The sequence below is a fragment of the Cetorhinus maximus genome, chromosome 27 (assembly GCF_964194155.1).
Source record: "Cetorhinus maximus chromosome 27, sCetMax3.hap1.1, whole genome shotgun sequence".
In the NCBI taxonomy this organism is placed as follows: domain Eukaryota; kingdom Metazoa; phylum Chordata; class Chondrichthyes; order Lamniformes; family Cetorhinidae; genus Cetorhinus; species Cetorhinus maximus.
In genome coordinates this window covers 8,959,900-9,104,078 of record NC_135905.1, presented here as the reverse complement: position 1 = coordinate 9,104,078, position 144,179 = coordinate 8,959,900, and the positions used below count along the sequence as shown (strand labels likewise).

The 144,179-nt window shown below is 43.4% G+C and overlaps 2 protein-coding genes across 4 annotated transcripts; one reads left to right on the top strand and one right to left on the bottom strand.

Annotated features, from left to right (window-relative positions):
• Window positions 1-42,584: 42,584 nt before the first annotated feature.
• wnt8b (wingless-type MMTV integration site family, member 8b) lies at window positions 42,585-53,342 on the top strand. Its single transcript, XM_078530678.1, has 6 exons — window positions 42,585-42,658; window positions 43,347-43,380; window positions 44,912-45,050; window positions 47,279-47,404; window positions 47,502-47,644; window positions 52,772-53,342. Exons 1-6 carry the CDS (start codon window positions 42,588-42,590, stop codon window positions 53,333-53,335), a joined length of 1,077 nt encoding a protein of 358 aa, XP_078386804.1. The 5' UTR covers window positions 42,585-42,587; the 3' UTR covers window positions 53,336-53,342.
• A 15,041-nt stretch (window positions 53,343-68,383) lies between these two features.
• sec31b (SEC31 homolog B, COPII coat complex component) lies at window positions 68,384-143,006 on the bottom strand. Of its 3 annotated transcripts, XM_078530674.1 has the most exons (28): window positions 142,908-142,996; window positions 140,549-140,751; window positions 131,410-131,505; window positions 128,634-128,757; window positions 127,961-128,147; window positions 125,080-125,175; window positions 120,062-120,202; window positions 119,261-119,403; window positions 115,586-115,685; window positions 115,167-115,328; window positions 113,918-114,070; window positions 111,963-112,193; window positions 108,921-108,995; window positions 108,229-108,321; window positions 106,086-106,194; window positions 104,365-104,543; window positions 103,218-103,344; window positions 101,463-101,608; window positions 100,132-100,305; window positions 97,673-97,858; window positions 96,709-96,910; window positions 94,601-95,008; window positions 89,145-89,183; window positions 87,615-87,673; window positions 79,626-79,772; window positions 78,281-78,400; window positions 72,567-72,638; window positions 68,384-70,029 (listed from the first exon to the last, which is right to left on the bottom strand). In XM_078530674.1, the coding sequence occupies exons 3-28, from the start codon at window positions 131,486-131,488 to the stop codon at window positions 69,850-69,852; spliced, it is 3,732 nt and encodes a 1,243-aa protein (XP_078386800.1). In that variant the 5' UTR covers window positions 131,489-131,505; window positions 140,549-140,751; window positions 142,908-142,996; the 3' UTR covers window positions 68,384-69,849. The 3 variants fall into 3 exon arrangements, with proteins under 3 accessions (XP_078386800.1, XP_078386799.1, XP_078386802.1); XM_078530673.1 differs by lacking the exon at window positions 140,549-140,751 and having other exon boundaries at window positions 131,410-131,502; window positions 142,908-143,006; XM_078530676.1 differs by lacking the exons at window positions 89,145-89,183; window positions 140,549-140,751 and having other exon boundaries at window positions 131,410-131,502; window positions 142,908-143,006.
• Between the last annotated feature and the right edge of the window lie 1,173 nt (window positions 143,007-144,179).

The window sequence follows — 144,179 nt, the reverse complement described above, 5'->3', positions numbered from 1 at the left end:
CATTACACCTTTAACTAAACCTGATCCATTACTATTGCTAAATCTAATATCGTATTACCCCCTTGTTGGCTTTAGGACATGCTGCTGTCGAAAACTATCCCAGGCACAGTTAGGAAATCCAGTCAGCTTACCCCATTTCCATAATGAAAGTTAACATCCCCATTAAACCAACTTTGCCTTTGTTAGAGGTTTGTCTAAGTTCTGAATTTATAGTCTACCACTTCACAGCTGCTACCAGAAGCCTATACACAACTCCCACGACAGTCCTAAGCCCTCTCCTGTTTCTTAATTCTACCCATGAAGTCGCCAATGCCTGCTTACCTCTTGTTATCCTCCTCCTTCAGAAACCATAAATTCAAAAATTCCCAGCTTTTACATTCTGTTTACACTGTTTATGACCCCACCAAATGGTCTGACCGATTCTGTGCAATTGGGACCCTCTGGTATTATGAACAGATTCAAAGACCAAAAGTAACAAAGTTATAAGCTGGTGGAGAGTCCTGGAGCTTTGCAGGAAGAAGTCTGGAGAATGGCTTGTGACATGGTCACTTAAAAAGAAAGAACATCTGTTTATACTGCACCTTTCTCATTCAAAAGAGCTCTCAATGGCTTCACAGCCAGTGGAGTACTTTTTAAAGTGCAGTCACTTTGGTGATGTAGAAAATACGGGACTTGAACTGCACACAACAAGCTTAAGAGAATCATCAGATAAATTGATGATGTCTTTTCAGCGATTAATGTTGTTCCCAGGTCAATGAGGATGGGATGCCTGCTACAGATCGTTGCAGTGTATAGATCCATGCAAAAGATCCCAGTGTATATATACATATGCCCAGGACCCCAGTGTACAGACACAAGCCAAGGTCCCAAGAATATACAGACACAAGCTCAGGATGCCAGTGTACAGTGACAGATGCCCATGATGCCAATGTATAGAGACAGATGCCCATAATGCCAGTGTACAGAGACATGTACCCAAGATCCCAACATGTGGAGATACAAGCTCAGGACGCTGGTGTATAGGGACACGTTTTGAGTGCTCCAGTGCATAGAGACAATGGTCCAGGACCCCAGTGTATGGAAACAGGTACCCAAGATCCCAGCGTGTTGAGACACAAGCCCAGTACCCCAGTGTACATAAACACAAGCCCAGTACCCCATGGTATAGACACACAAGCCCAGTACCCCATGGTATAGACACACAAGCCCAGGACCCCAGTGTACATAAACACAAGCCCAGGACCCCATGGTATAGACACACAAGCCCAGGACCCCAGTGTACATAAACACAAGCCCAGTACCCCAGTGTACATAAACACAAGCCCAGTACCCCAGTGTACATAAACACAAGCCCAGTACCCCAGTGTACATAAACACAAGCCCAGTACCCCAGTGTACATAAACACAAGCCCAGTACCCCAGTGTACATAAACACAAGCCCAGTACCCCAGTGTACATAAACACAAGCCCAGTACCCCAGTGTACATAAACACAAGCCCAGTACCCCAGTGTACATAAACACAAGCCCAGTACCCCAGTGTACATAAACACAAGCCCAGTACCCCAGTGTACATAAACACAAGCCCAGTACCCCCGTGTACATAAACACAAGCCCAGTACCCCAGTGTACATAAACACAAGCCCAGTACCCCAGTGTACATAAACACAAGCTCAGTACCCCAGTGTACATAAACACAAGCCCAGTACCCCAGTGTACATAAACACAAGCCCAGTACCCCAGTGTACATAAACACAAGCCCAGTACCCCAGTGTACATAAACACAAGCCCAGTACCCCAGTGTACATAAACACAAGCCCAGTACCCCAGTGTACATAAACACAAGCCCAGGACCCCAGTGTACATAAACACAAGCCCAGTACCCCAGTGTACATAAACACAAGCCCAGTACCCCAGTGTACATAAACGCAAACCCAGTACCCCAGTGTACATAAACGCAAGCCCAGTACCCCAGTGTACATAAACGCAAGCCCAGTACCCCAGTGTACATAAACACAAGCCCAGGACCCCATGGTATAGAAACACCTACCCAAGATCCCAGTGTGTTGAGACACAAACTTAGGGCCCCAGTGTCTGGAGACAGAGACTCAGGACACCAGTGAATAGAGACAATTGCCCAGGGCCCTAATGTACAGAAACTGCCCTGGGGCACCAGTGTACAGAGCTGCACAGTCCCAGGACTCCAGTGTATATAGGTGATCACAGATGAACAAGGCCATACAGCACCATCTTGTTCATCCAGCCAGATAAACTCTGTTATTCTGCCCTCCCCACCCCCCGCCCCCAAAGTCACTCCATGTTCCTTCAAAGGTTCCAGGAATGTTCTCTCTTTGATATCAGTCTTTATTTCTCTTTTCTCAGGTTTAACCCGTCCCCACTTAGCCAAATCCTTTTAGTTTGAAATAATTTTTTCCTGTCTCATTTACTATTTCTTTAAAAAAAAACCTCAGGTTTTCCTGTTGTACCTGAAAAGCCCAACACCCTCCATCCAGTTTCTCCTCCAAATGTCTTCACACGAGGCAGCTCCCTTGGCTTTATTCCTAACTAACCAGGACCTGCAAAACATCTGCGGTGAAATTAGTATCTCTATTGCAAAAAATATTCCTCTTAAGTACGGGATTTCTAGCTATTGCTTCAACAAAGGCTTGAACAGAATCAAGACATCGCACTCCGCAAAAAGCTACATGAAACTGGCCAAGAGTAAAAGCAGGGTGAGGAATACAAATCGTTTTTTTGTTCAAGAATTGGCCTTGTGGACTTGTTTATAACCATAGAACATGACAGACTAATTCGGATCTGTTTTCTCCTGAGTTGAAAAGACAGGATTACATTTGACGGGCTCAATGTTATTTGTGGAATAAACACTCTGGGCGGGATTCTCTGTCCCCCTGACACGGGCGGAAGGGGGAAATTTGGAGAAGCGTTAAAAGTTAAAAACGGCTCTCCAAAGTTTCCCATCCCGCCTGCGACAATGCCTGCTGCTGGTGGGACTGGAAAATCCCAGCCCATATTACTGAAATCTGCCAGTTATAATTTCAGGATCTATTACCGATCCGGTTCCGTGGCAAAGACCCTTGTTCAGGATTCAACGCAACGTTATAACTGCTCTTTCCTTGACTCTTTAATTTTGCGCGGTGGCATCTCCATTAGAGTTAGACAGTGCAAAAGCTCTGGAGGGTAGAGCTGCTTATCTTCAACTATAGAATCAACGCTGATTTGTTCTTTTCATTCATCCTACAGCTTCTTAAAAACCTTTCCATTCAAATCTAGTGAATCTTCATTTTAGCACCAAGGCTAGCTTTCAAATAAGTTCTATCTGATAATTGCCCCTGCCATTTTGCCACACTTAATCAATTCCATCATCTCATCCACCCCTCCCATTCCATCTCCTCTGCCCCATGCCACCCCATCCCATTCTTCCCATGCCATCTCGCTCTTTGCTACCCCCCCCCCATTCCTCCCATCTCATACCTCCCGAAAGCAATTGCCCCAGTCGGGGTAACTTTATTGTTTGACTCCCCTTACCTTTTGCTGTTTTTGTGCTCCACCAACACCCGCCATCCCCCTCCCCCCTGCTACCACCACTAACTGCGTAAGTGCTCCACATTCTCCAGTCCTCTGCATGCCTCCCATGTGCATCAGGCATCACCCATAAAAATAAACCCAATAGATGCGCCCCTTAACCTGAAAGCAATCCGGATGGACAAAAACTACATATTATCAAATAGATTTGTTCCTCGGTTCCTTTTTGGTTTTATTTTTGCTCCCATACGCCCCCCACCCTCTCTAAATCTCATCGACAGATGTTTCTCGCCCCCTCTCCTGAGGGAAGTGACTCTAACTTGCACTTGACTCGACAAATAAAAAGGGATATTCTCCAGGGGATGGTCAGCCTCGGACAGCATTTCGACTAACAAGGGCACTGCAGCAGAGCCTGAACCAGACACCTATGTGCACACAGATTCAGCGTCTCGAGCTCAAGGGGACTGAGACCAGTGCTGGCACCCATGATGTCTGCCTCCCTGAGATCAGCTAACTCACGGCAAAGCAGTTTTAAGTAACTTTCATCATCACTCTGAGCATATAATTCACATGGGATAAAACCGTCAAACATATTTCTCCTGGACTCTAACCATTTGTATCTCAGCAATCATGGTTTAGAATTAAAGTGTTGTTTTTAAAAAGCTACCTGTCCTGATGTATGTTTATCTGGGTCATGATTTCGGGTAAAAAGCTGCCCCCTAGTGGCAAATCTAAACAAGATGCTGCTGAATGGTTCAGGCAGATGACAGAGTAACACGCAAAACATAGGAACAGCAGATGGCCATCAGCCCTTCAAACCTGTTCCACATTTCAGTCAGATCGGGGCCGATCTGTGCCCCAACACCAGACACTTATACGCCTTTGCTCCGTATCATTAATAACCGTGATTGCACCCACACTAGTGATTCAGAGAGCCCACTTCAGAGACTTGAGCACAGAATCTAGACTGCCATTCCTGTCCCGCACTGAGGGAGCTCCACACTGTTGGAGGTGCCATCATTCAGATGCCATGTTGAACCGAGACTCCCATCTCCGAAAGATGTAAAAGATCCCAAAACACTGATTCGAAAACAAACAAGCGGAGTTCTCCTGGCGTTCTGGCCAAAACTTTATCCCTCCATCCAATAATGGGGGAGATGGTGGTGTAGTGGTAATGTCACTGGGTTAGTAAGTAACAGGCCCAGGTTAATACTCTTTTAACATGGGTTCAAATCCCACCAAGGCAGCTGGTAGAATTTTAAAATTCAATTAATAAATCTGGAATATAAAGCTAGTCTCAGTAATGGTGACCATGAACCCATCTTCGGTTGCTGTAAAAGCCCATTTGGTTCATTAATGTCCTTTAGGGAAGGAAATCTGCCGTCCTTACCTGGTCTGGCCTAAGTGTGACTTCAGACCCACAGCAGTATGGTTGATTCTTAACTGCCCACTGAAATGTCCTAGCAAACCACTCAGTTCTAGCGAAATTAGCGATGGGCAGTAAATACTGGCTTTGCTAGCGACACCCACATTCGATGAAACAATGAAAAAACAACCTAATATGGATTATTTGGTCATTTGTCCTATTGTTGTTTATCGGACTTTTTCACACAGAGTAATGGAGTCCTGGAACTCACTCCCCAAAAACCTGGCTTAAATGAAATTTCAGGACTGTGATTGATAGATTTTTGTGAGATCAGGATATCCAGATTTTAAAGAGAGTTTCATTTATACAAACCAGCTCACACCCTCAGAATGTCCCAATGAAGTACTTCAGCTAATTGGCATCTGCATTTTCTACATTACAGCAGTGACCACACTTCTTAAAAAAAAGTACTTCACTGGGATATTGAGCAGGTCAGAGGCTGGGAATTCTGTGGTGAATAACTCACCTCCTAACTCCCCAAAGCCTGTCCACCATCTACAAGGCACAAGTCAGGAGTGTGATGGGATACTCCCCACTAGCCTGGTTGAGAGCAGCTCCCACAGCACTGAAGAAGCTCGACACCATCCTGGACAAAGCAGCCCGCTTGATCGGCAGCCCATCCACCACCTTCAACATTCACTCCCTCCATCACCATCGCACAGTGACAGCAGTGTGTACCATCTACAAGATGCATTGCAGCAACTCACCAAGGCTCCTTCGACAGCACCTTCCAAGCCCATGACCTCAACCATCTAGAAGGACAAGGGCAGCAGACACATGGGAACACAACCACCTGGAAGTTCCCCTCCAAGTCACTCACCATCCTGACTTGGAAATATATTGCCGTTCCTTCACTGTCACTGGGTCAAAATCCTGGAACTCTGTCCCTAACAGCACTGTGGGTGTACCTACACCACATGGACTGCAGCAGTTCAAGAAGGCAGCTCACCACCACCACAGCCTTTCAGTCCCTGATGATAAATACCAGTAACAGGTCTGTAGTTACCTGAGGCAGAATCTTGTGCCAGTGGACAGCCTTCCTGCCTCCCCTTGGTGGGGGACTCCCTCCTTCAAAGGCACTCAGTACTTGATTGAGAATTGAGGGACCCGGCACATTGGGAAGGGAGGGGGAGTGCCCACTGAGAGCCTCCCCCTGCCCTTGCTGCTGACCCCGGCCCCTCATAACCTTTACATTGCGACACCCTCCTTCCCACTGCCCCCAGCCCACCACCTCCCCCTGCTCCCCCACCCCCAGCCACCGCCTCCCCAGTGGCTCTGCTGTTCAGTAGAGCTTCCGGCCTCTCGGTGGCCTGCAGCGCTCAGCAGGTGGGCCTTTCACAATTCTTTCACAGGATGAGGGCATAACTGGCAGGGCTACCATTAATTGCCCATCCCTGATTGCCCTTGAGAAGGTGGTGGTGAGCTACCTTCTTGAACCGCTGCAGTCCATGTGGTGTAGGTACACCCACAGTGCTGTTGGGGAGGGAGTTCCAGGATTTTGACAGCCAGTGGAGGAACGGCCGATATAGTTCCTTGATCCCAGGGCAGGGCCTGCCACTGGCCTGTTAAGTGCCCAAGTGGCACAAAATGCGACAGGTCTCACTACAAGAGGTGAAATGGGCCTCTCATCTGCTGTCTAGCTGGCAGCTGAGATCCCCTTCACTGCCATTAAAACTGCCCTTCATCTGTTATGCAATGCTGCCATCCAGTGGATCAATATCCACTGCACAACAGAGCTGCACAACATTTTGATTTGTGACTGCCGTGTGTGTGAAATGAAGTCACTCCACCTGACTGCGCCTTTCCTGTACCAGCTTATATTTCACCTCTTTTCTATTTTTACCTAGTTCTGGTTGAAGAGATTCTGCCAGACCTGCTGAGTTTTTCCAGGTATTTTTGTTTTTGTTTTGGATTTCCAGCATCCGCAGTTTTTTACTTTTATCTTGCACCTTCTTGTGTCTACTTCAGGCACAGGGTCATTCTGGGCTCACTGCAGTTTGTCATTTGTGCGGCTCAGACAATGACACTGGTGATGGACAGAGATGGAGGCACTGCAGAGATGGACAAGAGTGCTGAGGGATTAAGTTAAAGGTTTTTAACCAAGTTCTTGAACAAGCGAAAAGAAAGAATTGCATTTATATGGCACCTTTCACAACCTCAGGACATCCAAAGTGCTTGGCAGTGAAGTCACTGTTGTATTGAAGAAAACACAGCAGCCAATTTGCACACAGCAAGTTCCCACAAACAGTGATGAGATAAATGAGCAGATAATTTGCTTTTAGTGATGTTCATTGAAGTGTTAGACATTGGCCCAGGGCACCGGGGAGAACTTTGCTGCTTTTATTTCAAATAATGCTGTGGGATTTTTTTTTTCATGAGCGCCTGAGAGGTTGGAGAGAACATAAGAACATAAATAGGAGCAGGAGTGGCCATTCAGCCCTTCGAGGCCACTGAGCCGTTGAATGAGATCATGGCTGATCTCCTTCTTCAACATCATTTTCCTGCACTATCCCTGTATCTTTTGATGTTTTTAATATGTAGAAATCTTATCGATCTCAGCCTTGAACATACTCAACGACTGAGCTTCCACAGCCCTCTGGGGTAGAGAATTCCAAAGATTCCAAGAGGGCCTTGGAAGCAAAGTACAAATTTATCAAGCCTATCGCATGGGGTCATGATGCAGTTTACGCACAACACGACCATTCCTGCCCTGCCAAGGTGGTGTGGAGGGGGGTTGGGGTGGGGGGGGCGGGGGGCGGGTGGATCTCCAAGGGAAGGAAGAGAAGTTATTGCCGGAGACGCTCTAGCCCTGATTCAATAGATTTGGAGAAGAACAAAGCAAGAGCAGACCCACAGTGGAGGAGAGGGGCATTTGACAAGGATGGTGTGATCAATCATGGCAGAAGCTGCAGAGAGGTCCAGGGAGGCAAGGAGCGATGAAGCTGAGTCCAAGAGTTTGGAGAGGAAAAGGTAGGTTTGAAGTGGGAGCAGTAATTCGGAATGACAAAGGAATCGCTGGTTAGGGTACGGAGGGTTTTGGATGATATTTAGGTCTATAGCAGGTGGGAGGTCAACCATGAGGGCTTTGGAACAGTCAAGTCTGGAGCTAACAAAATCTGGATTTCGGAAGCAGATTGGGTGAAGCAGGAGCAGAGACGGGTGATGATTTTTTCTCTATTTGATGGGACACAGCGTCTCTAGCAAGGCCAACATTGGCTGGCCATCCCCTAATTGCTCTTGAAGTGATTGGCTTCCTCGGCCATTTCACAGGGAAGTTAGGAATCAAGCACATTGCTGTGGGTTTACCCGGATTCACACGTAGACCAGACTAGGTAAGGATGGGAGATTTCCTCCTGTATGAACCATGAAGACTTTTTAGCAATAATCAATGATAGTTGTCATGTTGTTACTAGCTTCATATTCCATGTTTATCACCAGCTGCCTTGGTGGGATTTGAGCCCATGTTCCTAGATTACTAGTCCAGTGATATTACCACCATGCCACAATCTCCCCAGCTTCTGGAGGGGGATTGGGGTGACTAGGAACTGGAATGTGCAATGGCATCAGACACTCAGCTCAGAGTAGAGCAGGAAGCTGAGGTTTCAAACCATGTGGCTCAGCCTGAGACAGTGACCAGGGAGAGGGATGGAGACAGTGAATGAACCTTTTGTGAGAAGCGTTCAAGATAATGAGGTTAGCCTTCCCAGTATTAAACTGGAGGAAATCGCTGCTCCAGAGTCACTGAAGAGATCCAAAAGAGGGGCTGGTGAGGTAGAGCTGGGTGTTATCAATGTACACACAGGGCCGTATCTTCCGAGCAACAACAATCACTGTCAGATTGCTGCTCCGGTCCTATTTGCCTCCCTTGCACCGGAGCTCCACGTCTCTCGCCCAAACCTCCAGCCCGGGCCTCCTGAGAAACGTGGAGTGTACCTGCTCCTGGAGTCCTTCCCTCATAGTGTAGGAGCATCAGGGGAGGCAAGCTACACACACCCCCCCCCCCCACAATTTACACCACTAGCTGCCGAATTCCAGCAAGTTTAAATGTCCCTTTGTTTAAATGTCATTTTGGCAAGCTACAGAGAGAAGGCAAGTGTGGAAGGTTAAGTGGGAGAGTGGGTAGAATAGGCTGGGGGGTGACAGGGGTGGGGATCCTGAGGTAAGGGATGGTTGTTGAATAGGGGGTAGTTGGGGTTTGGGAGGGTAACCGCTGGGTGGGAGGGCAGTCAGGGGGTAGGGCTAGTCGCGGTGGGTGTTGGATGTGTAGCCGGAGTACGGGGGGGTAGTCGGGGGTCGGGGGGATAGTCAGGGGGTAGGCGGGGAGGTTCAGGGGAATAGTTTGGGGCTCAGGAGGCACAGTCGAGGGGGTGGAGGGGTAGTCGGGTTCAGAGTAGTCGGGACTTAGGGGGTAGTTGGAGGTCAAGGGAGGGCAAAGTCGGTGGGGGGGTGGCTGGGGAGTCAGCACTTTAGTTACCCAAGAGTTGTAACTGTTTTTAATACTTCTGACCTTTCCTGGATAATTATACACTGCTACGAGAGTTGGAAGCACTCCAGATCTCCAATTTAAATTAGAATTTTGGAGGGTCCCAGGCGCAGGAGAATTGCCCATCGGAAATTGAAACTTCCCAGGCAATTCCTGCGTAGACAAAGCATGGTTACTTCCAAGGGACCCCTCAGCACATCATCCAGGGTACCTCTGGGGTACTGGAAGATCTGGGCCATAGAAGCCTGAAGCAGTGTTTTCGGATGATGTCAGGGGGTCGTGGGGGGAGGGAGGGACTCAGCATGTGGATGAGAATTAGGAGGAAACCAAGGATGGATCTTTGGGGGACACGAAAGGTAACGGGTCAAGAGTGGGAAGAGAAGTCATTTCAAGTTGATTCTCTGGCTGCGCCTGGATTGACAAGAATAGAACCAGGTAAGTGCCATCGCACACAGCTGGAAAACAGGGGGAGATGTTGGAGGAGGACGATGTGGTCTTAATCGTCATGTCAAAGGCTGCTGCCAAGTGGGGCTGCGTTTACTGCCAACGTCGTACATGCGCGGCTGCCACCTTTATAGGGGACAATGTGCCGCAGGGTGCATGCGCGGCTGCCGTCTTTATAGGAGACAATGTGCAGCAGGGTACATGCGCGGCTGCCAACTTTATAGGGGACAATGTGCAGCAGGGTACATGCACGGCTGCCACCTTTATAGGGGACAATGTGCAGCAGGGTACATGCGTGGCTGCCACCTTTATAGGGGACAATGTGCAGCAGGGTACATGCGCGGCTGCCACTTTATAGGGGACAATGCAGCAGGGTACATGCACGGCTGCCATCTTTATAGGGGACAATGTGCAGCAGGGTACATGCACGGCTGCCACCTTTATAGGGGCAATGTGCAGCAGGGTACATGCACGGCTGCCACCTTTATAGGGGACAATGTGCAGCAGGGTACATGCACGGCTGCCACCTTTATAGGGGACAATGTGCAGCAGGGTACATGCACGGCTGCCACCTTTATAGGGGACAATGTGCAGCAGGGTACATGCACGGCTGCCACCTTTATAGGGGACAATGTGTAGCAGGGTACATGCGCGGCTGCCACCTTTATAGGAGACAATGTGCAGCAGGGTACATGCGCGGCTGCCATCTTTATAGGGGACAATGTGCAGCAGGGTACATGCACGGCTGCCACCTTTATAGGGGACAATGTGTAGCAGGGTACATGCGCGGCTGCCACCTTTATAGGAGACAATGTGCAGCAGGGTGCATGCGCGGCTGCCATCTTTATAGGGGACAATGTGCAGCAGGGTACATGCACGGCTGCCATCTTTATAGGGGACAATGTGCAGCAGGGTACATGCACGGCTGCCATCTTTATAGGGGACAATGTACAGCAGGGTACATGCACGGCTGCCATCTTTATAGGGGACAATGTGCAGCAGGGTACATGCGCGGCTGCCACCTTTATAGGGGACAATGTGCAGCAGGGTACATGCACGGCTGCCATCTTTATAGGGGACAATGTGCAGCAGGGTACATGCACGGCTGCCATCTTTATAGGGGACAATGTGCAGCAGGGTACATGCACGGCTGCCACCTTTACTGGGGTCACTGTGCGTCATGAATCCAACTTATTTAATTTCAAGAACTATGTACTATGCATCAAAATAAAGTGTCTGTCAGTACTTTGCAAAATCATATTTAATTCTGCAATACCATTAACTCATTGATCCTTCTCAAACTGAAGAGATTTGAGGACATGGCAGAACATGCAGACAATTTTTTGCTAAACCACTAAAATGAGTGCGCTCAATACAATATTGCAACAGTTTCCTTTCCTGTCTTGACTGAATCTTTTGGGTCACTGAATATTTAGCAACATATGTTCACTGGGCTTATAAATTGCGAGACAACGGAAATCATTAAAGCGAGTTGAAGCTTCTGGATTGTCCCTGTCACTCCTGGTAAAATACTGTAACACTTTCTCCAAGCGTCAATAAAACGCCTGTGAGCTGGAAAATCTGAGTAACCTGCCGACTAAGTGATGCGTGGGATCCATGGAATCCACAAACCAAGAGCACATGGCAATAACTGAGCTCGAAAGCAAAATGAGTTGCCACTGTGCTGGGTAAACTGAAGCCTGCACGCCGTTGGATTTCTGTGCCTGTACAGGCCAGGGCACAAGCGCAGACAGGTATCGGCGGCCATATTGCATTGGCAGGAGAGACAGTGAGCAAGCGGAGAAGGAAATGAAGAGATCATCCACCACAGTTACAGTCACATTGAAAGCCATTTGTGGTTTTCATTAAGGCTGCGGTGAACCAGATTGGAGAGTTGCAAACATCATGTGTAGGTGGAGAACAGACAATAATAGCAGCTTTGAATGGGTGGGACAGTAGCTGAGGGGAGGAAAGTGCTTACAGCGCTACAACAATCCTGGGGACAGGAAGGGTAGTTGGATGATCAGCATTATAATGGGTGAAGGGAGCAGGAAGCGGATCAATTTTTTTATTCTGTCGTGGGATGTGGGTGCCTACTGGTAAGGTCAACATTTGTTACCCATCCCACTTACCCTTGAACTGAGGGCATTTCAGAGTCAACCACATTGCTGTGGATTTGGAGCCACGTGTAGACGAGACCAGGTAAGGACAGCAGATCTCCTTCCCTAAAGGACGTTAATGAACCAGATGGATTTTTTGGACAATCGATGATGGTTGTCATGGTCACCATTACTGAGACTAGCTTTATATTCCAGATTTATTAATGAAATTTAAATTCCACCAGCTGCCATGGTGGGATTTGAACCCACATCCCCAGAGCAAGGTAATGGTTTTTTTTTTTTGCTGCTTTCCAATTGGCATAGGAAGGCAATATGTCACAAGGATGGACATGTTGGCCGACTAATCACTGCAGTGTGGGGACAAGTCATGGAAACTTCCAGGAATACATTTAACCACAGTTGGCAACCCTAGGTGGAGGGGGGATCCGGGGTAGGAGGTCTGGCTTAGTGGGGAAGGGGGACAAGGCGGGAAGGGAGGGGCAATGGCAGTGGCAACTGAATAAATGGTCTTAATCCCAGTGACAGACTATGGGCTTCTAGTGCATGCTGCTACCAGGTAGAGTGGAGGGGTTTAAACAGATGACTCACAATAACGAGAAGTAGCTGAGAGTTATTCTTTAACTTTAGCCTGGTGCTCGAGTGATGCAAAGTTTTGGCAGAGTAGAGCAGGGCCCAAAGCATTTGTTGTGAAAGATCTAGAGATGGACAGTTAGACTTGTGTGTCATACTCAAGTCTGCACCTCATGTACGAGAGGAGCAGGAAGTAGGGCTGCAACTGGGATTCTTTATTCGTTCGTTCACGGGATGTGGGCATCGCTGGCTAGGCCAGCATTTATATTGCCCTTGAGAAGGTGGTGGTGAACCGCCTTCTTGAACCGCCACAGTCCATGTGGTGCAGGTACACCCACAGTGTTGTTAGGGAGGGAGTTCCAGGATTTTAACCCAGCAACAGTGAAGGAACGGTGATATATTTCCAAGTCAGGATGGTGAGTGGCTTTGGAGGGGAACTGGCAGATGTTGGTGTTCCCATGCATCTGCTGCCCTTGTCCTTCTAGGTGGTAGAAGTCGCAGGTTTGGAGGGTGTAAATGTTTTGCCCTTGACAAAGGTATCGACAATAGAGGTGAACAGGGGATTGAGTTAATCAACGGTTGCAAAAGTATCATGATAAGTGGAGGACCACAGTTGGAGAGATTGAAAGTGCCATTTTAAGTGGCTGTGGGGAGTTCTGTTCTGAAGAAGAATCAAGGTGTGTTTGACAAGGGTAGCAGGCTATGGATGTGAGAGAAAGATGTTGCACTTTTCAATATGGACAAATAAAAGGCAAAGAATGGTCTAGAACAGTTCAGAAGGCATGCTGAGAAGCTTGACCAAGTTCAAAAGTTACCCTGATTTCATCATCTGTGGAAAACTAACTACTGGGTTCAGGAGTCCATAATGGGCTTAGATTTTGCTTCCTGTTCATGGAGTTTGGTTAGAGCCCAAAGCCTTAGATCAATAATAAAGAAGGAGAAAATAAACTTTGAGGATAAACTAACAAGTAATATAAAAACAGACAGTAAGAGCTTCTTTAAATATATAAAAAGGAAGAGAGAGGCCAAAGTGAGCATAGGCCCCTTAGAGAATGAGGCTAGGGAAATAATAATGTGAAACCAGGAAATGGCAGAGTTGAATAAATGTTTTGCATCAGTCTTCATGGTAGAAGACACTAATAGCATTCCAAAAATACTAAATAATCAAGGGGCAAAAGGAGGGGAGAAAATAAATACAATAACTATCACTAAAGAAAAAATACTAGGGAAACTAATGGGGCTAAAGGCCGATAAGTCCCCTGGACCTGATGGGTTGCATCCTAGGATATTAAAGGAAGTAGCTACAGAGATAGTGGATGCACTGGTAGTAATCTTCCAAGAATCCTTAGATGCTGGAAAAGTCCCATAAAATTGGGAAACTGCCAATTTAACACCCTTATTCAAAAAGGGAGGGAGACAAAAATCAGATAACTATAGGCCAATTAGCTTAACATCTGTCATTGGGAAAATGTTAGAGTATTATAAAGGATGTAATAGCAGAGCATTTAGAAATAAATAATATAATCAAACAGAGTCAGCATGGCGTCATGAAGGGGAAATCATGCCTGACAAATTTATTAGAATTCTTTGAAGAGGTAACAAACAGGATAGATAAAGGGGACAAAACAAAAACAGAATTACCTGGAAAAACTCAGCAGGTCTGGCAGCATCGGCGGAGAAGAAAAGAGTCGACGTTTCGAGTCCTCATGACCCTTCAACAGAACTAAGTATAGTTAGGAGAGGGGTGAAATATAAGCTGGTTTAAGGTGGGTGGGGGAGAGAAGTTGAGGGTGGGGTGGTTGTAGGGACAAGCAAGCAGTGATAGGAGCAGATAATCAAAAGATGTCACAGACAAAAGGATCAAAGAGGTGTTGAAGGTGGTGATATTGTCTAAGAAAATGTGCTAATTAAGAATGGGTGGCAGGACACTCAAGGTACAGCTCTAGTGGGGGTGGGGTGGAAAGACTGACAAGGTATTAGTTGTGGACCGGGGTGGGGCCACTCCTCCATCACCCCCTACTCCTCAACCCCCACCTATGGCACCTCCCCATGCCCACGCAGAAGATGCAACACCAGCCCCTTCACTTCCTCTCTCCTCACCGTCCAAGGGCCCAAACACTTTTTAGCATTATTGCAGCATTTCAATTGCATTTCCCCTAACTTAGTCTACTGCATTCGTTGCTCCCAATGCGGTCTCCTCTACATTGGAGAGACCAAACGCAAACTGGGCGACCGCTTTGCAGAACACCTACGGTCTGTCCACAAGAAAGACCCAAACCTCCCTGTCGCTTGCCATTTTAACACTCCACCCTGCTCTCTTGCCCACATGTCTGTCCTTGGCCTGCTGCATTGTTCCAGTGAAGCCCAACGCAAACTGGAGGAACAGCACCTCATCTTCCGACTAGGCACTTTACAGCCTTCCAGGCTGAATATTGAATTCAACAACTTTAGATCTTAAATTCCCTCCCCCCATCCCCACCCCGTTTCTTCCCCCTCCCTTTTGTTTTTTTCAATAATTTATATAGATTTTTCTTTTCCTACCTATTTCCATTATTTTTAAATCTACAACTAATACCTTGTCAGTCTTTCCACCCCACCCCCACTAGAGCTGTACCTTGAGTGTCCTGCCATCCATTTTTAATTAGCACATTTTCCTAGATAATATCACCACCTTCAACACCTCTTTGATCCTTTTGTCTGTGACATCTTTTGATTATCTGCTCCTATCACTGCTTGCTTGTCCCTACAACCACCCCACCCTCAACTTCTCTCCCCCCACTGCCACCCCCCCCACCCCACCTTAAACCAGCTTATATTTCACCCCTCTCCTAACTATACTCAGTTCTGTTGAAGGGTCATGAGGACTCGAAATGTTGACTCTTTTCTTCCCGCCGATGCTGCCAGACCTGCTGAGTTTTTCCAGGTAATTCTGTTTTTGTTTTGGATTTCCAGCATCCGCAGTAGTTTTTTGTTTTTATCTCTGTAGATAAAGGGGAACCAGTAGATGTAATATATTTGGGTATCCAAAAGGCGTTCGATAGGGTCCTGCACATGAGGCTACTTAATAAGATAAGAGCTCATGATGTTGGGGGTAGTATATTAGCATGGATAGAGGATTGACTAACTAATAGAAACCAGAGAGTTGGGATAAAGGGGGCATTTTCAGGATGGCAACCAGTAAACTAGTGGAGTGCCGCAGGGATCAGTGCTGGGGCCACAATTATTTACAACATATATTAATGACTTTGGTGAGGGAAGTGAATGTACTATCACCAAATTTGTGGATGACACAGAAATAGGTGGGAGGGCAAGCGGTGAAGATGACACAAAGAGTCTACAGAGGGATATAGACAGGTTAAATGAATGGGCAAAAACTTGGCAGATGGATTATAATGTGGGAAAATGTGAGGTTATGCACTTTGGCAGGAAGAATAGAGGAGCTGAATATTATTTAAATGAAGAAAGACTGCAGAAAGCTACAGCACAGAGGGATTTGGGGGTACTTGTGCATGAATCACAAAAAAACTAGAATACAAGTTCAGCAGGTAATAGAGGAGACAAATGGAATGTTGGCCTTTATTTCAAAGGGAATGGAGTATAAAGATAAGGAAGTCTTGCTAAAGCTATACAAAGCACTAGTTAGACGACACCTGGAATACTGTGAACAGTTTTGGTCCCCATATCTAAGGAAAGATATACTGGCATTGGAGGCAGTCCAGAGAAGGTTCACTAGGTTGATCCCGGGTATGGAGGGATTTTCTTATGAGGAAAGGTTGAGTAGGTTGGGCCTGTACTCATTGGAGTTTGGAAGAATGAGAGGCAACCTTATTGAAACATATAAGATTCTTAAGGAGCTTGACAGGGTAGATGCTGAGAGGTTGTTTCCCTTGTAGGAGAGTCTAGGACCAGAGGGCATAATCACAGAGTAAGGGGGCACCCATTTAAGACAGAGATGAGGAGGAATTTCTTCTCTTAGAGGGTAGTGAATCTGTGGAATTCTCTACCACAGAGGGCTGTAGAGGCTGGATCATTAAGTATATTCAAGGCTGAGATAGACATATTTTTAATCAGTAAGGGAATCGAGGGTTATAGGGAAAAGGCAGGAAAGTGGAGTTGGAGATTATCAGATCAGCCATGATCTCATTGAATGGTGGAGCAGACTCGATGGGCCAAATGGCCTACTTCTGCTCCTACATCTTATGGTCTTATGGTCTAATATTATCTATACTTTCTAAAGACAGGTAGAGATAAAGAAAGTACTTGCCTTTCACAACCTCAGGACGTCCCAAAGTGCTTTACAGCCAATGAGGCACTGTGAAAGTTTTAGTACTGTCTTAAAGTGGGGAAACACAGCAGCCTGTTTTGCACATAGCAAGATCCCACAAACAGAAATGTGATAACCAGTTAATCTGTTTTAGCGATGTTGGTTGAGGGAGAAGGCACCCCAAGAAAATGGTTGTCCATTAAAAATAGGGAGCAGAAAACATCAGAATGTGCTTGTGTAGCAGGAATAGGATATAAAAACGTCCATTTTAAAGGTGAAAGGTGGGGACAGACAAGTAGAAATAAAGAAGTACTTCGACAAGGAATGAACCCTTGAGTGTTTTGCAACAGGAGAATTGATCATTCTGAGTTTGGTGTCATGTGGTAAGCATCTTCATCTGTGTAACTGTCTCTGAACAGAAACTTAGAATAAAAACTGAAAGTGCTGGAAACATTCAGCAGGGGGCCAGGCAGCATCTGTGCAGAGAGAAAGAATGTTAACATTTCAGGTTGATGGCCTTGTGCCAGTAATTTAGAAATGCTTTCAACCTCGATTGACCTGTGCTGCTTGATACCCTAAAGCAGTAAAAAGAGAGTTAAAACCCTATGTGAAGGATACAAGGAAGTGGTCGGAGACCCTTGTTTGTGGTAGAAAGCATAGAGGCATGGAGGTTACGGAGATGATGAATGCGTAGGAGAGTTTATATGGATGAAGAGAAGAATTGAGATGGAGAATGAAATTTGGATGGATTCACTCAGGGAGGGTGGAGAAGAGGAAAGATATCTGGGGTGGTAACCATTCAGTGCATGAAAATGTATTTCCTCATGTCACCATTGCTCCTTTTCCCAACTACCTTAAACCTGTGCCCCCTAGTTCTTGATCCTTCCACCAATGGAAACAGATTCTCCCTATCTACTCTGTCCAGATTCCTCATGATTTTGAATACCTCTATCAAATCTCCTCTCAACCTACTCACTATTATTTTCCTTAATGCTCTTCTCTCCTCCATTCCCTCAATCCTATCATCCCATCTTTCATTTCTCCACCTTCCAGGCATCTGGTAGCACCGCCCCTCCCCTTCCACACCCGGTACCTACCCCAACACTTCCTACTCTCTCCTGTTGCCATCCCAGTCTTAAATCTCCCTTGAATAAATTCTCAGCTCCTCTCTTTGGGTGGGAGTTTTCGCACCCGCCCACCACCGCAATCTTTCGGTCCCACCGCAAGTCCATGGACTCCTGGCGGGGACGCCGCCTCACCCGCAGCAAGTCCCGCCCGCGACAGGGCCTGAAAATCCCGGCCTTTGTCTCTACTTGGAATCGTCCAAACAGGCACCAGCTCCTGTCATCCTACATCAAGCACCCTCAGCTCACCACTCTCACTGCCCTCCCTGCTCAGTCAGCATGCTCGCCAACCTCCTCCCTGCCCTGCCTACCCCACCTGCCATGTTCCCCCCTTAGAGTGTGCCAGTGGATGAAGAGTCAATGGACTTCTTTGCATTTCCTTCCAGGGTAACTATTCCCCTGTGGATGAGGCCCTTGTCATCCGTGAACTTGTGGCTGATCGATGAACAAGGCTGAGAAAGTGCCAGAGGATTAGAGGGAGAGACCAAATTGAGGCTCGATAATAAGGACCACATTGCTGCTGTAGCAGTCTGGCAAAGGCCAGTGCTGGAAAGTCACATGATGGAGATGGTGGTAGAGTGGAAATATCACTGGACTAGTAATCCAGTGGCCCAGGCTAATGCTCTAAGGACATGGATTCAAATCCCACCATGGCAGATGGTAGAATTTAAATTGAATTAATAATCTGGAATTGAAAACGAATCTCAGTGATGGTGACCATGAAACTATTGAGAGAAGGAAATCTTACCTGGCCTGGCCTACATGTGACTCCAGAGCCACAGCAATGTGGTTGACTCTTAGCTGCCCTCTGAGATGGCCCAGCAAGCCATTCAGTTCAAGGGCAATTAGGGATGGGCAATAAATGCTGGCCTTGTCAGTGACAGACAAACCCCATGAAAGAATAAATAAAGAAGTGTCAGAATAAGGCAAGGTGGCTCCGCTTATGAGCCAACTTGCAGTCAAGGCCATGATATTCATCAATCAGCCACAAGTTCACGGATAACAGGGGCCTCATCCACAAGGGAATGGTTATCCTGGAAGGAAATGCAAATAAGTCAACTGACTCTTCATCCACTGGCACACTCTAAAGGGGATGTGGCAGGTAGGGTAAGCAGGACAGGGAGGAGGTTGGTGAGGCTAGTTCCTCAGCAAGCATGCTGACTCAGCAGGATGGGCCAGCTGAGGGTGCTTGATGTAGGCTGACAGTAACCAGTACCCATTTGGACGATTCCAAGTAGAGACAAAGAGGGGAGCTGAGAATTTGTTCAAGAGAGATTTAAGCCTGGGATGGCAACAGGAGAGAGTAGGAAGTGTTGGGGTATGTACTGGGGGTGCTGCCAAGTGCCCAGAAGGTGGAAAAATGAAAGCTAACATGATAGAAATGAGCGAATTGGGGAGAGAACATGAAACAAAATAATAGTGAGAAGGTTCAGAGGAGATTTGATAGAGTTATTCAAAATCATGAGGGGTCTGGGCTGAGTCGGTAGGTCTCCATTTGTGAAAAGATCGAGAACCAGAGGCCACAGGTTTTAGGTAATTGGGAAAAGAAGCAAAGGTGACATGAGGAAAAGCTTTAGCGAGTGGTTAGGATGTGGAATGCTCTGTCTGAGAGTGTGGTGGAGGCAGGTTCAATCAAGGTGTTCGAAAAGGAATTGGATTGTATTCAAAAAAGGAAGAATATGCAGGGCCATGGGTAGAAGGCTGGTGTCACTAGGTAAATTGCCCCTCTGGAGAGCTGGTGCAGACACAGCAAGGCGAATAGCCACCTTCTGTGCTGTGACAGTTCGGTGATTCTGTGAAGAACGTAAGAAACAGAAGCAGGAGTAGACCATTCAGAGGAGAGAGATTAAAGTAATGGGCTCAAGTGCAGAGAAGCAGCCCAAATCTGGTGGCAGAGTGAATTCAGGTTATGCTGTGTGGCCAAGATTAGGAGAGCCATGTCCTGGTTGTAAAGAGGGCAAGGTGAAGATGACATGCAAGAGGCCAAAGGTGAAGTCTGAAGCCCAGTAGGGAAATGAAGTCAACTTGTATACAGGGCAGAGTCAGTTTGGACTTTAAACAAGCCAGTGTTCATGTTCAGTGATAGGTGTGGAGAGGCAGAGGATCAGTGAGTACACTCCTGGAGGGTGAAATCAGGAAGAAGAGGGGGAGAGGAGACAGCGGACTAATGGTGCCAATGATCTATGGGCAATTTGAACTTTTTAAAGAAGACCTGTTTTTTTTTCAAAAAGAAATACAAGTAAAGACACTGAGCAAAAGATGGCTGATAATGTGCAGTGACCATACCCTGGAAAATTCTATTGTGGATTATAGTTAACCGACTAGTCTCAAGAGAACATGGAGTATTGCACCTGGGTTGGGTGGTGTCATGGGCTTCTTCAAACAGAGCTTTGAAAGAGAGAAAGACGCAAAAGACTGAACTTTAATCTCTGTGGTGGCAGAGTCAAAAGACTGATTGCATGTCTCAACAGACATCCGAAATCCATCTCCTGTTGATTTACATCTCAAGAATGTGTAAATGGTCTGGGATGAAAGAACATGGACTCTGGGTGCAAGTCATAGTTTTTTTGCCCTTCCAGAAAATGCAGGGAAAAATCAGTTAAAAAGCTGAGGTGCTGGTGTGTGACTGGGACAGCAAAGAACAAGAGTCACCCCCCCTGCAGCTTGCAGGCAAAAGGATCTTTTTCTCTTTCTCTCTTTTGCTGGAGGCTATAATCTAAAGGAAATAGGACAGCCTTTCAGCCACCCTGCAGAACCAAGTCTCTCCAAAACTAACTGCGGAACTGCCAAAGTCAGCTCTACCAGAATCACACAACTTAGTAGCCACAACATGCTGCCATTTACACCTTATGGACAAGCCAAAGACTGATTCTTTTTTTTTCACTTTTATTTGTCATTTCCGATCTGTGTATGTGTGTTGCGTTTTTATTATTTTTCTTGGGTTTTAGAAACTAATAAGCTTATTCTTTGACTTAAGAAAGCCTGGTTAAATTGGCTGCTTCTAAAAAAAGATACATTTGGGCTGGGAAAATGTATCCAAGGGGGAAGGGACCCGTATTAAATAAACTTTGCTGCAACTTACCTGGGGGAGTGGGGTTGAATAAAGAAGGGGAATCTGCTCATTCCTCCTCACCTGGGAGCATAACAGAATTGGGGTCCCATTCAGGAAGTTAACAAATTGGGAGGGGGACATCGTCCAGGGACCAGTCGTAACAGTGGACAGAGAAGGTCATCAGCGTGAAACCCAAAGACCAAGGCCGGTGACTCAGGAGGGGCGAGGGAGCTGGTGCAAAGAAGATCTGGAGGGCGGTGAGGAGCACACATGGTGGAAAGAAACAGCAGAGGCTTGAAGGGCTGGTTCCAGCCAGTCCAGCGAAGGATGAGGCAGGAGTTCTGAAGGACAAGTGAAGCAGCGTAAAATGTCAATGGTCATGGGTAGCAAGTCAGCAACATGGGAGCAGAAATCCAGAGCGCAATAAAACCTGACCCAGAACTATCAGAAGAGCACAAAAACTGAAGCCACAAAACCAGGCTGGCTACTGGAATTGAGGCAATTCAGGAGGGGATACAGTTTGAATAGAAAGTGGCAGGGAAGGTAGAGGCAGTACAGACTAGACGGGAGTGAATATTGGAATTCCTCCCAAGATCAGGAAAATTTCTGTCCAAGACTAAATTCAGCAGCAGAGTAAAGCTGAGAGGCTGGCAGTGGATGACCAGATATTTGGACTTATTGGTTTAAAGGAGGAATGTTGGCCAAGACAACAAGAGAATTCCACATCCTCCTTCAAATAGCACGATGGGATCTTTTACTCCCAAGTGAAAAGGTGGACAGGGCCTCATCCAGAAAGAAAGCATCTGGACCAACGCAGCACTCGCTCAGCACTGCACGCAAACGTGAGCACAGATTATGTGGTTAGGTCCTGGAATGGGGCTTAAACTGACAGTGCAACTCATTCTGGAAAGGCATTGGTGAAACAGATAACCCTGGCACCAGAAACCCAACGGCCCAGCACAGCTTACCGAAAAATCCCCTTATTCCAGGGTAAAAGGAGCATGCAAAGACATTGCCCCCTGAAAATCCATGGTGTCCCCAGCATGATGGTTGCACCTGCTGAACTCCCAGAATTTGCCAAATCAATGTTGGGGGTTGGGTGTGGGGTGGTTGGGGGGAGGGGGGATGGGGGAGCATCTCATTTCCATGTCACATTTCCAGCTCACCCCTGGTTTTTATATAAAACATTTACTATTTCTTTGGGGCCTAGGCCACATGCCTTAACTGGAACCCCTGACCCATGGACCCAGTTGCACCCAATCAGAGACCTGTATTCTTCACCTAGACTTAGTGCCCAGCACCTGGATCTGGGTTGGGCAGCAGGAATTTCTGGATTTCCCTGCCATCATTGACCTTACCATGTCGTACAAAGTCAACTTGGAACTATGGGAGCCTATGCAGTTTTTCCAAGGAGTTTGTTGAACTCCTGCCAGAGTTACAACAGAAACCCAGTGGGAAACCAACCCCCACCTGCTCAAACCCCTCAAAGCAAATTGAGGGCCATTCCATTTAGTATACGTGAAAGAGGAGATCTCTTGCAGGCTACAACAACAACTTGGATTTATATCACACCTTGAATGTGGTAAACTGTCCCAAGGAGTATACATCAAACCAGACTGGGCACCAGACCACAGAAAGAGTTATTAGGGCAGAGGACTAAAAGCTGGGTCAAAAAAGTAGGTTTTGATGAGCACCTTAAAGGAAGGGGTTTAGAGAGGGAATTCCAGAGCTTAAGGCTAAGACAGCCTAAGGGATGTCTGCCAATGTTGCTGCAAAGGAAATCAATATTGGACAAGAGGCCAAACCTGGAGTACATCTGTAGAACTGGAGGAGGTTCAGGAGTTCTTCAGGTGTTGTTGCTCTCTCCTTTAAACTGCCATCATTGCCCCTCGCCTCAAAAAAATCAGCCTTTGACCCCATTGCCCTTGAAAACTACAGTCCCATCTTCAACTACCCTTTCCTCTTCAAAGTCCTTGAACGTGTTCTCATATCTGAAATGCGTTCTCATCTTTCCTGGAACTCCATGTTTGAATCCCTCCAATCAGGTTTCTGCCCCTGCCACAGTACTGAAATAGCTCTTAGCAAAGCCACAAATGACATCCTGTGTGACTGTGATGAAGGTAAATTATCCTTCCTTATCCTCCTCAACCTGTCTTTGACACGATTGACCACACCACCCTCCTCCAACCCTCTCCACCGTCGTCCAGCTGAGTGGGATTGCTCTCACCTGGTTCCATTCTTATCTATCTATTCATGGCCAGAGAATCACTTCCAATGGCTTTTCTTTCTGCTCCCGCATGTTACCCTTGGTGTCCCCCAAGTCCCCTTCCTATTTTTCATTTACATGTTTTCCCTCAGCGACATCATCTGAAAGCACAACGTTACTTTTCATATGTATGCCTCACCTCCACCTCTATCGACTCCTCCACCATTGCTAAATTATCAGGCTGTTTATCCGGCATCCAGTACTGGATGAGCACAAATTTCCTCCAAATAAATATTGGGAAGACCAATACCATTGTCTCAGTCCCCACTCCAAACTTTGTTCACTGACTACCAATTCTACCCCTCTCTATGGCAATAGTTTGAGATTATGCCCATCTGTTTGCAGATGTGGTGTCACATTCGACCCTGAGGTGAGGGTCACATTCAGGCCAACACTAAGACTGCCTATTTCCCCCTCTGTAATGGTGCTTGACTTCACCCTAGTCTCAGCTCATCTTCTGCTGAAACCTTCATTCATGCCTTCGTTACTGCTAGACTCAACTATTCCAACACACTCCTGGCTGGTCTCCCACATTCTACCCTCTGTAAACTTGAGGTCATCCGAAACTCTGCTGCCTGTATTCTTACTTGCGCCAAGTCCAATTTTACCATCACCACTGTGCTCGTTGATCTACATTGGCTACCAGTCAAGCAATATCTTCATTTTAAAATTCTCATCCTTGTTTTCAAATCCTTCTATGGCCTTGCCCCTCCCTATCTCTATAATCTCCTCCAGCTCCACAACCCTTCGGGATATCTGTGCTCCTCTAATTCTGGCCTCTTGTGCATCCTCAATTTTAATTGATCCACCATTGGTGGTTGAGTCCTTGGCTGCCAAGGCTCCAAGCTCTGAAATATCCACCCTACACCTCTCCACCTCTACCTTGCTTTCCTCCTTTAAGACACTTCTTAAAACCTACATCTTTGGCCAAGCTTTTGGTCATCTGCCTTAATATCTCTTTTATGTGGCTCGATGTCACATTTTGTTTTATAACGCTCCTATGAAGCACCTTGGGATATTTTATAATGTTCAAGGTGCTATACAAATATTAATTGTGGTTGTTGTTTTTGCTGTTACAGAGATAGGAAAGCGCGTGGCTGGTAGGTAATTTGAAAATGAGGATGAGAATTTTAAGTCAAAACTGTGCGGATTTAGTATTCTGTCCAGCTCTGGAATTCAAAGTATTACAGGAACCTCAAGTCCAGAACTAAGGGGAAAAATCAGATCCGCCACACCTGAGGCAGACAGCGGAACACATTTCCCATCCATCAAACCAACCGTTCCGTCGATGGTCCAGGCATGATTGAAGACAGAATAAATGTTTTGAAGAGTCCAAACCACTTGGAATGTCCACTTGAGTGGTCACCAGCTCCAAAAGGATTTCGTCACTCTAATCCCTCCAGAACTTCAAACCCAATCTCTCCCTTAACCCCAGGAACAACACAAACCCAACTACTTGATCATAGTTGGAAAGGTAAAAGGGAATTGGAAGAGACAACAAGCCAGAAGATATGATTGGAATAAATAATTTGGCATTGCCAATTAGCAGCCAGTTTCTCCGCAGCCTAGACTCTGTCAGAGGAGCATTGTCTTTTTGTTTAGTGTTTGTTTTTCTCCCTAGAACTTTCCCATGACACACCTGAATGAATCTGTTCTTCCAGTTTCCTGTCCAACTGGGCTGGAAGCTATCAATCTATTCTTGCCTCCAGTACACCCCACAATCCTCTTCTTTACCCATTCATTCTTCGACGTGACGTTAACCTCAGATAATGAGGCATTCCATGCCCACATGTAGCAAGACCAGGACAAAATTCAGATTGAACTGATAAGCGGTAAGTTACATTCACACCAGACAAGTGCCAGACAATGACCATATCCAACAAGAGAAAATCTCACCATCTCCCCTTGACGTTCAATGACATTGCCATCGTTGAATTCCGCACTATCAACATTCTGGGGGTTACCTTTGACCAGAAACTTAACTGGACCAGCAATATAAACACAAGAAGGAACTTCAGGCATTTGGATGATGCCATAGTTTGGTATTATCCAAAACACTCACCACACAGGACAAATCAGCAGATGTGGTGAATTGAGGCATTTCATTTTTACAGCTACACAATACCTAGTTGTGTTAAGGTTGCAGCAGTGGGAATGGGTGTCCCATGCAAGTTCTTTGTTATCTGTCCCCAATTATGCAAGGAAATATCAACCATGTTGCTGTTAGATAGGAGTCACGTATTGGCCATGCAGAGACTATGTTTATCAGAATATAATTCAGTTGTTGGGTATCTAGTGACCTGGGAACTGAAGGGCCACTTGTTCAATGAAACAAGAAAAATTATCTGCTGTTGTTACCTTTTGTCCCTGTTCTCTAGATGCCTCTAAAGAAGAATATATTTGGACCTATGAGAACCACTCTGTGCAGCGCTGTGAAAACAGGACTGGCCTTTGGATGGACAGCAGTCCAATTACTCACAACATTTTCTTGGGGAACCTGATGACACAGGGGATGCTAACTGAAGAACTTGGTTTTTCTCAGCTGGCAGTTGACGGTTTCTACAAAACGGTTGAAGTGCGGGAGCAAAGGGGAGTGCCCCCCATGGCAGCCAATGAGGTCGAAACGTGCAATTTTGACAAGTTGGGGCAGAGCAGCGACATTCAAATGTGTTCAGCCCTCTTATTAGATCCGTCAAATGCTTACTTCCACCAAAACCCATTACTTTGCTTGTCTGTTAATCAGACGTTTCCTGGGTGTCTTCCAGTGCAATTCACTCATATTCTCCTTTGATCTTCTTCTATCAACTTGGATCTTCACCACAATCCAGATCCTTTCTGAAGAAGTCATACGGACTTGAAACGTTAACTCTGTTTCTCTCTCCACAGATGCTGCCAGACATGCTGAGTTTTTCCAGCACTTTCTGTTTTTATTCCAGATCCTTCCTCCTTTGCCAGGCCTGTCTTCTTCACTTCATTCTTCTCCCTCAAACATTACACACTCCATATCAAAACATCACTCCAATCCAGTGATGCCCTTACTACCAGTCCTTTGGTAAAGCTGCCATTGCCACCAGTTCTAAATCTGATGGTGAAGGTACTCTTATGATGATCATTGATCCTGATGGTAAGATTGGATTTACCAGTTAATTCTAATGGTAAATACTGCTGGTAATGTTGACCGAACTCCCAGGGGTTAATATCAGTGTTATTATATTAAAGCTGCAGCTATTGCTGTTCTGGCTGTTAGTGAGCCAGCACAAAAGAGCAAGCCCACAACTCCCAGAGAATGCAGTTAACTTGGCTGAAATCCTAAAACATCAGGCAGCTATAATTCAATCTTTCTGTAATTATGTCCACTTTCAAAGACTGATGATCAACATGAGAGTATAAAAAGCTAATGTAGTGCCCTCTTTAGATTATGCAATTCCAATACAATGTATACCCCAACACAATGCATAGGAATGTAGCAAATATGGGAGGCCATTCAGCTCCTCCAGCCTATTCCACCATTCAATGAGATCATGGCTGATCTGCGACTGAACTCCACATTCCCACCCACTCCCCATATCCCTTACTACCTTTGGTTAACGAAATTCTATCAATCTCAGATTTAAATTTAACAATTGATCCAGCATCAATTGCCGTTTGCAGGAGTGAACTGTAGACATTACCACCCTTTGTGTGTAGAAGTGATTCCGAATTTCACTCCAATTTTTAGACTATGCCCCCTAGTCTTAGGTTCCCCAACTGGCGGAAATAAATTCTCTCTACCCTATCTGTTCACCTTAATATCTTGAAAACTTCCAATCAGGTCACCACTTTAACCTTCTAAATTCGTGGAAATGCAACCCTATATTGTGTAATCTCTCCTCATAGTTTAATCTTGGAGTCCAGGTATCATTCTAGTAAATTTACATTGCATTTTGTCCAAGGCCAATATATTCTTCTGGGCAGCAGAACTGTGGACAGCTCTCTAGATGTGGTCCAGACAGGTGTTTGTATAGCTAAAGCATTACTTCTACCCCTTGTATTTTAGCACTCTAGATATAGAGGCCAGCATTCCATTCCCATTTTGATTATTTTCTGTAGCTGTCCATGACATTTTAATGATCTGTGTACATGGACCTCTAAGCCTCTTTAGATCTCCACAGTTTCCAGCTTTTTCATCAAATTAGAAAGTTCCATTCTTTTTAGGTCCAATGCGGATGACCTCACACTTGCCTACATTGAAATCCATTTGCCACAGCTTTTCCCATTCAGTTAATCTGTTTTCTATTTGTGACTTTACGCTTGCACCTTGTGCAGTGCCCTCTATCTTTGTGTCATTGGCAAAATTAAACATGCAGCTCCGGCCTATTATCCAAGTTGTTAATAAATATTTTGAATAGTTGAGTCCCCCAGTACAGTTCCTTGTGGGGCCCCACTAGTCATGTCCTGCAATTAGAGAACTTACTCGTTGTTTCCTGTACTCCAATCTTCCTGTTCCTTGGCCAATTTCCTAACCAGAACAATAATGTTCCCTCCCTAACAGCACTGTGGGTGTACCTACACCACATGGACTGCAGAAGTTCAAGAAAGCAGCTCACCACCATCTTCTCAAGGGAAATTCAGGATGGACAATAAATTCTGGCCTAGCCAGCGATGCCTACATCCCGTGAACAAATACATTTAAAATTCCATATTATTCAACTTCAGCCAGCAGCCTCTGATAAGGGACTTTATTAAATGCCTTCTGGAAGTCCATATAAATAACACCCATAAACATTCATCTGTTCCTATGGCAATGTGGATCCCAATTAAAATATTTCATCTATTAATTTGTGGGATGTAGGCATTGCTGGCAAAGCCAGTATTTATTGGCCCACACAAACTGCTCTTAAGAAGATGTTGTTGAGCCACCTTCTTAAACTGCAGCAGTCGACTAGTATGGCTATACCCACCTTGTACAGTGCAGGAGAGTGCAAGACGAGGACCCTGGGACAGGCAGTCAACGGCACCTAGAGGAGAGTGTGAGAGGAGGACCCTGGGACAGGCAGTCAACAGCACCTAGAGGAGAGTACGAGAGGAGGACCCTGGGTCTGGCAGTCAACAGCACCTAGAGGAGAGTGCGAGAGGAGGACCCTGGGACAGGCAGTCAACAGCACCTAGAGGAGAGTGCGAGAGGAGGACCCTGGATCAGGCAGTCAGCAGCACCTAGCGGATCTAGTCTAGCTAGAGGATCTAGTGTCTCATCTATACTCAGGTAGCACATTCCAAGCTCCAGGACTACATACTGAGGGACGCACTAAAGCTTGGGGCAGCCACCGCAAAGGTGCAATGGAGAAAGGTCACTGTCTAAGACCTTTCTGCCATAGTGCACCGAGGGGCTGGGAATTGTATAGACCTCTCGGGCTGTACGGCTCACAATGAATGTATGCATTGAATCTATTATAATTGTATTGAAGCACCTCAGAGTGCAACATGATGTATGTTGATAATTCCAATACCATTGCACTGTCTGACTGTCTGTAATGACCGTATTGAAATGACTGTAATATTCATTGATTGTATTGAAGCACCTCGTGATCCATGTGTAAAAGTTGAATCTGATTGCACTTTTTGTGATGGCAATTTAGAAATATTTTGTAATGTTCTTCCAGAAATTTTATGAATAAAGTATATTTTTCAAAAGAAAAAGTCTATACTCAGGTCGGGGTAAGGGCAAAATAAAATCAAGAGTCCATATTCTATTTGGTTAAGATATGTCTGGGGAGCTCAGTTCTGCGATGTGCACATCCTGCGCCATGTGGGAAATCCTAGACGCTCCTGGCGTTCTGTATGACCATGTGTGCAGGAGATGACTCTAACTGGAGCAACTTGAGCTCCGGGTTTTGGAGCTTGAGTGGCAGCTGGGGGCACTACGGTGCATTCACAAGGCTGAGAGGTTCATGGATAGTACATTTCAGGATGTGGTCACCCCACAGTTTAAGGAAGTGCAAGCAGAGAGGGAATGGGTGACTGCCAGACAGAAGAAGGGACCAGGCAGGTAGTGAGGGAATCCCCCGCATGCATCTCGCTCGCAAACCGTTTTTCAACCTTGGAAAACGGTGAGAGTGACGGTTCCTCTGTGGAGGCCAACCAGAGCCAAGGCCATGGCACTGTTGGTGGTCCAGCTGCTCAGGGCGGGAGGAAGGGCAATAGTGGTAGGGGATTCATTAGTGAGGGGAGTAGACAGGTGCTTCTGCGACCATAGATGTGATACCAGGATGGTATGTTGCCTCCCGGGTGCCAGGGTCAAGGATGAAACATAATGGCTGCTGGACATTCTGAAGGGGGAGGGTGAACAGCCAGATATCATGGTCCATTTTGGGACCAATGACATTGGAAGAAAGAGAAATGAGGTCATGCAAAGCAGACTTTAGGGAGTTAGGTAGGAAATTGAAAAGCAGGACTTCAAAGGTAGTAATTTCCGGATTACTCCTGGTGCCACGCAGTAATGAGTATGGGAACAGGAGGTTAGAGCAGATGAATGTGTATCTGGAGAGATGGTGCAGGAGGGAGGGCTTTAGATTCCTGGGGCACTGGGACCATTTATGGGGGAGGTGGGACCTGTACAAGTTGGACAGGTTACATCTGAACAGGAATGGGACCAACATCCTCGCAGGGAGTTTTGCTAATGCTGTTGGGGTGGATTTAAACTAAATTAGCAGGGGGATGGGATCCTGAAAAGTAGTTCAGAGGAGAGAGAAGCTGAGATGGAATTAGAAGTTAAAACGCTAGTGAGTGAGTGAGTCAAGAAGGCAGAGGAATCATAGGCTTGATGAGAAAGAAGTGAGTTTAGCAAGGCTAAATGGAATATATTTTAATGCAAGGTGCTTGAAAAATAAGACAGATGAGCTGAGGGCACAGATAGACATGTGGGAGTTTGATATCATATCTACAACTGAGACTTGGCTAATAGAAGGGCGGGATTGGCAGCTCAGCATTCCTGGTTATAGGGTATTCAGACGAGATAGAGAGGGAGATAGAAGAGAAGGGGGGCCACAATATTGATCAAGGAATCAAATATAGCAAAGAGGAGGGATGATACCCTGGAAGGATCATCAAATGAGGCCATATACTTAGAAGTAAAAACACAAAGGGGACAAACACGCTGCTGGGTGTGTACCATAGGCCCCAAACAGTCAGGGAGAGATAGAGGATCAAATATGTAACCAAATTTCAGAAAAGTGTAAGAATAATAAGGCAGCAATAGTAAGGGATTTTAAATATTAACTGGGATAGTTTTAGTGTGCAAGGTAGGGAGGGAGCAAAATTCTTAAGTTGCATCTAGGAGAATGTATTTAGCCAGTACGTAGAAAGCCCAACAAGTGAGGGGGCAGTCCTGGACCTAATATTCGGAAATGAGCCCGGGCAGGTGGAAGGCGTATCAGTAGGGGAGCATTTTGAAGGTAATGACCATAACTCCATTAGATTTAGGATAGTTATGGAAAAGGATAAGGTTGGCCTGGGAATAATAAAAACTGGGGGAAGGCTAATTTTACTGAGATGAGATATAATTTGGCCCAAGTGGACTAGGAGCAGCTACTTGCAGATAAAACTGTGTCAGTGCAGTGGGAGGCATTCAAGGGGGAAATAGTGAGAGTGCAGGGCAAATATTTCCCATAAAGACAAGGGGGGTACCAAGTCCACAGAATCCTGGACATCAAGGGACATAAAGGTTAGAATTAAGATAAAAAGAGAAGCTTGTGGTAGATACTGAGGGCTCAATATGGCAGAGTCCCTAGAGAAGTATAAAAAGTGCAGGGGGGAACTTAAAAAGAAAATTAGGAAAGCTAAGAGAGTGCATGAGAAAGTATTGGTGGGTAGAATAAAGGAAAACCCAAAAGAGTTTTTAAAATATATAAGAAGCAAGAGAATAACTAGGGAAAGAGTAGGGCTAATTAGGGACCATAGAAGTAATCTGTGTGTGGACCCAGAAGACGTGGGTGCAGTCCTCAATGAATACTTTGCGTCAGTCATCACAGTGGAAAAGGACGATGCAGATATAGACATCAGGGTGGAGGACTGTGAAATATTAGAGGAAATTAACATAGAGAGAGAGGAGGTACTAGCGGGTTTAGCAGCCTTAAAAGTGGATAAATCCACAGGCCCGGATGAGATGTATCCCAGGCTGTTGAGGGAGGAAAGGGAAGAGATATCAGGGGCCCTGGCAGTAATTTTCAAATCCTCTCTGGCCACAGATGAGGTGCCTGAGGACTGGAGGACTGTTAACGTTGTCCCATTATTAAAAAAGGGAGGAAGGGATAGACCAGGAAATTACAGGCCAGTCAATCTAACCTCAGTGGTGGGGAAGTTACTAGAAAGAATTCTGAGGAACAAAATATACCTGCACTTGGAGAGACACGGATTAACCAGAGATAGTCAGCATGGATTTGTTAAGGGAATGTCGTGTTTGACAAACTTGATCGAATTTTTTAATGAGGTAACCAAGAGTGTTGATGAGGGTAATGTAATTGATGTGGTCTACATGGACTTTAGCAAGGCTTTTGATAAGGTCCCTCATGGCAGGCTGGTTAATAAAGTAGGAGCCCATGGGATCCAAGGCAAAGTGGCACGTTGGATCCAAAATTGGCTGAGAGGCAGGAAGCAGAGAGTGATGGTACAGGGATGTTTCTGTGACTGGAAGTCTGTTTCCAGTGGGGTTCGGCAGGGCTCGGTGCTGGGACCCTTGCTGTTTGTGGTGTACAGAAATAATTTGGACTTAAATGTAGGGGGTATGATCAAGAAGCTCTCAGATGGCATGAAAATTGGTAGGGTGGTAAATAGTGAGGAGGATAGCTGTAACAGGAGGATATCAATGGACTGGTCAGGTGGGCAGAGCAGTGGCAAATGGAATTCAGCCCGGAAAAGTGTGAGGTAATGCACTTGGGGAGGGCTAACAAGGCAAGGGATTACACCATGAATGGTAGGACCCTGGAAAGTACTGAATATCAGTGGGACCTTGGTGTGCATATCCACAGATCCCTGAAGGTAGCAGGGCAGGTAGATAAGGGGGTTAAGGGGCATATGGGATACTTACATTTATTAGCCGAGGCATAGAATACAAAAGCAGGGAAGGTTACGCTGGAACTGCATAAAACACTGGTTAGACCACAACTGGAGTACTGTGTGCATATATGAAGGATGTGATTGCACTGGAGAGGGTGCAGAGGAGATTTACCAGGATGCTGCCTGGGCTGGAGGGTCTGAGATATGAGGAAAGATTGGATAGGCTGGGGTTGTTTTCCTTGGAGCAGCGAAGGTTCAGAGGGGACCTGATAGAGGTGTATAAGATTATGAAGGTCATAGATAGGGTGGATAGGAAGGCACTTTTTCCATTAGCAGAGGGGTCAATAATCAGGGGGCATAGATTTAAGGTAAGAGATAGGCGGCTAAGAGGGAAGTTGAGGAGAAATTTCTTCACCCAGTGGGTAGTGGGAGTCTGGAACTCTGCCTGAAAGGGTGGTTGAGTCAGAAACTCTCGTAACATTTCAGAAATATTTAGATATTCACTTGTGTTGCCATAGCCTCCAGGGCTTGCCATAAGCCTCCAACATAATACTCATACCTTGTTTAACAGATAATTTCTTGCAATACTGTAGTTGTTCAAACCATATCAAGGAGATTGTCTATTTTATGTTCCTCTACAGATTTCTTTATTGTTGAGCCAAGCGCTGGAAAATGGGATTAGTGTAGTCAGATCTTTGTTGATGGATATGATGGGCTGAATGGCCTCCTTCTGTGCTGTAAACGTCTATGAGTTCTGTTAGGCAGGAACTTTCAGTATTTTGACCTAGAAATATGAAAAGAATGGCGATATGTTTCCACATCAGGATGCAGTCACTTGGAGGGTAACTTGTAGGTAGTGGTGTTCCCATGCACCTGCTGCCCTTGTCCTTCTAGGTGGTAGAGGTTGGGCTTTGGAAGGTGCGGTGGAAAGAGTTTTGCTGAGTTGCTGCAGTGCATCTTGTATATTGTACATATTGTATAATACACACTACTGCCACTGTGCATTGGTGGTGGAGGGTGTGAATGTTTAAAGTGGTGGATGTGGTGCCAATCAATTGGGCTGCTTTGTCCTGGACGGTGTCGAGCTCCTTCAGTGTTTTATGGAGCTGCACTTATCCAGGCAAGTGGAGAGTATTCCATCACACTCCTGACTTGTAGCTTGTACATGGTTGACATGCTTTGGGGAGTCAGGAGGTGGGTTACTCGCTGTAGAATTCCCCAACTCTGACCTGCTCTTATAGTCTCAGCATTTATGTGGCTGGTCCAGTTAAGTTCCTGGTCAATAGTGACCCCCAGGATTTTGATGGCGGGGGTTCAGCAGTGATAATACCGTTGAATGTCCAGGGGATGTAGAAGCACAATGGCACTGCAGTTACTAGTGTGTCCCCAAGAACCCCAGTGTGTCCTAATTACAGTTCATGGCCCAGAAGTAATAGCCCATAGAACCCAAGGGAAAGTGACAATTTAGATCCAAACTTGGCACAGTGGCAGGAAACAAAGGGTCATAGTTGCTAGTTGTCTTTTGACTGGAAGGCTGTTTCCAGTGGGGTTCTGCAGGGCTCAGTACCAGGTCCCCTGTTTTTAGCGGTAAATGTCAATGATTTAGACTTAACTGTGGGGCATGGTTACAAAGTTTGCGAATGATACAAAAATTAGCCGTGTTGTTGGTAGTGAGGAAGAAAGCTGTAGACTGCAGGGAGTCAGCAGTGGACTGGTCAGGTAGGCAACAGTGTGGCAAATGGAATTCAATCCACAGAAGTGTGAAGTAATGCATTTGGGGAGGCCAAACAAGGCAAGGGAGTCCACAATATGAGAGGCAGGCAAAAACAGTGGGACCATGGAGTTCATATCCACAGTCCCTGAAGGTAGCAGGACAGGCAGGTAAAGTGCATACGTTAAGAATGCATACGGAATATTTTCCTTTGTTAGCCAAGGCATAGAATATAAGAACAGAGTTTATGTTGCAACTATATAAAACACTAGTTTGGTTACAACTAGAATACTGCGTACTGTTCTGGTCACCACATTACAGGATGTGATTGCACTAGAGAGAGTCTAGAAGAGATTTTCGAGGATGTTCCCAGGAATTGAGAATTTTAGCTATGAGGAAAGATTGGATAGAATAGGATGGGTTTGTTTTCTTTGGAATGATGAAGGCTAGGGGGAAGTTAAATTGAGGTGTATACAATGATGAGGAGCCTGAATAGAGCGGATAGGAAGGACCCTAACAGAGAGGACAGTAACCAGGGGGTATAGATTTAAAGTATATTATTGATAGAAGGATTAGAGGGGAGTTGAGGAAAATATTTTCCACCCAGAGTGTGGAACTCAATAACTGAAAGGGTGGTGGAGGCAGAAACCCTCATTGCATTTAAAATATACTTGGATAGGTACTTGAGGTGCCGCACTGTACAGGGCTAAGGACCAAGAGCTGTAACGTGGGATTAGACTGGATAACTTTTTTTTCCAGCTTGCACAGAAATGATGGGCTGAATGGTCTCCTTCTGGGCCATAAATTTTCAACATGTGTATGTTTACAACATGCATCTCAAGCACAATGTCTAATGATTCTTCAAATTGAAAGCCATTTCAAATTTACAGAAATACTTTAGATAGTGGAATCGTTATAACCAGTTATTTATGGGGATGCATATTGTGAATATTAGTTTCCATGCAAAGTGAATGCAGGTCACAGTAACTCACAGATTGAATTAACATTGCTGAACAAAGATAAAAATTGAAGTGAGTTCAAATTCAATACATGTTCGAAGTTAATTACATTAAGGCAAAAGCGGTAATTATTGTTGATGTGCTGTGGGCAGTACTAATTGTTTAGGTGTCATGCAGGTAGCTCTGTGCCTTAATAACGTCTTTAGTGCCCACACTGGACAATGGAGACTGAGTGATACTCTTGGGTCTAGGCTTACTTTCTGCAGGAGCCTTTGGGCTCAGTGTGGTAATTGTTTGCTGAGGGGATTCCCCAGTTTATTCCGAGTGGCTTTTAACAGTTAAGATTCTGATGGTGTTTGTCCAAAGAGAAGCTTGGAGCACAGACTCATCAAATACTGACTGGAAATCAAAGACAGTTGTCCAAACATTTAAATTGCTGAGAAACAGTTATAACCAACCACTAAACAGACTGATTTTTTAAAAAAAAAATAATTAATTTTATCTAGTTGCGTTTTATTGTCTTCTTTTAAAATTCTCATCCTTGTTTTTAAATTCTTCCGTGGCCTCGCCCCTCTCTATCTCTGTAACCTCCTCCAGCCACACAATCCTCCAAGATCTCTGTGTTCCTCCAATGCGCATCCCCAATTTTTATCACTCTGCTATTGGGGGCTGTGCCTTCAGCTAGGAAGGCCCTATCTCTGAAATTTTCTCTCAAAACCTCTCTACCTCTCTAGTTATCTTTCCTCCTTTAAGATGTTCCTTAAAACCTATCTTTTTGACCAAGCTTTTGATCACCTACCCAGATACTTCCCTATGTCACTCTATGTCTAATTTTATTTGGTAACATTCCTGTGAAGCACCTCAGGATGTTTTACTACATGAAACATGCTATATAACTTTAAGTTATTGTTATGTCTTAACAGTCAGGCATTGACTCTTTTCAAATAATGTCTTTCACTGACTTTGATTTATATTTTAATTGCACTGTAGTTTGCAATATTGTGCATGTTATTCAATAGGAGTTTAATGCAACCATTTGCATCAAGCACAATCACTTGATCAAACTATCGAACTTGACAGAGAGTTTAAATATAGCAAGAATAAGTATATATTCTGTACAAAAATGTAATATATGCAGGGTATAAATTATGTACAGGGACTAAACATTTTCAGAATAAATCCCTCTGGAGAAAAAATATACAGAGTCAATATACACATTGAGTATACACAAAGTCAATCTTGACACTGTAAGAATGCACTTGTCAACACTTTGAGTGAATACATAGAGAGTATTTATATACATTTAAATACATAAGTAGGAAATGCATACTTCCAGTAAATACATCACAATAAAACAGTCATCATAGACTAAATACACAGACACATATAAATACATGGACAGTAAAGGCCATATTGCAAAGGAACACACAGACACACTGCACTCACATTTTATTTTTCAATTATTTGGACAGTGTGATATTTTCTTTGGTTGCTTTAATGATAATGAATAAAAGTCTGGGTAAATGTGAAGTAGAGTCCCAATTGGATAGCGAAGGAGGAAGGGTTGTTGTTGGTGTAGTGATGGTGAACAATTTAAACCAATAACAGCTTTTAGCTTTGATGACTTTATGCTCAGACCATCCTTTGATACTTTCATATTTAACCACACTGGTTGCTTCTACATCTGCACCCAGGAAGGGTAATTTCCAATTTCATGCCCTTTTGTCCTCAGTGACTTTCATTCAAATCATCCAAAGACTTCAAGACAGTTCTTGTATCTGGACAGGCTCTACACCATCACTTTCACCCTCCTGTGGCTGTCTGATAAGATCTCTCTATCTCTGGCTTCCAATCTTTTTTCCAGTCCTTACAGCTTTGCCTTTCTCTATTTTGTCAATAACTGTGGGTGATAGTCCTTTCAACTTTCTTGTACCTCCTAGGCTCCACAGCTACCACGTAAAGGTTGCTCCTATTCCCTATTTGTCCACTGCCTTGAAATCAATGCTTGTTGTGGGGTCTTCCACTCCTCCTTGTTCTTTCTTGCAAACTCTGTATGTCTAATTGAAATCAGAGCAACAATTTTAAAAAACAATAAAATCCCATATCAGCATGTGGTGACCATACACAGCAACTGGGGCTCTTGGTGTGTTAGTCAATATTTTCATCCCCAGGATTGGTGATAGCATTGCCTTTATGATTCTCGCAAGAGGTGCTCCTCCTCAACGTCCATTTTGCAACTGGAAAAAACATCTTCAGGTGCCCTGCTTCCTCCTTTCAATCCTTTCTCTCCAGCCTTCAGGCTTTTAAACTCTCCCAGCAAGACACAGCTGACTTCTGCTTGAAGATGCCACGCCCTGTGTTCTTTGGAACTCCAAACCTGGTCTCTGAATAGAGATCTGTAAATATTGTCTCGATGTGGCCAAAATGCTGCCTCAGGGAGATTGGTTGAACTTTTAAAAATTTATTTAAGGTATGAAAAAACCAAACTGAAAATCTGAATGATGCGCGGTGATGTCAGGACGCACGCTCAACATCACCCCACACGTCAGTCGTTGCGGGACCTGCCCCCGCACGCCAACCGGGAAATTCTGCCCTTAATTCCAGATTTTTATTGTCTTCAAATTTCACCATCTGCCATGGCGGGTCCCCAGAGCATTTCTCTGGGTCTCCTGGAATACTAGTCCAGTGACAATACCACTACGCCACCCTCCCCTCGCTGTAGATACCTAGTTAATGTGTCGACAGTAGATACATCTGCAACTTCCATCATCAACTTCCATCAATGGCTGAAAGCATTGTAGTATCAATGAATTCCCTTCATAAAACACATGGGCAAACTCCAGTGAATCAGGAATTTATCTTTTCTTTATTCTTTCATGGGATGTGGGCATCACTGGCAAGGCCAGCACTTGTTGCCCATCCCGAATTGCCCTTGGACTGAGTGGCTTGCTCGGCCATTTCAGAGGGCAGTTGGTGGTTGTATTACAACCTTTATTAATATTTGAAGTTTATTCAAGGTCCGATGTACCTTCTGTTTAATTCCCCTCAACTTCAGTCAGAGGGAGCTAGACCCAAGGACATGTAATTGGGTTATTAGCCCTGTTTAACCTCTGAATGAAGAATTGAAATAAACCGGAATGATGGTTTCAGTGTTAACAGGGTCTGGGGGAGAATGATGACCTTCTCTTTGATGGGCTTTTTACAACTATTCCTTAAATAGATTGCAATTTCCCAGATATTATAAGGGTCTGGATGAAAGTCCTCAATAAATGTTTTCTCACCACAACAGAACTGGAGCAGGGGTTCATGAGTGAAAAACAGAAAATGCTGGAAAAACTCAGCAGGTCTGACAGCATCTGTGAAGAGAGAAACAGAGTTAACGTTTCGAGTTCATATGACCCTTCCTCAAAGCTAAAGCAGAAATGTGATTAAATTTATACTGTTGGGGGGGGTGTTGAGGGGGTGGAGCAGGTGAAGCTGGATAGAAGGCCAGAGATAGGTGCGGGCAAAGGAGAGAGTGACAAAGATCTCATGAAAGCGATGAAGGTGTACCAGGGCAAAAGAGACAAGTGGAAATCCTGTCGGAGAGAAGAGCAGTACTTCTTCAAGGTAGGCATTCCTGGAAGAGAATTGGCAATGAATTAAACACCAAGATCAGAGCAAAATACTGCAGATGCTGGAAATCTGAAATAAAAACAGCAAATGCTGGGAAAACTCAGCAGATCTGACAGCATCTGTGGAGAGAGAAACAGAGTTAATGTTTTGAGTTGTAGGACTTTTCTTCAGAGCTGCGGAGAAGTAGAAATGTGATGTACCGCCTCTCCTTTGCCCCCACCTTTTGCTGACCTTCTGTCCAACTTCACCTGCTCCACTACCCCCCCTTAAATAGTATAAATTTCATCACATTTCCACTTCTCTTTAGCTCTGAAGAAGAATCATATGGACTTGAAACGTTAATTCTGTTTCTCTCTCCACAGGTGCCGTCAGACCAGCTGAGTTTTTCCAGCATTTTCTGTTTTTTCTTTCAGATTTCCAGCATCCGCAGAATTTTGCGTTTATCTTAAATATTAAAGTGTTATTGCCTTAATCCCAAGTATGTGAGATTCACAGAATGGCTCTGAATTCAATCTACCAGAATCTAACAATCTGAAGGTTTGAGTTTAGGTTGAGATATTGATAATGGATTTTGAGGTAGTATAATTAATGGTTCCATGGAAAATGTTCATTTGATCAATAATAGACCGCCCCTAATTAACTACCTATATTTGGAAAAAGGACCAATGAGGGTGCCGGTCAATTTCCAGGAAATGTTATTTTGAATGTATGCCTGAAAACTGGACTTTATCTAACAGCCATGTTGCTCAATGTCACTTTATCCAAAGGACAAGGTCTGGCTGACTGTGGTTTTAGTTACCAGGGGTAGAGTTATAAGTGCTGATGTAGGGGCGAGAACCATAGAATACCGTCAGTGTGAAGCGTCATAGAATAAAGTGCATTGCTATCTGCGCAGATTTCTTTACAGGGAAGTGGCCCCTGCCCATTACAAGTATATAATTTCTCTGGAGCACTGAGGGGCTAGGAATTGTATAGACCCCTCGGGCTGTATGACCCACAATGAATGTATGCATTGAATACCAAATGTATCATAATTGTATTGAAGCACCTCAGAGTACAACATGATCCATGTCCATAACTTGAATATCAATGCACTGTCTGTAATGACCATGTTGAAATGCCTGTAATAGTCATTGATTGTATCGAAGCACCTCATGATCTGTGTGTAAGAGTTGAATCTGATTGCACTATTTTGTGATGGCCATTTTGAAATGTTTTGTAATGTTCTTTCAGATATTTAATGAATAAAGTATATTTTTTCCCCCCAAAAAATTAATAATTTCTCTGGAGCCCACTGACCCGAGGAGGATTGAGGAACATTATCCCGAACTCGCTGTTAGGAACCGACTGGGAAAAGTAGCTCAGACACAACTAGTTCCCATCGCAGTTTTGCAGCTATTGCTTTAGCCGCTCATCGCGCTTTTCTCTCTCTCTCTCTATTGCAATTCACATTCACACACGAATCCACGCCACACGCCTGATGTTAGGCGGAACAGCGGTTAGATTTATAAAGTCCGGTTAGCCCAGGTGTACCCGGGTGAGCTGGAACTGGCTCCAGACCCCACAGACTGCGGACAGGGAGCAAACCTGATGGAGGGTAACGGGTCTGAAAGGTGAACTCTGTTTCCCCTCCGCATTTCCCACATTATCTCCCTCTACATCCCACAGACTGCGGCTCAGACAGGTCCTGGAACCCTTTCCACGCAGCCGTTCACACCTTTGGACATCCTCGCCCAGAGGCAGCTTTTACCTCCCGCTCCGCCTCCCGATCTTCCTCACTCTGGGCGGAATTTTACGCCGCGACGGGGCCGTATAATTCCGGCTTCTGTGCGTGTATGTCTATGTGTATATGTGTGTATGTGTGTGTGTCTATCTGTGTGTATGTTGTGTGCGTGTATCTCTGTGTATATGTGTGTGTTTGTGTGTGTATCTGTGTGCCTGTGTTTTTGTATGTGTGTATATCTGTGTGTGTGTATCTGTGTGCCTGTGTCTTTGTATGTGTGTATATCTGTGTGTGTGTATCTGTGTGTATGTGTGTGTGTATCTGTGTGTATGTATATCTGTGTGTATGTGTCTGTGTATGTGTATATCTGTGTGTGTGTATTTGTGTGCCTGTGTCTTTGTATGTGTGTATATCTGTGTGTTTGTATCTGTGTGTATGTGTGTGTGTATCTGTGTGTGCGTACCTGTGTGTATGTGTGTGTATGTGTGTGTGTGTATCTGTGTGTGTGTATGTGTATCTGTGTGTGTGTACCTGTGTGTATGTGTATGTGTGTGTGTATCTGTGTGTATGTGTCTGTTTGTGTGTATGTGTATATCTGTGTGTGTGTATCTGTGTGTATGCGTCTGTGTGTCTGTGTCTTTGTATGTGTGTATATCTGTGTGTGTGTGTATCTGTGTGTATGTGTGTGTACATCTGTGTGTGTATATCTGTGTGTATCTGTGTGTGTGTATCTGTGTGTGTGTATGTGTCTGTGTGTGTATGTGTCTGTGTGTGTGTGTGTGTCTGTGTATGTGTCTGTGTGTGTATATATCTGTCTGTGTGTGTGTCTGAGGATCTGTTCAAACTCCAGACGAGCAAATGTACAAAACCTGGACTATACATGTAGGCGCTGACCTTATCTATAACTTTTTGCAGGGGTTGCTGTGGGGTTATCAGGCGGCTGGATTTCCACCCGGCGCCCTCCGAACTCTTCACTCCAGATTGGACCAGGAGGAAGATCATTCAGCCCCTCGAACCTGTTATTCTGCTGTTCAGCCAGGGCAGGTTCACATCTCAACTCCACTTACCAGCCCTTGCTGTATATTTTGTAATGTCCTTACCCCTCACCTCGCCGAAAAAAATTCTAACAATCTCAGGTTTAAACGCTCCATTTGACGGGCAGCTTTTTGGGGAGAGAGTTCCACATTTCCCCTGCCCTTCGTGTGGACAAGTCCCCTCTGCTTTGATTCCCTCATTAAAGGAAATCCTTCCTCCCGATCTACCCGAGGAAATTATTCCATCATTTCAAACACAACATTGTGCTCCGACATGCACGGAGTTCCTTTGTGGGCAACCCGATTGTCAGACAGCAGTATAACTCCAATCTGAGGGCAGCACATCCAACTTCACAGATACAGGTCTGAGGAGGTAGCGACACAGTAACTGCGTCTATTCCCTCTCTTTCTCTCTCTGATTCCTCTCGCGCTCTTGACATTCTTCCTTTCTCTCTTTGTACATGTTTCTTACCTTTCTGTTATTCATCGCTGACTGCAAATCTCTCTCTCTCTCTCTGCATTATTTTAACTCTACTCTTTACAGCCGCTTTATATCTCTCATACTCCCTCTTTCCCTTTCTCTCACTCCCAATTTCTGCTCTGCTGTTTCTCTCTCTCTGTTTCTCTCGCTCTCTGTAACTCTCAGTATCTGGTGTCTGACGTCTCTATCTGTCTCTCTCTGTCTTGCACTTTCTCTCACTCCCAGCCTCTGTTCTGCTGTTTCTCTCTCTCACTGTTTCTCTCTATGTAACTCTCATTCTCTCTGCTCTGTCTCTAGTCTCCATCTTCCTCTCCCTGTCCTACACTTTCTCTAACTCCCAGTACCTGTGCTGTATCTGCAGTCTCCCTCTCTGTTTCTCTCTCTCCCTCCCTCTCTCTCTCTCGACCCTTTCTTTCTCAGCCTTTGCTGCGCTCTCCCTGTGGCTCGGAGCCTGGAGTTTGTGTCCTGATCAATTCACAAACCCCCCTTTCCCACTTGAGCTCTGATTGGCTGAGCCTAGGGGGAGAAGGAAAATCCGTAATTAAGCAGCTAATCTGATCCTGGGATGAGAGAGAGAGAGAGAGAGAGAGAGGGGAGAGGCTGCACTTCACATCACCTCTTTCACACATGCTAACTTTACTCAGAGGAACCAGCCCTCGGAGCGCCCCGTCCTCCTGAGGAACCCGCCATCCTTTCCTCCCTGTAGCGAATATCCACCTCTGGTTCCTGTGCTATCTGCCCGGGATGATGGTTCCGCAGGACACGCTTCACTCCCTTTTAATCCTCAGCATCTACCTAAAGCTCTACCAAGCCTGGTAAGTGGAGCCTCTTGCGTTTCTCTCTCCCGTTTCCCCAGTCACACGGTTGCCCTCACTTACCCCCAGCTCCTCCGTCGCTGGTACCCACTACCCAGCCCCATCCCCCCCGAGACAAAGATTCTGGGGTCGCACTGCCCAATGTCTCGGTGTCACATGACGGGCCCATTATCAAAGGTTATCAGTTTAAGTCTTCAGAGCAACTTTAATGAGTGGGGAGGTGTCAACTGTGGCTCAGTTCATAGCACCCTCGCCTTTGAATCAGAGGGTTGTGGGTTCATGTCCCACTCCCGGAAAACCAAGAACTGTGATTGTACTCGAAAGAGTTACATGCAATCTGTGACTGTTGATAACTCGAAAGAGTTTCCCTTCCTATTTTGAGGTGTCAGCTGTGGCTCAGTTCATAGCACCCTCGCCTTTGAATCAGAGGGTTGTGGGTTCATGTCGCACTCCCTGGAAAACCAAGAACTGTGATTGTACTCGAAAGAGTTACAATCTGTGACTGTTGATAACTCGAAAGAGTTTAATGAGTGGGGAGGGGAGGGAGGAATCTCATCAGGGACCGTTTGAAGGATTTAAGACATGAAACACCACCCCCCCCCCAAAGAAATCCCAAATATTTTCGGAGGACAAAGTTGGGAGCCTGTTTTTTTTTTAACAACTTAATTGTTTGGCTCTGTCTTTCCAGGTCAGTGAATAATTTCCTGATGACTGGTCCTAAGGTAAGAACGTTTCTGGTCGCCTTTACCTTAATAATTTATAATATAAGTCTTTTATTTTAAAATGGTGAAGATGAATCTTAAAGAGTCAGGCGCTGTTTTAAGTTGGGGGGTGGAGGAGAGAGACTCTCTGCCTCTGTATTTTTTAGGGGTTTGAAATAATAATGTGGAGGTTTTATTTTTAAGTGTGACTCGCCCACATTCTGAGCGCTGTCCCGTCGATTCCCAATGCCGTTCTCCTTGGGTAAAGGCTGTTATAATTTCATCCGAGGGAGCGACGGGATTCGTTTGAATAATTGAATAATTTTGCTGCCCATTTGTGCAACTGGTGGGAGACTGAGAGTGACGGAGCGTAACAATTATTTCAAGGAACAGTGACTGGCCATCCTGGACACTCCGGCAGGTGAAGGTGTCGGGGTGTCTCCGCTGTCTGCTTGCTGAGGTTTAGATTATTTGTATTTCCACATCTTCAACTCCTGCCATTCCCTTGATCTCGGTTGACTCAATGAACACCGTTTAATCCCAGCACCCTGAATTTCACAGCCTATTCTGTGCAGAGGCTAATAGATGGAGTGAGAGGTGATCTCATTGGAAGATTTGAAGATTTTTCGAAAGGGGCTTGGCAGGGGTAGGGGGTCTAGGACACGGGGGTCACGGTCTCAGGATAAGGGACCAGCCATTTAGGACTGAGATGAAGAGGAATTTCTTCACTCAAAGGGTTGTGAATCTTTGGAATTCTCCACCCCAGAGGACTATGGAGGTTCAGTTAATTGAAGATATTGAAGAGCTGGAGAGAGGTTTGGATACCAAGGGAGTTGATGGGGAAGGCGGAGTGTTCAGGTAGATCAAAAATGAGCCGATTTAATGACGGAGCGAGTTCGAAGGACCAAATAGGCTACTCCCATTTCAAAATCTCACATTTATCAATTAACGGTCCATGTCTCCATTAATGAGACCCACACTCTCTCTCTCTCACACACACACACACACTCACAGATATCTGTACTGGTTTTGGGGGACTCGGTGTGTAGGTATCAATGTAGATCGAAATTGAACTTTCGATTACAAACCCGTCCACCCTGTTCAACCCCGGGTACAGTCACTCACTCCCCTGTTAAGATGTCTCTCCTGCGGCCTTTTGCTGATCGTTTTCCGATTGAACTCCAGGCCCCCTACTCGTGAAGCCGAGTTGTAAAGACTCCCTCCTGTTCACGGGGAATGGTCTGACCCTCCTCTGCCCCTGAGTGGGTTGAGAAAGGGAACCGACCGCAGCTTAACCCGGGAAGAGGCGAATTTAGCCTCGAAACGCATTAATCTCTAACAGCCAGACCCCTGGAGACTCGCTGTATAAAATTCCTCTTACACCAGGTGAATGAGGATCAGTGCAGGGGTCCTGGCTGCGATGGGGATCTCCTGTACTAAGTGGGGTGGGGTTGGATTTGCCCCGTTTCTGATCTGCTGGGTCCCCCAGAGGGAGATGAGCTGCCCCGGGGCTTTGCTGTCCAGTTTCTGATGTGCTGTTTGCTTGCTGCAGGCCTATCTGATTTACTCCAGCAGTGTGGCGGCAGGTGCCCAGAGTGGGATTGAGGAATGCAAACACCAATTCGCTTGGGACCGCTGGAACTGCCCGGAGAGAGCGCTGCAGCTGTCCACCCACAGCGGCCTGAGGAACGGTAAGACAGGCAGTGTCCGCCTTCCGTCCAGACCAGTGCAGTCACGTAAATGTCCTTATCACCCCCATTGGGTCACCACCCAGCAGTGCTGACCCTCTCCTTCCGCACAGCGAATGAGCCTTCCAATACACCGAGCTATCTGTGCCAATACTGGGAGAATGCAATCCCCTGACTCAAATCAAACCCTTCCTAATTCACACACACACACACACAGAAACACACACACACACACACACACACAGGTAAACACACACACACACACAGAAACACACACACACACACACACACACACACACAGGTAAACACACACACACACACAGAAACACACACACACAGGTAAACACACACACACACACACACAGAAGCACACACACACACACACACAGGTAAACACACACACACAGAAACACACACACACACACACAGGTAAACACACACACACAGAAACACACACACACACACACACACAGGTAAACACACACACACAGAAACACACACACACACACACACACAGGTAAACACACACACACAGAAACACACACACACACACACACAGGTAAACACACACACACACACAGAAACACACACACACACACAGGTAAACACACACACACACACAGAAACATACACACACACACAGAAACACTCAGAAACACACGCGCACACACAAACACGCACAGGGACACACACACAAACACACACACAGGGAAACACACACATAGGGACACACGCATTCACACACACAGAAACACACACACATACACATACAGGGAAACACACACACACACACACACACAGAAACACACACACACACATAGAGAAACATGCGCACACACAAACATACACACAGGGACACACACACAAACACATACAGGGAAACACACACACATAGGGACACACGCATTCACACACACAGAAACACACACACACACACATACAGGGAAACACACATACACACACAGGGAAATACAGACACACACATGCACATACACACATGGAAACACATACACGCACACATACACAGGGAAACACACACAGGGAAACACACACACACAATTTTCTAATTCACAAGCCTACAATGATCAGGCACATTCCCATTAGACAATGGCGCACACAGTGGTAGGGTTTCAGGTCCAACGCACCTACAGGTAACTAGCTTTCACCTTTACTGAAGAACAAAATACTGTGGATGCTGGAAATCTGAAATAAAAGTTTTGGAAATAGAGAGAGAAACAGAGTTCATCTTTCAGCTCGATGACCTTCCCTCAGAATAAGTGGGACTCCTGTTTCTGTTCTAGTTATGTCGGCATCAGAGGTTATCATCTGTATTCTGCCAACATTTATGAATGAGCTTGGAGATTAGTTAAGTGTTTCCAATATTTTTTTTTTAATTTCAGGTGTTTTGTTTGCTCTCTCCTCTCTCTTTTCCCTACCTTGTCTCTTTCTCTGTGTTTCTCTCCCTCTCTGTTGTGTAGAACTGTGTAGGGATCTTTCTCAGCAATGTCTCTCTGGTTCCCTGCCTCTGCTTGTACATCTGCCTCCACCTGAATTTTCTGCTTGTATCTAACTCTTCTGTATGTAAACTTTTACTGATAGTTTTCTCCCAGTCTCACTCACTGTGCCCTTGTGTGCCTTGCCTTGTAGGGACCCGAGGAGGCCATTCAGCCCATTAATACTTCCGCCATTTAGTTCAATCACGGCTGATCTGTTTTTTACCTCCATTTACCCATCTCTATCTCTGAATATTCCTCTATATTGCTCTCTCTATCTCTCTGCTTATTTCTCTATTTGTCTGTTTCTCTCACACAGACTGCCTTGGCTTCTTTCAGGATTTATCAGTTTAGAAGCCTTTCTGTACCATCACAATATTCTTGCTAAGGTTCCCACTATCCAGACCCACAGGACACTGCCCCCTCTTTACATCTTCTTCTCTGTGACCCTCTGCTGTGGGTGCCTCCTTCACCGATTTTCACCATCTGCACCCGAGCCCTTCTTTTCTGCCACCCTCACAATGCTCACCAGTCTTGCTTGCTCTCCCCTTGCTCAACTTCCAATTCTTTCTGAGTTTCTATCTCTTGATGTCCTACCCCATAGATCACCATGCTTGCCCATTAGGTCTTCACTGGATAATTATAGCAGGCATGTTCTCTGGCGGGGTGGGGTGGGCGGGGGGGGGGGGACATTATTTTATGTGGAATGGGCTAATGAGGATTCATTTATCCCACCAGCAAACCGAGAAGCTGCCTTTGTCCACGCCATTAGTTCAGCTGGGGTGATGTACACATTAACTAGAAACTGCAGCCTGGGAGATTTTGAGAACTGTGGGTGTGATGATTCACGGAATGGACAACTGGGTAAGTGTTGGCCATCAGTATCTGCCGTGTGTTTGATAAGAAACTCTTACCGCAGCGGCGATGGTGGCAATAACCCGTGGTTCCTTGTTTGGTGCAGGTGGACAGGGCTGGCTGTGGGGAGGATGCAGCGATAACGTTGGCTTTGGTGAGACCATTTCCAAACAGTTTGTGGATGCGCTGGAGACCGGGCAGGATGCCAGAGCTGCCATGAACCTGCACAACAACGAGGCAGGGAGGAAGGTAAAGATCACACATCTCTCTCTCTCTTTCTCTATCCCTCCTTCAGGTACCATACGTCCTAAGAAGGCATTGTTGACCATGGGTTTTCACTGGGCTGGTTCATGATTAAGGGAAAGTACTGCAGTGATTTGCCGTTGCCTTCTGCAGTATGGCTGACCAGGAAACTCTCCCGCTCTTACTGCCTGACATCAGGTATTGGAAGGATTTACAGGCTGATATTCAACTCATTTGGCCATGTTATGAACACACCTTCTGTGACCATCAAGTCCTGGAGTGGAACTTGAGCCCAGAGCTTCTGGCCCAGAGGTAGGGATGCTACCCACTGTGCCACGAGAGTGGCAGCAGTGTGTACCAACTACAAGATGCACAGCAACAACTCACCAAGGCTCCTTCAACAGGACCTTCCAAACCTGTGACCTCTACCACCCAGAAGGACAAAGGACAGCAGACACATGGGAACGCCACCACCTGCAAGTTCCCCTCCAAGCTACTCACCATCCTGACTTGGAAATATATCAGCCGTCCCTTCACTGTCACTGGGTCAAAATCCTGGAACTCCCTTCCTAACAGCACTGTGGGTGAACCTACACCACATGAACTGCAGCGGTTCAAGAAGGCAGCTCACCACCACCTCCTCAAGGGCAATTAGGGATGGGCAACAAATACTGGCCCAGCCAGCGACACCCACATCCCATAAATAATTTTTTAAAACACAAAGAGTAGTGAAAATGTTGTATTCTCTCCTCTAAAAGACAATGGATGCTGGGGTTCAGTTGGGGTTTTCAACACCGAGGTGGGTAGATTTTTGGACAGGGAAGCAGAATTAACGTTTCAGGTCTGTGATCTTTTATCAACCTGAAACATTAACTCTGCTTCTCTCCACAGATGCTGCCAGATCTGCTGAGTATTTCCAGCATTTTCCGTCTTTATTTCAGATTTTCATTTTCTGCAGTTTTTTTTGTATGAGTAGATTTTGTTTGGATAAGTATCTCAAGGGATGTGGAGCAAAGGTGAATAAATGGAGTTGAGGTACTGATTAGCCTTACATAGTATTACATAGAGATTACAGGCCATTCTGCCCAACCCATCCATGTTGGTGATTATGCTCCACATCGGACTCCCCCCATCCTTCAATTGCCAACAGGTCCAAGGGGTAGTATGGCCTGCATCTGCATTGCAGAAGTATTTATTTTGCAGTTTGTAATGTCCTCAGGTTGTGAAAAGCACGATAGGTCTATAACAGTGAGCGTGGGGAAGCAGTGGCATAGTGGTAATGTCACTGGTGATCCAGATGCCCAGGCTAATGCTCTGGGAACAATGATTCAAATCTCACCATGGCAGTTGGTGGAATTTCAATTCAATTAATAAAAGTCTGGAACTAAAAACTAGTATTGTTGTAAAAACCCATCTGGTTCACTGAGGCCCCTTTAGGGAAGGAAGTATCTGGTCTGGACTATATGTGACTACAGACCCACAACAATATGGTTGACTCTGAAATAGCCTAGCAGGCCACTCAACTGTATCAAACGGCTACAAATCTTAAAAGGAATTAACTCCCTCCTGAACATTGTTGGTGTACCTACAACACATGAACTGCAGAGGTTCAAGAAGGTGGCTCACCACCATCTTCTCAAAGGCAGTTAGGGATGGGCAATAAATGCTGGCCTAGCCAGTGATGCCCTCATCCTGTTAAGAGAATACATTAAAAAGTCTACATATCTGCCTAATCCATCCATTCAAGGCTGAATGATATCATGCTCGGTACAGGCAATTTTCTCCCTCAAAATGCTGAGCAGCTTAGGTTGCTGCCCAGTTATTGGAATTATAGAACAGTCTTGTGCCAATGGCGTCCCTGTGATGAACAATAGATTGGTTGATTGACCTTAAAATAAAGTTTAGCCTGCTTTCTGGCTCAGCTAAGCAGAAGTATTTTCACTGTGCATTCCTTGGCTGTCTGTGTGTCTCGCTAGCTTTATGTAACATCCATTGGAATAGCACTTATCCAATTTGACTGGTTAACCAAGATTGGACATCCCAACAATTATTTGAATTTATTGGTTAACCAAAATTCTGTGTATAGTTACTTCATTCTTATCCAGTTTACATGCAGCACAGGGTTGGATCTAGTAGATCAGTAATCCAAATTATTCACTGCATTGAAAGTGGGATATTTTCTTAACTCGTTACATAAACTGGATCCCCCTCTCTTCCCATCCCTCCCTCACATTTACTCACTGAGGTGTGGTCCTCCTGTTGCATTCCTTATGGTGAATTGTAAACACCACCTTCACTCCCTCCACCATCAATGCAGAGTAGCAGCACTGTGCACCATCTACAAGATGCACTGCAGCAATTCATCAAGGCTGATTTAATAGTACCTTCCAAACCTGTGACCCCTACCACCTAGAAGGACAATGGCAGCAGATACATGGGACATCGCCACCTGTAAATTCCCCTCCAAGTCACACATCATCTTAACTTGGAAATATATTGGCATTCCTTCACTGTCACTGAGTCAAAATCCTGGAACTCTCTTCCGAACAGCACTGTGGGTGTACCTACACCCAGCAACAGCAATGGTTCAAGATGGTGGCTCACCACCACCTTCTCAAGGGCAATTATGGATGGGTACCAAATGCTGGCCTTGCCAGCAATGTTTACATCCCAGGAACAAATGGTATATAAATGGGTGTGTGCAATATATACCGTACCTACTTGTACATGAAACTTCTGTGTCACATTTGATAAAAAATTACAAATCAAAACTAGGAACCCACCACCAGCTACTAACAAAAATTGTGAACCAATAGAACTACACCAAATAGCTTTTGAGTTGCATCCGAACCCCTACTTTGAGCCCTTCATTTCTGCACTAATCTAATGATTTATTAGTAATAATCAGCTTTGTAACATAATAAAGACATAGATGTTTATATGAGCAATAGTTACACTTTTCAGTTCTATTTGAGATAGTAATAACTCCTGGAAGTTCTGGATTAAAAATGCTGAATTTAAAATATTTTACCAAGTGTTCTGTTTAGTTACACTAAGTACTGATCCAGACATATTTGGTATTGAAGGAAATTGCACATATGAAAACATTAGGCTAACAGTTTATTTACTTCATTGTCTTCATCATGAAAAAACCATAAGACCATAAGACGTAGGAGTAGAAGTAGGCCATTCGGCCTATCGAGTCTGCTCCGCCATTCAATGAGATCATGGCTGATCTGATAATCCTCAACTCCACTTTCCTGCCTTTTCCCCATAGCCCTTGATCCCCTTACTGATTAAAAATCTGTCCATCTCAGCCTTGAATATACTTAATGACCCAACCTCTACAGCCCTCTGCAGTAAAGAATTTACCCTCAATGGACAGACAATAAAGATAAACCCCAACTTCTATTGCATCAAGAGATGTATTTATCTAGTTTTGCTAGTAAGGGAACAAATGTATTATCCATCTGAAGTGTATAATGACAATATTGCTTATCTGTTTAGTTGTTAACCTGGACCTAATCAAAACTTCAGTATGTCTGGGAGGATTCATAAATGTCTTTCAAATCCACAGTAATGTGCACTCCTTCCAGATCCCGAAACTCATATATGACAAAAAGAGGGAGAGATAACTCAACCAATACTAAATTACATGATACCTAAAGATCAAATTTAGGATTCTAAATTATTGCCACATTTGAAAAAGTAAAATTATTATTAAATTACTGCATCCCGTGAAAGAATAAAATAATTCTTTGTTGCAGCCTAACTTCATTTCACTTTAAGAGGGAAATATTGCATCTTGTAAACACAATTTAAAATAAGCATCAGGCCACCTCTTTTTCTATCATTCATGGGATATGGGCATCACAAGTAAGACCAGCATGTATTGCCCACTCCTAATTTCCCCTGAGGACAGTGGTGAGTCACCTTTTCGAACTGCTGCAGTCTGTATGGGGGTGTTACTCGCTCAGGTAGGGGGTTCCAGGTTCCATGATGAAGAAATGATGATATGTTTCCCTGACAGGATGGTCTATGACTTAGAGAGTAACTTGGAGGTGGTTGTTTCCCCGTGAGCCTGCTACCCTCGTCCTTCGAGGTGGTAGAGCTCACAGGTTTGGCAGGTGCTGTCGAAGAGGCCTTGGCAAGTTGCTGCAGTCCATCTCTTGACTACTTTCTGTTGGTAAACAGCTACCAACTGTGAACTCCGTCCCTCCTACTGCCCTCCCTCAAGATGAGGTGGCAGGTTGGAGTTGAGTGGAGTCCTCTCTCCCTCCTCAGGTCAGAGGCTGGGAATCCTGCACCTCCTGACTCCCCAAAGCCTGTCCACCATCTACAAGGCACAAGTCAGGAGTGTGATGGAATACTTTCCACTTGCCTGGATGAGTGCAGCTCCAACAACACTCAAGGAGCTCCACACCATCCAAGAGAAAGCAGCCCACTTGGCACCCCATCCACCATCTTAAACACCCACTGCGGTCACAGGGCAAGAAAGTTGCTTGGCATAGTCAAGCAGACACTGATAAAAGCTAGAGTACAGCACGTTTCCTCAACATTACGCTGTTTTATTCTACCTCAGCCACTTTGTCACCCTCAGCCCTCGGCAATTTTGAGAAAACTATAGTTTTCTTAAATCTGAGGTGTATACATAACCAGATACAATACTATCATCCATGGCAATGCCTCAGTTGGTCTCACTTCCAGCTCTGAGTCATACGTTTGCAGGTCCAAGTCCCACGCTGGAGCAGCACTGAGGAAATGCTGCACTGTCGGAGGTGCCCTCACTCAGTTGAGACATTAAACCCAGGCCCATTCTCATGTTGTTGAGAAAGATCCCCTGGCACTAGTCCAAAAAGAGCATGAGGGATCTCTCCAGCATTATTCGTTCGACACCCAACATCACTTTGAGCAGATAACCAGGTCATTATCAGGTTGCTGACTGTGGGAGCTGGCTGTGCGCAAATTGGCTGCGGAGTTTCCGGTACAAGACTGACTGCGCTTCTCATGGTCTTGCACTGGCTGATGTGGCGTCCGAGGTGGTGAAAAGCGCTATATAAACGCACGCCCCTTTCTTTCTGCCCTGCGGATTTATTGAACAGGTGGTAAATTTACAAACCTTTTATCCCTCAGGCAGTAAAAGGCACGATGAAGCGAACCTGTAAGTGTCACGGTGTGTCCGGGAGCTGCACCACACAGACCTGCTGGCAACAGCTGCCCGAGTTCCGAGAGGTGGGCAACTACCTGAAGGAGAAGTATTACAAAGCCCTCAAAATCGACCTCCTGAAAGGGTCGGGCAACAGCGCGGCCAGCAGAGGGGCGATCGCCCAGAGCTTCAGCTCCATCTCCAAGAAGGAGCTGGTCCACCTGGAGGATTCCCCGGACTACTGCCTGGAGAACCGGACCCTGGGGCTGCAGGGGACGGAGGGGAGGGAGTGCGTGAAGCGGGGCAAGCAGCTGAGCAAGTGGGAGAAGCGGAGCTGCAGGAGGCTGTGCGGGGATTGCGGGTTGGGCGTGGGGGAGAGGAGAGCCCAGATGATGAGCAGCTGTAACTGCAAGTTTCACTGGTGCTGCACGGTGAAATGCGAGCAGTGCCGCAAAACCATCACCAAATACTTCTGTGTGGACAAGGACAAGAAATCCAGGAACGAGAGTGCCTCCAAGCGAAAGGAAGCGCGCCTCGGACAGAGGCACTGAAAAGCCTCGAACTAAAAAACATACACATGGTTAACCCCCTTCTTTGGTCTGACATTGTCCAGCGTTAGCAAAGCGAGCAGTAGATGTAAAAAGAAGCACTGTGTTCCCTCTAAGAAGATGGACAGAATCCTTTTCAGTCCCGTAGCATTGTTCGTTTTATATTTGAACTGTTGCGAATGATCTCGCAGCTTAAGAGAACAGCAAAACTGTAAGTACGGCCGTGCAGTTACTGGTCATGTAGTGGGTTATGGATCTGCATTTCAAACCAGAGTAAAACTTACACCAATGGTGTCTTTAAGACCAATCATCTGTTGTTGGCTTTCCAAGGCCGGAGAACCTTCATCCCACAGTTTCATCTTAACATGTCTCAAAGCCTCCATTCCTGGCGTGTTTCCCGTTTATGTTTTCCCCCAGCGTTGCTCACCCCGCCACCCCCACTAACAACTTTAGCTTAATTCTTTTTTTTTTTAAAAGACTTGTACTTTTACAGCGCCTCTCACAACCTCAGGATGTCCCAAAGTGCATTACAGCCAGTGAAGCCAGCAGTGGGTTTTACCCAGATCCTCTGCCAGTTCCACCTTGTGACCAGCTCCTGGGGGTAATGGAGGTAGTGAATTAGGCTAATCGAGGCCAGCGTGCCTGTTTGTGTGTGTGTGTGTCTCTCTCTCTCTCACACAGACACTCTAACTCTCCCTCACACATGCTCCCTCTCATATCCTTTCTCAACACTCATTCACACACATGCCCTCTCTCACTCACACTCTCTCACACACACTCAGACTCACATTCACTCACACACACTCACATTCACACATTCTCTCACTCTCTTATTCTCTCTCACACACTATATCACACACACACATTCTCATTCATTCTCTCACATTCTCTCTCTCTTATTCTCTCTCACACACTATCACACACACACACACATTCTCTCACACTCTTATTCTCTCACACACTATCACACACTCAGACTCATTCTCATTCACTCTCACATTCTCTCACTCTCTTATTCTCTCTCTCACACTATCACACACACACACAGTCTCACGCTCTCTCATGCACACACAATCTCTCACACATTCTCTCTGTCACTCTCACACATTCTCTCTCTCTCTCTCTTTCTCATTCTCTCTCTCTCTCTCTGCTGGTTTCCACCTGGATCTGTGAAAGTTCAGGAATTCCCTGTGGGAGGAATCAGAGGAACCTTTATCCAGCTATTGGGTGACACACTGCAGCAGCACCAAGTGCAGTGTGTCGTCCTCATTAACAAAATGCGTTAATGGGCAAGTGGGTTCTGTTGAATTGGCCTGGATGTTACAATGGAACATATCTGGTGTCTCCATGGTTGTACCCAGTTCCAGTGTTTTGGCTTGAAGCAAGTATTTTGGATGTTGTTTTCTGCAGTCATGCCCGTGACGATTATGTATCCAGGATTGTCCATCCATCTTGGGAATTTCGGAACTGCTACCTTGTTCTGTAACTCAGAATGCAGGAATTATACCCGCCTGTAAAAACCAGATGTGTCTCACAAGAGACACAACCACTGAACTGATTAGGGTGATTAATGTGCCTGTAATGTTCTGACATGCAATGCCAGTGGGCGGTGCCCCTCTCCATCACCAGGGCACATCCAGGGTATCTCCCCTCCACCCACCACCGCTTTAGGTGATAGGTTGAGATCCAGTGAGGGCCCTGATTCAGGAAGGCTGTTGCAAAGTAGCATGAATGCTACCCTGAAAGGTGTTACTCCCTGTCAACCATTCTATTTATAGCAGAGAGGACTAGAAATAATAAATGTGGTGATTATCATCCCACTTTTTCATTAGCAGGACAGCATTGGGGGGAGGCTGCAGGCATGAAGTGAAAAATATTAAAAGGAATTTAACTTTGCTCTGTTAAAAAAAATACACAGCAGGAACCTAGGAATATGTGTAGGCCATTCAGCCCCTCAAACCTGTTCCACCGTTTACTTAGATCATGACTGATCTTTGATTAGGCTCCCCGGTTCCACTTCATATCCTTGGCTAACAAATATCTATCTCAGTCTTAGTTTTCAATGAACTAGTAATGCAAGGGTCCAGACTAAACCTTTGGGGACAAGGGTTCAAATCTGGCAGCTGGTGAAATTTAAATTCATTTAATAAATCTGGAATTGAAAACGAGTCTCAGTGCTGGTGACCATGACGGCCATCATCGAATTTCGTAAGAACACATCTGGTTCACTAATGTCCTTTAGGGAAGGAAATCTGCCGCCCTTACCCTGGCCTGGCCTACATGTGACTCCAGACCCACAGCAATGTGGTTGAGTCTTAACCACCCTCTGAAATGGCCGAGCAAGCCACTCAGTTCAAGGGCAATTGGGACAATGCTCACAACAAATGCTGGCCTTGCCAGCGATGCCCACACCCCATGAAAGAATAGATAGAAATAAAAAACCCCTAGTTGTGGAAGAAACCATTGCTCAGCGCACGAGCTGTATAAATATTATTAAAACCCAGCCTGTTGGGCCCAGGGAAGGAATATTTTCTGGTTGAAGCGAGATTTCTACCTGTGCCCATAGGTAGTTGGTTAACTAGAGCGATGATCTCTCACCAAGCTAGAGTAAAGCAGGTTAGATTCACCAGGTAGAATGGAGGGAGTCCAGCTCAGTCCTGCTTTGAGCCGACGCCAGATGTGTACAATCCAGCTATCCCCACGACTCTCCCACGTGTGTATCATCCAGTCAACTGGTCCACGGCAGAATCTAGATCTTAAACCCTGGTCATTTGATCTGACACTCGAGCCTTAAGGGTTTAAACCTGACAGTTTCCCAGTCCATGTGAAGTGCCAGTACACACAAAACCAAACTCAAAACCCAAACCTTTCTTCTGTTCCAAAGGGAGCAGAACACAAATAAAAATGAGTGATCCGCCGATTATGTTAAGATGGTTCAGGATGCACAATGCAAATTAAAGGTGTTGAAATCTTTAGACGTCCTCCTGTTCTGACAAGATTGATAAGCGGAGGTTCCCCACCCCAACTAGACGGTAAAAGACGATTTAATTGTATTATACCCAGGAACATTAAGCACTTTGTACATCGTTAATTTATTGCACCGTTTTATCCAGACGTTTTGATACTCTGAAATCTGGTAGATTCTCAATGTTAGTGTTTTTGTTGTTAAGTGTAGACGTTGTGCCGTTTGTAATTAAAGAGAATTTCGCCCTTGTTTCCTTTTGCACCTGGGTCCCGGCTTCCTCAATCTCTTCACCGCGGTTATTGGTAGCTTTTGGCTTTTGCCTGTGAGGCAGGTGTTTTGCGAGGGCGAAGTGAGGCTCTGCCAGCGGGTCGGGCTGATGTACCCGGGGTGTCTCAGTTTTACCCGCGGCCGCGAATCAGAAACCTTAAAATCAATCGCCAGTTGCTTTTTTGTCTTGCGTCTGTGTTTGCAGATCCCCGCAAAAACTGGACGGATAGAATTCAGGAATTCAAAACCATTAAGACCAGCCCCGTGTACTTGGTTAAGTTTATCCCCTGGCGCTTAAAGCAATCGCTTTAAAAACTGTACTTTTAAAATGTGTAAAATAATGTCCCTGCCCTGGACTGAGGGGCATGGGGGGAAAATACCATCACTCTTGTTTTTTTTTGAGCTGTGACAAGGATTAATGTTTACATCCATACAGAATGCTTGTAAAGTGCATTGTGCAACTTCAACTTTTAATAACTGGGGGTGTGAACACGACAGCAGCAAATTTTACACCACATACCAAACCATAATTCACTACGTTTTAACACGAGACAGTCCAAGTTTCTAGACTTAAGTCATCCTTTGGGATACGTCGTTCTTTCCCTTTTGCAACGATTCACTTTTTTTCCCCTCTCCCCATTTTCAATCATTTTCAGAATCTGAAATAAAACGATAAGAAAAGCGCACAGCATTAACACCATTAGCATTTTAAAAACGTAATTAAAAGGGCTTTCATATACCCTTAAAGTTGCTCAATGACTTCATAAGCACCTTGTATATTCACCCAGCTACACTGTATATATGATAAACACGTTTTATCTATACACACACACATATATATATATACTTATGTGTGTGTATATATATATACTCATATACATACTTATATAATTGTATATATAAATATTTGTGTGTGTGTGTGTGTATATATACTCATATACATACTTATATAATTGTATATATAAATATTTATGTGTGTATATATACTCATATACATACTTATATAATTGTATATATAAATATTTATGTGTGTATATATACTCATATACATACTTATATAATTGTATATATAAATATTTGTGTGTGTGTATATATATACTCATATACATACTTATATAATTGTGTATATATAAATATTTGTGTGTGTGTATATATATACTCATATACATACTTATATAATTGTATATATAAATATTTATGTGTGTGTATATATACTCATATACATACTTATATAATTGTATATATAAATATTTATGTGTGTGTATATATACTCATATACATACTTATATAATTGTATATATAAATATTTGCGTGTGTGTGTATATATATACTCATATACATACTTATATAATTGTATATATAAATATTTGTGTGTGTGTATAAATATACTCATATACATACTTATATAATTGTGTATATAAATATTTATGTGTGTGTATATATACTCATATACATACTTATATAATTGTGTATATATAAATATTTGTGTGTGTGTGTATATATATATTTTTTTTAATTTATATATATATTATACCTTTTTATTCATTCAAGGGACGTGGGCTTCGCTGGCTAAGTCAGCTTTATTGCCCATCCCTCATTGCCCATATATAATTGTTTATGTAAACTATGAATATATATATTTGTATTCATATATATATACATACACACACACAGAAACATGTACATATAATTTATATACAGTATGGACAAACATTTTGCATTACATCACCTCGAGTGCAGCTACATATTTAAAAAGGAGCGAACTGTAATATAAAAATGCTTTAAATTCAACCCTGTACGATTGCGAACCTCACTATCAATCCAGTTAAAATACATTTTAGTTTTCACATTGTAGTGCGATTTGAGATTAAGTTATTTCCTTAGGGCGTAATATCATTAGATTCAAATATCCGTGACCTTCGCTTTAAAATATAATTATCGGCTGGGATAGAATGAGATTGAAAATCGTTAGTTCCGGCAAGATTCGCTCCTTTTTTCCAATTTTACTTTCAGGTTTTCCTCATTGGAGAAAGTCGCCTGCCAAATGCTTGCAAAGAGGTTTAAATGCGGAGTTAAGGGCAGAATACTCTGTCTCTGACCGGCTCCAGACACACACACACACTCCAGCAATGGGAGATCCCCAAGTCCTCACTGCAGAATCCTGCAGATAAAACTAAACGAAAAGACAGGCAGTATATTTGGGTCGGATTTCTAAACAAAGAAACTATCTCTTCCAGCTTTCTTTTGGTGGGTTACATTTCACATTTGCAGCGTTTGCCGATTCCATCCTATCCCCAAAACCACTGGGTTCGGTCTCCAGGCTGCTAGTTTCGGATTAATTTCCCGGGAGTTACTGTTGAAGGAAATAAAATCTCTCACCCGTCAGTTGGATTTTTAAAAAGGCCCTAAAGTCACTGGCCGCACGGAACCGAACTCAATTTGCTCAACTCCGCTCTCCAACAGGTTTATTATTCATTGGGACATTCTCCATCTGTTTGGGGTAACACTGATTTCTTCTCCGCCGATGCTGCCAGACTTGCTGAGTTTTTCCAGGTAATTCTGTTTTTATTTTGTTTTGGATTTCCAGCATCCGCAGTAGCTTTTAGCTTTTTGTTTTTATCGGAGAATTTAGAAAGCCGGTTGAAATCACCTTCGTATTTCACTCCCCTCCTGTCGATCGGGTGCGCTTATTTTCGTGTTTCTTAATCCATCAAACACTGTTCAGAAACGAGGAGCCCATCTCAGAGGTAGGTGGGCATTGTTACTGTGTAGCTCCGATACAGCAATGGTTCTGCTCGACTCAAAACATAAATAAACCAACAACAAACGTTTCGTTAGAACGAAAACCCTCCTCTCACTATATATAATTATATATATAAAACACTATATATAGTGTATTATATTTAGCGTAGTAATATATATTATATATGTAGTGTGGTGTATTATATATAGTGTTATATATAATTATATATTTCTAAATATAGTGTTATATATAATTACACATAATAACACTATACATAATTATATATAATAATACTATATATAATTATATACAACACTATATATAGTTATATATATAATTATATATAAATAATATATAGACATATAATAACACCATATATAGTTATATATAATTATATATGAGGGCACTATATATATGAGGACATTATATATAACCTAATCTGTCTGCCTATGTCGATGTGTTAATTCCCTTGCATATAATCATAGGGTGGTACAGCATAGAAGGACAACATTCGGCCCATCGGGCCGATGCCAGCGCTTTGGAAGAACAATCCAATTTCCCCACTCTCCAACAGGTTTATTAGGAGAGAGTGCGCTCTTTCCCCATAGTCCTGCAATCATTTCCTTTTCAAACATTTACCCAAATTTCCTTTAGAAAGTTGCTCTTGGATCGGGCAGCCCATTCCCCTAATCACTGCAACTCGCCGATGTCCCCTCGTTTCCACTCTGGATCTTTCACCCTTTTAGATGGACCCCCGTGCATATTGTCTACACTAATCGGACGCGGCAGCCTTGGTGTTGCTATTCCAGTCACCGTGTCCCCCCCAAAACCCTGTGTTTTCCATCTCCTTTCATTCTCTCTACATTCTGGTCAATACGCCAGCCAGTTTGTGTGTGACAGTTAACTACAGAGAGAGAGAGAGAGAGAATGGGCAAGAGTATCCATAGTCAGGGATTAAATAGATGGAAAAACCGAGCAACAAATGCATGAGATAGATACAAAGAGGGAGAGAAGGAGAGAGTGCGGTTCCCCTCCCTCCTCCCCGAGAGAGGACAGAGAGGACCAACAAGGAAGAGCAGCCAGAGAGAAGCAGAGACTCATCTTTCTGGAGTTACTCGGGTTTGTGACTCGTGTTTGGGACGCTCCTTGTTTGCTGGATTTGCATCATGTTTTAGCTCCCAAGCCTGGCACCAGCATCCTCTGTCCGGTCTCTTACCCCCCCAAAAAAAAAGCCTTCGCTCGTTCTGAAACAGAACAGATTAAGCTGTTCAACTGAGCTTTCGTTAGAGCGGTGGAGGGATTTCGCAGAGAAATGGAATTTATTAAGCCGCTTCGCAAAGCCTTTCACCCTCGCTATCAGCCGGGTGATACTTGATCGTTTGCAGAGAGATAGAGAGAGAGAGAGAGGCTCGCCCCGGGCTGAAGCCGCTTTAAGCAGTTCAGAAATATTCTCCTGAAGAGGCTGTGCGAGTGTGACCAGTGGAAGTGCAGCCTAGCCCAGTAGATGCTGCACCCGTTAAGGCCAGGGGCAACAGAGAGAGAGATTCTCAACCTGCTGGTGTAGCCTGTGAGACTGTGCAGTACAAATAAGCTAAGGGACGGGTGCAGTGCAGACAATAGAGAGAGGGCTCAAACCTCTGGTATGGATAGAGGCCAAGATTTAAGAAGCGGGGTCTCTGGGGGGAGGGGGGTATGACGCACTGTCCGCTAAAAAAATGCAGCTGCATAGTTGTGTGTGTCTATATATAGATATAAACTGTATACACAAGTGATGCTATGTATATGATATATGCAAGGCGGTATACCATATACATATATATCATCTGCACACTGCTCTGACTTTCCCAGTTTCCACTTGTTCTCTTGCTCAAAGACGTCTCCCAGTTTAGGAAAATAACCCCAATTAGCCCCGTGCTTTAAATAAAACATCTGTCTCTCTCTACCCCTACCCCGAACCGTTCCTATGGCTGCTTTGCAGATAATAATTCATTTGCGTGACATTCATTCTGGTGGGAGATGTCCAGATATGGACCTGTTTGTCTTCCCTTCCTGTCCTTTTTTTTTCGGAGTTTGAAGGGACGGAGTGCGTTTGGAAATTGGAGAGATATCAATACGAAGGTGAAATAAAGTGATATGAACAAACAGAACAGAAGTGTAAAAGACTTTAGACAAAGTTGGCTCTCCCTCGCATCCCCATCCACGTTACAAGCTCCCAATCTAATTGGCCATATTAGCATTTACCATGCAAATTCTATTCCCATTGTGTGACCCTTAATCTCCATGGAATACCTCAACATTAGTGCGATTTCAAGTTGCTTTACTGTATAATGCAAGTTTAATTAACTTTTGGGAGGATTTAAACATTAAACAAGCAGGCAGGACGTATTCCTGCGTTGCTTCATTTGACATGCAAATCCCTTTTTCACGCTACCTTAGATCTCCCCCTTAAAGTTTGGGAAAATGTGCGTGTCTCCTGAGGAGTTCCGTGCCCATTTCTTGCCCTGTGCATTGCTCTTTCACTCATCAAGGCTCCCTTTATTGACGTGACAATGATTCGGGACTTAAATCTGCCTCCAATCCGCAGCTGCTGAACAATGTAATCTCCCCTTTCTTTCAGTGAGTTCGCTGCTTGAAAGGACTTGGGGAAAAGTATTTGCATAGTCTCACACTGTTCGCTGAATAGAAGTTAGTGCAAGTATTATACCAGAACAAGTGGCTTTATCAACAAATGCTTGCAAACAACCTCAAAACACACACGAGCACTAAACCCAACCGAGGGGACGTGATGTTATCCCCATCAAGGATTAAAGTTCCATTCACCTCTCTCAGGATACTTTTCGCGCACAGTTCCAAAAGTTGAGACGATTTTTTTTCGAGGGGGGGTGTTTTTTTCCCTCCCTCCTTTTCTTCTTGGTCTGTTTGTGATCGAATTACAAGCTTTTAATGTAAAGCTACAGTTTGAGAAATAATATTGTAAACTTTCTGTGAAGGGACGTTTGGTCGAATCAAAGGGACTGGATTTACTCATAGAATCACATAGACCTTTGTATTTCTGGTGCCTGAGTCTATGCTCATCCTTCGACTAGAGATGTGCACTTTATAAGAACATAAGAAATGGGGACAGGAGTAGACCATTCGGCCCCTCGAGCTTGCTCCGCCATTCAATAAGGTCATGGCTGATCTTGTGCTTCAACTTCCACATCCCCATCTAACCCCGATAACCTTTGATTCCCTTGAATCTATCTACTTCTGCCTTAAAAATATTCAACGACCCCGCCTTCTCCACCTTCTGAGGCAGGGAGTTCCAAAGTCACACAACCCTCCAAGAGAAAAACATTTCTCCTCATCTCTGTCCTAAAAGGGTGACTCCTAATTTTAAAACAGTGCCCCCTAGTTCTGGGCTCACCCACAAGAGGAAACACTTCCCCGTCCACCTTGTCAAGACCGTTCAGAATCTTGTACACTTCAATCAAATCACCCCTCACCCTTCTAAACTTCAGTGGAAACAAGCCCAGTCTGTCCAACCTTTCCTCATAAGACAACCCACTCATTCCAGGTATCAATCTAGTAAACCTCCTCTGAACCACCTCCAATACATTTACATACTTCCTTAAATAAGGAGACCAAAATTGCACACAGTATTTGCGATGTGGGCTCACCAATGCCCTGTATAACTGATGCATAATATCCTTACTTTTATGTTCAATTCCTCTCTTAATAAAGGATAGCATTCCATTAGCCTTCTTAATTACTTGCTGTACCGGCATACTAACTTTTTTGTGAATGTACTAGAACAGCTAGATCCCTCTCCACCTCATAATTATGCAGCCCTTCTCCATTTAAGCAATACTCTGCTTTTTTCCTGCCATAGTGACCAACTTCACATTTTCCCACATTAAGCTCCATTTGTCAGATATTTGCCTACTCACAACCTATCTATATCCATCTGCAGTCTCCTCATGTCCTCTTCACAACATCGTTATCTCAGTTCCCTACTCTTTCCCGTATCATTGCCCATTACGTATCCAGTTCCCGTAATAACGCTGTTAAAATCCCGGACTCATTGCTCACTTGTTTATATGTAAAGAACTCCATCGTCTGGTAAGTGTGTGTGTGTGTGTGTGTGAAAGCATACCTTTTAACTCCATCCCCTTTCCCAGGTATAACCTCAATAAGGTTACATTTACCTAATATCCATCCTGGAACAGATATTTCTAAAAGAGTGACAGACAGTGACCAAGGCCCTGGGCAGAGGGGGTTTGGGATGGGAAGGTTAACACTTCACCAATGTTTCAGGAATTCTCTTTAGTGTTGGATTGGTTGCATCGCCAAGTTTGACTTCAGCCCAGATGGACATCTGTTTTGACAGTAAACATGGCTTACAACTGAGATGAGTTAGGTGAGCGTTTCAACTCAGTTACTGTAACCACAGGTATACCCCCAAACCAGTCCGCAATTCAGCTCGAAGCAGCAGTTTCATTCCACAAGGATGGCTAATTTCAGAAACGGGAATTCGGGGCTAACACAGTCGGAGAGTTGTACGTTGAAATGAAAGGCAGTGTTAAGTTTTATCCTGTGTGTAACCTACTAGAGGGGACCTGGGAAATGGCAAAGTGGAGGAAATATTATCCTGCATCTAATGCACGTTGTACCTGGTCTACCACAAAACGTCAAAAGCTGATTGCACCCGCATCCCACTTAGAGTACAAAACAAAAACTAAAACGTCTGAGGAATAAATCCAAAATTTGACAATACCTTGCATAGGTAAGGCTTTTGTTAAACCTAAATGATAGAAATATGAATCAACTCAATTATAAGGACAATTTTCCCCTGCTCACTAATTTCAGTGGAAAATTGGACAGATGTTTTATTCACGTTTTGTACGTAGCTACTTTTCCAGTAAATTATCGAATTTAAGAAAATCTTTCAATACATATTTACGAAACCGCTCACCCTTCTCTTTACGAACAGTCTCAGACAATCTTTCACGAACAGAGTTTTGTGGCAAGTACCTTCGATCTATTAGGTTTGCATACACGCTTAGAAGCAGTAGTAAATCTTATCGAAAATAGTTTATACCCCAATTTTTTAAGTGTAAGACAGTTGAGGGGTGCCTTGCCTGACGCCAGCCACTGAACACTTATTTAGGTATGGATTGGATTGTATGTTCAAGTTTATTGTGAGAAATGTGTTTGCCAGTGGGACAGATATTGCCTCGTGAAAGCCAACTCAGATTCAGACAATGTGTGTTTAATTACTTATTAGGATTCTATGAGGTCTTTAAGATAATATAATCTAATCTTAGAGGAAGATTAGGAGATGGTGCCATTATTGGCACATGTCAAAATGGCATTGTTGCTTTAATCACGATCGATTTGCACTCCCATCTTCACTACATTGAGGGTATAAAGCAGTGGATCTTTTTTATTCTTATTTCTTTTTGGCTTTTTGAACAGTGGTTCAATGAAAGATTTCAATTAGTGGTTGAATCATATATCTTTAAGTGAAAGTCTGCACCTAGGACAAGTTATTGCTTCATTCCAAGATACTATGAGAAGTAGATCAGGTGAGTATTATAGATGAATTGTAAATTATAAATTGTACTGTTAGTATTTTTGCTTCTGTATTTTATTTAATTGTAAATAAATTTAATTAGGTCCTTTAGCCTGTGCCAATCTGTTTTAGTGCACAATATTTTTGATTTCTGATTAACTGAGACTGTAATGGGATCAAACATTGTCCAGTAGATAATTTACATTAAAATACACCAAATTTACAATATAGAAATGGGTATTTGACCTAGCCAATTGGTGTCCACATATACCGTCCACATGAGCAAATAGCTCTAATCATATTTGCCCAACTGGTCCCAATGTTCTTCAACCCCCTTTCCTTGGTTGGTATTTTTAATTCAGTTTTGTACTCCCACACTAATTCCATAGTTTTTAATTCTGCTAGGTTAATCTCCCATGTGGTATCTTAATCAAAGATGAAATCCATGGGTACTACATCTATTGTATTCTCCATCTACCACATGTTATACTTCCTCAAAGAATTGTAGGGGGTTTGCCATTTCACGACATTAAAGGTGCTTTATAAATTCAAGTTAAACTCGATTGTTCCTTTTGAAATGCTTTTTTCTGTTATCTGGATACATTGTATATTGAATTAAGGATGAAATTACAATTTCACTACCATAGATTTTAAACTAGCTGATATTCAGTTACCCAGATTAACCATTTTCCTTTTAAAAATTGGGCACTACCTCAGCCATGCACCATTACTCCAGCACAGAACCCAAACATAGAATTTCTAGAATCTCACCAATTTCCTCCCTCAGGACTCTTACGATGTATCTCATCAGGCCCCTAGTATTTTGTCTTCCTTTAATCTCACTTATGTATCAAAAATGTTCCTTGTATCCATCATGACACCACCAATCTCACTCTCACCCACCTCAGGATTCACTTCTTTTCTAATATCCTTCTTCAGTGACCAATGCAAAGCAATTAAATACTTCCACTATGTTTTGATCTTCTACAAATGAGACACTTCTAAAGTAATTTATTGTTCATTTGATATCAAACCTCAAAGACCGCCCTACACCTCCAGGTGCCATCCAGGGTTAGAGTGGCTGTTAACTATTGGTAGTACTTCAGAGTCCTGTAGACCTCACTTGGTTTAGGTATCAGGGTACCAGGTCCATCACACAATTTAGACTCCATTCCAATTTCCCAATGCTAGGTGTGACATCTTAAAGTCAACCTGCTTAGATTCTCTTTCCCAATATCCTGCTCCACTCCCCCTTAAACAGTATAAACTTCATCACATTTTTACTTCTCTTTAGCTCTGAAGAGTCGTCATACGGACTCGAAACGTTAACTCTGTTTCTCTCGCCACAGATGCTGTCAGATCTGCTGAGTTTTTCCAGCATTTTCTGTTTTTGTTTTCGACTCTCTTTCCTTCATCCACCCAAAAAGGATAGTAACTGGTCATTAAGTAACATACAAGCAGAGGCGTGAATTCTCACTGGACAGACAGCAGCTACATGGATAAAAACAAAAAGCTACTGCGGATGCTGGAAATCCAAAACAAAAACAGAATTACCTGGAAAAACTCAGCAGGTCTGGTTCTACTGAAGGGTCATGAGGACTCGAAACGTCAACTCTTTTCTTGTCCGCCGATGCTGCCAGACCTGCTGAGCTCTTCCTAACTGGCACGTGAACAACCATAAATTAGGCAAATGTATTTCCACCATCTTCCTAACCACAGGACAGACAAATATTGGAGTTAGGCACCAACACACAACAGTATAGGAGCCTGCATACCCAACCTTGAGCATGATGTAAGAACATTCATCCTCAAAGAGCAACAGAACAAATTAACTTCTCATTTGCTGTTTGTGGGCCTTTGTGCAATTTAGCACTAAGGCTGCAACACTTCAAAAGTAATTCATTAATTGTAAGCAATTTTCACATATGGGAGCTGTTCCATAAATGCCTTTCTTTCTTTGCTGAGGACTACAGGCAAATCAGTGAGTTTTTTATAATTCATTTTACAAGATATGGGCATCGCTGGCTAGGTCAGCAATTATTGACCATCCCTAATTGCCCTTCAGAAGGTGGTGGTGAGCTGCCTTCTTGAACTGCTGCAGTCCCTGTGGTGTAGGTACAGTGTTGTTAGGAAGGGAGCTCCAGGATTTTGACCCAGGGACAGTGAAGGAACGGCAAGATATTTCCAAGTCAGGATGGTGAGTGGCTTGGAGGTGACATAGGTGGGATATATATTATGGAGCGGGTGGAATATAGGCAAAACTTGTGTGATGGATAACTTAAATTTAATAGTATGTTCCCAATTCTTTGAATACATATGGACTTGCACTTATATAAGGCTTGTCAAGTATACGTAGGAACAGCCACAAGTTGTCACTGTAGGAGGTAGTTAAAGGAATTCAGTCCAAGTTTCACATCTAATATCATCCTCCCAAAGCATTGGTGCTCGCTCTGAATTATATGTGGTAGTTCTTTCGCTTAAAAGCAGCACTGAGGGTAGTGTAATGTTTTCCATTTCCATCACAAACCTTCATCCCTCTCCCTGACCATTGTCCGAGGCTGGATCAGACTATTCACAACTGTGTCACACTGTTTTGACACCGAGCTGGGTTTTCTAACCCACAACCTCTCGATCGCCTCCGCTCATCTGCTGCTGTGACATTCATCCAAGACTCTGTTACCTCCAGACTCACTAATCTTTGCATCCTTCACCCTCTGTAAACTTGAGCTCATCCAAAACTCTGCTGCCCTTTTCCTACCTCACACCAAATTCTGTTTACCATCAACCCTGTGCTTGCTGATTTTACATTGGTTCCTGGTCGATCAACACCTTCATTTTAAAACGCTCTTCATTCTTTTCAAATCCCACTCTAGCTCTGTAACCCCTTCCGGCCATACGATCCTCCAAGGTCTCTGTATCTTGATTATTTCGCACATTCTAAACTATCAGTCCACTATGGTGCTGTGACTTCTGTGGCCTAGCCCCATAGATCAGGAACTTGTTCCCTATACCTCTCTATCCTCCTTTAAGACCCTCCTTAAAACATGCCTCTTTGACCAAGTTTTTGGTCACCTGTCCTAATTATCTCATGTGGCTTGGTGTCAAATGTTGTTTGATAACATATCTATGAAAACATCCTTGGGATGTTTTACAACATTACAACAGTGACTTCAAAAATGTTTCACTGGCTGTGAAGTGCTCTGGGGTCTTGAGGTTGTCAAAGAAAATAAATGCAAGTCTTATATAAATGCAAGTCTTAAAGTCTTTCTTTGCTGTGTTCAAGATGCTATATAAATACTTGTTCTTCCTCGCTTGCTCAATCTTCATTATAGATTGTCAAATTATAACAGGGGAGGGGGAAATCATTTTGCTTCACACCAATAAATATTGTTGCAAAAACATATGATCCCTAGCCTGTACCATCTCAAATGCAGCTCATCCAGTTCTCCAAATTTAATCACTTAGCTCATCTCATAACATGGGGAGTATAATTAAGAGTGCGGCATAAACTTAAAAAGAAAATATTGCAGAATATTTTAATTCAATTTCAAAATCCTTACACATTTCTAAAATTGAGACAAGATTTCAATTGAAAAACTTTATTATGCTTTTTTTCATATACACAATATTGAATGAAAAAATATGCTATTGTGGCAATAAGTTCATAAATATCTGTGCAGACAAGGCAGCATTTATGCATTTGAGTGCCTCTGAGACACAATAACTGGGTTCTTTTGTGCAATCTTAAAAGGCTGCTTACACTGATATCACCAAAATAACTAGAACATTTTCACAGGACAAACTGTGTCCAACTGATGGCTATTTTATCTATAGTAGAATCCACTGAGATCTGAGGACAACAATGGGCAACAGAGACCCCGACTCTCTCACTGGGGTATGTTGCGAATCATGAGTGCAAAGAATAAGACCTTAAAGTGTCCTGGCATTTGGAAAAATTTCTAACGCAGTGTGCGTTTAAAAAAAGCTCAGCTCACCATTGTTGTGCCAACTTTACGGTTCCATAATTGAAGCTGGCAGCCAAATATCTACAATGCCAGTGCCACACTCATCTCCATAAGCAGTCTACCAAAATCACCATCGTGATGATGATGGGGAAGCTGACTTCTTTGAATGAGTACAGTGTGGCATTTGATAGGTTCCAACCTCTCAGCTGACACAAACCCACGATTTAGTATAAACTTTAATGAGAATACAAAAAGGTAATGCTTTTCTGTTAAAATAAAAAAAAGTAATTTGCTCAAGCTTTTCCAGACTACATAAAAAGAAAATAAATCTGTCCCCCAAAATGTAGCAACTCAAGAGTTGTAATGTTTTGCTGTAGCCTTGTACACCCATAGGTTGTGCCCTCCAGTGACTGTGAAGCACAGAATCGGGAAAGGATTCCCCTTTTCTTATCACCTCCCATGTGGCTGATTCATAAATCGTAGCTGCGGATTTCAGATGAAGCCAATTTTCTTGACTGGACTTCTTCTATGGCAGTCTCTGCTATTGACAGCAACATTTAGCCAGCATTACGTAGCTACTGCCCATACTCTAGCTATTTGTGGGACATCAGTGGCTGCAGGGAGAGAAAGAGCTATACAAATGTCTTGTGACTGCCCAATTGACCTTTAGTAAACAAGTAGCTTATGCCTATCACAAGGCTACTACAATCCAAAGGCTCTTAACCTGGACTCTGCCAATGGGTGTTCATTAGAGAACTTTCTGAAGAGAACTGTAACGTTAGAAATGAACCAGATTCAACCCAGTTCAAGCTCATTTAAAAGCCAAGAACCCAAGATGGTGCATTTCACAGATACAAAAGCTGAACTTTCAAAGATAGGCTTCACTAAATATTGAAAACGTTAACACTTTCTTCATATTCAACGAATCAAAACACTGAAGGAGAAAGAAAAGCAAAAAACTCAATAATCCCGAATATCTTCATCCTCAAGTAAATGTGAAACCCTGTGGTGGCAGCAGCTTCTTCAGATGTTGAGCTTGTTAGCGATTGTCACGACCACTTTCAGAACTGGCATGAAGGCAGAGATCTCGCTGAAATTGCTGCTGCTCACAACGTGTGTGTGAACAGCCAATGCTTGCTGGTAATTGCATCCCTCTATGTTCCGTACAATTTCATGTAGTCCACTCAGAATATGAGGAGAAAGCTGGGCATCAGAAAATAGAAATGTTATCAATGCTTCTGAACAGCATTACGGTACTCACAGGTGTTCACTTATATACCCACCCAAATGAGCACATGCATACAAGAGGAATATCTTCAAACCACACTGCAGAATGTACAGTTCGCATAATGGGACTAAAGAGAAGCTTCAAACTAGCTCCAGGTTCCCATCCCAATTATGGGGAACTTCTGTTAGAACCACAATTATATAAACAACTATTAGTTTATTTGATGACACAAAACAAAAACAGAATTACCTGGAAAAACTCAGCAGGTCTGGCAGCATCGGTGGAGAAGAAAAGAGTCGACGTTTCGAGTCTTCACGACCCTTCAACAGACCCTTCTGTTGAAGGGTCGTGAGGACTCGAAACGTCGACTCTTTTCTTCTCCACCGATGCTGCCAGACCTGCTGGCTGAGTTTTTCCAGGTAATTCTGTTTTTGTTTTGGATTTCCAGCATCCGCAGTAATTTTTTGTTTTTATCTCTGAGTTTATTTGATGTGTCAGGTATGATCTTAGAGTAATCGCAGGTGGTGGCTGCTTTTAATCCTCTAACAATGCAGCCCTTCATTCAGCATTATTGCCTGGCTCTTATGCCCACTCCGCTTCCTTACACAAATTTATCTGTTAAAGTGCACTGAACTTGTCACTAAACCTAATCTCAACTTCAATTATTCAAGCTCAGATAGGTTTGAGATGATCATTGTTACTCAGTCACGTTTAAGGTCATCTCTTAAAACAAAAACATGCATATGGTGCAAAGGATGGATATAAAAATTATGCAAAAAACATTCAAGGTTCAATTAGTTTATACAATGAGTTCGGTCTCCGGTCTGTCCTAGATTACCTGAGTTTAGCAGAGTGTGATGGGAGGTAAACTACAACTGCCCTTGGGGCAGAAACCAGGCACTTATTTTTTGCTCATGATGTGGGTGCCACTGGCAAGGCCAGCATTTGTTGCCCATCCCTAATTGTCCTTAGGAAGGTGGGGGTAAGCCACTTTCCTGAAGCACTAGAGATGGTGGTGTTGGTACACCCACAGTGCTGTTAGGGTGGGAGTTCCAGGATTTTGACTCAGTGACAGTGAAGGAACGGCAATATAATCCCAAGCGGAAGATGGTGTGTGACTTGGAGGGAAACTTGCAAGTGGTGGTGTCCCCATACATCTACTGCCCTTGTCCTTCTAGGTGATAGAGACCACGAGTTTGGAAGGTGCTATTGAAGGAGCTTCAATGTATTGCCATTTGTAGATGGTGCATACTGCTGCCATTCTGTGCCTGTGAAGGAGGGAGCGAATGGATTCCTGTTGATTTCAATTTGGCTTCTAGTTAGTATCCAGAGACCGCCCCCCCTCCAACTGGAAGAGCACTTTGGATTGGTTAAGGACAGGATTAAGCTTTGATGTGGTCCTATGGTTGAACAGACGGCTAACATCAACTATCAACCTTCGCAAATGAATAATAGTGACCTGGCCTACAAAGCCGGACCTGCAAAGAGTCAACAACTTTTGGACAGCAAAGAACAGGAGGGAAATGGAAAAAGAAAATCAGTGTTATGAGATGGGTTCGAGTTATTCGCTTTTGGTTATTTTCTAATCCAGATTTCTCCTGCATGACTTTGCATCACATGTGGTCAAGGCCAACCTTTATTCCCTTACAAGAGGGTAAATATTAAGCTCAAGGGCAGGGATATTAGCGCTTGGGAATTGAACATTATCCAGTCTTTTCACTCGGTCTGAGTAGTAAATAGATCAGGCAGATTCAGAGTAAGACTTTCTACACTGTTGCAACATTCCTTAACTGAGCCACTAAAACAGTCAAGTCCCATAGTTGCCACCCTTTGTGGCCTGCGAGGTTGGATTGCTGATGAATTATATTGCATGCTGTGGACTGAGAATCACTATAACACTAACCAAACTAGGTCCCAAATGTTTCAGGTCTTATAATTCTTCATCAGAACTGGAGGGACACATGACAAGTAACGCCAACCTTTTTTTCTCCAGAGATGCTGCCTGGCCTGCTGAGTGTTCCCACCCATTTCATTGCAGCCCATAGTTGTCCTCAGTCACTTGCATCCAGCTAATCCAAATTCAAAATTACAAATCACATGCACCACATAAGAACACAGTATGAATATGATATTGGGGAATGATGGGGCGTTGGAAAACAATTCAAATTGTCCTCTTGGATTACAGCTTCCAAACACTTAAAGAACAGTGGGATGTCGGAAAAGTTATCTATGACCCTAACCATGACAGGAATTAATCTCAAAATTATTCCATTACAGCAAAAGAATCCATGGCTTAGGGTTAACTAGAATAAAGCGAACATTTGTCCTGAATATCTTTTATTTCAATCTATCTTGTACAGACAGGTAAATAAGTTCAAAGGTGAGTATTTGTGGAAATTCAGACTTCCACAGCACATTTGCATTAAAAAAATAAAACCCCATACACAGTGAGATGAAACCATCTGCCAAAACACACCGTACCATTGCCTTTGCTTAAACCGTTCCCACTTACCGTCTGCTCTCGCAGTTTATCGTACAGGTAATCCAGTCGCTTTGCAGCATCATCCAGCTTCCTCTTCGTTTGCTGTGGAATAATTCACAAATGAGTGTGATTCAGGATAGAAACAGGGGCAGCCAGAGTTCCATTACAGTTCTGCCTCAGAGACTGAAGCTATCTAAACCTCCGCCTAGACAACTCTTAAGATTAAGTTGGTGCACAAAGCATTTCTTTTGATTCTTGCATGCAAACGTATAGAATTACACTACGCACTCCTTTCCATAAATCACTTTCAGGATAGGCAATCGCCGTGATGCATTGCTGATGATTTAACACAGATTGCTATGAAATTGTTTCACAGGTACAATCACACCTCTCTCACACACACACACACACGCATACAAAAAACTTAGCCAAATATTATGTTACAGAATTAATTTATTTCTGTCCCCAGGTTTCAATTCCTTGGATTGGCAATATCCAGGAGTGTAATGTTCACCCCTCTATGTAATTAGGGGCTATATGGTGCAGCAACAGACAGCTGAAGTGATTATTGTCTATTGTGCTGGTTTCTAGGCAGGGCTTGTTTTTAATATTAATATTTTCAGATACAGATGGTGATTAATCTGGCAGTCAACACTGGTTCATGCAGCCTTGTAACACTACCACACTGGCTCACAAAAAGAGAAGCTGAACCCAAAGATGACAGGTAAAGGTACAGAGGGCAGGACACAGTCATGCCTGAAGAGCAGATGAAGTAATGAGGAAGTAGTTAGGCATTGGCAGGCATGGGTTTTAAAAGCTTGAAGATCACGAGAAGGTGATGACCAAGTGAACTGAGTACATCCGCATTTCTGAAGTCCTGAAATACAATTACCAAGTGTGAGACGGGGGAATTTGTATTGATTTAAAAACAGAATATAGGGAAGATGAATAGTCTGTATGACAACACACTTGGGGTACAGAAGGAACAAGAAAGGAAGATTCAGAAAATTACTGACCACAGTAGCATTCAGCTGGGTGGGAAGGGGAGAGGTAGGAGAGAGGGAGGGAGGGAGAAAGGTGGGGAGTGGGGGTGGAGAGAGAGGCAGTGTGTGAAAAATCAACAGAAAGATTGAGATTGTTGGATAGAAGTGAAAGGAGCCACCTCCCCAAAAAGATTCTTTAAATATCCTGTCAAGAAATGGCAAGTGAAAAATATTTTGGACTTTATAGTTTAATTTAAGAACTGTATGGAGAAAAAGCACGATGCGGTGCAAAGGTCAACTGACCTTCTGCAGACAGCTTTTGCAATGGAGATGTGAAACTTTCCACTAAAGGTGGAGATAGCAAGGCCAAAATGTTATTGGAGGAAGAGTGCTTGTGGGGGGGGGGTTACCAAAGACAAGAGGTGGAGCCTGGTTAGATTCATAAATTAAAGAAAATGTCTTTTAACAACTCAAACAAAATTTTCAGTCTCGTTGAACGGCATGAAGGAAATAAAATTGCTTTAATTCAGCTACTGCATTGCAAGAGGAAAGGGGTTGAATGTTAAGGGTGTGCATTCTAAAGGAAGTTCTTGACTGCAAAGAGAAATCAACAGAGAGGTGATGAGGATGAATGGTGAGAGGAGACAGTCAGTGACATGAATAGCGAGCAGGAAACGGGAAATGCTTTGGGATACAAGTTAAGGGAAGAGTCAGTCAGCGGGTCATCTACAGTAGTTTGAGAAAACTAGACAGTCAAGAACATAACAAAGCCAGATGTTAACTTGTTTGGAAATGCATGGTTAAAAAAAAAGGAACAATTAGATGTCCAAGGCAACAAGTGATTCATCAATGCATTTCCAAAGCAGGGTTCCAGAAAGTAACTAATATAGCCATCGAGACAACCGGTTGAATGGTACATTGAAAAACATCCTGCACGTCATGGAGTGCTGATGAAACTATGGTGAGTCATGTTTCTGCACAGCACGCTGTTTAGCTGATGATCAAATAGTACAGCATATGGATTCGGCTGGAAATGAGCAACTCACACTTTTCTTTTAAAGAAAATATCTTGAGGTACCTTGGTAAAGGTCAGAGCACAAGAAATGGGAAGAAATTTCAACAGATGTCCAAAGGTTCAATGAAAGCACTTTGTTGTTGAAAGTGAGAGGTAGCAAAGTGCAAGAGTTTAAGGAAAGAGTGCCAGAGCACAAAGGCATGGAGGCTCCAAAACTAATGACGGATCAGAGTTGAGGGACACACAGAAAGCAGCGTTGGAAAAACAAAGGGTGAGTATGAGGGCATAAGGCTGGAGACTGTAGAGGAAGTTTTCAGCAAAGCTACGGAGGGGAGTGGAAATGAGTTGAGGATTTTGAAGTTGATATGCTAGGGGACAAAGAGCTTCTGAAGAAGAGTCATACTCGACTTGAAATGTTAACTCTGTTTCTCTCTCCATAGATGCTGCCAGACTTGATGAGTATTCCCAGCACTTTCTGTTTTTATTAAAGAGGCAACAGAGGTCACTGAAGACATGGGAACAGGTTTAATGATTACAATGCAAGTGGCAGAGCTTGGCATGATTTGGGTACAGCTCAGGCGACTGGTGAGGTGAGTGTTGGGAGAAATGAAGTTTTGAGATGATAAAGGCATGGATAAGAGCTGGACCCGTTTCGGGCTGAGGTGGAGGTTACTCCTTAAGTAGAAGGTTGCTACTGAATGACATCAATCAGGGCCAGAGTGGTTTCCCAGATTAAAAGGGATGAAGAGGAATTTCCCAGAGTTTTTTTCCATAAATTGACCTGTGTTTTGCATGTTTTGCCCCCACTCTGAAGGGATTGTGTGGCTTCCGGGTGGAGTGGAGCATCTAGGTATTGTGATACAAAAAGCATTGCAGTTTGTGGGCCAGATTGGATGAACCAGTGGGGCTTTTCCAGACCATCACTGTTGTATGTTTGTGTAATTATTTCACACACAGGTTGAGGAGTGGAAACTTTGCTGGGTTATGTCACAAAGGCTCAAGATGGTGGTCTTGGTCATGAATCAAGGGTCAAACATGGAACAAAACCTGAATAACTCAGGGTTCAAACTGAACAAGCAGTCAGGGTGGGGCAGGTTGGACCACCTACTGAGATGCAAAGTTTCTGGAGGGATTTGCAATTTTATTGGCTCAATTTTTGACTCCAGTCATTTCAAGACATTAAAATTATGTGGCATATATTTTGGTCAAGGAACAAAACAGTGAATTAGCAGTGCGCTCAATCATAAATCCTGTGGTCAAACACAAGAGAAGTCACTGCAGCTGTAAGAGCACATGCGATATCAGTGTTAATGGCTGGGAATAGTTCCTCCTATAAGTACTGCAATTATAACAATGACGCGAATCAGAAGTTTAATAAAATGTTTTTAACACATTGCAAGGAGATGACACTTCAATGTGAACACAGAGCTCTCAGCCCCCATCTGGCTTCAATTCTGCTCACTATTTGCCAGCTACCAGGAGATAAATGTCAACAGATCAAGACCGAGGTGTGCACAAATAAAGTTGCATCATTTTCTACAGTACCCCTTCCTCCCACCCCATTAAAAGAAACCTAATAACCAAACAGTGGATTTACTTCATCAGAGCACGCTAAACCCTAATCGGAATTTGCGTCTGATAAAATCATCATCCAGATGTGGCAAATCCCCATCAGTGAGTGCGGTTTCTGGAAATAATCCGGATAAAGTACAAGGCTCCAATCTCAGCTCAGATTGTTCAGCACTAAATCCAATTTGAGCAGTGGGGCACCTTACCTCCCAGGAAGGGGAGGCTTCAGCATGCACTAACCGTGAGTGCTGCAGCAGGACCTACGCACCAAAACCCAAATCTTGGAGCAAATATTTCTTCGCTCCGATATTATCGTATTAAAATGTTCTGTGGTGCAAAGCGTTCTTTTTATATCGATCAGCATTTGATGATGTACAATTTGTAGAAAATTCACAGTTTTGAAACTGTCTCTTTATTCTTTCATGGGATGTGGGCATCACTGGCAGAGCCAGCATTTATTGCCCATACCCAATTGCTCATTGAACTGAACATCTCAGGGGGCAGTTAAGAGTCAACCACACTGCTGTGGGTCTGGAGTCACATGTAGGCCAGACTTGGGGGAGCGGGTAAGGATGGCAGATTTTCTTCCATGAAAGGATATTAGTGAACCAGATGGGTCTTTACTACAATCAATGATAGTTTCATGGTCACCATTACTGAGACTAGCTTTATATTCCAGATTTATTAACTGAATTTAAATTCCACCAGCTGCTGTGGTGGGATTTGAACCCATGTCCCCAGCGCATTAGGCTGGGCCTCTGGATTACTAGTCCAGTGACATTACCACTAGGAAATGTCTATAAACCCATTCGGGCTCAAAAGGCCTTGTAAAACAATTGTGCTTGCAGGAATTTGCAGCTAACATTGGGGTGCTGGATGTGAATGACTCAATGGGATAAAAGACCTGTTCTTGCCCTTGACTGTTGTTATTAGGCCACGAACTCAAGGTATGATTTCTTAATTTCCATTTGATACTTGGAATTATTGGTAATCCAATGGTGGAGGCATTGAGCTTTGACTGCTCTGGAACCAGATCCCTTGGCACGTGAAGTTAAAAGGTTGTTCTAGCTACAATTTCCTCTGCTTATTATAACAAGTTGGAGAGCATGGAGCTACTGAGATACTTGCAGCCGGTAGGTCTTCTCAGTAATCCACATTAAAAAAAAGACAGAGAAATGCAAGTCTCAGGTGGGCTGGATGCTTCATAATGCACTGCCCTGAGGCTGAAAGGTACTGGACATTGCTTCTAATGTTCCATGCTGTGGCCTACTTGTGGCATATCATAAGACCATAAGGCATAGGAACAGAAATTAGGCCATTCGGCCCATCGAGTCTGCTCCGCCATTCAATCATGGCTGATAAGTTTCTCAACCCCATTCTCCCGCCTTCTCCCCGTAACCTTTGATCCCCTTACCAATCAAGAACCTATCTACCTCGGTCTTAAATACACTCAATGACCTGGCCTCCACAGCCTTCTGTGGCAATGAATTCCATAGATTCACCACTCTCTGGCTAAAGAAGTTTCTCCTCATCTCTGTTCTAAAAGGTCTTCCCTTTACTCTGAGGCTGTGCCCTCGGGTCCTAGTCTCTCCTACTAATGGAAACATCTTCCCCACGACCACTCTATCCAGGCCTTTCAGTATTCTTGCTGCTATCCTTGCCAACCCAGTCGCCTGCGAGAATGGTGTGAATTATTTAAGGTAATGTGATAACTTCGAAAGCTTTCTCTTATTCGGAGATTAAATTGGCAGCAGAAATCCATGGGAGAAATAGCTTCCCTGATTTTTTTTGAAGGTTCGGGTGGGGAAAGGAAATGTAAAGAGAAGGCAAGCCTTTGTGTTCTTAATCCTGACTGATGTTTGTTATGGTAGATTGAAAACCCCTGCAATGGTTTTCAACTCTACACATCCAAAAGGGCTATCATACACTGTCAAATTTTGAACATCCTAACTAGAAGTAGATCACCTAGTTTCACCATCTTAGATACCTATCGTTCCACAGCAATTTCAATCCACTTCATGGGTCCAGCAGAACACTCCCTCCAACGTACGTATCATTACATAACACAACATTTTATATAAAACACACACACACACACACACAAATGTAAAGCAAGCACACGTATAGGTAATCTACTTATTTCAAATGACTGGATTACTCTTTGAACAGTGACATACAGGGTCACCAGCAGCTAAAAGGCATCGCTGTACCAGCCCATCAAAGGTTGTCTTCAACACCATGTGCTCGTCTGGGATTTGCTTTTTCACAATCTTCTCTGTGGGCAGCTGCTGTAATGGCTAGAAATAACAATGATGAGAAAAAACCACAGCAAATTATTATGTAGGTTAGCCGTATCTGGACAGAAGGAACTAAAGGCAAGGGACATCGCATAAGCAGCAGCATGCAGCATGATGTTTCCTATGCCAAGCAGTTCCGTGTAAAGCCAGGTAGTCAACTTAGCAGCAAGCTACATAGGTCAACGTGCATGACTATGAAATTCATATAGTAAAGCTGCTGGAAAACTTGCTGTTCTGTGTGGAGTGGATACAGAAATTTTATACCCATATTATTAAAGTTAGATAAAAGATAGCACTAATGGAAGTGTAATATATATTAAAAATCTTACTTCTACAACACACTTCCTTTCTGCAAAATCTTCCCTCCTGTTGCTGTGCTTCTGTAATTTTTGGGTGTGCTTTGTCCCATTTTTTAATTCCGACACCCATATGGATCAGGTAACCTACTGTTCATCATGCTTTATCAGCACTTCAGAGAGCGACGAGTTCAAATTCTATCATAACAAATTGTGCAGCTGAATTCAATAAATCTTGTAATGTGTGGGCTGGCACTAGACAACTGATTAGGTAATAACCCCAGGGAAGGGAGCTTGCCACCATTAAATGTAATTGCTTTAAAATGGGGACTGGATTAAATCAACATGCTGAGGCTAGGAGGGGGTGTTGAATGGTGGAAAAGATGATGGCTTTGGTCTTTCTGGACAACTCAGGAATTAATGGACTAAAACCCACATGCCCGTGTGCTTCCCAAGATAACCTTGTCAATATCCCCAGTTTGGTAACATCTGATTTACATTATATAAATGTATTTTGTTTCACAGTATATTGCTGCTGTTGTTAAAAGCAGCACATGCTACCAAGTTACTATAAGCGGCCCTAGAGGAGATATGCAATTATATATTGATTCAACAGTCTCTATTCTTAGCCACTCATGCTCATTTGGTCCTTTACATTATTTTCCCTTGCATATTATAGAATCCTAACAAAATAGCAACGGCATTCCACCTTGAGATTTCTTTTGCAAGCTCTGTAAATGTGGGAGGATATAATATTTACATTTTTTTGCCAGTATAATTTCTTCACAGTGCGAAACTGTGGGCAGAGTGCATAAACTTCATTACCCATTACATTAAATTATACCACAAGCACAATCTTGGCACAATGCAGGAAAAGTAAAGCCAAAGTAAGTAAAGCTTCAAGCTTTCACCGGCCAGGAAGAACACACCTGTAAATTGGCCTCTTTTGGTGCCCCTGGAGGCCCTTGACTGATTTCCTGAGGAGTGAAGCCCTGGGGTCGAAGCTGTTGGATATCTGTGGGGAAATTCACGACAGGAGCAGTAATGGGAGCTGGGGGTGTGTAGTTGTCAGGTAGCTGTAAGATTACACAAAGGGCACGTTATAAAATAATAGCCACCAAGCCACAAAAAAAGCCACCAAGCTATCAAGATTGAACGCAAAAAGATCAGGATGCCGATCATTACTACTCGCAAGCTAGTGATACCAAATCAATACAATTTTTGCATAAAGCCCAACAGAAGGGTATTCCCAGTTAAAAATGACCACAACTCATTTTATTGTAAGGTGAAGTCTTGCTGTTGTTCTGGATAATAGCATATCAAAACCGGGTTCTGCAAAACTCTATTGTCCGAGGCTATACCGTGCACACTACGAGCATGCTGAATCCCTTCATTGAAAAATCAGCACAGACTCCATCTAGTGGTTTGTGTAAAGAGTAGCCTGCGGAGCACTGGAATAGTAACAAATTCTTCTCTCTTACAAATGTAGAATATTGCACTACTGTGCAACTGGGACTAATTAATCATATGTGACAGCGGCAAAGTTTTTTTTGGCTCTTTCTATAAATCTTATAATCCCTCTACAACTCAGATGATTTCACTAAAAAAATCTCTTGCTCTTTGAACTATGCTGCAGTAATCCATGGAGGTGCACTGAATATTTCGCTAGTATTACTATTTAAACTCCCTTTCCCAGCCTACATAAAGCACGATGCCCTTTTTGAAGCTGTCCACTTGGCAACATCACTTGCAGCTCACAAAGGAAGAAAGGACCAATTTGTAGCTCAGCTAAGGTGTGTTTCTGAAGTGGCTGCAGAGATAGTAAGAGGCAGGTAAGCATGATAGATCTATTAAAGGGAATAGGCTAATTACTAATGATTTTTCTGTTTCTAAATATTCTTAGATATTTTGAAAGAAATGGCATCTGGCTCCAAGTGTTACAGGTGAAGATAAAACACCAACTCAATTCTCTCCAAAAGCCTAAAGTGGGCGTAAAGAATATTGTTCTGGTTAGGAATTTTAAAACACGAGAATGCAATGATTAGAAATGACAATACATAAGTTATGGGAAGCTGGGATTCATGAACCCAGGAAGCACAGGTATAAAACATGTCGGATTAGATAGTCTATCCTCTTCACAATGAAGAAAATGTATGAGTAATCCAAAAGCATAAAAAATATATAAGCTCACAGTAGCTTCAAACACACTCTAAAAGAGCTTACGTGCAAATGCAAACTACACTAGATGTTGTCGTCACTCCAGAATATCTAGTATCTCATGATAAGGGACCAAGGCGCCTGTACAAAATCCAGAGAACCAAACTTCTAGTTCTTATTATGGAATTCATCGGTAGCCAGTCTCTTAGAAGTCAGTACTATTTCAACTATGAATGCCAAAGTCTTGGTGAGCAAGGACGGCCGTGGGAGAAGGCCTGTATTTTCTAAGTCCGAACAATTCTTCAGACATCTGGTGAGAAGCAGAAGAAGTAACTGAGAGCTTACTGCTGTTGTCATTTTGGGAATGAACTCCTTAACAAAAATAGAATTACTGAACAATATAATCTACAAATCAAAAGAAACAACACAAAAGAAACTGCTCCAAGAAAGGAGCAGAGACTAATCGCCCAAAGTGACCATCAGAGATGGATAATATTCAAACATTCTTGGTCCTGTCACTCTAAGGCAAGTGAAGACGCCGGGGAAAAGGTCAGGATAAACTTCATCCTACCTTCCTTGAGTGTCAACATTAGCCTGTTGCCAAGACATCACATGAACCTTTCTATCCGTGTGAATTTTATCAGTGCATCAGTGATAAACTAGTGGCTGTTGGTTGAGAGTAGCCATGAAAATATACCAACAGCTCATTAGGAGCTTAGTTGAAAGGTCCAGGGCTTCATTTCTCATATCTACATGCCTCACCCAATGCTGACAGATTATTGGTGACTAAGCTAATTCCTGCACCAACCAGAGTTTTGATTCATTGGCTATGGGTAAGCAATTAAGGCAGTCATGTCACATTCAAGTGACAGACCAAAGGTTTGTATCATGATCATTGTCGATCACAACATGTAGTGCATGAATTAGTAAAAATGCAACCAATTTGAACAACAAAGTTATATTATTCTCACAAGAACAACTACCAAGAGGTAACAGCACAGAAAAGTACTCAGCAGTCTGCCAACTAAAGTAGCCAAACATCAGTTATCAGGCCAGTGCAAAGAATTCCAGAATTCTGCATTCCTCCAATTCCGATCTCTTGTACATTCCCAATTTGCTTTGTCCCACCATTAGCAAATGTGCCTTTCACCATCTAGGCACTGCGCTCTAGAATTCCCTCCCTAAACACAACTCAACCTCTCCGCTTCTCTGTCCTCCTTGAAGAGGCTTCTTAGAGCCTCTCTTTGATTGCACTTTTAGTTTTCAGTGCCAATATCTTTAAATGGCTTGGTGTCAAATTTTATTTGGTAACACTCCCGTGAAGCGCCTCAGATCACTTTACCATGCAAAAGGCACTACATAAATGCAAGTTATTGTTTCCAAAATAAATCTTCTCTACAAGACTGAAATTATATCAGATCGGTAGCTTAAATTGTAGTTTTACTGTGATTTTGCCTCACGTGCAGTAGAAAGAGTACTGCTGCTAATTATCAGTGCCATTACATTCATGTTGCAGATCATAGTTAACTGAAAACAACCTAAATAGGTTCCAAAGTTTGTTTCTTACCCTGGAAGGTAGACAATGTCGATCAACCTAATGGAGAATTAGACAAATGTGAGGGAGTAGGCAAATGAGGGCCACTTGGCTTCAAGACTAGTAGGGTGGACTATGGAACCTTTGCCTACACTTTCCTCTCCTGTACCTTATTGGAGCCACTGTTATTGCATTATATCCATCAGAATAACAGCAACTTTAAGGATCAATGGGACCTTCACTTTCCTTGGACATGTTTGAGTTATTCTGCTCATTGACTGTGCCCTTATCAATGTAGAAATGTGCCATTTGAAGGGTTAATATCACTGGCACAATGTTAACACAATTGATAGTAACTACAAGTGACACAGGCTGACTGAACTACAGGCACTGTGGAGACATCACCACAAACTGAAATTGCAGTTAATGGTTCCATGAATCCAGAGCTAAAAGGATTTTCAGATTAACCCTCTAAGCTCATCATGTCCACAAGAGGTCACTCAGCTGAACTGTAAAATCTACTGAAGGAAAGCAATTAAAGTCCCAGTAAAATGGAGGACAGCTTTCTCCTTCAAAACAGCTAAATAATTTCTAGCACAACAAACACTTGGTGCTTCTCCAAATAAAGTTTAACTTTGTATGAATCCAATCAGCACTTAAGCGGCCCTGATCAATTCAGATTTGGAAGTTTAATTGTTCTTATTTGAGTAAAATGGCTTATTTTGCTCTTGTACTATCTGTTGGAAGGAGGAGGAGGAGGGGGGGGGTGGAGATTAGGGTAGAGGATTACTGCTGACATAAAAAAAGATACCTCCTACTTTGACTGGTATTATACTGCAGTATAAACGAACAACCCAAGTTTCACATGACCAGCCCTTTTCCTCCACCACCTATAATCCCTTCCTTGGATCATTCGCTTGATTCTTTCACCCAATGAAGTAGATATACTTGACAATAAAATCCAATCAAAACAAACTGGAGGCTTCAAAGACTTTCAAATACCATTTGTAGTTCACTCAGATCCCTAAGGAAGCATCAGTTACTCAGATGCTCTTCCCCACAAAAGAATTTAGTGCTCTGATCTTACCCCACAACCCTAAACAGTTACTCAAAATTGCATATCCATTAGCATCCACAGTTTGAAATGTGTACAAATTAATGGGAATGTGGATTTAACCTTCATAGCCTAGATTTTCTGCTATGGGTGTAGTTTAGACTTCAATGGTTAATACAAGTTCTGAGGTACGGTAGCTAATGGTTATTGAACCAGCCATCCAGAGGCACTGACCAATATTTCAGAGAATGAGTTTAAATCCATCATGTTAGTTTGAGAAATTCAATTTCAAAAAGAATCTACAAATAAAAAAAAAACATATCAATAAAAAGCAATCATGAAACTGAAAAGACGGTAAAAGCCTACCTGGTTACTAACGTCCTTTAGAAAACAAAATATTCTGTCCTTACAGGACAACTCCAGCCCCACATCAACATGGTTGACTGCCCTCTGAAATGGGCTAGTCAGTCATTCTGGCGTATTACTACATTCTCAGGGCAACTAAGAATTGGAAAAAAGTGCCAGGCTTTCCAGTGATGTTCACACTCTAAGAATCAATTAAAAACCTTTTTTTTGCTGGCTTTGAGATGTCTCGTGGTTATAGAAAGGCACTATATAAATGCAAGTCTTTCTTCAGGATTTAAAAAGTGTTCTATTTGCATCCCATTTGTTGAGGTTAGTTCATACGTAGAGATTTACATATGGCACTGTGTAATTCCAAACAAGGTATCACCATATGCACTCCCTCCACATCTCTAATTTCCCCTCGGATCTATTCTGCACATTCTCCATCTCTTTCCACCCCCAATTTAATTTAAGGGATCGCCAGTACTCGGTACGTTCTCCTCTTTTCACTCACCATCCAAACATATTCACTCTTTTTGCTGATAATTCCACTCATTTCTCAAATTCTTTCAGATTGCACAAGGAAACTAGGGATGGGCAATAAATGCCATTCCTGTCAGCAATGCAATATCTTGAGAATAAATTTTAACATCAAGACTCAGTGCACAATCTTCTATCCAAACTCATTCTTTCCCTCAATTTTTAAAAATTCCCAATCGGGTTGAAACATTCCTTGCTCCTAGGATTCTTTGGCTTTTAAAATCCAAGCACAGCATCACCTCATCAATACTGCAACGCTATTAATGCTCCCAACTCAACTTCCAGAAGTCTCTATAAATGCTCACATTTCCTCTTAATTTTCTACATGTTCAAATTTCCCACGTGATGAATGAATATTTAAAAACTAAAATGTATAGCACGTTTTAAGTAAATCAAACACAGGGTCACTATTTTAGTGACGCAATACATGGAGCTTCAGTTCTAAACGAAGGAAATCTGGGATTTTGTTAGCCACATTTCAGGAATCATGCTGTCCATCTTTTAGAATTTGGTACATAGGTTTACAGTGAAGTACTGTTTTTAATTACACGGGGCTTCAGAACTTGTGTCAGTTTTTCAGGGGACATCTTTCACGAAAACATCAAGTCGTTGGCCTTGATCTGGATTCTGGAATTGCCATGTCAGCCTTGTCTCAGAATCAGAAGGTCACAGGTACAAGCACCATTTTAGACTTGAACACATAATATGGCAGACAGTGCAACTCTGAGGGAGTGCTGCACTGCTGAATGCACCCTTTTCAGATGAAGTATGACACTAGTCTGCAACTACTCTCCCAGAGGTTGACATACAAACTCTTGTAGCACACAGCAGGGGCACTCTCCTGATGTTTTGGCCAACATTTATCCCTCAATCAACCAATCCCTCATCCTAGGATGAGAGGAGATCTAACTGAGGTACATAAGATGCTAAAGGGGATAGACAAAGTAGACATGGAGTGGATGTTTCCCCTTGTGGGGCATTCTAGAATGAGAGGCCATAGTTTTAGGCTAAGGGGTGGCAGATTTAAATCAGAGATGAGGAAGAATTACTTTTCTCAAAGGGTCGTGAATCTGTGGAATTCACTGCCTCAGAGTGCAGTGGATGCCGGGATACTGAATAAATTTGAGGAGATAAACAGATTTTTAATTGGTAACGGGTTGAAAGGTTATGGGGAGAGGGTGGGAAATTGGAGTTGAGGCCGAAATGAGATCAGCCATGATCGTATTGGATGGCGGGGCAGGCTCGAGGGGCTGAATTGCCTACTCCTGCTCCTGGTTCTTATGTAACATCATGACTCTGATTAAATTACCATTTAGCTCATTGTTGTGTGTAGAGACCTTGCTGTGCAGAAATTGGCTGTTGCAGTTTCCTACATTACAATAGTAACCACATTTTTAAAGCATGCCATCACTATATGGCACTATGTAAATGTAAGCAATTTCTTTCTTTACTGATACATCCTGAGCCAGCTCAGTTCCTCTTCTATTCTTTTAAGCCTTGGGGCTTCTTGCACACTAGACTCTTTCCTGGCTTCTCAGACAGAGTGGACATGATATCCCACAGTTAGACAGTATTGTGGTGGCAAATATAAAATGTTTTTTTTTCCATTTATTCTTTCATGGGATGTGGATGTCACTGGCAAGGCCAACATTTGTTGCCTACCCCTAATTGCCCTTGAACAGACTTTGCTTGGTCATTTCAGAGGACAGTTAAGAGTCAACCACATTGCTGTGGATCTGGAATCACATGTAGGCTACACCAGCTAAGGACGGCAGATTTCCTCCCCTAAAGGACATTAGTGAACCAGACAGGTTTTCACAACAACCGGTGACAGATTCATGGTCACCATTACTGAGATTAACTTTCAGTTCCAGATTTATTAATTGAATTTAAATTCCGTCAGCTGCCATGGTGGGATTTGAACTCATGTCCCCAGATCATTACTTGTCCAATGACACTACCACTATGCCACCATCACCCCAACTATGCTTAGGGCAACGTACAGTTCAGTCAATTGTTGGCTTATATGATTTAGGGCTCTCCCAGATACACTGGGAGAATTCTAAGATATTGAATTTTAACAGGTCAACTCTCCAAGAAGAAAGATCGGCTTTTCACATATTTCCAAAGACCCACACAAAGGATGAATATGCAAAAAGGTAGATGCTGAGAGGATGCTTCCCCTAGTGGGGGAGATCTAGAACCAGGGTCTGTTTCAAAATAAGGGGGTCTCCCATTTAAGACAAAGACAAGGAGGAATTACTTCTGTCAGAGGGTCATTAAGCTTTGAAATTCTCTTCCCCAGAGAGCAGTGGAGGTTGGGTCATTGAATATATTCAAGGCTGAAGTAGACAGATTTCAGATCTACATGGTAAGTCAAGGGTTATTGGTGGGGGTGTGGACGCAGGCAGGAGAGGGGAGAGTTGAGGCCACAATCAGATCGACCATGATCTGACTGAATGGCAAAGCAGGGCTTAGGGGCCGAATGGCCTACTGTTCCTATTTCTTATGTTGTGTTCTTAAAGGTAGGTTGAAGCAATTATATTACACAAATGCAGCGACATTATGGGGCTGTAAAGAAACACAGAAGTACTATTTACATGAACATGACACTTTGCAAGCAATCCTTTAAGATAATTTTATTAGCTAGTTTTCTTAAGAGCTATATGTCCAAATTCTACCATGCAATTATTAATAACCAGCTACAAAAGTCCTTAATTTTAGTTAATACAAGTTTAAAACTAAAGACAAGAGGACCAGCTCGACAAAATTCTGCTCCCTTGGCAAAAGTTTGCAGAAATATTATTTTGAGGCTTAAAATATTGGGCAACAAATTAACTCCCTCCTTTTTAACTTTGTGCTTCATTTAACACAGCTGATGTCGGAAGATTTGCAAATTAGGAAAAACTCAATCATGTGCTGAAAAACATATCTGCAGTTCATATTTTAATAACATATTTCAGTCAACCAGATGAGAAGTACCGCTTTTGTGGCAACACAGTTTTGGGGTGAAAAACCGAAAGAGTGCAAGGAAGAGGAGCAGGTCAATTTGCCTGTGTGTGCAGACAGTGAATAATGCCAGGATATCAATATAGTGGAGTAAATTGAAAAGTGAAGCAATGAGAACATTTCCTAGTTAAGGCTGCTTCTATCCTATTTGACTCCTCCATATTCACCTGACCACCAGCAAATGTAGTATTTCATTTGAGATACTGTGATATACAATGCCAGTTATTCACAACTGCAATAAAACACAGGTCGTATGATTAGCAAGAACGCATAACTTACCACTTTCTTTCTTTGCCCTGCCCGTACTGCTGGAGGATCATTCCATCCATCCTGGAACCCTAGTGAAAGTAAATAAGATGAGACTATGTATGTAAAAGAGATCTTCTGCTGACAAAAGATGTTTTTTTTTTAAATTGCAAGTCTACAATCACTTCAATACTATTACATCAAGTTGGGTAACAGCACTATTGCTTTTTGCATGATAAAGTCAACATAGCAAAGCTTCAACATTCTAATGCTTTCAGTCACAGTCCCCTCTTTATTGGTACCAGAGAGCACTTTAGTATAATCTACCCCCAGGCTCCCTGAATGAATCTTTGAAAAGCATTCAGCTGGGCATAATGATATATTTAAGGTTTTCCATTGCTGCCCCTGTACCTTCAATGCATTGTTTGATGTACAGTCACAACCTCAAGATGAATCTCAGCAGGAACAACCTTTCATCACACAGTCTGTGACCTTACCACAGAGGTCAGTTGAAGCCCACAATGGACCACCCATTAATTACTAAGTTATTAGTACAAGTCTTCAAGTGCATTGTTAGGCATTTTCATCATCAATAACCCCATGGGTCAGTTTTTCCTATCAGTTTGCTTCTATGTGCTGAAAATGTATGGCTATTTCACATGGAACCTGGTGGCAACTTGCTGAACAAAAAGCGACAATTCACTTGCCTATCTTAGCAGGGATTAACACAGAATAAAGCTCTGGGTTGACCATTCCCTTGAAGAGTTCTGCTGTCTGGATTAAGCCACTTGTTCGCATTTATTAACATAACCACTTAATGGCATCAGCTGGGGACACCTTGGTATAATAAAGGCCTGTTTCACCCAGTATGGAACAGGAGCTCACACCCATCATGCAGGGAAAGGCGCTGATTGAAAGTGATTCCCACCCTCCCTCAGGGCCAAAGAAAAAATGGGCAGTATAGGGGAGAGAAGCACAAAGATTCAACCCAAGCAGCTCTTGCGCATATACCACCATTTTCTTAAGGGTAGGATACACAGAACTTGCAAGTAGGTCACCTGCCTAACTTAGAAATCAGGAAATGAGCAGTTTATAGAACCTAATGAGGGGAAGTCAAAATTAAGGAAAAATAACAAAAAAAGGAAACCAAAAAAAAAATACAATAATATCACTCAATGAAAGCCTCTCATTAAGTGGACCGGTGCAACATAATACACGAGTCCCAGCTCAAGTTTTGTTAGTTAGTTGCAAAAGCAACTTCAAATAAGTCTCAAAAAACACCCCAATCAAGAAATTGAACTTTTAAGCACACAAACCGAACAAAGGAACATCAGTGTTCTTCATACTCTGCGTAAGAGATACAATATCAGTTTATAGCTTAATCTTTGAATTATACAGAAGAACCCTTTCTGTAAGCATAGGACTGAAAACAGATGTGACAAATCTAAAGATCTCAGATGTATAAAAAGAGATACAAGCCATGAAGAACACTAGCGTTTCAACAGAAAAGCCATCATACAAGGCTAGCTGATCCAGCCAGGACACTTGTTATTATCCTTTCACCTGGTGCACAAGAGCGGTTTTGTAGCCATGGAAGGAATCCTGAAAAACCAAAGAATACAGGGAGGTTCTATGGGCAATCGAAATAACACTCAGCATACTACACACAAGTAGATAAATACTAATTCAGCCAACTTTATATATTAGAACAAGGTGACAACAGGTGGCGATTCTCCTTTGTGTTTATTATACAGCCCAAGAAGCAGGACGCATAGCAAAGAACACCAATCCTTGCAGCATACATCCACAAGTTGTCATCCTTTACCATCATGCAATACAGGGGGTTACTTTGGTCAAGAAGCATGCAGCACTGCCTCTTCTTATAGAATTGACACTTAAACCGAACAGCAAAATTGAGCAGAAGCTGCACATCAATCCAACAAAAGTAAACAGCACGAGCCAATCGTGGGGACCAAACAGCCAAACTTGGGCATAAATAAAAAGGGAACCCAACAGACTAACTCTGTGGTAGCTGACAGGGACTGCGAGCAACTATGGAAAGTGATCGGTGGCCTTGCTATCAGATATCAAAAACTCATGAACCTCACTCTTTAAACCATCAGTATTGATTGCTCAGTTTCAGCATCGTTAATATTGTTACACCCAGCTTGATATACTAAATTCTCTTGAAATGGTAGAATCTATTGTGTATCTTCAATTAACCAGAATGACAGCACTAGCGAACTCTTTCTTAGGTAAAGAGGAACTAGAGCAGGAAAATATCTGCAAACAGGGCTACATTTTACAAAGTGACACAAAGTGAACTCCATGTAGTTCGGGTATGTGCATGCTAATTCTAAACAATTGCATTATGGTGGCGTAAAGCAGTGTCTGATGGGGCAGTTTAGTTAATGTGAGACAAGGTTTTAAACTTTCCTCAGTTGAGGCACATTGTTCAGCAAAGCTGGGTGATTTCTCAACAGAAGTCTGGAAATGTTAGCTTTACTGTTGTTTCTGGAGATGATTTCAAGAGTATAATACTTCACTGCCAATGCCTGGTGAGATATTCACCCTACTGGCTTTTGCACAAATAAACGATAATGATATGAACCAGATCTTTGGATGAGAATAAAGATTCTCTAAACTTGTTCATTCTAAGGATCTCAGCAGACTTATCCCAGTGATATCAGAGACAGGTTGGCTAAATAGTGACAGAGGTTATTATTGCATGGTGGAAAGTAGATGCTGTCCTGTGCACGAGATAGCTTTAGGATTAGATTAGGATAGCTGGGCCCATCTAGCGCTAACCAACAGGTTTATCTAACCACAGGCACCATTACTGAACAGTAGGGTTATTTCAAATCTTTCAGTTTCTTCACTGAAGGTCCTACTATTTGTACTCCCTTTAGTAACAGATGGTTTCCCATTAGACTTGCGTCATAAAGCACTCATATTTAGCACCTTAGGGATGTTGAGAGACTTTTGTACAAACAGGGCTTTCATAATATACTCAGTATGGATCTGGGATGGGGTCTGAATAAATGATAATCTAGAGAACATCTGAAAGTAACAGTAACATAGGAAACAGGAGCAGGAACAGACCATTCTGCCTCTCGAGCCTGCTCTGCCATTCAACTAGATCATGACTGATCTTCTACCTCAATGCCATTTTCCCACACTATCCCCATATCCCTTGATATCTTTAATATTGAGAAATCTATCGATCTCTGTCTCGAACGTACTCAATGATTGAGCTTCTACAGGCCTCTGGGGTAGAGAATTCCAAAGATTCACCACCTCTTGAGTGAGGAAATTCCTCCTCATCTCAAGCCTAAATGACCTACCTCTTATTCTGAGAGTAATGCTGAGTAATTAAGGACATTGACGAGTGACTCCTTCCCACCTACCTGTAACTACAGCTCTATTTACAATACTCACCAGACATCTTTGATGCAATCCATCAAAACTCTGTGCTCCAATAATCTACAAGTACATTTACAGTAGAGGCCGAATGTAGAAATTCTCAGTAAAACATGATACATAAATATAATCTGATATGTAACATACTCAAGTCCAACTGCAACAAATTCTACCTCTTTTCAATGTAAGGACATCAATGGAGACTCTACACTAATACATTAACAACAAATAAAATTGGATACAATAGAATGTGAATTGATGGATAGATAGCCAGTGAAGTATTATATTATGTAACAGCATGACCAAGAACATAAAACAATCTGTAATACAACAGATTTTAATGCTCTTGGAAATGACTTGAGTTTTGCACAATTTCATTAGAACTCCAAGGTTGTGGTGCAGCATTTAATGTTCTCTTGTATTCCACATAATACTTTGGAGGGCCAATTTTTCTGGACCCCAACCAATGTGGGCACTGAACAGAAGCTGAGCACTCTAAGTAGATCATCCCTACTTCTACACCGGGGGGCATTTTAAGGGGCTGAAGGAAACTCTGGCATTGAGCTGCCCCATGGCAGGGCCTAGTGATGGTAGCATGGCCTGGAAATTCAGAGGCTACAGTGGGTTTCTCAGGCTTCGGTGACCGGGAAATTCTGGTTACCAGAGATCAGGAGGCCCTGACTGAACTAAAAACGTCTAAGGGAACAAAAAAAAAAATAGTTATGACCCGCCTGCAGATCATCTGCCTGCCCCTGAGGTGACAACATTTAGGGGGATTCACAGGAAGAGTATATCAGGATTTTGTGGGTAAGCCACTAAGCATTCCATAGAGAAATGAAGGTAGGAGGTTGGAAACACACATCTGCATGCTTCAGTCTGGCCTGTATCTTCTGCACACCAACTGGAAGCCCCAGGAATCCCAGAGAACCATTAAAGGGGAATATTCCCAACAATCTAGGCATCTGATCCTTTTTGTTGAACTTTGCACCCGCAGAACATTAAGTTCCCTGGGCACAAGGGTGAGTAAACCCTGCTCTTACAGGTCTCATTCACACAAGGCAGGCAACACACAATGCCAGTATCAGAACCAAATTCTTACCGAGAATAATCGTGAAACTAAATTTAACAACATACCTAGCTTTAATCACTCACAGTCAACAACCAGTTAAATTTTAATATGTTGATCTGCAACCCATGTTTTTTTTGTAGTAATTACAATACTGAGTTATAGTAAATCAGTAGCAATTCAAATATGATTTGGCAAAATAACTAATTTCAATCATAATTAAATCTGCATGGCCAATAAGGATGATGAATTCTTGACACTATAAATTTGTGTATCAATATGCCATAAAATAGTAGGATGCGCGACTGCATCTGTAATTCTCTAAATGCAAGTTCACAATCTTGCCCAAAGATATTAAAGATCTTTCCCTACAAAGAGAGAGAGAAAAACACAGACTTGTCTCCTGGCAGCTGGTACAAAGCAGTGCTGGCAGAAGCCTAGAGTCAGAGTAGCTTCAGGTGTTCTCAGCTAGAGCTCAGTGTTAATATCTTGTAGGAATTCATACAATTTAATTAAGTACCTTTAAAAAAAAACCGACAGAACAAAAGATCAAATTAAAAGGTTTTTGAAATATGAAGTAGCGAATCAATGGCAATTTATTCAGACTCATTATGAAGTTTTCCATTCTTCCCTTTGAGACAACATTCAACATGAGAGGAGGGTAAAGAGCTCCCAGGGATGTGCAATATCATTTCCAATTAACAACCAGGAGATGCACAGGAATCATTCGCCCTCTCTCTCTGTCCATCGGTGATGATGTTTTGGCCTCCACTTGGCATCTCACAACATGCCAGACTCACATCTGAAACTCAGTGGAGCGGAGGGAAACGAAATAAAAATAATTATATTCCAGGTTCCTACAATGATCTTAAAAAATTAACTTAATATCAATTATCCATAATTTTTATTTCTATAACTTCTTTGAAAGCCATTTCTGAATGGCACAAATAATTCAACCAATGTGTTTATTACAGACCTGCTAAGAAACAATTCAAGTTTTAGTGAAATGACTAATCTAGGGAACTAGTGCTGATTGGAACGGTTATGACAGACAAGCTAGTTGCTCATCTTCATTTGTCAATTTTGCTTGTATCGAGGTTGCAGGAAGTCATCCTCAACCCCAGCCATCTTCCCCCAGTATTGTTTAGGTAGCACAACTTTCTCCAGCCTCCATGTCGCTTCACAGGCAAGCAACAACAGACATTCCTACAGCTCAACTTTTATGAGGAGGAAATACCTTATTTCAAACCCCAGGGCAGTCGTCATTCAGATGGCCGGTAGATAAAGCTGACCGTAGCCTCATACGCTGAAAACAAGTCTTAAAAGTGCTACAATCAACTGCTGCCAAACTGTTCACAAGAACATCAGCTGATGACAAACTCCATAGCATTCTTAGGTAAAAGCAAAATACTGTGGATGCTGGAAATCTCACACAGAAACAGAAAATGCTGGAAAAACTCAGCAGGTCTGACAGCATCTGTGGAAAGGAAAACAGAGTTAACGTTCCGAGTCCTCTTCTCTTTAGCTCTGAAGAGTCATATGGGCTTGAAACGTTAACTCTGTTCTTCTCTCCACAGTTGCTGTCAGACCTGCTGAGATTTTCCAGCATTTTCTGTTTTGGTCCGTAGCATTCTTAGCTGCAGCAAATTAATTTATGCATTAATCCAGGGATTAGTCTGGTTTTATTTTACAGAAACCATTCAGAAGGCTTCTCTCTAGGCTTCACAAGCCTTGCCATGCACAAGTGATGTGGAGAACAGCTACCTATATATCCAAACAGGACCATGCAAAGCTGAAGGCCAACAAGGCCCCCCCTCTTTAAACAGAATTGCATCTTCCTGAAAGGTTAGATGGTCCAGGAACAATTGGAACTAGTTTTCAGGAGGAACAATTAATGAGATTTATTTTTTGCACCATGCCCTCAATACTCCAGGCACCATTCTCTGTATAAGCAGAGAGACTGGGCATGAAGCCTCATGTTCTGCTGTTCTTCAGCCAAACACTAGAATTGCTGGAAAAACAGCATAAGTTGACTCACGTTGTAGAAGGGAAAATGGAGGGGGGAGTGGGGCAGCATAATTCTTGGGAATGTTAACCTTATAATGTAGCTTGGGGGGAGTACAATGATGCCTCAAGGTCATGCCTGTAAATTTCAAAACATGATGAAAGCTGCAAAACTATTAAATATCGTACAATTGCTCCTTTGGGATTTGCACCCAGGGGATTTCTCCTCTTTGCACAAACCAGGTGGAAAAGGCAAAGTGCTGTATTATTTGCCGTGCTTTTGAATTCACATTTAAACACCGTCCTTGGCTTTCTTGTGTCCAAGAATGGATCGTCAATTGTTCTTTGAAAACTAGCCCAGATTTGTGCAGATGCTTTTTTATTTGTAAGTTCAGCTGAAAACAACCTGCTAGTCAAAAATGTAATCATTATGAGCATGCCATCTTGTATCATATTTTTAAACTTCATGCAAGGTGTGGCATGGGCCCAATTAATGCATACATCTTGGTGGCATCTATAGACTGAGTACCTGTTGGTGGAGGAGGAGGAGGACCAGCTGCAGACGTGAACAGTTTGGAGGAAGGAGCTCCAGGGCCTCCTGTCCCAGAGGGGTAGGGAAAAGTGGTGTGAATGCCTGGTAGAGACGTAGGAGGGTGGGGCTGATGCTGGTGGTGACCTGGGTATGTTGGCAGTGGCCCAGGTTGGGTAGCGTGGCCGGGTGGCAGTGGGTTAGAGGGTTGATAGGATGGCATGGAGGCAGGGGTCATTAGCGATGGTCCAGACATGGAGACACCAGGCATTGTTGGACCGCTGAGAGAGGCTGTAGGTAGAGACGGGCCAGTCAACCCTGAACCTGGCATAGGATTCTGAAGAGGATAGACTGGGAGTCCGCTTGGAGGAACCTTCGGCTGTCCGAAATTCTGGAATTGTGAAAAGCCTGGGAAGAAGGAAAAAGACATTAAAATAAATCCAAGTAATGGCATTAAATCAATGTTTAATTTGAATTTATCTTTCCCTTTTTTTTTTGTCAGTCTGTCCTTGGCAATAATACCTTTCAGACAAAATTTCAGCATGAACTAAGGTTCATGGTTCCTGCATTCAAACCACAAACAACAGTATACATTTCTCATTCTTATACTCTGCCTCAAACTACAGGAGAACTGGCAGGGGCTGACCAAGTGTTATTAGACCATTCAGAGGCCATTAGTCCAGACAGGCCAAACAACTCTGAACTTGGGAAAGGATTCTGGAAATTAAAACACCTAAAACCTACGCTGAGCTCAACATCAATAACTTACATTTACACAGTACCTGAGCACAGTAAAATGACCCAAGGTGTTTCACAAGAGGGTTAACAAAATCTTCCACTGAGCCACATATTAGGGCAGGTGGCCAAAATGCTGGGTTTTAAGGAGCATCTTAGAGGAGGAGGGAGGTGGAGAGGTTTAGGGAAGAAGTTCCAGAGCGTAGGAGCCGAGCAGCTGAAGGCACACTCTGTGATGATGGAACAAAGAAAATCGAGGATGTACAAGAGTCAGAGATCAGAACTGGAGGAGTACAAAGATCTCAGAGGGTTGTAGGAGGTTAGAGATATCTTCTAGATATAATAATACACCTGTACTGGAAAATAAACTACAGAATGTACCTACATGTTTCCTACAGTGTGAAGGACTGAAGTCCCCCGTAATCCTCTATTAATCTCTCGGACACATGCCAACTGACTCATTACATGGACACAAGGGACATCCTAACAAGGCAGCTGCCAATTGAGGGCTTGCAATGTGGGGAAAATACACTTAAAATGGGTCAAGGTAAAATAAAGTGAGTCCTTTCAACAATGGAACACAAAAGGAGGCCTGGCTGAAGTAGCAGAGTAGACACTAGGCTTTCATGTGCAGGTTCAAATGCAGCTGACACCAATGAGATGAAAGCTTCTTTGATCTGCAGATTAGATAGGACCAACATGAAATGGATTTTGCCAATCTCAACCCTGGTGAATATGACTTAAAACTGGTCCTCACTGGCAATTGCACTGAGAAAATAAAAGATGACTGCCGTGGGAAATAGAATGCATGATTCTGGTGAGGTTGGAGTTGAAATCCATTGTTGGAGCAGAGTCGAGAGTGCACTGCGTCTAGATGTGTGACACTGACAACCAAAACCCAAATGAAAAATGCCCATTCTCCAGAATAAAAACATTGATTAACACAATTTTATTATTAAAAAAAATTATACATACATAAACTTAGTGAGCCTGCATAGAGTGGCTACAGCACAGGAGGCTGCCATTTAGCCCATCGTGTCCCTGCTAGCTCTCTGCAAGAGCAATTCACCTAGTGCCACTCCTCCCCCTCTCATGTAGCCCTGCAAGTTTTTCCATTTTAGATAATGATCGTGTACGTGTGCGCACACAATACGTTTTTATATTATGTGCATAAACAAAATCTTACACACTTAACATTTTACATAAAGAGTTAATTAATTGAAGTATAAACGTATTTCTCTCTCCAAATGCCTAGATTTCCTGCCCCCCTGCCCACAAGCCACTTGGCAAAGAAACCCATGAATTAGCTCGATTTGTCACTAACTATAAACAGGAAGGTGACTGATCTGCTTTTGAAATATTAAACGGATTACCTGGTGCAGAGGCTGTGGTAGGATGTTGTGGATAGGTGGGACGAGGTGCTCCTGGTTTGGAGTACATGTTGGTAGTGCTACCAGCAATGCCTTCAGTAGGGAGACCAAATGCAGGTGCTACTGGGGCAGGCTGGGGAGTGAATACTGTTGGAGCTGAAGGACAGATTGGAGCCTTAGGACTAAAGGAGGTCTGATATGGAGTCTGAGAAGATAAAAAAAAATTGCTATTATTACGAGGGGGGTAACAATGTTTGCCAGTTAACTGAAGCAAGTTTCATAATTTATTTGTTATTTAGATTATAAGCAAGATTGCCTTGATGTGCACACGTCAATTTTCGTGGGCTTTTCAACAACATCATTTAAAAATCATTTTAAATATTCAAACGAGCAGACAAAGTAGCAAGCTTCACAATTACTGAAATGTACTTCTCAGAATATACTGGGCTCCTGGAAGCGCCTTCAACAAACATCGACAGGTATAAGGAATCAGTTACGCGTTGCTCCATGCAACTGAAAGTGATTGTAGAGAGTGCACTTTGCAGTTGAGAATAATTGCAGGCAATTTACACAGCAGGCACCAGATAGTCAATAGTGAGTGACACGAATACTGAAGTGCACATGAGAATAAGTCAAGGACTGTACAGAATAAGGTGCATATTCAAAATATATCAGATGCTGCTTTTGTCTATGCAGACTTTTCTATTTGCTCCTCCAATGACTGAAAGGAAGTATGCACAGTGATACTGGACTCAGTGAGATGTGCGTGTGGCAAAAGCACAAAGGAAGATGCATAAAGTGTGAATGGCACAGTGAAAGATATGCATGAAGAAACTAGTGAATAGCAAGAAAGCACATGCGTAGCAGAGCAGTAGTGCAGGCGCAGATCAGAACTGTAACAATATGCATACAGAACTGAAAGAAGTTAGGTATGAGGTTCAGTAAGGATGCCCGAGTGCTACCTTACCTGCTGGGCGGGTTGTTGGATTGGTCTCTGAGGCGGTGTTTGCCGAGCTGGAGTGGGAGCTGGAGCGGAAGTTGGACGTGTACTCCTCGTTACGACCCGATTAAAGGGGAAAGTGGGGGCCTGTTGACCCACCATAGCTTCTCCCTGCGCGTGGAATAGCCTATCACGGAGCTGGAGTACTGTAAACTGAAAGAGACAATGTCCCGTTTAGGTAAATGGACCACAGCCAAGAAACACAAAGAAAGGTAGAAATCCGAGAAGCAAAGTTCTCCCTATTTTGTCGGAAAAATTCAAAGATTTTCCTTGGTGAAGTTAAAAGAGATGCATATACTTTTCTATGCTTTGTTATGTGTTATTCTTGCTGCACTTCACAATGTATTATTCAGAAGGCATCGTGCCTAATGTAATGCTCCTGTGCTCGAGAAACAGCACATCTTCCAGCTTACCATACACAAGGCCAGAGGAGAGTCTATTGTGCAATCACCAAATCTTCAAATGCAAATCAGGTCCGTTCAATATAACTTAATGTCCTATTGTCATAACCTTTAAACTTTGTAAGGATGGTTTAAAAGTTTAACAAAAATTTGGCGAGGTTAATGGTGAGGCCACTTCTTCCTGACTCATAACCACAGGTAAAACAGTTTAAGTACACTGGAATGTTTGTTTTAGAACACAACTATGTTCATCTCATTGTGCTTGACCTGCAATCATGAAACCAAAAACATCAAGATGGTTCAGTTCACTGCAATATAGAATTATCTTTTTTTCCTTATTTAAATGATGACAGAAATTAAGTGAAGTAGTTTCAGCACATCGCAGTCCCTCAAGTTATTTATGACACAGAATCACAAAGGTTACAGCACAGGAGGCCATTCAGCTTGCTATGTTAGTGCTGGTTCTCCGCAAGAGCAAATCAGCTTGTCTCACTCGCCTGCCCTTCCTCCATAGTGCTGCAAATTCTCTCTCTTCCAGTGTTTATCCGATTCCCTTTTGAAAGCCATGACTGAATCTGCCTCCACCACACTCTCAGGCAGTGCATTCCAGATCCTAACCACTCGCTGTGACGAAGATTTTCCTCATGCTGTCATTTTTTTTTTTTTGCTATTCATCTTGACCCTTCCACCAGGGGGAACAGTTTCTCTCTATCTACTCTGTCTAGACGTCTCGTGATGTTCAAACCTCCATCAATGAACCCTCTCAACCTTCCCTTCTCTAAGAAAAACAGCTCCATCTTCTCCAATCTACCCATGTAACTGAAGTCCCTGGGACCATTCTCATAAGTCTTCACATCCTTCCTAAAGTGTGGTACCCAGAATTAGACAAAATACTCTAGTCGAGGCTGAACCTCAATAAAAGGTCAACATAACTTCCTTCCTTTTGTACTCTATGCCTCTACTTGGAAAACCCAAGATTCAGCATAATTTTATTTACTTTTAAAATAATATAGGGAAACAGTGAATGCACACAAATTCTGTCACACTTCACACACTGTACAGAGCTACTGAAGTAAAATGATCTCACAATCTCTTATGGCTGGTATTTCTGACCTGACATCACATACCAAATTCTATGGTACCTCTCATCAAAGAGCAGTTGGGTTCTGGTTGACCTGAAGCTGGAATTAGGAATACATTCTTATCTTCACTGCCTGGGCATTCATCACTTGTTTGGGGGGAGAGAAAGAAAGAGGTGGGTGGGTGGGTGGGTGTGGAAACTGGAAGGAAAATATTCCAGGAACAACATATCCTAATGTAGATGCTACTGAAGCTTTGAAACCCAGGGAAATGAAAGGAGACAAACACTTGGGTCCTGTAAACAAGTCCTTAAAGTAGCTCCAGTATAGAACACAGGAACAGGAGTAAGGCCTTCAGTCCCTCAAGCCCGTTTCCCCATTCAATTAGATCCTGGTCACTGTTTCTTAACTCAATTGATCCATTTTGGTCCCGTAGCCCTTAGTACCTTTACCTAACAAAAACATATTTTCAATTTTGAAATTTTCCCAATGACCCCTGGCCTCAGGAAGACAGTTCTTGATTTCCACTACTGTGTGTGTGAAGAAAAGCTTCCTAACATAATCCTTGAACAGATTAGCTCTAATTTGAAGGTTTTTCCTCCCCTTATCGTGGAGTCTCCCACCAGAGGAAATAATTTCTCTCTAGCTACCCCATCAAATCATTTAACCATCTTAAACACCTCAATTGGATCTCCCCTTAATCACTGATACTCAATGAAATACAAGCCCAGAGTGAGGAATATTTCTGAACTCAAATTCAGTTCTTACAGTTCCCCAACATTCCCTCTTATATAAACAATGCTATGAGGTGCTTTCTATGGCAAGCACTTTGCGAGGTTTTGCTTCTCCATTAAGCCTAGATGCTACAGAAAATCAGGCACTTGTATAACAGCCACAATATTTTTCTGTTTGCCACTATTTATAAAAAGATAATGTGTAAGCAAACCTGATCTGAAGTAGTAGGGAGGTAGCTCATGGCTGCTTCCAAACTCCCTTGTGCGGCCAGTAGGCTGGCATACTGCGTGAGCTTCTTCGCAAAGACTGGGCCCTTTGCAGCCACATCTGTGCCCTGGAGTAACTCAATCGCTTTCTGTAAGATCATAATCTTTTCCACAAGGTCCTAATGGGAAGGACACAAGTCATGACTGAAGTTATAAAATGTTCACCATCAACAGTGTAAGTTTTTTTTGTGCTTTATCATGGGGTGTGGGCATCATAGGCAAGGCCAGCATTTGTTGCCCATCCCTAATTGCCCTTAAGGTGGTGGTGGTGGTGGGCCACCTTCCTGAGCCACTGCAGTCCCTCTGGCGCAGGTACGCCCACAGTGCTGCTGGGAAGGGAATTCCAGGATTTTGATCCCGTGACCGTGAAGGAACGGTGAAACAGTTCCAAGTCAGGATGGTGTGTGGCTTGGAAGTTTTTGAACCTTTAGCCTGTTATCCAAGAACACTCACGAGTAAAACACTACCATCACGATAGCTCATTGCATTCACTTCAACTTTTGTGCTCAAAGCAAGGGAAGCCATCCATTTTGGGAAATGAAATCCTTTCACATCCAGTGTCAGCATTAAACATTTCCAATACAGGTGTGGTACAAATTCAATGGAAAAGAATCTCTCAGTGTTCAGTCTTAAATGCGTGCCATAATCTAATGCAACAATTCCATTTCCTAAAGACATTCTTAAGAGCCATCGCTGTGAGAAAGATAATTTAGCATCAACCTGCAGGCAGATTTCCACTTTAGAACCATACGACAGCTTAAACTCATTTCATGGAGCAGCCCTACAAGTGGTAGGAAGTCAGATAGCAAGAACACATGCACAAGAGAGAAAGGGAGCAAGAGCTCAAGTGTGAAAGAGAGCATGAGCACGAGTATGAGGGAGAGGGTGAGACAAGGCAACACAGCCAGAACAAGGAGAGCAATGGGAAGGGTCAGGGGGAGAGAAGGTGGCAACAGAAAGAGGAAGGGGGGTCAATGGATTGGTAGTAATGGTGGAAAAAGAGTGAAATAAGTGGTAAAGAATGGCAGATTGGCTCCAGTGAAAGAAGGAAAGGAAGAACATTATTGTTCACTCACTTCACCATGCGTTCCCTCAGATATAGGACAGTAAATGCAATGTACTAAATTTCTGATTTCAAACATAGATGTGCTTTAAGTTCTCTGCAGTCAAATCGGACCCTGTATGGCCCACTATGGATTTAACTCTGGAAACTGCAGAAAACGTCTGACATACACAAACACAGCAAAGCACAGAGATCCGAACAACAGGCTCCTACCTCTAGTGCAAGTGGAGTCGAGCTTTCGTGAGTTTTCACCCAACACTCCACCAGTTTCTCAACATTTCCAGAACAGATGTAGCAAAGACATGCCTGCATGCACAGCTGTCCCTCATTCTCCATTTCCAGGCGGGATCCTAGGGTATCTGAGGAAGGGAAGGATCCCGAAGGATTCAACTTTGGTTAGTGAAGTGCAAAGACCTCCATTTTAGAACCATTCTGTGGGTTGATGAGGAACAAAAGACATCAGAGGTCTTTGGCCCATTACTTCACACGTTGCCCAGATTAGCATGATTTTTTAAAAAAAATTAATAACCATTGATTTTTGCACCACTGTACTGTGTCAGCTATACTCAGACAGTACCTGGTATTAATGTCCTGTAATAAATATCTGTAATAGTTTAACGTGAGGATCAGTGTGTGATTTGTGCAGCTTTCTGACACAGTCGTCACTCAAATTAAAACTGAATCTTTCAATATTTCTATCAGTAGACTTATCATTTTTCATGTGAACTTGGGTTTCTGGAGCCCATGTCACACTTTTCTCTTAGTTGGAGCCAAAATTAAAACATATTTATCTTTAAGTTACACCCTTCTAAATGTAAGGAAGCATAAGATTTTACAAATCAGGAAGGCTTGCATAACAACTGGACACATTTAAGAAATTTTGCATCAGTTCTCTTGAATAATTTTGTTCGAAGTTCTCAATGGAGTGACATGACTGAGGAGTGAGTAAAATGACTTGAGAAAGAGGTTACTTGCAGTGGCATTAGTTTGACCCCTAACATGGAATAAAACATGCAGGTGAATGCTGGGTGCTCTTTTTGACATTTCAATAAAGTATAGTTTGCACTGCGTCTATTTGAAGTCTTTAAAAAGAAAAATCACCAGTCCAGTTAAGCATTTTGGTCCTTCCAAACTGCACTGGGAGAAGTATTGGTGTTTACAAGACTGTCATTGGCAGTGGAAGTAATTCACGTTACAAAGTGAATTATTATATGAATTGCACAATAAATCATTATCTGCTTCTATAGTGTACTGGTAAATGATACATACAATTTGCTGACTGACAACACAGAACATATTCAGCATCATATGAATGGAAGTTCAGTCCATCCACTTCACAAAATAACAGTGGTACAGTGGGATATAGATTTCTCTTGGGAGTAACTGAGTCACACAGAAGCCAAGAAGATCCTGATTTAAGCTCTGCTCTGTATTGTTAAAGAAACCATATGATTGGCCTTTGTACCCTGTGTGAGCAAAAGGAAAATTAGCCAGGGTCTCTGCACCTAAATGCTAACCAGTAATTGCTGCCTTTACTGCCTGCTTTAGGTAGGTCAGGTGAGGGTTTGCCCCAAGCATGGCCATGTTCAAATTATCTAAATACGCTCACCAGTGATTACCACACTTAAATACTGGTCATAATATAAAAGCAAAGTACTGTGGTTGCCGGAGATCTGAAACAAAACAAAGTGCTGGAAAAACTCAGGTCTGGCAGCATCTGTAGAGAGAGAAAAAGAGAGTTGACATTTCGAGTGCAATATGGCTTCAATTCCAAAGTAGAGTCATATTGGACTTGAAACGTTAACTCTGTTTCTCTCTCCTGAAACACTGGTCACATAGGTGATGGGGGGGGGGCCTGCATCTGTAAAACCCATTGCAAATAAAGGGAGGAATCCCTGAAACAGTAGGGATTGGGAAAAAAACTGGTACGAGTAAAATGATACAGAAGAGATGAAGTAGCAAACCTACCACATAGCAAGGGGAACACCTCTGGTTTGGCATAAGTTAAAAGAGCAGCCAAAGCTTCTTTCCAATTGTCCAAGTCACAGGATTCGACAATATCCCTCCAATTGTGGGTGACTACAGAGGACACGAGCTGCAACAGGGCATTAATGACATTCAGTATTCCTCTAACCGTGCGAGCGATTGAAGCATGACAACATGTGGAACTGTACTCACAAGCTGCTTAAAACGGTATTCCCTACTGACTTGCTGTTAAAATGGATTCTACCGTTCGCAGAAGCTTTTGAAAACTATTCAAATGCTAAAGAAACAATGGTTTAAAAAACAGGTCCAATGAATTAAAAGTGACTGATATACAATACTGCGTGCTCTTCACTACATTTAAATTAAAGGAGATAAATTAAGGTAAAGTTGAATACCCTTTACCACCCTGTAAAATTCTCGTTCCTTGCTCTGGGTGCAATACCATGACGCATGTACCTCTGTACTTTACATATTATTCCAATCACTGTGCACTTTTCTACCCAATGAGGTGAAAGCATTTTAAATCGATCACATCGACAGCTACAATAGAGGATACATTGTTGGCAATGTTATTGGTTCCTTATTAACAACTCTTTCACAGATATTACAACCATTAAAACCTTCTCAGACTGGGTGGTACAGGAGTGCGAGGCAACAGCCCTTTATTTCCCCTACTATTCACTTGTGGCATCAAGCACTTGCAAGTCAGGCATTGTACAGACCAGATGAAGAATACTCCGAGGTCAGGTACAACATGGATCAGATACACAGTGAATCTGCTTGTAACTCTGCCCCTATACAAGCCCCTAGGCTTGATGTTTTCCATTTGCTACACCAGCCCATTTTGTGAGCTCAACGAGATGGCCCGTGTTGATGCAGGTAGTTTTCTGTGGAGGCTACCGCAATTCATTTCATTTAGGAGGCTACCCACTGAAAGAGACATGCACCCTATCAGCCAGGGACAGATTCATCAGGTTCCAGAAGTGAAAGGGCTAAAACGTGTCACTTACAAGGTTTTCCACAAATCATCTCTTTCCGAACAGAATTCTGAATACGCTGATGCTTTTACCTTACAAGTTTAGAATGAACAAGGGTATATACGTGCTCTGCAGACTGAAATGGCATTTACCCGTGAAATCTTTGTCTTCCTCTTGGCGAAGTATCTATTCTGCGTTTGCGCAAGAAGCTCTTCCCCCCCAGCGATAGCGAGAATGATGGCATCCGCAAAATGGTCATCTTTTAGACACAGTTCAACAGCACCTTCAAAGTTCCCTATGAGCAGGGCTTGGCTGATCAATCCTTCAGTGTCTGAAACAAGCAGGTCCATTATTAATCTACTGTTAAGAACAACACAAAACTAATGTGACCTCGTCAGTCACATTATATCATGTGACATCGTCAACTGTTAATTCCTAGGAAGAAACAATTGCATTTACATATTTTTTTTCGTTCATGGGATCTGGGCATCACTGGCTAGGCCAGCACTTATTGTCCATCCCTAATTGCCCTTGGACATTAGTGAACCAGGTGGGCTTTTACGGCAATCGTTTCACGGTCACCATCAGGATTGGATTCAAATTTCACCGTCTGCCATGGTGGGATTCGAACCCTGGGTCTCTGGAATACTAGTCCAGTGACAATACCACTATGCCAACCGCCTCCCCATAAGTTATGCAGATGCTGAACTAAAAGGTGAAGTATCAAGCGGTCATCAAAAGTTTGAATGAAGTGGTGTGTTTCAATGGAGATCTTGAAGGAAAAGGGAGAAGTGGAGATGCTGAGGGGTTTGGGGCAAGCGTTAGAGAACAAATCTAGGTGCTGAAGGTATGGTTGCCATTCGTGGGGTAAAGGAGATGGGTGCACAAAAGGGCAGAGACCCAGAGAGGAACCTTTGTAGCACTGGAGGAGGGAAGGGCAAGATTGTGACAGGATTTAAACAGATGAGAATCTTAAACGTGAGACATTACAGATTAGGAGCCAATGTAAATGGCGGGTCTTGGTGCAAAACAGGATACAGGCAGCAGAGTTTTGGGTGCACTGAAGTTTATGGAGGGTGGAGGAGTGGACGTCAACCCAGGAGAGCATCGGAGTGGAAGTGACAAAGTCAAGGATGTGGTTTTCAATGGTGAATGCATTGTGACCAGGACAGAGGGATGGGATGTGAACGTAGAAGTTCGGCTCAGACAAACAAGGCATCAAATAATCTGGGTCGGTTGAACCCTTGGCCAGGGAGATGGTTAGGACATGGAGGGCGATTGAAAGTTAATTAAAAATTAAATCAAACAATGGCTAAATCCAGTACTGTTCATTCCTCCATCCATTCAATAGCAGCATTCGAAATTGCCATAAATTAGTACTGAGTGAATACTGTTTTCAATCCGATTGAAGCTGAGTGACAAAAACACAGTTAGAATCAGGTTCATTTGTGATGAGTGTAAGGGTGTTCTCAGGCAATCTCAGCCAGTGCAGTAGTTGGAATGCTAGAACTGGCGTCAACAACACAAGATTATAGAGAGGGGGAGACAGAGAAACGTAGCCAGAGTTCTGGCCATTGGGTTACCACCTGCTGGAAAATGTACTTGTGCCGATACCAGACAAGGACACAATCAGACCCGAACCTGACACTCAACGTGAGTAATGGGAACTTGAAGGAAGGCGCTGAAGGACAACCAGCTCCAGCAGAACTTAAGCCCCAGCCCACATCTGCATCTTCAGGAAACGACAGAATTGGAAAAGGAGCAAAATTAAGGTGACCCCTCCAACAAAGGCAGCTCTAAAATCAGGTCGCAATTCTTGAGAGTTTCTACAGCTTTGTCAAAAAGCTTCATTTGAGAATCATCCAGCACTTACCTCCCGTCACAGGTATTTCAAAGAGGGGCCTTTCTCCCGGAATATTGTCAAAGAAGTCAGAGGTTGTCGAGGCATCTCCTGCTGCTACAGACTCCTCAGAGCTCGAACTCTGGGAAAGCAAGTGAACAAAAAATTCAAAAGTCATTGCTTTGAAGGGCAGAAGATACGTGAGCCCCTAAACAAAGTTTAAAAACGGAATCACTTGTTCATCGCACATTACAAAAAGCTCAGCTACATGTGACTAGTTCACAAAGGACCATGCTCTGTTTTTTGAAAGGTTTTGGAGATTACATTTTATGCATTGATAGCGTTTAAACCACACAGAAGCTGGATCAGATGTTGCAGTATTCATCTGTGATCAACAGATTGTGTTTGCACCCTGCATTCAGTGGGGATAGAACACATACCACCAGTTGAGTACTACTGAAAAAAAATCCTTTCTCTTGCTTACAATTAGAATTTTGGCATCATCAATAATACTGAAGATCTACACACATCTAACAGCCATCTCAGTTATAAACTTCCATACCATAACTAACTCAGCCTTTCTAACACTATAAATACCTACTGCCAATCCTTACAATGGAGTTTCTAACCTAGTGCACATTTCTACCTCACGTCAAGGTGGAGCGTTCCTGTTGCCCCATCTGCTGGCTACAATCAGGTACTGCATGACAGTACAAACTGTTCTAATTTTAACCATTACTTCTTTTCAAAGATCCTTTCGTCACACTACCTCCACCCTAATCTCTTTCCAACTGTGCTCCTACATTCTCATTTATCATATCTGCTTCTGTAGTTTTGTATATAGCTTCTATTGATCCACAGTGTTCTGTAACTTCTTTAAATGTATCCCATTTATTCTGCAACTTTGCAATCTCCCCTTTTTAAAAATCTCATTTATGCTTATGCACCTGCTGTCTCTAAGAGCTACTCAGCTAGTTCCACTCCCCTGCTTTTCCTCATAGCCTACAAATGTTTACTCTTCAGGCTATTATCCAATTCCCTTTTGATAGCCATGATTGAATCTGTCTCCACCACACATTGAGGCAGCGCATTTCAGATCCTAACCACTCACTGCGTAAAAGTTTTATTTTATGTCACCTCTGGTTGTTTTGTCAACTGGTATCCTCTGGTTCTCATCTCAACAGGAGCAGCTTCTCCCTATCTCCTCTGTCCAGACTGACGATTTTGAACAACTCTTATCAAATCTCCTCTCAACCTCCTCTTCTCCAAGGAGAACAGCCCCCAACTTCATCAATTTATCCACGGAACTGAAATTTCACAACCCCGCAACCATTCTCGTAAAGCTTCACCTCAAGGTGATGGAATTCAGTGAGGAAGTGATGCTTCTGTTGTCCAAAGCCTTGTCAGGCCCCGCCTGGGGTATTCTGTACCATTCTGAGCTTGGATGGGGTACAGCACAGATTAAGCGACATGATTAAAGGGTCAAATTATGAGGATAGGTTGCATAAATTTGGCTTGCATTCCTTTGAGTTTAGAGGTTGAGGGATGATCTGAGGTATTTAAAGGATTCAACTGGGTAGACATAGAGGCTATTTCCCCAGGCGGGTGAATCCAGAACGAGGGGGCATAAACTTAAATCATAATTACAACTATGCCATTTAAGTGAACTCAGGGAGCATTTTTCCCACATAAAGGGTAGTGGAAATCTGGAACAAAGGCTGTAGATTCTGGATCAGTTGAAATTTTTAAGATGGAGATCAACAGATCTTTTGTTGGGTAAGAGTACCAAGGGATATGGATCACTGCTGAATGAATGGAGTTGAGGTACAGATCAACCACAATCTAATTCAATAGTGGAGCAGACTCCAAGGGCTGAGCGGCTTATTTCTGTTCCTATGACTGTTTCCAGTCAGTATCAATAACTGCAATAGCCTGTTTAAAAAGCGGAATAAATGCCAGCATTTCAGATTTATGCTATTGCAGCTTCATTAATTCACAATTCAGCTTTACTTAAACTGCAAAAGTAAATGATTTATCTCGTAAAATACAGTAGGTAGGTATCAGTAACACTGTTTACAGACATGATACACCTGGCAAAACAAACGATCATACATATATAACAGTTGTCAGGGGCCAGTGAATTTTGAAGAACAATTATAACTGAACCAGCAAGTACCTGACTGGAAACGCCAGGCATCTTCTGTACACGCTCAGTAGCTTCCACTTCTGGACCTTTCAGTCGCACGCTGTTATCTAGAGACGAAGCAATCTGAAAACGACAATTTAACGTGCTGATCAACTGGCGACATTCAGAAAGGAAAAATCAGATTAAAGCACAAAATACAGTTGTAGACTATTCAAATAGAGATGAACTGAAAGGAGAAAGCATGCAAACAAAGGAGCAAAGTAGGGTGGGAAGAGAGGGTGCACAGAGCAACTGAGCATATGAGAGTGAGAAGGCTGAGAGAGGGAAAACAAGTGACAGCAAGAGCATGCAAAAGGAGTGAGAAACAACAGGAAGGGGTGCAGTAGAAGGCAGTGTGAGTGAGACAAAACGAATTAGGGATTTTGAAATGTTTAGAGAATAAAGAAAGTTTGAAAGAAACTCAGTTAGCAAGACCACAGGAGGTCAACCTGCTCATTTTAAAGAACATTGCGTTTTTTTTTACAAAGGAGAGTTAGCTTTACTGAATTGCTCATCATCCTGACTAGCTTTCCACAGTTAAGTGCAGAAACATGAAATATTAGCAAGTAGTCTCAGCTCGCTTACACCCATCCTCACAAGTGACGAGGTTTACAGGATCGAACCTCACCAGATAACTTCAATAGAAATCTTTTACATTTAGAATTCATTTAGTATATGTTTACCTTTTTATCCAATCCTTCCTTACTGTAGCCAAGCAGATTCAAGTATTTTGTTCGAGGATCTTGTTCAAAGTTTACCTACAGGAAAGTAAGCATTAATCTGTATTAGCACAAACTGCTTAATCCATATTAACATGTTTGATATTTAATTAGAGTGCTTTGTTGAGGGGATAAATGCACTGCCAAAATGGTACTGTGCCACACAAATTAAGGAGATCCTTGGTCTGTGCCAAGTTAACTGATTTCTGGAGAACCAGTGGAATTGCCTTGGTGCTCCTGGGATGGTCAGGAGAATTCCCAGTCTGGATTATATGCTTGACTCATATTCGCAGTTAAATGGCTGGTTGACAACCTCCACCTATGCTCAGATACATGTAGAACAGCTATGTAGGCAAAAAAAATTGGAGAGCTGTGAAGCAGCACACTAACAGGCACCTACAGGAGACAAAGAGGCAAATTGGAGGAATAAAAACAGAAAATGCTGGAAAAACTCAGCAGGTCTGACAGCATCTGTGGAGAGGGAAACAGAGTTAACGTTTCGAGTCTGTATGACCCTTCTTCAGAGCTCAGAAATTGGAGGAATTGGAAATAAAATAAAAACCAACTAAGATTATCAGAGAAGGGCATACAGGAGCCTCCAGTACAGGGGACACCTATCAATTCAAATTAACTGTAAATATTGCTAGGAATTGGCCAAGAGGAGGAAGAGAGAATAAGAGCAATAGATTCTAACCCTGATTAACAGGATGTGACCAGTGGTGTCCCACAAGGATCTATTTTGGGGCCTCAGCTATGATGTTTAGAAAGCCACGTATCAACATCTGCTGATGAACTCTTCCGCAAACTGCAACTGATGCTGGGTCAATTGTTAACTTTAAAACTGAGATTAGCAGATTGGGTTATCCAAGGGTACCAAGAGAGATGGGGAAAAGGTGGGTATATGGGGTTGGGTTAGAGGTCAACCATGATCTAACTGAATGGTGGAACAGGCTCAAGGAGCTAAATGGCCTGTCCCTGTCCTACACAAATTATTTCAAATACTATTTTTTTTGGAGGGAGGAGAACTGAGATCAACACTGCTGCCTAGTGCTGGAAAATATACCATATTTTATCCACCTTTAAAAAGGGCCAGCAGATCTTAGGTACTATTGCTACACAGAAAAACATACAAGTCATTTCAGAAATGGTAACCGAAGTTTATACAATATGTAAAATTACAGACTGCGGTAACATCTATTAAAGAATAGTTCACCCACAGATAGCACTAAAAAGGGATGGCATTGTGACAGAAACAAAATCCATTCATACAAAATTTCTGTATTGTATCTTTGGCAATTAACATCTTTGGCAGAAGTATAGTGAAGATTTTTTTTTAAAAATGACTTCAAACTGCATTTCCACAAATGATTGGTTGTTTTTGAGGCAGCCGGAACGCCGTGTGCAAAATAGTCAAGAGGTGATTCTGCATTGATGGGAATGACTGATCAGAAATTGTAGCTAAAATTTGCATCCTCATATTTAAGTTCTTCTGCTGCTTTGTCTCATCTCTAATTTCCTGCCGCCCTACAATCCCACCTCTTGCAGTTCTGTCTTTGGTCCTTTTCACATAATCTCCCACCACATACACCCCAATGCGCCCCCACCATTGATGGTCATGCCTTCAGATGCCTAGACCCCACACTTCTGGAAGCCTTCCCCCACCTCCCCCCATCCTTCTCTCTCCTCCACATTTAGGACTATCCTCAAAATGCACCCCTGACAAAGTTTTTGGCCACCCATCCTACTAACTAGGAGGAGGATGGTGGCATAATGGTGACGTCACTGGATTGGCAATCCAAAGGCCTAGCTAATGTTCTGGGGACATGGGTTCAAATCCCACCACAGCAGTTGGTGGAATTTAAATTCGGTTAATAATCTGGAATCGAAAAGCTAGTCTCAGTAATGGTGACCACGAACCCATCAACGATTGTCATAAAAACCCATCCGGTTCACCAATGTCCTTTCAGGGGAGGAAATCTGCCATCTTTACCTGGTCTGGCCTACATGTGATTAGACCCACAACAATGTGGTTGACTCTTAACTGCCCTCTGAAAAGGCCTAGCAAGCCAATCAGTTCAAGGGCAATGAGGGATGGGCAACAAGTGCTGGCCTCAGCAGCAACGCCCACATCCCATGAATGAATAAAGGCGGCTTCTTCCTTGGCTCAGCATCAATATTTATTACACCTCTATGAAGTACTCTGAGACTTTTTTATACATTAAAGGTACCGTAAAAATACAAGTTTTTGTTGTAGTAATCAGATGACCACTACCATTAACACTTCCTTTGTCTTGTGTCCATGACATCTTTGTCAATCTCTCTTTGGGCCCCACCTATCACTGACCTCTAACCAACTTCAACCACTCCACCCACCTTAAACAGTATAAATTTAATCACCTTTCTACTTCCCCTTAGCTCTGAAGGAGAGTCATTTGGACTCAAAATGTTAACTTGTTTCTCTCTCCACCGATGCTGTCAGACCTGCTGAGTTTTTCCAGCCTTTTCTGTTTTTATTTCAGATTTCCAGCATCCGCAGTATTTTGCTTTTAATAAGGTTGTTTATTAGCATATACACTGTAATTTCAAACAATGGAGCTATGTTGGAGCTAGTAATTGGAGATTGCTTCAACCATAAAGGAAGACGAAACTACTTGGCCGGAAAACAACTCAACAGATGCCAAAGACGTTTCTGTTCACTTAAATAGTGAAATAATTAATATTCTAACCAAAGAAAATTGCCTCCTATTAAAAGAAAGCCAAAAAGATTGGATATGTAGCTGCCTGTCCGTCTGTTGGTTTCCGTGCTGCAGCTGTGGAAGTTGCTTTGTGAAGCTCACGCGCACACACTTTATTCCATTGAAAACTTAAGTTAAAATATTCTGAAAAGGACTTCAATACTTCGGACTGATATTTTTTTTGTTTGAGGAAGAATGTTGACCATGTGAATTTTAGCAGGCATATTCAGCAAGCTCTAACATTTAGTAAGCTGTCAAAAGTAGTATGCACCTTCAAGAAGTTCCAGATGTTCTTTTCAAAGTCTGTGGGCGCGGTGTTAATCTTGGACTGACAGTACTGGACAAAAGCCTCTGACCGGAGGGCTGTCTGCAGCTCGTTGGAACGGCACAGAAATTCAGTTTCCGTAGTAACCACACTGACAAACACTTGACGTGAAACAGGCTGCTGTATCTGTGGTGGAGTAGCTTTCGAGTTGGAAAAAGTGATCAGCTTCCCTCCGAACTGCAATATTGAAGACACACGGGTAAAAGACATGGTCTGAAAGATAACCTCGACTTCTTTATGTATAATTACAAAGGTTCAAATTCTTTGCTTAACCAGTCTCTCTGAAGCGTTCTCAGCTATGTTAAAATAAATTTAGCATGCCCAACAGATTAAATTGCAATTGTCTAAATGCAGATCCCCCAAGGTCATGCATGTGCCTGAAACTACAAATGTGGCTTCAGTAAGAGATTTTGCCTTTAAGGAATAAGATTAACTGGTGCAGATACAGAGCTCTTTAACTTTACTACACTGATCTTACTGACTTCATAACAGGGCCAGTACACAGGAACTATATTCTGAATTTATTAAGACATCTCCACACTGCGGAAATAGTTTGTTCTCATTTTTTGGACACCAACTTCTTGTTAGGTCTAGAATATCCTAAGGGACCCACAGAAATCAGGAAACATGCACTGAGAATCTTGGCAAACTTTGAGAAATCCAACTTTTACTGCTTAATGCTTTCAGTGCCATGGCTGACATTGCTGCATCTTCCCAACTTTATACATAACATCTTTTGCACTCTGCAGATGCCTCAGATAAAAGCTCATACATGTGAAACTCAAAGGAACTTGGCTTCATTCAAGATGATGATTCAGTGGAATATTACCTGGCATCACGCAGTGATAATCTCACCCAGAGCCATTCCCTGCTTTCGAAAAAGAAACAAACACAGTGTTTCATTTTTCGAAAACACGAAGTCAGCTCTTAATGGGGAAAGATGTCCACAATGATACAATGCTCTCCGACTTTCTTGAAATGGCCCAGTTTGGTCCCAGGCTGAAACCTACCACAATGACTGTCACACATGCACTGCCAGTATAACCCGATTACATGCTTGCTGTGACTGGCTGAGGCCTGGTAAGATGCGGGCTTATTGCCCTCTATCCCACGAACATTTGCAAATTTGGAATAAATAGATTTCAAGGTAAACCACCAAAGCGTAATATTGTTCTAAGCGGGAAATTACTGCAGAGATAAAACCAACAGATCCATCAATAAGCTAAGACTATATGTGATTTCTCCATCTTGTGGATTAGCTTCGGACACTCTTCGAGTAGTAAGAAGTGGAAGAAGCCTGTATAATGAGCCGCATTTTCTGGACAACTTTCTGGCTTATTTCCTTGGACCTGGCAAATCATATAGACCCTGAATGGCCACATCAAAGTGTGGAAAAAAAACAGCTTTTGAGGAAAGCAAATGAAAAATGCACAAGGAAATGTCCTTACAAGCTATCTTTTAGCCAAAGATTGACCTGAAAAGTCTACCCTTTGTAAGTTTTCAAGCTGAGCAGTGTGGAATAAAACATAGCCCAAATGGTGGTGCTATACTGAATATCTGATGGGATAACTAACAGCTCAGAGCTCTGACAACAAATCTAGCCAACAGCCAACTTTAGGGGGGAAAATGAGGGGAGGGGTAGGAGCAAGGAAGCAAGTCAATGACATTTTTCTCTAACAGGTTGTTCACACAGGGTCTGAATATTAATATTACAGCTGCATCGCCTGTGGCTTTGTTTGATGCTGTAATTGGTTTGGCATTCCTGTTTCAGGTACAACACGTGACAACTCCACAGTTAGACGGCTGGTTAGACCTTAAAGTACAGGCATGCCTTGACACCAGAGAAGATTGGGAACAGTGTTTCAACGATCAAACGGCCTACGTAATAAGACACGACTCACAGCGAATGATGCCCCCACAGGCCGGCGGATCCACTTGGGGGGTTTTTTCAACGGAAGCACCACGGTGGGCTGAACTGCTTTCTGTGGGATATCTAGAAGCGGGAGGGTCTGTCCAGTGCCAAATGGGTCCAAGTTGTTGAACGAGGAAGAAATCTGAATCCAAAAACAAAACCAAAAAGGCATTTTAGAGCGCTCTTGTGAATTAAACACTAGCTTTGAACGGAGCAGTAAAAATCAAACACTTAAAATGGCTCTCTAATTTTCAGAGCATTTGCATTGGTCATTGAGCATTTTGCATTGGGATAGGAGAAGGGTAAATTTGAGACCTCTGGGTTTAATCTGAATCAGTTCAATTGGCATCATGACACTTTTGAGTTGGGGGGGGAAATAGTGAAGAGAGAGTCAGTAACCTGGGAGCACGTGAAAAACGAATGCGTTACAGGCAAACCTTCAAGGCTGTTTTTGCAATCAAGGCATGGTTCCTTGCGGCATTCAATATCGCACTTAAAATTAATGTTACCAAGGAGAAAGTAGTTATCTTGGGAGCAGAGCAGGGTAACTGCAGCAATAAATGTCATAAAGCCATACTCCCTGTCAGTGGATCATTGGGGGCAGCATAAAAGACTGTGCCCACTAGGAAATAATTTCCTCCACAGCTGGAGGTGGCTACACTTTAGCATGAGGCATGTGAGGAGCTCAAAATGATGGTGGGGCAATAATACAATTCAACAAAGCTTATAGGGAATGCAGCAAAAAACAGCATTGCTGAATAAGAAATTGTCAACGTCTTCCCACTCTCCTAAAATATCACACATAACCCATTACTTTATTTAAAAAGGGAACATCTTTGAAAATTCAAGTCTTGGTTGTTTTATGAAAGTTAAACACACAGCATCCAACAGTCATGGTTTTGAGTTCTTCCAATGCCTCTCACCTCAGTGATGTACATTTGCTGGATCAGCTGTGGTCCAGTCAATAGCATTCTCAGCTTTTGAGTTAAAAGATTGTGGGTTCAAGTCCCCACTCCAGACATTTGAGCACAAAAATCAAGGCTGATGCTCCACTGCAGTACTAAGGGAGTGCTGCACAGTTGGAGGCGCCATCTTTCGGTTGAGACGTAAAACCAAGGCTGCCCTCTCGGCTGGACATAAAAGATCACACTTTGAAGAAGAGCAATATTTATCTCTCAATCAACATCACAAAAGCAGATTACGTGGTCATCATCACATGACCGTGTGTGGGACCTTACTTTATCAACATGGCTTTGTTTCTGTGCTTCCAGGCTCCCTCCCATTACAGAATAAACACTGATTCGCCCATCAAAGGAAGCAGCTGAGAGGACTGCTGGATTTCGAGGGCACCACTGGACATCGAAGCACCATTGTCTGCTGGTTGGCAGCTCGTAGACCACCTGAAATCAATTATCAACAACAGTTAGTGTATGCTCAAAACAGAGCACCTCCACATCAGATTGTAAGAGTTAGAAAAATTGTCCATTAGGCTGGTGTTACTTGAGCCAGAATTTGTTCCCATTAACAGATCAACTACCATGGTTTATACAGAAGTTAACGGTCTTTTACATCATCTAGAGTCATAAAAATTTATTTCTACTGCATATGGCTCTTCACGAGATTGAACTCATTATTTCTGTAAGTGACGGTCACTCACCTCTCCAGTGTTGGGATTCCAGCACAAGATCCTATTGTCCTTTGCACTGCTTAGGAGCAACTCTGCATCAGCCTGACACCACGATATTGAGAGAATGCCTCTGAATGATAGAATGATAAATATTAGAGATTAAATTGAACAAAACCTATACTTTAAAAAAAAAGTAGCAGAGTCACAGGGTGCAGTTTCGTTTCCTGTGATTCCTCGCAGTACAAGGTCTAACTTAAGGCATTGCTGGATGGGTGGAGGAGGGAGAGAAGTTACAGGAGAAGACAACAGACATCTTGGGCAAAACATTTCCTGAAGCACAAGTTTCCAGTCACAAGAAATGGGACATTCACTAAGCAAAATGCAGGTAACTGCTTTGCAGGAGAGGAAGGAAGGAAAGTCACTAATGGTTGCTCTTACACACCTTACCAGCTAGCCTGTGAATTCTACAGGAAAAGACTGAGCAACCACCTGTCCACTCGCCTAAATAAAATACGGTATACACACACAAAAAATTTAAAGCATCCATCAAATCGAGCATCTGGGTAATTTACAGACATACAATTCCCGCCTGACAGGCTCTGAAAATGGCCAGGGGTGCAGAGTTTTCTAGTCCTTCACTTTCTGATGTCCCTATTAGACACATTTTAAGGTTTTGAACACATTAACAACTTGTATCAGTATCAACTCGGATCATAACATGTTATCAACCTAGAAAATTGACGTCTTGCACCGAGCACACATTCCAATTAAATCAGCCAAAGTGTTAGTAATGTTTTGATAGCCTTGTTACTTTCCAGCCACTATACCATTTACTCTCAACATGATAATGAGAACAAAAATACTTTTAAAAATGACAGTGCTCTTTATTCACTCTATGTTGGGATTTACACCCTGCAAAAGCCTAGCCTTCTCTTAGATCCCAGGGGTTGAATTAAGCTGCATTTCTGCTACAGGTACTCCTCGCCTCGGCCAGCCTTGTCGCTATCTCCTGGGCTCTAGGAATGCACAACTGCAGTGGCATCCAGTCTCTGCTGGGGTCCCCTTACTTGTATGGGCTGACAGTATTCCCCACTGTGTCAACCGTGACTCAGTTGGTAGCACCCTCAGTTCTGAGTCAGAAAGTCCAAGTCCCACTCCAGAGACTTGAACATAAAAATCCAGGCTGACACGCCAGTGCAGTACTGAGGGAGTGTTGCACCGTCGGAGGTGCCGACATTCAGATGAGACATTAAAATAAGGTCTTGCTTGTTCTCTCATGGTACCATTTCCAACAGCAGTGGAGCCAACTGGTGTCTTGGCCAATATTTACCTCTCAATCAACATCAACCAGATTTTCTGGTCATTATCACATTGCTGTTTGCAGGAGCTTGATGTGTGCAAATTGGCTGCTGCGTTTCCTACATTACAACAATGACTACACTTTAAAAGTGCTTCACTGGCTGTAAATTGCTTTGGGATGTACGGAGGTTGTGAAAGGAGCTATGTAAATGCAAGTCTTTCTTTTTTCCTTCTACTTCTGCCTGGACCCTGGACTCTTGCCCACTCTTTTTCAGTCTGACTCGTGTCTCTCTTTTATCCTTTCCCTCTTGGTTGCCCTAAAGCTGCCAGAGTTTTGAGTCATTTGCAGCAGTTTTCCGATCAGCTTGATCCAGGTTATGCTTCTTGGGGATTCCATTCAGGAAATTAATTCCAAATCCGTATAATTTATTTTCCTGGACAAGTTTATGTAATACAAATATTTCAAGACAGTACGAGAGCTTTAGCACCTTCCCGGCCTGCTGAAACCAGTGATCTTCACTTTTATGCATTTGAAATTGAGTGAAGCTCTTTTTGAAGCTTACAGCACGGATCAAGAGGCAAGAGCACTGGATTAATTAGACCAGTACAAAACTGCTGAAAAATTTCAATACTTCCCTATAACCCAGTACTCTGCTGGTACTAGCTGCCAGTAAACCTTTCCCCATGACAAACCAGCCTTCACACTCCAAATGAGATTTTGGGCCAAATCTGACATGGAGTGGCCATCACTGTGGGACTGCCATGCCACTCCAATCGTTATACCCAACGCCAGAGCTCTGCACTTCTCACCTGGACCATGAACCGTGCCTCTTCAGAAATGTGCAGCGTACCTGTGCTGGGAGTGGGTCGTTGGCGAAAGCCAAGCCACGTCCCCTTTTTACGGCACTAGCTGCGGTACTTTGATAAGTCTCATTAAATAACACATTGAAAAGCTTTCGGACATTTAAATAGCTTTTCAGTGTGTAAGTGAATGAGGTTCCACCTGCCCCATCCCCCTTAAACAGCTTATATTTCGCCACATTTCTATTTCTCTTCAGTTCTGATGAAGACTCAAAACGTTAACACTGTCTTCCTCTCCACAGATGCTGTCAAGACCTTTTGAGTTTTTCCAGCAATTTTTTTTTTTGTGTAAGTGAATGACTGTGAGTTAAGTAGGTTGGGTGGTAGGGTGGGACAGGTGGCAGCATGGGTAGAGTGGCAGGTCGGTGAGGTTTGGTCAGGTTGGGAGTTGGAGGGTCAGGGAGGTTGGGCAGGGAGGGGCGGGGGGAGAGTTGAGGAGTCCTTGGCAGGGAGGAATCAGTTGCATAGCTACCCAAGGGTTAGGTATGGTTTCTTTCCCATCTAACATTTCCTGGGTAACTAGCCAAGTAAGTGAGTTAGAATCCTCCGAAGTCTCCGACTCTAATTCTGAGTTGGAGACATTTTCAGAGGGTTCCCGACGCAGGGGATTTGCCCATTGGAAGTTGAAACTTCCTGATCAATTCCCACAGAGTCCTTACGTTGGGACTTCTGAGGGTTCCTCTATCACATCTTCCAGGGTATCTTCGGGATATGACCATCCAGAGACTAGGGGATTTGGGCCAATGTGTATTTAACTTGAATTGACTACTGAACGAATATTTTCATTTTGAAAACGTTTCTGTCAGATTTACAGCTTGAATTCCCTTTCCTACCAGATGGGTCTGATCCTTCTCTCATAGCCTTTAAGGGCAGGACAGGGCTACCTCAGTCTAGCTCTGAAACAGTTCTGATTCTGATAGCATAAACTAGCTAATTTCAGAGTTTATGGGGCCCGGATACCCCGACCTCCCAGTAGTATTCTCCACATTCACCATGAAAACGAGTGTAGGAATGAACCGACAATTAAGTAGACAGGAGGCGGAAAGTGGATGGGCAGGAGTGTGGCAGAAGAACTATGAGCGAGTCTGTCCAATAAATAAGGCCAGGGAAGGAGTGGCTCACAAAAAACAAATGAGAAAAAGGAAAGTTAGAAATGAAGGAAGAACTGAGTAAAACAGGGAACAAAGAGGAACAAACAATCAAGAGAAATAATAAAGCAGAATAGAGCAAAAATAACAAGAAACAAAGGACTGGGAATTGAGGGGCCCAAATGTTAAATATCAAAACCATTCACTGTGAGAAACAACTGTATGCAAACCAGCAAAAACAGAGTGCACAAGATCCTTAATCCACACTTCTACTCTTGGTTTCTTAGCAATCATGTGATCTGTTTTCTCATCTCTCAATAGAGTCACCATATTCCCTACCACCACACAGCCCATCTCTTCGCCCACCACGGCCTTTTGTCGCCTAAGAAAGCAAAGTTTGGAATTGCGCATATGCAATCCCATGTGTTTCAGTTGTCCCTTAATGATGTTTAAATACCTGGTGTGATTCTCCAGCACTTTGAGGGGAGAAGTGGCAAACCGCAAGTCCCATATCTGCAGTACAGGCATTCGATCGTCTTCTGATGCAAGAACAAGTTGAGTTGCAACTTCAGGGTTCCAGGCCATTCCAGAACAACGCATCTGCAACAGTCAAGTGAAACCATGCCAGTTATTTCACATGGAACTAACCCACAGCTCTAGGTTTATTTGGACAAATGTCAATGCTCATTACCGGCATAGGCTCAGTGTGCCGAATGGCCTCCTTCTGCGCTGTAATAACTCTGACTCTATTAGGTGAAGGATGCTAGTGTTTAGAAATCTCATTTCAGGGATTTAATGTCAGCGATAGACACTACTAGGGCAGGTATAGCACTAGTTATAAACTGAATAAAGCTTTTCGTGCCTCAGTAATGTGTCTTAACGCAGTCTCACAGGAAGAATCCATAGTATGATAGCTCCATTCCTGGCATTGGTCGGTAAGGCTACTCATTAGTATCAATCCAAGTGAAATTTGGTGATTTTGCCAATACCTACTAGGAACTGGATTGAGGCAGCCCAGATGCATTTCACCTGTTAGTGTAGGACTCATCCAAACCCGCACCCACTGTGCACAGCTTGTGCTAATGATTTTGTTTTTGAAAAGCACAAATCATTTGTTTCTCTTAAATATTCACTGCACAAAAATTAAATAAAGATAAGTTGGTAAATTAAGTTCCAATAAACAATTGGAGTATCACATTTTCACCCAAAGGCACAAGGCAGTGGAAAGTGCATTAAGGATCAGCAAGTATACACTCACCCTGTTGCTGTGATCACTGACTTTGATGATAGGTTCATTCTTTCTCAGGTCCCATACCACAGCTCTGCCGCTTGGATGGGCAGAAGCCAGGATATGCTGCACCTGCCGATTCCAGGCTACACAGCTGATATCTTCAGAAGGCTGCATGAATTCAAAAAGTCCCATTAAGCAAATGTGAGAGAACGGAATTAGTTAGAATGGTTTATAACTGCAGCATACAACTCATCCTTCAAAGGCACTTCCAGCCCTCCTCACAACCCATGCAATTGTATTTGCGGAAATAGCGCCAACTGATCAGATATTTAAAATATGTGTGTCTCACACACACACACACAAACACACACACACAAACACACACACAAACAAACACACACAAACAAACACACACACACACACACACACACACACACACAAACTTGCGTTCTAGCAGCTGAGACAGCTTTAAAGAAAAACTTAGCAGGGGTCATGCAACATACAGCCATGGCAGTCTGAAGTAGCACTGGCACGAGAAGTTACAAAAGAAACAGCTTGTATCTATATTAAACAATTAACATTAAAAATGGCCCGTGGCGTTCCAGAAATGGAAAAAGGACACCAAGCCAAGGAGGTAAAGATTAGAGGGATTACCTAAAGTGCGGGTGAAAAGTAGAGTTTTAGAAGACAGATAAATGGCAAAATGGAAGAGTATGGGCAGGGAATTCAAGACAATGGAGCCAAGGCAGTACTACCAATGGTGGGGTGCAGAAATGCTGTCAGAAGACTAGAGTTGAGGGATTACGAGAATGAAAGAGGTGAGTAATGCTGTTAAGATATTTAGACAAGGCCAGCCTTTATACTGAATACATTGGGGGACAGGGAACCAGTCCTGGGTCAGTGATGACAAAGGGCATTCATGAGCAAGTAGCAGGAAATGGACAGTTATACTCCAGACAAAACAGAGACTTCAAACACCAACCAGACCTCAAAGACATTCATCCTTTCACCTGGATTTCTTTTGTTAGAGGGAGGGGGAGACAAAATATAATAGTAAGCTGAAAATTGGGGGGGAAAAAATGAAGGAGCTGATCACATATCTGACACAGAGGCTGAATTGGAAGATTCAGGGTTAACTCCTAGCTTTGGCCCCTTTCACACTAGAAATCATTGAAAGAGCAAGTTTATCACTTTTATCTAGTTAGGAAAGGCAAGATGGGAGGCTCAAGGCAAATAGCTGGGCTACGAGGAGCAAGTAATGCACCAGTAGTCGAATGGAGTTGAAGAAGAAGAGAAGAACATAACTTTGCACATCTCTTCCAAACATTGCTTCATGGCCCAACACAGATTGATAGGATTTGTGGATTTCTAAGATTTGGTCGCCTGAATTTCCTAGGTAAAGCAGAATGTGAAGGGGGCCAAAAAGTCCGTTACAAAATGTTAAATTTTTTAAAAAAATTCTACATTTGTGCTCATCCTGACATAGCCAGTCAATGCCGACGATCGGAATGCTCCTCCACTTTTCACCCTTGCTGCCATCAAAGATAAGAAGTACCCAGTCAAGTGCAGAACGGCCAGGTGCAAAACAAAAGACGCTGTTGTACCTCAGAAATGTGCCTTAACTCTGAACTCAAGATGCATCAATATGACATTTCCATTTCCATGACAGCAATCATTATGAGACTCAAACCACTGGAAAATTATGGTCAATTTTGAGCCTTAATTAATCTGCACTTAACTTGAAAAAAGACAATTTTCCCTAAATTCTGGTGGAAACTCCTACTCTTCCATTGGCATGGACAGCCTTCCAGTATGTCCAAGTGTAAGTCAGGTTGCCAAGTGTCAACAAGTTATTCAGCTACAGAGGAATCACAGCAGTGCCTATCCTATCCTCAGCTAACGTCGACACACCTTCTAGCAGGGTTCACCAGACAGCAATCAGGAACATAATTCTTATCCCAGGCAATGAAGTTAATTTTAATAGCCCAGCTTAGATCATCTAGCTCAACATGTAGCTACTGGGGGAGATGGTGGCATATTGGTAACTATGATGCCCAGGCTAATCCTCTCTGTTAGCATGGGTTCAAATCTCATCACAGCAGCTGGTGGATTTAAATTCAATTAATAACAGCACTGTGGCTGTACCTATACCACACGGTCTGCAGCGGTTCAAGCTAACCACCACCTTCTCAAGCGAAATTAGGGCTGGGCAACAAATGCTGGCCTAACCAGCGACGTCCACACCCCACGAACAAATATTAAAAAATAACCGATTGTCGTAAAAATCTACATGGTTCACTGATGCCCTTTAAGGGATGAGAACTGCCATCCTTACCTGGCCTGGCCTACATGTGACTCCAGGCCCATCGCAATGTGGTTGACTCTTAACTGCCCTCTGAAATGGCTTTGAAAGTCACTCAGTTCAAGGGCAATTTGGGGTGGGCAACAAAGGCTGGCTTTGCCAGTGATGCCAACATCCCATGAAAGAATTAAAAAAATACAGATTAAAATTGCAACTTGGGACCTTCTGGTCTGTAGACTTTGTACCACAGCATTTAACCACTTGAATTGTTGTGGTGTAAAAGTGCTTTAAAGTAACAAACTTTTATCCCATCAGTCTGAAACCCAGTTTATGCTCGTAAAGAAGCACTTTTGAATCTCACGGCGCCAACACTAGAGTGAAGTTTATTTATTTAAACATACAAACTGTGGATAGGTTGGCTTGCTCATCTCACATTTTAACTTTGCTAATCTTGAACAGCCTCCATGACTGCTGCCTGTGAAATCTATTCTGTGGTCCATGTTTTGTACACTGTTCTTGTCTAATTCTTGCTGTTAATTTGCTTGCCCACTCTGGTGTTTTCTATCAATGAACATCAGTGGTGAACCACATTCTCCATGGGCCATTCTGGTGCCCTGTGGAGACACTGGTGCCCTTTGAACAACAATCATGCACCTGCACTTCCATCAACTCTCCAACTAATGCTTTGCTCATGTTTACCCAATTCCTAGCATTTTTATGCAGACATGGCCTTATCCATAGCCCTGCCAATCTTAACGCCACCCTCCACTGCTCACTTGATCATCTGTTAACCCTGATTTTTCAGTCTTTTATGCTGTGAATTTCTATTATTACTGTGAGCATTTTATATGGCCCCCAATGTATCCAATACTTGGCAGGTCTTGTGGTGCAGTAGGTAGCACTCCTGCCTCTGAGCCAGAAACTCCAAGCTCGAGTCCCACTCCAGGACTTGATGGCCAATGAAGGTGCATTCATAACGCAGCCAAACAGGTTGAGAATCAATCTGCAACTCCTTCCAACACACCAACGGCAGGCGGCAAGAGTGGGAGAGATTCTTGGCCAGCCATGTGATGGCAAGAACGTTGCAGCCTCTACCATCACAGGCTCAAGGGACTGAATGGTCTACTCCTGCTCCTAATTCGTATGTAAATCACACAATTCTGCCACATTTTTATATGTAATTGTGCACAGAGCACAAGACAGGTAGAAAGAGGATAGAAAGAGCAGAACCAAGGGGGGAATAGTAAAGAGACACCAGAGCCAATATGCAACCGGAAATACCACTCATACATCAGAGAACGTGTAGACAAGTACCAAACAGCATGGAGAGATGAGAAGGGGCACCACTGTGGCTAAAGGAGAGAGCAGCATGAGCAAAAATGTAGGCAGAAACACAGCAAGGCATAAACAACCTGATGGGAAGGAGACATTGCTGAAAGCCTGGACAGTGGAGAGTCTGGACACAGTGGAGACACAGACATTGTGAATCATGTGGAGAGTGGAGGTAGAAAGGGACTAACGCACATATGGTGAATACTGTGAACAGAATGGAGAGGAAGAAAGAGACTACACATTATAGACAATGAGAATAGGCACATACATTGCAAATGTTGTTTTCATGTCTTCACATTCAACTCTTAGAGTATTGTGAAGTAATAGAAGGATTTGCAGGCCGATTAGCATAAACACTCCATCTGTGAGCATAACCATCATTATACCAGACAAAAAAGGCATTAAGCCCATAAACGACGGAAGGGCTTTATGGGTCCCCATAACCTATACAATGGTGGGTGGGTTAGGGTAGTGTGGGGTGGGGAAATGGAGGAGACTCTCACCCACAGGATGAGTGTAATTGTCACGTCAACTCAGAATTCAGAGCTGGAACTCCTGTCTCCACCAACTGGGACTGTCTGGGGCAGGATTCAAACCTGAGTCTTCTGACTCAGGATCCTACTATTAAGCCAAAGATTTGCTCCACTATAGATAAGGAGGGCAGAGCAGGGAGGCACACGCCCATGGCAGACAAAGGCGGTGGCAAAGCAGGGGGGTACACACTCATTGTGAGCAATGAGAAGAGAAATACACAGGCAATGCTCTAGATAGGGATAGACATATACACAACTGTGGTTTGTGCTGCGAAGAAAGAAACAAAACAGAGGGAGGGTGAGTAAAGAGAAAGCCAGACAAAGAAGCAGACAAAGATGGAGGGCTGCAACCAAAGTGGAGAAATTGAACAAACGAGGTTAATTCTGCAGATCTCTACGTTACCAGGCTACATCTGCAGAACGTGTACTTCAATCCTTACCTCTCTTTGCTGTGGATGGATAGACAGGAAAGAGAGAGAGCAAAAGAGCGATGTTACTTGTATTGCATTAAAAGTTAACTGAACATTCTTATAGTGTGCAATAATGCACAGTTTGGAAAAATATTGCAAGTTCCAGTTACTGAATCACAAATACTGATACTGAGGGTAATTCTGACAATTATTTTAATCACATAAAATTTATTCACTCCAGGACTTAAACACAGCAGTATTAAGACTAGCATTCTGTTTTCAAGTGGCTTCTCTCACACAAAGGAGCCTAAAATATCTGCACCCACCAACAGTGGTTGGCACTCAAAATTAGGGTACATTAACACCCCACAGACAGCCCCACCCCTGGACCAAGTGCTTCTTTGATAACCCGCGTTATCAAAGACACAGGTTCAGCATTGCTAACCATTAGTAATGAGTTCAACATACCTGGGACTTTGCTCCCGGTGTCATCGGTGTATTGAAGTTATTTAAATCCCAGATATATATCTCAGAATCATTAGCTCCAGAAGCCATAAGGTTGTTCTAAAGAAAATATGAAAACAAAACAGAACAGATAACATTAAAAAATTAAACTCAACACTTGAGGAACATAGGAACCTGAGTAGGCCACTCAGTTAGTTGAGTCTCTTCCATCATTCAATTACACCATGGGTGATTTGCATTCCAACACTTATTTGCCCAGTTTGGTTCCATATCCCTTAATATCCTTATGTTAAAAAAAAGCTATCATATGCTCTATATTAAAATTTTCAATTGACCGCCAGCGACAACAGTTTCTTTTAGGGATGGGAGCTCCAGTCTCTCACTTTCCTATGTGAAAGGAAGTGCTTCCTGACATCACTCCTGAATGATACAGCTCTAACTTTATGATTATTTCCCTGTTGTCTGCCCTCACTCACCAAATGAAATAGTTTCTCTCTATCTATCCGATCAAATCCTGAAATCATCTCAAACACCTCTATTAGGTCATTCCTTAATCTTCTATACTCAAGGGAAGTATCATCCCCAGGCTACATTAACAGCCCTCATATTTTAGCCCTTTGAGCCCTAGTGTCATTCTGGTGAATCTGCACTGCACTCCCTCCAAGCCAATAGATGCCTGTGGTGCGGTATTCACTACTGAATGCAATACTCCCAATGGGTTTTGGCCAGAGGGATCTAACCAAAGAGAAAAATGAGCAGAAACTTCAAATCCTAGCAGAAAAATGCTCTTTTTTGAGAAACTTCATTGGCCAAATCTGTGTCCATGTCAGTGTTCAATTCATGTCACTTTACAGCATGAGATAAGAATACCAGGGATCGTTAATAAAAAAAAAAGCTCGTGGGCTAAACCGATAGCATCACTTGACCAATACGGTATTTTCTAACCATAGATTCTTTACCTTTTGGGGTTTTATTTTTTGGTTCAATGGTCATAGCTAATCATTAGACTAATCTGACTGTTCCACATTTGACATGGGTAATTGCTGCGGAGATTTTCCCCTGCCTCCCAACACTTCACGCTTATTATTCGATAAGTTTTCTCAGAAAACCACAACTCTTGAGGGAGCCCATCTTAACTCTCTGCCATGTCAGTATAACTCAGATTGCATAGTTAAATGCCAAATCCGACAGAATTGTTTACTGGGGAAATTAGAAGACCAAAGGCAGAAAAAATACTACCCTGTAAGAACACACTGTACAGGATAAAACTACTCGCCTAGATTTCTAAGCAGATAAGATGCCCATTGGTGCAACTAAAATGGAGTGCCGTTTTACACTAAATTGAGTTGAACATTTAAAATCAGGAACATCAATAGTTCTTGCTGTTCCTGTCAGCATGTTCTTAGGAAAATTTATCCATTCAACCATTTCCAATGAGAGGAGGGGGTTGGCGGAGGCGGGAGAATCAAACTCTCAGTTTCTGATAGTACGTATCTGTTTTTATTGCTTGTTGATAAGATGTGGGCATCACTGGGAAAGACAGCATTTATTGCCCAATCCTAAACACCCAAGGAAGGGTGGTAAGTGAGCTGCTTTGAACTGTTGTTGCCCATGTGGTGTAGGTACACCCACAGTGCTACAAGGGAAGGAGCTCCAAATTTTTCACCCAGGGGCAATAAAGGAATGGCAATATATTTCCAAAGTCAGGATAAAGCATGACTTGTAGGGGAGCTTGCATGTGGCGGTGTTCCCATGCATCTGCTGCCCTAGAAGGTTTGGTATCTTTCCAAAGTTCCTGTAACCACCTTAACACAGAGAAGTCACATCAATACGAAAACCAAAGATCCTTACAGGACCTCAGGATTATACGAATGAATTTTCTCTTGTCGTTCTAACAATTTCTTTGCAGCAGTCAGGCGGTCAAAAGATTTTCCATTTTGGTAGACCTGCGCTCAACTCCAGCATGGTGCAAGTATCCACCATCTGCTCATTGTCAGGATACAATGTGAAATTTTAAGGTCATCGTAAGCACCAAAGCATTCCTAAATTCAACATAAGTTGGTACTCATTAGGAGAGTCTGTAAGATGGCTGCAGTGGAAAGGAAAAGTGATACCGGTGATCTTTTGAGGTTGGACTGAGGGATGCTGATTGGGCAGAGAGGGAATTTTGCTCTTATTCTTGCACTGTAGCTAACGTGGCAGTGACTGACTTTGACACCGTGCCTGAAATGGGGAGAGTTCCAATTCACAGCGGTAACATTTCTCACCAAGAACAACAAAAAAGGCTAAAGGGTAAAGAATAATCCAAGGTCAGAAAATGATATATTGTTCAAGTGATTTTTACTAATGATCCCTGCGATTATGTTGCCTGAGTTCCTGCATATATTAGGACCTCCCAGCAACATTATCCTAGGGATATAACATACAGACATAGACATATATAGGTATGTATACAGCCATATATATCTACTGGGGTGAATGCCAAAGATGACAAGGTAAATACTGTACTTATTAATCAACTGTTTCCTAAGTTATGACGCTGCACAAGACCTGGGGCTGCATGATCAGCAGCGTAGAGAAAGCTTTACACTGAATCCAGCACACTGCACTCCTGATTTGGGAGTAAAACATTGACTTTATCAGGATAAACTATTTGCTAGACTTTTGGATGTGCAAGGTTGCAACAGTCTTTCTGCTGCAAGTTTGTACATATTGTCATGTTCCAGTATATTGTGAACTTTCAGTCAATATTTTATATTTGCCAAAATTTCACAATGGGATTAATATTTTCAGTTTATAGAACTATGAGGGCAGATAGCTGTTAATTCAGGAGTTGCTCAAGCGCATCTGCTTGTAAAACAAAACGAAAACGTAGTCTCAATACCTGGAAGGGGTTAAAATCCAGTCCTCGGACAGGACCCGCATGCTTCTCACTCTGTCCAATGATGGGATCATTTCCCGATATGAGGATCTGTTCTGCGCTGTAAAGGGTGATAGTTCCTGTATCACCTCCTGCTGCTATGACTCCATTAGGGCTTGTGCCATGGTTGCTCCAGATTAGCTTGTGAAATCTGTAACAGTTACCACATGTGATTTACTTTTCCAAAAGAACATAAATTCTATATTTAAACAACTTTCACCCTGATCAAAGCTACCCCACCTGGCCACACACCACTTCCAAGATAAGGGTCCACATAGGAGACCTGCCAATACTGTTTTATAACTGCCTGCCCAGAAGTGCAGTTGACAGGTCTTCCAATTTGTCTTTCTCCTTTTATGGCAGGCAGAGGCAACCAGCCTCTTTTGGACAGGAGATCATTAGCTCACTAGATTAAGTGTGGACCTGCATTCCAACGATGTATAGGAAAGAATGTAACAACATACCCTAAACAGGAATGCTCACAAAGACATTCTAACAGTGACAAAGATAAGTTATCCTGTGAATTCTAATCTCAGTTGCTCAGGGTCTTTATTTTTCTAAGAGCATATGCAATAAAAAAAAAAGTTCTGAGTCTTTTTCATTACCATGTGTTTAGGAACATACACCAAGCACTCACCTGCTGGTAGCAGGTAGGCAGCCTCGCAATTTTGCATCCAATGAGGGATCTGAAAAGTCCAGCTCATAGATCTCCAGTGCTGCGTTTGTGCTGAAGGTAGCATCCAACTGTTGTGCCGAGGTACCTTCAATGCAAAAGAAAGGTGTAACCTACACTTTAACAATAATTGATAGGCTCATGCCTACTGAAACAACTATTTAAAAACTGCTATGGCCTTTATTTTGTTAGCGGAATTATTTTATCAGAACTGAATTTCAGATGGTGTCCATTGGATTGTGACAGCAACACTCGTGTCTTTCAAGTGATTTAAGACAGCAGCCAAGGATTTAGTAACATAGTGCATACGAACAAGCAGGCAGTACAGAAGAATAGCACTTATCATAACTTCAGGACATCTTATCGGCAATTAAGTACTTACTGAAGTACTGTCACTGTCAGAATATAGGGAAAGACAATAATTCAACCAACTGCTGCTTTACATAAAGCACTCATTACTGTGTTGCTGGACGCACAAAGCTGTGCCTTTAAACGTGGGTTGAGTGCACAATGCTATGTCATCGGGTCTCAAGTTGGATGCCCTGCAACACTGGGTCTCAAAATTGGGCCGCATACATTACAAGCTGCTGGGCTGGCTGGAGCGTTACTTGTTGATGGACTGGCTATGTAACGCCGGGGCACTGAGTGTTAGGTGCTATATTGTGTCCAGAATGAGGAATATTGGATCCACTCCACAGGCTTCAGTAGATAATCTAGGCTGAAAGTTCTGTGCATTATTGAGGACTTGTGGGAGCTGATGGCTTTTGGATGAGATTGTATCAAATTTTCTTTGATAACACTCCTGCAAAGCGTCTTGGGAATGTTTTACTATGTGAACAGTGCCAAGCAAATACAAGTTGTTATTGGTACTGAGGTGCTAAACCAAGAGCCTCCTGCCCCTCAGTGGGATGTAAATGATCCCATGGCACTATTCGAAGAAAAGCAGAGGCGTTCTCTTCGATGTCTTGAGCAGTATTTATCTTTCAACCAATCTCACTAAAAATATCTGGTCATTTATTTCTTTGCTGTTGGTGAGACCTTTCTGTGCACAAACTGGCTGCTGCTTTTCCTGACATTACAAGAGTGACTACACTTCAAAAGGTTGACTGTAAAGCCCAATTGAGGTCATGAAAGGTGCTGTTTAAGTTCAAGTTCTTTATTTCCTTCTTCTAATAATAAAACTTTGACACTACTGAAATGCCAGACCACCAACTATGTCCTGGTCCCACTTACTTCAACAAGGTGAAATTCTATTGGAGGTCAGGAAGTCATGAGATTCTTATATTGTGCAACAGAACATAAAGGACAATACCTCACCGAACCCTTTACGTGGTCAAACATTCCATTGCACTAAAGACACTGCGCCATTCAATAAAAGATGTGGTTCACTTATGCCACCACAGGGCTTTCAACATTAGTGCTGGAAAACCATCAAAAACCATGTCATCGGGCATTGTACAATGCACATGATCCTTTCATGCCTGAAAGCTGGGTTCAATACAGCTCAGACTTTGGGGATAAAAATCTCTTCCAGTTGTTGGAACCCAACAGATGAACAGAGGTTAGATCAGTCCCAATTTAAAATTGCAATCACCTGGGGCTGCATAAGACGGTCCACAACTTGTCACTTATACTTTGAGAGGGCACAAAGCTATAAAGGGGATTGGAAAAGTCACACTAGTCCAGCAGTGGCTTGTCTATCTGACAGTAGGGCTGAGGCACGTTACTGGGGAAAATAAAAAGAACTTCATACTGTACCTGAAACAACTGACACTAATGAACACCAAGTGACCAATTGGAAAAGCTGGAAAAAGAGACATGTCGGAGCTTTTCATCTTGCACTCATCAGGACACTTCGCAAGGGGAAACAACGATTTATACTGTATGAGAAGACAGTGCTGATTGGTTGGCAAGTGGACTCTGATACAGGCATTGCCATGGAGAATGCATCAATTGATGGTGACCGACTGTTAACTGCCAAGCACTGTGTGAAACTTAAACCATCACACTGGCACAAACATGTGGTACATGAATTTCAGTGCCAGTGTGATGCCAGGTATGTAGGCTGTACGACTCAAAGACTGCCAGATCGTATCAAACAGCATGTCCTAGCTGCTATTCACAATGGGCATGGTACCCAACCAGCCCATACTTGCAAAACTCAAAACAATGTCCAACATTAAATGTGATTCCACGATTGGGCCACATTCGCTAAATAATCCTCAGTGTGCTCAGAATTATGCTGACAACCAATTTAAGATCATCAGTAGGGCTTGCAATGTGGCACATTTGCGTGTACTGGAAACTACATATTTTAGTACATAGGGCCTTGTTCTTTGCAGACAGAAAGAACATGTACACACATTGCACCTGTTTCAACTAAACAAAATAAGCGACAGCCATTCGTTGACTCATTCCTCATAGTATAAATTAGAATGGACAAAAAGTTTTGACATGTCTCTTTTTTCAGCAATACTCAAGTTCTGTGCTACCAAATGACTAATTGGGAAAGCAATCCATTTTCCAGCATTCGATTTCTGGAGCATGTATTTAGGAGAAGGAATCTTAAAGAGAGTATTATATCTTAAAACAAAATTCTAAAAAAGAGGACATTAAATCCGTATTTCACCTCAATATCCACAAAAATTATACATCAACATTAATTCCAAAACAGCAACTGTTTATTAGGTCACAGTGTAGAATACATTTCATATGGTTTGGATGAATCTTCTGAAGTTACCTGTAGCCAAATAAAGGGGATGGTGGGAAGCAGGGCTCCAGGACTGAATGGCTGTCCTCTCAATCTCCTTCAGCTTCATTTTATCTTATTGACCTGATAAACAAAACACAATGATCATGAAAACCTGCCTGATATCAGACAGCAGACTATATTCTGATGGAAGGGTCAGTGGCCTGAAACATTAGCTGTTTCTTTCTCCATGATGCTACCAGACTGGGCCCAGCATTTTTTGCTTTTATTTCAGACTTTCAGCATCTGCATTTTGCTTCAGCACACCATGACTGGGAGGGTGATATTATGCAGCTGGGAGACCCATTGTAGAGTTTGAGGACCAGCCCTTCATATCGATGCAATGAAAAGTCTAGAGGAATTAAATTTAGGAGTGAGCTCCAGGGCCTAGAAACATTCCTCAGCTTTCAGCAGTTACCGCATATTCCGGGGTGAATAGAGAATATCACCAAAGCACAGAAAAACCTGTATAATTGAGCACTTAAAAAAAAACACTTATTGAGAGATCAAAATTTGAAAATAAGGGTACCTGCAAAAAAAAAGAATGCCACCTATGCAAGTCTCTTGGATGCCCTTAATTTACAGGTTTCACTGTAATCAGATTTGGCAGCAGATGGACACAATAAGCAGAAAACAAGCCTGCCAGCGCTCATTTTACTGCACTTCACTCATGCAGAACACCAAATTAAACTTTACCAATGAGAGTATAACTTGGCTGCTCTGGTGTTTACAGTCCTAGCTTGCAAACCAAGTCTCAAGTGGCCTGGTGGAAGAGGATTTTTGTTCAAGCAATTCTTGTCACCAAGTATTTTTTATCAATGCACTTCTGCCAATACGCTGTAATGTTGCAGCAGTACACTCCTGTGTATTCTTAATTCATCACCAGAAATTGCTCCCATCGCTGCCACAAGACCTGTTACTTTTTCACCATAAGAGTAGAGCAGCTCAAATTGTTCTCTGCAGATTATAATCCAAGTTTGAAAGCACAAAATCTGTAACGGTATTGCTGATTGTTTGTCCACAGCTTAAAGCATTGTAATACGTCAACCGTTACATTTTTCTGAAACTTGAACAACGACACCGTTAAGTGTACAAGAGCAGCAAAGCTTCAGAATTAACTCCACTGCCTGCCTTTTTGGCCTTGGAAGTGTGGTCGAGGGTGGTCAAGTGCGATGGTGGGAGTAATCAGGGAAGAACTGGCTGGCAAGATGGCCTCAAGAAAAAATTTCTAAAGAAAGTTCCAGGCTGTTTTTGACAAGAGTGCTGGAGGCAGCTCCTGGGAGCCAAGTGTTCATAGAAAAGTAGTTGCAGGTCCCACGTGCTCATGTGCCTATGACCATTAAATAAAAAGTTAACACTTAATGAGATAGTGTCTTCGTGTAAACACTTTGTCCACATACTGGGATGCAGAGTTGAGCCCTCTCAGCCAAACACTGCAATTCAAGCCCAAAGTGAAATTCCTTGAACATCCTACATATTCAAATCTACTTTCCCAGAAGCTGGTTATGCTCCAGCCCTTGGACACATACATAAGCCACGCAGTACTTTTGCAATATTTACATTCACAAGCGGACACAGAGAATCAGTGTGCATGCCAAAAAGTGAATACTAAAATACTGATGGGTCCAGAACAGTGTGCATTCACCATATTGTACACGCCAATAAATGGGCTATAGAGTTTCACAGGGGTACTCAATTTGATATTCAGAACTGTTTTACGGATTGTGTAATCGGGTAGCTGAAAAGAACATAGGAAAAAGACCAAGGGTCTGTCTGGAGACTGCAGATTAGCTCAGTTTGTGTTCAACTCACCTGGAGTGACCCTTCCTTCTTCGGCTGAAGTGAGAAAGGCGGAGTTAACAAAATCAGAAATAGTGGAGGCGGGGGGGGGGGCGGGGGCAGCTCGAAGTTTCTGAGCAGGCCACTGGGAGATTACTGGCGCACTTGTATCTTTGAGCAAGTGCATCATTTTGAAGGAATCAATGGTCTGGTGAGAGACAAACGGGCAGATTTCTGGCACGATTCTGATGACAGGTTGATTTCAAAGCTGAAGTATTCAGTGCTGATGCCAGTCCCACTCCAACACAAATACTCACAATTCTTGTGGCATAAGAGGTACCAGTGTGCTCAGTCACCTTGCTGGCACTGGTGACAGTGTGGGTGAACGCAAACAATTCTCTTCATAATCAGGCTGATCATAGCCAGTCCTTCGGAGAGAAGTACTGAACAAAGCATAAACAGTTCCTTAGAGGGAAGGTAACATGAGGAATTATACTTTGTGCAATCATATCCTTCATTGTCAATTGGGACAAAAAGATTTAATTCCACCGCTGGTTGTCTTCTGAAGTTCACCAGCTCCCTCTCCTTTCACCTCCAATAATGCATCTCTAATCACATCCGACTTGACAATTACTAAAAAAATACATCCAGAAATTAAGTGAAGTGGTACTGAATTACTTAAAGCAACACGCTGACATTACCATTTACATGATACAATATTCTCAGCCTTGCAGGACAGGGCATCCAATTACTTACTGTATGCAATACAATAGGAGATTCACAATTATCTAGGGTATCTTTCATTGAATTATGCAGAATTGACAGCAGCGACAGACCATTGAACCCAACTGGTCTATGCCAGTGTTTTGCTCCACATTAGCCTCCGTCACTCAAGTAACATATTCTCTATTCCCTTCCTCAAGTACTTATCTAAATTCCCCTTAAATGCAACTATGCTGTTCACTTCAACGACTAGTGTGGTAGTGAGTTCCACATTTTAACTTATTTGTCTTACACATCAAAGTAGTAAAAAAAAGCAATGAAATTCCCAAAAAATACACAATAACAGAGCCACAATATCCGAAGACTCTTAAACATCTGCCCAATGAACAAATTGTACAGGCTTTGGTGAGCCAAACTTAGGAGTGCTCTACTCAATTTTGGTCTCCATATTTAAGGAAGGATTGCAGCGAAGGTTCACTAGATTGGTCCCTGGGTTGAGAGGGTTGTACTATGATGAGAGGCTGAGTAAATGAAGCCTCTATTCTCCGGAATTTAGAAGAACGAGAGGAGATCTCAATGAAACATATGAGACTCTGAAGGACCTTGACAGGGTAGATATTAAGAGATTCCCTGTTTGGGGAATCTAGAACATGGGAGCACAGCCTCAGGATAAGGGACCAATCATTTAGGACTGGGGTGAGGAGAAATTTCTTCACTCATAGGGTTCTGATTTTTTGGAATTCTTTACCCCAGAGGGTTGTAGATGTACCATCACTGAGTACATTTAATGCTGAGATAGACAGATTTTTGGTTTGTCAGGAAATCAAATGATCTGGGGAGCAGATGGGCAAGTGGTGTTAAGGCCAATGATCAGCCATGATCGGATTGAATGACAGAGCAAGTTCACACGGCCATATAGTCCGCTTATGCTCCTATTTCTTATGTTCTTGAAGACAAGGTTCTCAGCTCTAGCTTGAATAGCAATCAACCTTTTAAGTTCCAGTGTTTACTTATCAATTAAACTTTGTTGTCTTACAGAAACGCACATGTACACTTTCAGCAGAATAACAATGTATTGTGTAATTGAATGGCATAATGCTCCTGTCCTTATAAAACAGTGCAGCTTCTGGCTGACCATTTACAAGATGTACTAGCAAAAAACATGATAGATGATGAAATTCCTGTCCATCACCATTCCTCGACCACCTTAGCTGCCGTGTTTGCAATACGCACAGCCTATGTCATGCTTGCACATTACTGGCTCAAACTGTGAATTGATAAATTAGCTACAAAACTGTTAGGTAACAAAGCAACTGATTGGGGGAAAAGCTGTCTAAACTTTTAGTGACCAACTCCAAAGCATTTATCAACACAGGAGCCTCCCTGAAATGTCAGGAGAGCATAACCATAAAGGAAAGTTGCAGTAATCAAATCATTCAAATTACTTTAAAAACTGAGCATTGCTGAAAAAAAGAGACATGCCATCAACGCTTTTCAACTTGCACTCATCAGGACAGATGCAAGACTACCAAATTTCAAAGGGAGCAACAATATACACTGCATGAGAAAAGAGTGCTGATTGGTTAGCAAGTTGGCTGTGATTGGTTAAGTTTCAACAGCTTCTCTCTTTTTTCAGCAACAGTTTAAAACCCTTACACTTGTGATATTCTCCACAATAAGCGAAATTTCTAATGTTCAAAATGAGGTTTACAACAGTACCTGGTATTTATTTAATGTTCCTCACTTACAGGAAAACAGTTTCCGTGCCCTTTAACATGAGGAAACATAGACAATGTGCCCTGAGCGTGGGAAATGGGGAGGGAGAGAGAGGGGCAAGTTTGAGTAATTGGATTCATGTTCAAAGAGGGGAGTTATGAGGAGATTTTTAAAGCAGGGAAAGAGTATGGCAAAGGTGAACAGGGTAGAAGGAAGAAGTATCGCAGCCTAAAAGGAAGTCACCAATGGTGAAGAGGAGGGAGCACAAGCAGCACAGTCTAGTACATTAACCATGTGGTTAATTATTAGTAAATTATGAGTAATAGACACTGTTGTTCAGCATGTGATCTCGATACTCATTTACATATATGGGCATGTGAACTTTAATCTTTTTTCGTGCTTGTTGCAAAAACGGTAAGGCAAAAGACAGAACAAAAATGTTTGCTGGCCGTTCTGCGCACTTTGGTTATTGGTCATCCGCTAGAATGGTCTTTAACATGGGTGAAAACACCTGATTTTGGCACCTTGGACACACCAGCAAAACTACATGGAGTGGGGTGTTGCTATTGTGCTCAAGTCGAACAGTACAAATAACTGCTCCAGTTCACGAGAACGCAAGATAAACCAACAATGAACAGATCCCACAGGACACATCATGGCATGATCCACATGGAGAGCAGGGGCAGGGTTGGCATATCATTTGTGCAAGGCAGGAATTACTCTGATAAAGTCTAAGCACTGCTCACAGGACAAAAACCTAGACCTTGCCTAAGATGTACTGTCTCTGATAAATTTATACCAGACTCCCATAAACTGGTAGGGGAGACAGGTTTTGCAAGGTTCATAATGAATGGTTTGATGAGTTGTTGATAAGTTTGATAAGTAAGTACACACAAAGTGCATTCACCTCTATTGTGCAAGGCGTTTTCTAACTAAAATTAATGAATATGGCTAAAACAAAGTCACCATAGTCACAAAGATAAAAGCAAAATACTGCGGATGCTGGAAATCTGCAGCAAAAATAGAAATAATAGCTGGAACAACTCAGCAGGTCTGACAGCATCTGCGGAGAGGAACACAGTTAACGTTTCGAGTCCGTATGACTCTTCACCAGTTCTGATGAAGAGTCATACGGACTCGAAACGTTAACTGTATTCCTCTCCGCAGAAGCTGTCGGACCTGCTGAGTTTTTCCAGCTATTTTTATTTTTATTTCACCATAGTCACATCTGTGCTTAGTCAGTAACTTCTATTGGCCAAGATTGTCATAATGCTGAACGCAGGGTTGAAGAATTTACTAATGTACAATGGAGAAAAGCCAGGGAGATATTTGAAAGCTGAGAATTTTGAGACAGACACACTAAAGCAAGTGGAATGGGGAAAGTATGTCAGCAATGGCAGTGCAGGACTCCAGTGTGAGGGAGGTTGCTTTGAAGAGTTGGACCTTGTAAAAAGTTGACATGGGGAGGACAGCTGGAAGGGCATTGGAGGAGCCAAGCCTTAAGGCGATGAAGGATGGGGCTAGGGTTTTGGCAGCAGCAGGTGGTCTTGTGGCACAGTTGTAGCGGCTCTACCTCTGGGCCAGAAGCTCCGGGTTCATGTCCCACTTCAGGGCTCGATGGCCATGGAAGGAGCATGCACAACGTGGCCAAACAGGTTGACTATCGGCTGCAAATCCTTCCAATGTGCCTGATGGCAGGTGGTGAACAGTGAGAGTGTTTCCTGGTCAGCCATACTGCGGAAGGCAACAGCAAACCACTACAGTATCTTGCCAAACATAACCATGGGCCAATCCAATAGAAATCCATGGTTGCCGATGCTATCTTAAGGCAGGTACCTGAAGGAGGAGCAGCAGAAGACAAGGCACAGAGACAGCCAACATTGCAGAGATGAATGAAACCAGTTTTAATTAGGGTAGGGAGGGAGTCGAGCTCAGAAGCTAGCATGGCACTAAGGTTTAGCATTTCTGGCCACTGAAGTTGATGGAAGACTATTTTATTTGTATACAGGTATATAATATATTATAAATAGGTATTTAAACTCCAAAGCTCAAAAAGTGTACAAGAGAGAAAATCGCTATTACTGTAATTTTTCTTGGAAATCTTGCCTTTCCCCAAGGTAGCAACCAATCTAGCACAACAGCAAAATCAATAAGCCTCCAGCTAACCTTCAGGTGACCGCAGCATTGCTCTGCCTGTGGGTAAAAGTTCAGGCAGCATAAGCGTTGCTTAGCGTCTCAATCCAAATTTGCAACGTCGACTTTTGGCTAATTTCGCCACTTTGTCACAAGAGAAAAATTAAGCAGTGGTGCCACGTTTGCTGGTTGCAAGATGGACGTTTACAAGGTACCTGCAGCAGAGTGTGGCAGGAGCCACTACAGGCTTTTTAAAATGCGTCACATAAAACTGGGCACAATTGCAAAAACAAACCGCGTCCCAACCATGCTCAAGTTGAACAATCGACCCATCTTTAACACCAACCCGATTAATATACGAGACACGGTATTTCACAATAACCGACCAAAGATATTTTCTGATAACTTTTTAAAGATGCCAACAAGTGCACAGCATTGCTCGGACACACTGGAACATTCCTGGAAACAACAGCTTATCCTGGAACTTTTCCAACACCAATAAAATAAAATCCAATAACAGTGTGAAATACAGTATATATATATTTTTTAAAAGCATAAATAAATAAATCCTTGCGCTTTGGTCTCACCAATACAATCACACTCAGCACCATCAGGGAACAACTAGGTTGCCACCTCCAGAGAACAAGCGCCCAGAAGGTTGCCAGAGATAGTCATGCAACAGTGATGTGGAAAAAGTTTTCACTGGACCAAAGAGGGAAGGTTTTGCATTTATAACGTGCCCTTCACTACCCCCGGTTGCCCCAAGGCACTTTACAGCCAGTGAAGTACTTTTGAAGTGTAATCACTGTCGTAATGGAGGAAATGCATCAACCAATTTGTGCACAGAAAGTGCTCACAGCGACGTGAGAATGACCAGATAATGTTTTTCAATGATGTTGATTGAAGGGGAAAAATTGGCCAGGACACCAAGAAGATTTCCCCCGCTCTTTCTGCAATTGGTGTCACGGGATCTTTTACATCAATGCTTCCCAAGTTATTTCCCCGTGTGACCCCATTTTAACACTTAAAAATTGTGAATCCAGACACCGGCAAAAAGATAACAGCAAATAAAGCAACATAGTAACACCCAGTATGTAATTAAAGTTTGCATATTATAGATCAACATATAATAAAAACACAAATATGAAAATGTGTTTTTAAAGCATTTTGTAAAATGTTATTTTATGTACTCATGTAGGTTTCAGCCAAGCTCTCGATATTACCTGCGACAGAGGGCACAGTAAAGCCCCTCTCCACTCTCCCAACACACACACACACACACACACACACACACACCTCTTCTAATCAGTCCCTCTTTGCCCCACAACCCCCACCCCACGAAAATCTAATCAGCCCCTCTCCCCTCCCTCCTACAGAGGTCAGCCAGCGGTCAGGTGTGGCAACTCCTACAGCCCAAGCCCAAGCTCAGTTGTGGCCCTGCATTTGACATTAAGTGGTCTTCAGAAGATGTGCCAGTGCCAAGATTAAATCCAGTAAAAAGATTCAATGGATGAAGGATAAAGTGGGGTAGAAGAAAATGAATGACTCAGGGAGAAAGAGAGACAGGCCGCGAGAGAGAGAGAGAGTGAGAGAGAGAGAGTGAGAGAGACAGGCCGAGAGAGAGAGAGAGACAGAGACAGGCCGAGAGAGAGAGAGAGACAGAGACAGGCCGAGAGAGAGAGAGAGACAGAGACAGGCCGAGAGAGAGAGAGAGACAGAGACAGGCCGAGAGAGAGAGAGAGACAGAGACAGGCCGAGAGAGAGAGAGAGACAGAGACAGGCCGAGAGAGAGAGAGAGACAGAGACAGGCCGAGAGAGAGAGAGAGACAGAGACAGGCCGAGAGAGAGAGAGAGACAGAGACAGGCCGAGAGAGAGAGAGAGACAGAGACAGGCCGAGAGAGAGAGAGAGACAGAGACAGGCCGAGAGAGAGAGAGAGACAGAGACAGGCCGAGAGAGAGAGAGAGACAGAGACAGGCCGAGAGAGAGAGAGAGACAGAGACAGGCCGAGAGAGAGAGAGAGAGACAGAGACAGGCCGAGAGAGAGAGAGAGAGACAGAGACAGGCCGAGAGAGAGAGAGAGACAGAGACAGGCCGAGAGAGAGAGAGAGACAGAGACAGGCCGAGAGAGAGAGAGAGACAGAGACAGGCCGAGAGACGGACAGACAGAGACAGGCCGAGAGACGGACAGACAGAGACAGGCCGAGAGAGGGAGAGGGAGAGACAGGCCGAGAGAGGGAGAGGGAGAGACAGGCCGAGAGAGGGAGAGGGAGAGACAGGCCGAGAGAGGGAGAGGGAGAGACAGGCCGAGAGAGGGAGAGACAGACAGACAGAGGGAGAGACAGACAGACAGAGGGAGAGACAGACAGACAGACAGAGGGAGAGACAGACAGAGGGAGAGACAGACAGACAGACAGAGGGAGAGACAGACAGACAGACAGAGGGAGAGACAGACAGACAGACAGAGGGAGAGACAGACAGACAGACAGGGGGAGAGACAGACAGACAGACAGGGGGAGAGACAGACAGAGGGAGACAGACAGAGGGAGACAGACAGAGGGAGACAGACAGAGGGAGACAGACAGAGGGAGACAGACAGAGGGAGACAGACAGAGGGAGACAGACAGAGGGAGACAGACAGAGGGAGACAGACAGAGGGAGACAGACAGAGGGAGACAGACAGAGGGAGACAGACAGAGGGAGACAGACAGACGGAGAGAAAGAGACAGAGAGAGGGAAGCACAGATGAGCAGAGCAAGGGCATGGCTGGACGTCATCTGTGCCTCAGTGTGAGATGCAGCATCAGAAGAGGGGAAGCCCGCAATCCCATTTGCTGTCTCTGGGATCCCATTTGGGAACCGCTGTTTTAAATCCACCTGAGAGCACAGCTGGGACTTAGTTTAACGTCTCATCTGAAAGATTGCACCTCTGACAGTACAACACACCCTCAGCACCACACTGGACTGTCAGCCAGACTTTTATGCTACAGGGATCAAAAAAATAGTATCAGACAGATGCAGCAATACCAGAAGGATCGAGGGAAATGATCAATATGTATTGTGTCGTCAACTTCCATTCATTTGAAATCATTTAACCTTGAAAAAATATCAGATTGAGTAACTTGAATTGAGCAATTTAAATAAAACAGAAGTTGTTGTTTGCTAAAAATAATCAAATTAACAGTTAATTCAAACTGAACAAAGATAGACTGAAAGTAGAAAATATACTTTATACCTTATATACTTTATACCTTTTCAAGGGCAATTCTGGGTGAGCAATAAATCCTGGCCTAGCAAAAGACACCCACATCCCATGGAAGAATAAAAGAAACTATTTTTAAACTGCCAGCAGTCACCCAAGGGCATCAACCTCTTCCAACAGCTCAAAGTATCAAGCAGAAGCTCTAATGGTTAGGGCCAGCATTCCAATAACTCAGTGGCCCAAAGCAGCTTCATGGACCAGTGATTTAAAGGGCACTTTGCAAAACAGAAACCCACATCTGGGGCTCAACAATGGAGTGGCACTTAGATGCAAAACAGCACAGAGGAAGAACAAAGATTGTGTCCTGGGCACAGTCATCTGGAGGGCGTTTAAAATCAGGAGACTGAGACCACAGGGACACCAGAAAAAGAGTCTAGCAAGGAGGGAAGGCATAGACACCCTGTGAGCTGGTGCAAGGAACTGGAAGCACAACCTTCAAGGGAAGAATCAACACTGGGATCACAGGCAAGTGCCTAAGGAGAGAGGAGGGGACAGGGATCCTGTGACGAGAACACAAACCTCAACAGGGCATTGGGATCACAGAAAATATCTCAGTGCAGGAAGTGTGTGTATGGGCTCCAGGGGGAAATGGAAGAGGACACAGCGAACAGTGTCTATGAAGGTGGTGAAGGGCACATAAACCCTAGGCATGATCACCAGGAACGAGCACAGCAATTGTACATAGGCACCATCTCAAAGGGGAAGGTGTCACATGAAGTCTTCAAGAAAACCTGGTGAAGGATCTTCAACTTAAAACATTAACTCTGTTTCTCTCTCTCCGTACCTGCTAAGTGCTTTCAGACTTGCATTTATATAGCCTCTTTCATGACCACAGAATATCTCAATACATTTTGCAGTCAATTAAGTTGTTTTGAAGTGTTACAATGTTGGAAACATTTGCACAGATCAAAGTTCCACAAACAGCAATATAACTGATCAGGTCATTTGTTTTTGCAGCTGGTTGTAGGATAATTGTTGACCAAGACACCCAGGTGGATTCCCTGTTCTTCATAGTTATGACGCATTTTACATCCAACTGAAAGGAAAGATGGGATCTCAATTTCATGTTTCATACGGGGAAACAGCAGCTCCAAGCGTGCAGCACCCCCTCAGTATTGCACTGAAGTGCCAAGCTAGATTGTGTTTACGTCTCTTGGTGGGACTCGAGTCCACAGCCCTTTGATTCAGAAGACAGTGTTACCCGCTGAGTCAAAGGCTGACACCTTGAAGGTGAGTCTTAAAAGAGGACAGAGGGGTGGAGAGGCAAAGTGAGTGCATTTCAGAGTTTGGTGTGCCAGGCAAGGTGGAGTTGGGATGGAGAAGGAGATGCGGTCAAAGGGGGCAGGGGGTGGGGGCAGAGAAACAGGAGAGGTTGGGTGGGGCGGAGGCTACGAAGGGATTTAATTATTGGGGTTTAAATCTGAGGCAGAGGGTCACCAACAGGAAGGGGGTGGTGCTGGGTGAGCAGGACCCAGGTGTGGGATAGGACACAGGGCAACAAGTGATAGGGACCAAGGGCGGTAAATGGGTGGGGGGGGGAAGCTGAGCCCAGCCCCAGGAGCATCGGAAACAGTGGAGTCTGAGGGTGGCTGTGGGTCCCGGTTTACTGGGGCAAAGGGAGCCCTGGGGTTGGCTGCAGACCCGAGACCTCCCAGATGTTCAAGGTAAAGGAGGGTAAAGGACAACAGGGGGGATCCAGGCCGCTCTCCCTGACCCCCGGGGCTGTCACAGGGCCGGTGCCTGCAGGTCCAGCTCGGGCCTTGCAGCTCCAGGCCCTGCCGCCTGCCTGCCCGCCCGCTGGCCGGTGGGCACGCACTCCCTCCTCCGCGCCTAACCCGGTTCTCGGAGTCCATCACCCCGACTCATCGCGGCGCTTACCGTCAGAGGGATGCTACCTGTAACCCCGAGGCGGACGCGCCACCGACACCTCCCTCCCTCACTCACTCAGACAGCAGGCGCCGCGACGTGGCAACTGCGCCGGCGCCAACTCTGCACACCCGCCGCCTGGGCATCGGCACGTGACTGGTGGGCGGAGCCCGGCCGGCGCCATCTTGGTAAAGGAGCCACCGGGAAGTGGGGTGGGGAAACCTCTTGAGTTCGCCATCTCGGTAAAGGAGCCGACGAGAGGGACCCGATTGAGTCTGGCATCTTGGTAAAGGCGAGAGGGGAAAAAAATCGATGCGTCCCCGCCATCTTGGTACAGCAACCGGTGATTTCCGTCATCTTGGTAAAGGAGCCAGCGAGTGAGATCTCATCCATTGCTGGAAATGGTGGGTCCACCATCTTGGTACAGGATGATGAAGTGGTTGACTGAATAGTGTAGTAAGGCACATGGAGTATATGAGGAGGGAAGAGAGGATTACGATGGTAGATTTAAATGAGGAAAAATGGGAGGAGGAATATAAACCAACATGTACTGGTTGGGCCGCATATCCTATGTAAACTAGACAGGGTGGATAAAATAAGGAACACTCCGCCAAGGGGGATGAGACTGGAGGTGTGGGGGTTCTGGTGGCTCCATGAGAGTGGGCCATGGTGGGGTGGGGTGGGGTGGGGGGGTTAGCTGCTGAGTCATTGAAGCATGGAGAACCTACAACCTGCTCCGATCCTGATGCTGCCAACTTGGACCCCACCACTGAAGGCCGCAAGACAGCCCTGGACCTACACTATTATACGCCATCACCCATATCATGCCCAACGTACGAGCAGATGTCTGCAGTAGAAAAGCTGGGACAAAATTCATCCCGGAAAGAACCAGACGTTGGATGGGAGGCTGAATTATGGGATGGTCCCGGAAAATCCAGGACGGTTGGTTACCCTAAAACAAGATCATGGTTGATCTTCTACCTAAGCTCCATCTTTTCCATATCCCTTAGTACTGAAAAAACTTTTTAAAAAATTATTTTTTCATGGAACAAGGGTGTTGCAGGCTAGGCCGAAATTTTTATTGCCCATCCCTAATTGCCTTTTAGAAGGTGGTGGTGAGCCACCTTCTTGAACCACTGCAGTCCATGTGGTGTAGGTACATCCACAGTGCTGTTAGGGTGTTCCAGGATTTTGACCAAGTGACAATGAAGGAACAGTGATATAGTTCCAAGTCAGGATGTCGTGTGGCTTGAAGGGGAACTTGCAGGTTGTGGAGTTCCCATG

Excerpts from the sequence above, each read along its gene's own strand:
- wnt8b (XM_078530678.1), top strand. The coding sequence starts at position 42,588 with ATGATGGTTCCGCAGGACACGCTTCACTCCCTTTTAATCCTCAGCATC. Across the intron at positions 47,405-47,501 it reads TTCACGGAATGGACAACTGG|GTGGACAGGGCTGGCTGTGG; the intron begins GTAAGTGTTGGC and ends TGTTTGGTGCAG. Across the intron at positions 47,645-52,771 it reads ACAACGAGGCAGGGAGGAAG|GCAGTAAAAGGCACGATGAA; the intron begins GTAAAGATCACA and ends TTTATCCCTCAG.
- sec31b (XM_078530673.1), bottom strand. The coding sequence starts at position 131,488 with ATGAAGCTGAAGGAGATTGAGAGGACAGCCATTCAGTCCTGGAGCCCT. Across the intron at positions 119,404-120,061 it reads TCAGTGATCACAGCAACAGG|ATGCGTTGTTCTGGAATGGC; the intron begins GTGAGTGTATAC and ends TGACTGTTGCAG. Across the intron at positions 96,911-97,672 it reads TCCAACAACCCGCCCAGCAG|ACTCCATATCAGACCTCCTT; the intron begins GTAAGGTAGCAC and ends TTATCTTCTCAG.